The sequence below is a fragment of the Eubalaena glacialis genome, chromosome 3, assembly GCF_028564815.1.
Source record: "Eubalaena glacialis isolate mEubGla1 chromosome 3, mEubGla1.1.hap2.+ XY, whole genome shotgun sequence".
Lineage (NCBI taxonomy): Eukaryota > Metazoa > Chordata > Mammalia > Artiodactyla > Balaenidae > Eubalaena > Eubalaena glacialis.
This window is the reverse complement of record NC_083718.1, coordinates 97,027,322-97,171,500: the sequence shown is the minus strand read 5'-3', so window position 1 is coordinate 97,171,500 and position 144,179 is coordinate 97,027,322. Positions and strand designations below refer to the sequence as shown.

The following is a 144,179-nucleotide window of genomic DNA, read 5'->3' as shown; positions in this document are numbered from 1 at the left end:
CTTTGAAAAGATCAATAAAATTGATAAGCTTCTAGCCACTGAAAAAAAGAGAGAACACAAATTACTAATATCAGAAATGAAATAGAACCGTCACCACAGACCCCATGGACATTAAAGTATAATAAAGAAATACTATGAATAAGTCTATGACCACAAATTTGATAACCTAGATGAAATGGACCAAATGAATGACTCAATCTGGGAAAATTCACACGAGAAAAAATAGAAAATACAAATAGGCCTCTATCTATTAAGGAAATTGAATCAATAATTAATTAGCATCCAACATAGAAAGCACCAGGCCTAGATGTGTTTATTAGTGAATTCTACCAAATATTTAAGTTAGAAATTATATAAATTCTCTATAATCTATTCCAGTAGATAGAAGAAGGAGGAATACTTCCTAACTCATTGTATGGGGCTAGCAATACCATAATATCAAAACCAAAGATATTACAAGAAAAGAAAACTACAAATGAAGTCTTGGACCATTCCTCCCCTGCTGCCACCATCACATCAAATAAACAACAATGCATGGACAAATTTGCTTTGTGAGAAATCCAGAAACTATATGAAAGGCTCCTGCACTCCATGTGACTGCAAACACAAACTCACCAAAACTGGTAATGAGATTCAGGACACCCTCTCCCTGGAGTCCTTGCCCCGGTACATTGTCATATGATCAGAAGGAGACCTCTTAACTCCCAGCTTCTACCAGGGGGGGAAAGAAGTTGGTTCACATGTATAGCTCCCCAGCATTTCCCAGGGGGTTCCACCAGTGAATGACCTTCGTCCTGCCAAGACCTTGGAACTTGGATGTCACCACAGGCTGTCAGCCTTGGGAAGAATAGAGAAGGTAACTTGGACTCATATACATTGTAACTACCTCTCCTTCCCAGCACAGAGCAAGTGGACAAAGAAGCCCACCTCTTAGATTCCCTCTGAGGAGGGAAAGAGTAGATCCTTGAGTACAATGACCGAACTTCTCAGAGGGGGCTCTTCAGAACTAACCTCTGTTCTGCCAGTCGTGGAGTGGCACGTGGCTCTGTAACAGTTTAGCAGTCTAGGGGATAATGGAGACTACAGTTTGGGCTCAAAGACACTATTGGCTTACCCTCCTGTTTAGCACAACCCAGATATCAGCTTCCCCTTGGAAAATAAAAGATTAGTCATGTTTACAATGACCAATCTTCCCTTAAGAAGATCAATAGAGGACTGATCTCAGTCTTGCCAGTCTTGGAATTCAGAAAGATCCACCACAGTCTACCAGTCTGGGAGACATCAGAAACAGCAGCTTGGCCTGGCAGATACTGCAGCTCACCCTCCTGACTCACCACATAGTGACCTGACAAAAACCAGAGGTGCCTGTTTTTACCTGGTGAGGAAAAAGTGTTGATAGAGGCCCCCAGAATCTCTAGTAAGCTGATTGCTGAGCGTCCTTTCTAGTATCATACAAGCCAGTCCATGAAGACTGAGAGAGGTTCCTGCTTTGTTTAAGGTGAAGACATCAACACAGAGAGTCAAAGAAAATGAAAAATCAGTCACAGATGTTCTAAACAAGTAACAAGACAAATCTCCAGAAACTAACCCTAATGAAACACTGGTATACAAATTATCTGACAGAAAATTCAAAATAGCTGTCATAAAGATGTTCACCGAGGTCAAGAGAAAAATGCATGGACAAATCAAGATTTTCAACAAAGAGACAGAAGATATTTTTAAATTCCAGCAGAAATTGGGTAGCTAAAGAACACAATAATTTAACTGAAAGATTCTCTAGAGGCATTCAACAGCAGACTGGATTAAGAAGAAGTGAACTCAAAGACATATTATTGGAAATAATTAAATCAGAGGAACAAAAAAAAAAGAATAAAAAGTTATGAAAGCTTATAAGACTTAAATAACTCCAGGAGGAGGACCAATATACACATTATCAAAGTCCAAGAAAGATAAGGGTGGGGAGATCAGAAAGCTTATTCACAGAAATAATGGCTGAAGAAATGGGCATCCAGAAAGAGATGGAAGAATACACATAAAAAATTCACACCAAGATACATTATAATCTGATTGGAAAAAGTCAATAACAAAGAGGGAATTTGAAATCTGCAAGAGACACAATAATCATTACATACAAGGAACCCCCTTAAAAAGATTATGAGTGGGTTTTCCAGAAAAAACCTTGAAGGCCAGAAGAGAATGGGATGATATATTCAAAGAGGTGAAAGAAAATAACTGCAACTAAGAATATCATAGCTGGCAAAACTCTCCTTCAAAAAAGAAGATGACTTAAAGAAATTCCCAGACAAAAGCTGATGGAGTTCATCGTCAATACACCACCTACCTTACAAGAAATGCTAAAGAGAGTCCTCAAAGTTGAAACGAAAGGATATTGAACAGCAACATGCTAGCATAGGAAAGTATGCTATCATTAGTAACTCATTACTAACTTGTTAATAATGGTAAAAATAAAGACAAATTTAAAATAATGTAATTACTGTAATGGCGATTAGAAAGATAATTACTTTTAATTCAAATATATAAGTAAAAGACAAAAGAACTATAACTATACAACTACATATATGTTTAAAGATACATAATATGAACAGAGGTAAATTGTGACCACAACTAACATAAAGTGGGGGAGAAGTTAAAGTGTAGTGTTTTTTGTATGCAACTGAACTTAAGTTGTTAACTTAAGTTAGACTGTTATAACTATGCAACATGGTAACTGAGAGAACACAAAAACAAAACTATGGAACTTAAATAAAAGAAAGATAGTGTATCAATATAAAAAAATCAACAAAACAACAAGGAAGACAGCAATAGAGGAAATGACAGACAAAAGTACTACAAAACTAACATAAAACAAGTAACAAAATGGCAATAGTATATTATTTCCTACAGATAAGCACTTTAAATGTAAATGGATTAAATTCCCCAATCAAAAGAAATCGAGAGGCTGAATGGACAGTAAAAAAAAAAGTACCAACTAAATGTTGGCTACAAAGAATTAATTTTTTCCTACAGCTTTATTGAGGTAAAACTGAGAAATAAAATTATATATATTTAAAGTGTACAATGTGATGATTCCATATACATATTCATTGTGAAACTATTACCACAATCAATTTAAAACATCCATCACCCCACATAGTTAACGTTTTATTGTTGTTGCTGAGAACACTTAATATCTACTCTCTTAGCAAATTTTCAAGTATACAATGTGGTATTATTAACTACAGTCATCATGCTGCACATTATATCTTGAGAACTTATTCATCCTATAACTGAAAGATGCTACCCCTTGACCAAAACCTACCCATTTCGCCCCATTCCCCCCTTCCTGGCAACCACCATTCTACTCTCTGAATTTGTAAGTTTGACTTTTTAAAACATATTCACATATAAGTGCTAAGATATAGTATTTATCTCTCTCTTTCTGACTTAATTCAGTTAGCATAAAGCCTACCAGGTTCATCATGTTGCAAAGGGCAGGAATTCCTCCTCCTCCTCCTCCTCCTTCTTCTTCTTGGTTGAATATCCCATTGCACGTATGTACATGTGCACGTGCGTGTGTGTGTCTGTAAATATATATATACACACACACACATGCAGATATATATATCATTATCCATTTATACATATATATGTATATCTTTACCCATTCATCTGTGTGTATCTGTGTATATATGTACATACATACACACACACACACACACATATATATCTATATCTATATCTATAGATAGATAGATAGATAGATAGATAGATAGATAGATAGATAGATAGATAGATAGATGATCAGGTCTCATTTCCTCACCTCCTGCTTCCAAAAATGTAGATTCCTGAGAAAGAGATTTATTTAAATAATTGGCTTACATGATTGTGAGGCTGGCAAGAATTTTGTTTTGACAGAATATTTTTACCTCACTTTTTAAAACTAGAAACATGTTGTTCCTAAAGAGCATCTTGGAAACACTTCTGGAATGATAGAGTAAAGACTTCTGAAAATCCATGAAAAAAAAAAAAAGAAACGAGAAAGAGAGAGAGAGAACACTGGGAAAATGGACAACAGGTTAACATCAACTTTTTCACAACTCTGGAAATTAATCAAAGCCTACAACAATCTGGAGAGCATTTCTTCAAGAAAAAAAATAAACTCAAGCTCAGTAAGAACTGTGAGCTCTTAGGATGCTTTATTCCAATCTACCTCTCCACAAATCAGTGGTAGTCTTGAAAACTAGAGGCCTAAGAACAAGAGTAACTATGAAAAAACAGTGTAGCAGTTACTGAAGGGAGAATGAATTTGGAAGCCCCCAAAAGTCCATCACCAGAGAATTGTTACTGTTTGACCTGTATGGAAGCTCTCTGGAAAAGCCTCATTCACAGGGTTTTGAACTGACTCAGAATTCATGCAGTGATAAAAACCTTGGTTGTTAGTAAAAAACAATTACTGGCAATTATTTAACATTGCAGCTGCCTGCCTGTTGCAGCAAATCTAGTTAGGGCAAAACAAGAATATGGCCAAAAATAATTACATAGGAAAATCCCGGAAAAAAATGTCCACAGATGGCAATGAAAGGCTACTATTCCTAGAGGTCTAGATGGCAGAACACATATGAAGGATGTGTGTATGCTTAGAAAGATATGAAAATACCTTAGTCTTTCATGTATAGTAACACTGAATTATTGCACTAGCAGGAAGGAAAAGCTAAGAGTTGTAAACTGCATTGAAGACATACTGTAATATATACACAGAGCTTCTTGGTAAAGAGTAGGAGTTATCTGCTTTAAGCCATTTAAGAAAGTCTCCACCAATCACTAGCTGAGTACGATGTTAATCAAACACTTCATTAGCTTTTCACAATAAAGGATATAGACTTTATGGGATTGATCCAAGAAAGTAATCAAATAGCAAAAAAAACAACAATCTTTGGGAAATGGGGGAGTGAAGGGAATGGGACTGATTTTCAGAGTTTCCATATATTACATAAAATAACCAGTTTTCAACAAAAAAATTTGAGTCAAAAGATAACTGCATAAAGCAATACTTATAAAATTGTGCTGATGGACTTAAACTGATGGTCTTATAAATGTAATATATATGAAAATTGTAGCATAAATGCATGGGGGAGATAATATAGCTATACTGAAGCAAAATGTTTGTATATGATTGAAATTAAGTGGGTACTAATGTGAACTAAAATTGTTTAAGTTAAAATGTTAATTATAATGTACAGTGTGATCAGTAAGAAAGTAACTGAAAAATACTCAAAAATATACAAGAACTAAACTGGTAGACTAGAAAATATTTAATATGGGCCCTTTCAGTTAAGAGAAGTCAGTAACAGAAAAATAGAGAAAAAATGGACATGGAGATGTAGAAAACAAGGGACTATATCATGGTAAGTGTACAAAAAGAAGCTTCAGGAATCCATCTATCCAGGAAAACAATTACAGAGATGACAAAAACTGTCAAAATCAACTATTTTGGAACTCTGGAGTCTAGCTGAAAACTTTCAATGACCAGTGGAATACTTGTAGAAGAAAGAAGCTGGTAAATATTGGTAAATTTCTATGCTTGACATAGTAGTTATTGTCCTCCAGTCCTAGCCCAGCAGCAGCCAGCCATGGGGATAGTGGTACATATCCTGGTGGGGTTTCTTAACTCCAGGGGGTCAGTAAGGACTTTATCCTCCAAAAATCAAGTTTGTATATTTTGATCTGACTGGCAGTTCACTGAAGAAACAGCATAGATATTGGTCGTTTCAAACTCCTTAGTCAGAAGTGATTTCCAGGTGTCTAAAGAATTTAAAGTGATGAAAAAATTTTCTTTTATTTTCCCTTTGGATCCAGTATTTAAGGAAATCTCTTTCAGGTCATTGGTTGATCATGTAGATAGGGAAACAGAGATGTCAGTAACCACACATGACAAGGAATACAGTCTTTTAAAAATAGTTCAAAAAGACACTAAAGACCCAATAATTTTGGTCCTCATCAACCAACGATAAAACTCCCTGGGCAGGGGGAGAATCTGGTTTCCAGATTCAACACATTACAATATTCAATATGTCTAGTTCTCAACAAAAATATTTTACAAAGCATTCAAAGAAACAGGAAAGTATAGTTTATTCAAAGGAAAAAAGAAATTGACATAAACCATGCCACAGGAAGCCTAGACATTAAACTTAACACAAAGACTTTAAATTAATTAAATGTGCTAAAAGAGGTGGATAAAACAATGCACAACTAAAGGAAATCAGCAGAACAATCTATGGGCGTATCAAGGAAAAGAAAGAAAATTTAAAAAGTAACCAAATATAAATTCTGGAGCTAAAAAATATAATAGATAAAATGAAAAGTTCTCTAGAGGGATTCAACAGCAGATTCAAACAGGCAGAAGAATCTGATAACTTGAATATAGAGAAGTTAAAATTATGCATTCAGAGAAGCAGAAATAAAAGAGAATAAAGAAAAATGAACAGAGACTAAGTGACCTAGGGGGCAACATCAAGTGTATGAACATACATATTATGGAAGTCTCAGAAGAAGAGAAGAAAAAAGAAGTAGCTTTCCTCTACTTCAAAAAAAAGTTTGAAGAAATAAAGATAAAACTTACCAATTATGATAAAATATATGAGTCTACACATCCAACAACCTCAACAAATTCCAAGCAAGATAAACTTAAACAGATTCACACCAAGGCACATTTAATCAAACAATCAAACTGTTGAAAAACAAAGTCGAAGAAAGTATCTTAAAAGCAGGAAGGAAGGGAGAAGCAACTTATCATGCAAAGAGATCCTCAACAAAATTAACAGCTAATATCTTATCAGAAACAAGTAGAAAAGAAAGTAGTAGAATGATATATTTTAACAAGCTGAAAATAAAAATCTGTCAACCAAGAAATCTATAACCAGTAAAACTATCCTTCAGAGATTAAGGAAAAATTAAGATAGTCTCACATAAACAAAAGCTAAGGAGTTTGTCAATAGCATACTTATGAAAAAACACGAAAGGGAGTCATTCAGGGTGAAATGAAAGGACAATGGGTGGTAACTCAAATCCTTTCAAAGAAATAAAGATAACCAGTAAGGGTAATTACACTGGTAAATATAAAAGATAGTATTATTGCTTTTCTAGTTTGTAAATCCTCTTTTCACACCCAATATGTTTCAAAGACAAATGCATAAACATTAACTATAAATCTATGTTAAAAGATGTAATTTGACAAAAACATAAAAGAGAAGATAGAGGGACTTCCCTGGCAGTCCAGTGGACTCATACCACAGGGGGCATGAGTCCGATCCCTGGTCAGGGAACTAAGATCCTGCATGCTGCGTGGTCAAAAAAAAAAAAAAAAAGAAAAGAGGGGATAGAGCTGAATAGGTGAAGCATTAATGTATACTTTGATGTTAAGTGGGTATCAATTTCAAGTATAGTTTTTAAAAAATTTAGTATGTTACCTGTAATCCCCACAGTAACCACTAGAAAAATAAATATGCAGGAAAGGAAATGAAGAGAGAATTAAAATTCTACACCACACACACAAAATCAGTCGGATACGTAAGAAGACATCATTGGAAAGAATTGAGGAAGAAAAAAGGTATAAAGCATATAGAAAAAAATAGTATAATTACAGAAGTCCTTAATTGTCAATAATCACTTTAAATTTATTTATTTAAAAAAAATTTTTATGTTTTTAATTCTTTTAATTATAGATTTTTTTTGGAGTATAGTTGATTAAAAATGCTGTGTTAATTTCAGGTGTACAGGAAAGTGATTCAGTTATACATATACATGTATCTATTCTTTTTCAAATTCTTTTCTCATTTAGGTTATTACAGAGTATTGAGCAGAGTTACCTGTGCTATACAGTAGGTCCTTGTTGTTTATCAATTTTAAATATAGCAGTGTGTATATGTCAATATGAAACTCCCAATCTATCCGTCCCCCTAATCACTTTAAATTTAAATAAAAATCAGAATTAAATGATAGAGATTGGCAGGTCCAATTTAAAAAATCCAACTATATGCTACTTTCAACAGACTAACTTTAAACCTGTAGATAAATATCTTGAAAGTGGAAGAATGAAAAAAAAAATTCCATGCAAATAATAGCCAAAAGAGAGTTGGGTGTCTATACTAATATCAGAATAAATAGACTTTAAATTAAAAACTGTTACAAGAGATAGAGGTATACTATATATTAATAACAGGATAATTCACATCAAGAAAAAAAATAAACATATATGTACCAAACAATGGAGCTCCAAAATATGTGAAAAAATATTGACAGAATTGAGGGAGACATAGATAGTTTCACTTCAATACACCACTTCCAAATATGGATAGAACATCTAGACAGATCAGTGAGAAAATAGAAGACTTGAAGAATATTATAACCAACTAGACTTAACAGACATATACAGTAACCTCCATCCAACATCAGTACACATTTTTCTCAACTACACATGAAACATTATAATGATTAGACCATGTTAGGACATAAAACATTTCTCAATAAATTAAAAAAAATTAAAATCATACAAAATGTCTTCTCTAAACACAATGGAAATGAACTTAGACATCAATAACAAGGAAAACTGGAAAATTCAGAATTGTGTGGAAATTAAACACACTCAAAAAACAAATGGGATAAACAAATCACTATGGAGATTAGAAAATAGTTTGAGATAAATAAAAATGAAAGAAACATACCAAAACTTATGTAATAAAGTAAAAGTTTTGCTTGGAGGGAAATTTTTATCTGAAAATGCCTCTATTGAAAATAAAGATCTCAAATCAACAACCTAACTTTACACCTTAAAGAACTAGAAAAAGAAAAAGGAGCAAACTATCCCAAAGCCAATGGAAGAAGGAAATAATAAAGATTATATAACATATATAAATGAAATATAAAATGGAAAAACAAAAGAGAATCAATTAAACCAAAAGTTGATTCTTTGGAAATAACAAGAAAATTGACAAAAGTTTACCTAGACTGAATAGGAAAAAAAGAAGGAAGATTCAAATAACTGAAGTTAGAAATGAAAGTGGAGACATTACTAACAACCTTAAAGAAATTTAAAAGATTGTAAAAGAGTACTACAAATAATAACATACCAAAAAATTAGATCATTAGATGAAATGGACAAATTCCTAGAAACACAAAAATTACCAAAACTGACACAGGAAGAAATAGAAAATCTCACTAGATCTATAAAAAGGGATTGAATCAGTAATCAAAAACCTTCCAAAGAAGAAAAGCAGATAGCTTCACTGGTGAATTATGCCAAACATATAAAGAAGAATTAAGGCCAATCCTATTCAAACTCTTATCAAAGCTTACAGAGAAAAACAGAAGATTCAAGCTACTAAAATAGGAATAAAAGAAGGGATATCTCTAGTAATAAGAATATGAAGAGGAAATACTATGTACTGCATGCCATGTTCCTAGGAAGACACAAACTACCAAAACTGACTCATAAAGAAATAGAAAATCTGACCTATAACAAGTAAAGAGATTGAATTAGTAGTTTAAAAAACGTTTACAAAGAAAATCCCAGGTCCAATTGGTCCAATAAGTGTTTCTGAAAAATTACAATCAATCTTTCACAAACTTTTCCAAAAAATAGAAGAGTTAAAACTTCCCAAATTATTCCATGAGGACAATCTTACTCTGATAACAAAGTCAAACAAAGATCTCACAAGAAAAGAAAAATACAGACCAATATCTGTTAGGAATATAGATGAAAAATCTACACAAACTACTAGCAAATGAAATCCAGAACACATAATAAAGGTTTAAACAACAGGACCAAGTGGGAGTTATGACAGGAATTCAAGGCTATCTAACATCTAAAATTCAATGTTATATATATTATCAATAAAATGAAAGATAAAAATTACAAGATTATCTCAATAGACACAGAGAAAGAATTTGACAAAAGTCAATAACCTTTCATAAAATGCTAATATTCAACAAACTAGGAATAGAGGAAAATTTTCCACCTGATAAGACACATCACTGAAAACTTTACAGCTAACATCATACTTACAGTAAAAGGGTGAATTCTTCCCACCTAAGATCAGAAGGAAGAAATGTCCTTTATCAGGGATGTCCACTATTGTCACTTCTATTCTACATTATACCAGAGGTTCTAGCTGAGGCAATTAGGCAACAAAAAAGGGAAAAAAGGCATCCAAGGTGGACAAGAAGAAGCATTACTATCTTAGCTCATAAATAACGATTTTGTATTTAAAGTCTTAAGGAATCAGTTGTTATTTCATGTTTTTCATTTCTTATTTTATTTATTTGGATCCTCTCTCTTTTCTTCCTGGTGAGCCTGGCTGGAGGTTTGTTGACTTTGTTTATCCTTTCAAAAAACCAGCTTTTGGTTTTACTGATCTTTTCTACTGTTTTACTGATCTTGTTTTTTTTTTTTATCCAATCTGCCACTCTACGTCTTTTGATTAGAGCATATAGTCCATTGACATAATGTAATTATTGATAGATGTGTACTTATTGCCATTTTAAACCTTGTTTTCCAGTTGTTTTTGTGGTTCTTCTTTATTTCTTTTTTATTTTTCTTTTTGTGATTGGATGGTTTTCTTCTGTAGTATGCTTGAGTTCCTTTCTTTTTGGTTTTTGTGAATCTATTGTATGTTTTTGATTTGTGGTTACCCTAGATTTCAAGTATGTTGACCCATAACTATACCTACTTGCTTTAAACTGATAGTTGTACAAGTTCAAATACATTCTAAAAAATCTACATTTTATACTCCCCTCCCCCACATTATGTGATTTTGATGTCCTATTTCACATTTTCATGCTTATCCTTTTGCTGTTCGTTGTAGTTATAAACGCATTTACAAATTTTTTATTGTTTTTTTACTCTATGTACTGCCTTAAGTAAACGTCAATCCTTTTATATACTTCTGATTTTCCCATTCCTATAGATTCTTGCTTCTTTTCAATTTAGAGTAGACCTTTCAACATTTCTCTTAGGTTAGGTTTAGTATTGTGGAATTATTTTAGGTTTTGCTTGTCTGAGAAATTCTTTATCTCTGCTTCTATTCTAAATTACAATCTTGGACTTCCCTGGTGGTGCAGTGGTTAAGAACCCGCCTGCCAATGCAGGGGACATGGGTTCGAGCCCTGGTCAGGGAAGATCCCACATGCCATGGAGCAACTAAGCCCCTGCATGACAACTACTGAGCCTGCTCTATAGAGCCCACGTGCCACAACTACTGAGCCCATGTGCCAAAACTACTGAAGCCCGTGCACCTAGAGCACATGCTCCGCAAAGAGAAGCCACCGCAATGAAAAGCCCATGCACCCAACGAAGACTAGCCCCTGCTAACCACAACTAGAGAAAGCCCACTCCCAGGAAAAGAAGACCCAATGCAGCCAAAAATAAATAAATAAATAAATAAATAAATAAATAAATAAATAAATAACAATCTTGCTGGGTAGAATATCCTAGGTTGTACATTTTTTCCTTTCAGGACTTTAAATATATCATACCTCTCCCTTCTGGCCTGCAGAGCTTCTGCAGAGAAATCAGCTGATAACCTTATGGGGTTCCCTTGTAATAGACTCTTTGTTATTCTCTTGCTGTCTTTAGAATTCTCTCTTTATTTTTTTTTAATTTTTTAATTTTATTTATTTTTTTATAAAGCAGGTTCTTATTAGTTATCCATTTTATGCACATCAGTGTATACATGTCAATCCCAATCACCCAATTCATCACAACCCCCGCCACTTTCCCCTCTTGGTGTCCATACATTTGTTCTCTACATCTGGGTCTCAATTTCTGCCCAGCAAACTGGTTCATCTGTACCATTTTTCTAGGATCCACATATATGCATTAACATACAATATTTGTTTTTCTTTCTGACTTACTTCACTCTGTATGACAGTCTCTAGATTCATCCACGTCTCTACAAATGACCCAATTTCGTTCCTTTTTATGGCTGAGTAATATTCCATTGTATATATGTACCACAACTTCTCTATCCATTCATCTCTCGATGGGCATTTAGGTTGCTTCCATGACCTGGCTATTGTGAATAGTGCTGCAATGAACATTGGGGTGCATGTGTCTTTTTGAATTATGGTTTTCTCTGGGTATATGCCCAGTAGTGGGATTGCTGGATCATATGGTAATTCTATTTTTAGTTTTTTAAAGAACCTCCATACTGTTCTCCATAGTGGTTGTATCAATTTACATTCCCACCAATGGTGCAGGAGGGTTCCCTTTTCTCCACACCCTCTCCAGCATTTGTTGTTTGTAGATTTTCTGATGATGCACATTCTAACTGGTGTGAGGTGATACCTCATTGTAGTTTTGATTTGCATTTCTCTAATAATTAGTGATGTTGAGCAGTTTTTCATGTGCTTCTTGGCCATCTGTATGTCTTCTTTGGAGAAATGTCTATTTAGGTCTTCTGTCCGTCTTTGGATTGGATTGTTTGTTTTTGTAATATTGAGCTGCATAAGCTGTTTGTATATTTTGGAGATTAATCCATTGTCCATTGATTCGTTTGCAAATATTTTCTCCCATTCTGAGGGTTGTCTTTTCGTTTTGGTTGTAGTTTCATTTGCTTTGCAACAGCTTTTAAGTTTCATTAGGTCCCATTTGTTTATTTTTGTTTTTATTTTCATTACTGTAGGAGGTGGATCAAAAAGATCTTTCTGTGATTTATGTCAAACAGTGTTCTTCCTAGGTTTTCCTCTAAGAGTTTTATAGTGTCCGGTCTTACATTTAGATCTCTAATCCATTTTGAGTTTATTTTTGTGTATGGTGTTAGGGAGTGTTCTAATTTCATTCTTTTACATGTAGCTGTCCAGTTTCCCCAGCACGACTTATTCAAGAGACTGCCTTTTCTCCATTGTATATCCTTGCCTCTTTTGTCATAGATTAGTTGACCATAGGTGCATGGGTTTATCTCTGGGCTTTCTATCCTGTTCCATTGATCTATATTTCTGTTTTTGTGCCAGTACCATATTGTCTTGATTACTGTAGCTTTGTACTATAGTCTGAAGTCAGGGAGTCTCATTCCTCCAGCTCCTATTTTTTCCCTCAAGACTGCTTTTGATATTTGAAATTTTTGATATTTCCCTCAAGACTCCTTTTCCCTCAAGACTGTCTCCATACAAATTTTAAGATTTTTTGTTCTAGTTCTGTAAAAAATGCCATTGGTAATTTGATAGGGATTGCATTGAATCTGTAGATTGCTTTGGGTAGTTTAGTCATTTTCACAATATTGATTCTTCCAATCCAAGAACATGGTATATCTCTCCATCTGTTGGTATCATCTTTAATTTCTTTCATCAGTGTCTTATATTTTTCTGCATACAGGTCTGTTGTCTCCCTAGGTAGGTTTATTCCTAGGTATTTTATTCTTATGTTGCAATGGTAAATGGGAGTGTTTCCTTAATTTCTCTTTCAGATTTTTCATCATTAGTGTATAGGAATGTAAGAGCTTTCTGGGCATTAATTTTGTATCCTGCAATTTACCAAATTCATTAATTAGCTCAGGTAGTTTTCTGGTGGCATTTTTATGATTCTCTATGTACAGTATCATAACCTCTGCAAACAGTGATAGTTTTACTTCTTCTTTTCCAATTTGTATTCTTTTAATTTCTTTTTCTTCTCTGATTGCCGTGGCTAGGGCTTCCAAAACTATGTTGAATAACAGTGGTGAGAGTAGGCAACCTTGTCTTGTTCCTGATCTTAGAGGAAATGTTTTCAGGTTTTCACCATTGAGAATGATGTTTGCTGTGGGTTTGTCATATATGGCCTTTATTATGTTGAGGTAGGTTACCTCTATGCCCACTTTCTGGAGAGTTTTTTTTATCATAAATGGGTGTTAAATTTTGTCGAAAGACTTTTCTGCATCTATTGAGATGATCATATGATTTTTATTCTTCAATTTGTTAATATGGTATATCACATTGATTGATTTGCATATATTAAAGAATCCTTGCATTCCTGGGATAAATCCCACTTGATCATGGTGTATGATCCTTTTAATGTGTTGTTGGATTCTGTTTGCTAGTATTTTGTTGAGGATTTTTGCATCTATATTCATCAGTGATATTGGCCTGTAATTTTCTTTTTTTGCAGTATCTTTGTCTGGTTTTGGTATCAGGGTGATGGTGGCTTCGTAGAATGAGTTTGGGAGTGTTCCTTCCTCTGCAATTTTTTGGAAGAGTTTGAGAAGGATGGGTGTTAGCTCTTCTCTAAATGTTTGATAGAATTCACCTGTGAAGCCATCTGGTCCTGGACTTTTGTTTGTTGGAAGATTTTTAAACACAGCTTCAATTTCATTACTTGTGATTGGTCTGTTCATATTTTCTATTTCTTCCTGGTTCAGTATTGGAAGGTTATACCCTCCTAAGAATTTGTCCATTTCTTCCAGGTTGTCCATTTTATTGGCATAGTGTTGCTTGTAGTAGTCTCTTAGGATGCTCTGTATTTCTGTGGTGTCTGTTGTAACTTGTTTTTCATTTCTAATTTTATTGATTTCAGTCCTCTCCCTCTTTTTCTTGATGAGTCTGGCTAATGGTTTATCAACTTTGTTTATCTTCTCAAAGAACCAGCTTTTAGTTTTATTGACTTTGCTACTGTTTTGTTTCTATTTCATTTATTTCTGCTCTGATTTTTATGACTTCTTTCCTTCTGCTAAATTTGGGTTTTGTTTGTTCTTCTTTCTCTAGTTCCTTTAGGTGTAAGGTTAGATCGTTTATTTGAGATTTTTCTTGTTTCTTGAGGTAGGCTTCTATTGCTACAAACTTCCTTGTTAGAACTGCTTTTACTGCATCCCCTAGGTTTTGGATTGTCGTGTTTTCATTGTCATTTGTCTCTAGGTATTTTTTGATTACCTCTTTGATTTCTTCAGTGATCTCTTGGTTATTTAGTAACGTATTGTTTAGCCTCCATGTGTTTGTGTTTTTTACGTTTTTTCCCCTGTAATTGATTTGTAATCTGATAGAGTTGTGGTCAGAAAAGATGCTTGATATAATTTAAATTTTCTTAAATTTACTGAGGCTTCATTTGTGACCCAAGATGTGATCTATCCTGGAGAATGTTCCGTACACACTTGAGAAGAAAGTGTAATCTGCTGTTTTTGGATGGAATGTCCTATAAATATCAATTAAATCTATCTGATTTATTGTGTCATTTAAAGCTTGTGTTTCCTTATTAATTTTCTATTTGGATGATCCGTCCATTGGTGTAAGTGAGGTGTTAAAGTCCCTCAGTATTATTGTGTTACTGTCGATTTCCTCTTTTATAGCTGTTAGCAGTTGCCATATGTATTGAGGTGCTCCTATGTTGGGTGCATAAATATTTACAATTGTTTTGTCTTCTTCTTGGATTGATCCCCTGATCATTATGTAGTGTCCTTCTTTGTCTCTTGTAATAGTTTTTATTTTAAAGTCTATTTTATCTGATATGATTATTGCTACTCCAGCTTTCTTTTGATTTCTATTTGCATGGAATATCTTTTTCCATCCCCTCACTTTCAGTCTGTATGTGTCCCTAGGTCTGAAGTGGGTCTCTTGTAGACAGCATATATGTGGGTCTTGTTTTTATATCCATTCAGCGAGCCTGTGTCTTTTGGTTGGAGCATTTAATCCATTCACATTTAAGGTAATTATCAATATGTATGTTCCTATGACCATTTTCTTAATTGTTATGGATTTGTTTTTGTAGGTCCTTTTCTTCTCTTGTGTTTCCCACTTGGAGAAGTTCCTTTAGCATTTATTGTAGAGCTGGTTTGGTGGTGCTGAATTCTCTTAGCTTTTGCTTGTCTGTAAAGCTTTTGATTTCTCCGTTGAATCTGAATGAGATCCTTTCGAGGTAAAGTAATCTTGGTTGTAGGTTCTTCCCTTTCATCAGTTTAAATATATCATGCCATTCCATTGTGGCTTGTAGTGTTCCTGCTGAGAAATCAGCTGTTAACCTTATGGGAGTTCCTTTGTATGTTATTTGTCGTTTTTCCCTTGCAGCTTTCAATAATTTTTCTTTGTCTTTAATTTTTGCCAATTTGATTACTATGTGTCTCAGTGTGTTTCTCCTTGGGTTTATCCTGTATGGGACTCTCTGCATTTCCTGGACTTTGGTGGCTATTTCCTTTCCCATGTTAGGGAAGTTTTTGACTATAATCTCGTCAAATATTTTCTTGGGTCCTTTCTCTCTCTCTTCTCCTTCTGGGATCCCTATGTTGCAAATATTGTTGCATTTAATGTTGTCCCAGAGGTCCCTTAGGCTGTCTTCATTTCTTTTCATTCTTTTTTCTTTTTTCTGTTCTACAGCAGTGAATTCCACCATTCCATCTTCCAGGTTACTTATCAGTTCTTCTGCCTCAGTTATTCTGCTATTGATTCCTTCTAGTGTATTTTTCATTTCCGGTATTGTATTTTTCTTCTCTGTTTGTTCTTTAATTCTTTTAGATCTTTGTTAAACATTTCTTGCATCTTCTCAATCTTTGCCTCCATTCTTTTTCCGATGTCCTGGATCATCTTCACTATCATTATTCTGAATTCTTTTTCTGGAAGGTTGCCTATCTCCACTTCATTTAGTTGTTTTTCGGGGGTTTTATCTTGTTCCTTCATCTGGTACATAGCCCTCTGCCTTTTCATCTTGTCTATCTTTTTGTGAATGTGTTTTTTTTTCCATAGGCTGCAGGATTGTAGTTCTTCTTGCTTCTGCTCTCTGCCCTCTGGTGGATGAGGCTATCTAAGAGGCTTGTGCAAGGTTCCTGATGGGAGGGACTGGAGGTGGGTAGAGCTGGCTGTTGCTCTGGCGGGCAGAGCTCAGTAAAACTTTAATCTGCTTGTCTTTTGCTGGGTGGGGCTGGGTTTCCTCCCTGTTGGTTGTTTGGCCCAAGGTGACCCAACACTGGAGCCTACCAGGGCTCTTTGGTGGGGCTAATGGTGGACTCTCGGAGGGCTCACACTAAGGAGTACTTCACAGAACTTCTCCTGCCCATGTCCTCATCCTCACAGTGGGACTCAGCCACCCCCTGCCTCCACAGGAGACCCTGCAACACTAGCAGGTAGGTCTGGTTCAGTCTCCTATGGGGTCACTGCTCCTTTCCCTAGGTCCCGATGCACAAACTACTTTGTGTGTGCCCTCCAAGAGTGGAGTCTCTGTTTCCCCCAGTCCTGTCAAAGTCCTGCAATCAAATCCTGCTAGCCTTCAAAGTCTGATTCTCTAGGATTTCCTCCTCCTGTTGCCACACCCCCAGGTTGGGAAGCCTGACGTGGGGCTCAGAACCTTCACTCCAGTGGGTGGACTTCTGTGGTATAAGTGTTCTCCAGTTTGTGACTCACCCACCCAGCAGTTATGGGATTTGATTTTATTGTGATTGCGCCCCTCCTACCATCTCATTGTGGCTTCTCCTTTGTCTTTGGATGTGGGGTATCTTTTTGGTGAGTTCCAGTGTCCTCCTGTTGATGACTGTTCAGCAGTTAGCTGTGACTCCGGTGCTCTCGCAAGAGTGAGTGAGAGCACGTCCTTCTACTCTGCCATCTTGAACAATCTCTCCTTCTTTACCTTTAAATTTTGCCATTTTGATTATGATATGTCTTGGGTTCATCTTGTTGGGACCCTCTGTTGTTTCCTGTACATGAATATCTGTGGATATCTGTTTTATCCTTTAGGTTGGTAAGTTTTCAGCCATAATTTCTTTAAATACATTTTTGATCCCGTTTTCTCTCTCTTCTCTTTCTGGACCCGCTATTATTCATAGGTTGGCACACTTTATATTATCGCATAGATATTGTATGTTGCTTTCTTTTTTTATAATTTGTCTTTCTGGCTGCTATTCTGATTGGGTGATTTCCATTATTTTATCTTCCAGATAACTTTTTCATTATTTTCACCATTTAGTCTGCTATTCATTGCTTCTAGATTGTTTTTTATCTCAGCAATTGAATTGAGTAATTTTGATTGGTTCACCTTTATAGTTTCTAGGTCCTTGTTACAGTGATCTGTATTTCTATCGATGATTTTTCTTAATTTCTTTAGCATTTTTATTACCTCCTTTTTGAACTTGGGGTCTAGTAGACTGGTGAGGTCTCTTTAATCATTTCTTGTTTCAGGGAATTTGTCTTGTCCTTTTAATTGAGAGTAGTTCCTCTGCATTTTCATTTTTACGTAACTTTCTCTTTCTCTATGAATTTAGGAAAAATGGTTATCTAGTGTGGTCTTGAAGGAGTGTTTTTATGTGGGAGTGCCCCTGTGTAGAGTGTGTGAGTCCAATATTTTTGGTGTGAAGGCTGGTTTTGGTATGGATGCCAGCTGCATCTTTCCTCAGAGTGTGCTGGCCATTATTCCCTTGATAGAGGGCGGAATTTGTGTTGTGGTATTCCGAGCATGTGCTGGATAAGGGGTGGAGCCTCCCCTTTGCTCTGTGGCTGTCAACACCCTATAGGTAAAAATGGCCATACTATTCAAAGCAATCTACAGATTTAATGCAGCCCCTATCAAAATACCCATGACATTTTTCACAGAACTAGAGTAAATAATCTTTTTAAATACAATTTTTAAAGGTTACTTTCATTTACAGTTACTACAAAATACTGGCTATAGTCACTGTGTTGTACAATACATCCTTGAGCCTATCTTACACCCAATAATTTGTATCTCCCATTCCCCTATCCTTATATTGCCCCTACCCCATGACTGGTAACCACTACTTGTTCTCTGTATCTGTGAGTCTGCTTCTTTTATGTTATATTTACTAGTTTGTTGTATTTTTTAGATTCCACATATAAGCAATATCATAGAGTATTTACCTTTCTGTGTCTGACATTTCATTTAGCATGATGCCCTCCAAGTTCATCCATGTTGCTGCAAAGGGCAAAATTTTGTTCTTTTCTATGGCTGAGTAGTATTCCATTGAATATATATGCTACATCTTCTTCATCCATACATCTGTTGATGAACACTTAGGTTGTTTCCATGACTTAGCAATTGTAAATAATGCTTCTATGAACACTGCGGTACATGTATTTTTTTGAATTAGTGTTTTTGGTTTTTTTGGTTACATACCCAGCAGTAGAATTGCTGGGTCATATGGTAGTTCTATTTTTAGTTTTTGGAGAAACCTCCCTACTATTTTCCACACTGGCTGGACCATAGAACAAATAATCATAATTTATATGGAACCACAAAAGACCCAGCATTGCCAAAGCAATCCTGAGGGAAAAGAACAAAGCTAGAGGCATAACCCTTCTGGACTTCAGTCTATATGACAAAGCTACAGTAATCAAAACAGCTTGGTATTGGCACAAAAGCAGACATGTGATCAATGGAACAGATTAGAGATTCCAGATATAAACCCACACACCTACAGTCAATTAATCTATGACAAAGGATGCAATCATCTACAGTAGAGAAAAAACAGTCTCTTCAACAAGTGGCGTTGGGAAAGCTGGACAGCTACATTTAAATCAGTCATAATTAGAACACTCCCTCACACCATATACAAAAATAAACAAAATTGTTTAAAAACCTAAATACAGGACGTGACTCCATAAAACTCCTAGAAGAGAACATAGGCAAAACATTCTCTGACATAAATTGTAGCAATATTTTCCTAGATCAGTTTCCCAAGGCAAAAGAAATAAAAGCAAAAATAAACAAATGGGACCTAATTAAACTTAAAAACCTTTGCACAGAAAAGAAAATCATCAACAAAATGAAAAGACAACCTACAGAATGGGAGAAAATATCTGCAAATGATGTGACCAATAAGGGATTAATATCGAAAATATACAAACAGGTCAGGTAACTCAATATTGAAAAAACAAACAACCCAATCTAAAAATAGGCAGAAGACCCAGATAGACATTTCCCAAAGAAGATATACAGATGGCCAACAGGCAGATGAAAAGATGTTCAACATCACTAATTATTAGAGAAATGCAAATAAAAACCACAACGAGGTATCACCTCACGACTGTCAGAATGGCTATAATCAAAACGCCTACAAATAATAAATGCTGGAGAGGGTGTGGAGAAAAGGGAACCCTCCTAAACTGTTGGTGGGGAAGTAAATTGGTGCAGCCACCATTGAAAACAGTATGGAGGTTCCATTAAAAACTAAAAATAGAGCTACCATATGACCCAGCAATCCCACTCCTGGGTATATATTCAGAAAAGTCAAAAACTCTAACTCAAAAAGATACATGCACCCCAATGTTCACAGCAGCACTATTTACAGTAGCCAAGACATGGAAACAACCCATGTGCCCACCAACAGGTGAGTGCCTTAAGAAAATGTCATATTTATGTATCTATCTATTTACAATGGAACATTACTCAGCCATAATAAAGAATGAAAAATTGCCATTTGCAGCAACATTGATGGACTTAGAAAGTGTCATAACAAGTGAAGTAAGCCAGACAGAGAAAGACAAATATTGTATGATATCAGTTACATGTGGAATCTAAAATATAATACAAATGAATCTGTATACAAAACAGAAGCAGGCTCACAGACATAGAAAATAAACTTATATTACAAAAGGGGAAGGAAAAGGGGGGGAGGGATTAATTTGGAGTATGGGATTAACAGATACCAACAACTATATATAAAATAGATAAGCAACAAGGATTTACTGTGTAACACAGGGAATTATATTCAGTATCTTGTAATAACCTATAATGGAAAATAATCTGTAAACTATATATATAATTGAATCACTTTGCTGTACAACTGAAACTCACACAGTACTGTAAATCAACTATACTTCAATTTTAAAAAATCTTAAGGAATGCACACAAACTGTCAGAAGTAATAAATAAGTTCAGCAACTTTACAGGATAAATTTATAAAAACAATTGTATTTTTATACAGTAGCAATAAATAGCATAACATGAAATTTAAAAAACCAGTTCCATTTATAATTATATCAAAAATACTTAAGAATAAATTTAACAAAACAAGTGCAAGACTTGTGCACAGAAAACTACAAAACATTGCTCAAAGGAATGAAACAAAACCTAAATAAATGGAAATGTATCTTATGCTCATGGGTTGTTAATGTGGCAGTGCTCCTGAAATTGATACACAGATTCAACACAGTCCTTATCAAAATCCCAACTGTTTGTTAGCAGAAATTCACAATCTGATTCTAAAATTCATAAGTAAATGCAAGGGACCCAGAATAGTCAAAACAATCTTTAAAATAAAGAACATAGTTGGAAGACTCACACTTCTCAATTTTAAAGCTTACTACAGCTACAGTACTCAAGAAAGTATGGTACTGATATGGGGATTATCTATCTATCTATCTATCTATCTATCTATCTATCTATCTATCTATCTATCTGTCATCTATCTATCTCATTGGGAATAGAATTAAAAGTAGAGAAATAAACCCATACATGTATCATAAACTTACTTACAATGGGGAAGCCATGACCACCTGATGAGGAAAGAGTAGTCTTTTCAACAAATGGTGCTTAGACAACTGGATATTCACATGCAAAGGAATGAATTTGAACCTGTACCTCACATCATATACAAAACAATTATTAATTTTGCATGATAAAATTTAAGAGCTAAAATTATAAAATTCTTGGAAGAAAATTTAGAAATCAATCTCTGTAACTGGGTAGGCATTGATTCCTTAGAAATGACACCAAAAGCATAAGAGACAAAAGAAAAAAAATAGATAAAATGGACTTCATAAAAATTAAAGACTTTGTGCATTGAAGAATACCATTAAGAAAATGAAAATAATCCACCAAATGGTGAAAATATTTAAAAATCACATAACTAATAAAGGACTTGTATCTAGACTATATGAAGGATTTCTACTGCTCAACAATAATAAGGACAACTCAGTCTATAAATGACCGAAGAATTGAAATAGACATTTCTCCAAAAAGATATACAGATGGACAATAACCTAATGATAAGATATAATACATCACTACTTATTAGGGAAATGCAAATGGGATACCACTTCACATTCACTAGAATGATTTTTTTTAAAAAGGCAGATAATACAAGTGTTGAGGAGGATGTGGAAAAATTAAGATCCTAATTTATTGTTAGTAGGATTGTAAAATAATGTAGCTACTTTGAAAAAAAAACTTTGGAAGGCCTTAAATATATTAAACATGCTTACCACATAAACCAGCATACCTTAGTTGTACACCCGAACAAAGAAAACATACATCCACAAAAAAAGTTGTATTCAAATGTTCATAGCAGCATTCTTTATAATAGCTCCAACATGGAAACATAGATTTCCATCAAGTGATAAATGGATAAACAAATGTCTTATATCTATACAATGCAATATTGTTTGGTTAAAAAATAAAAGAAAGAGATGAAGTAATGGGTCATGCTATCTATGACACGGGTCCCAACTTCTCCACAGCCTTATCAGCACTTTTTGTTTTCTTTCTTTTTTTTTGGTCATGCAGTGTGGAGTCTTAACCACTGGACTGCCAGGGAAGTCCCAGCACATTTTGTTTTCTGTTTTTCGTTAGTAGCCATTGTAATAGGTCTGAGGTGGTATCTCACTTAAATTTCCCTAATGATTAGTGGTGTTGAGCATTTTTTCCTTGTTTATTGAAAATACCATATTTCTTCTTTTGAGAAATGTTTATTCAGGTCCTTTACCCATTTTGGAATTGAGTTATTGGTTTTTGTTGTTGAGTTTTAGGAGTTCTATATATATTCTGGATATTAACCCCTTATCAGATATATGACCTGCAAGTATTTTCTGATATTATGTGCATTGTCTTTTTACTCTGTTGGTAGTGTCTTCTAATGCATTATTTTTTTGAAAAAAAATTTAAGAAACCCAACTGGTCTGTTTTTTCTTTTGATACCTGTGCCTTTGGTGTCACATCCCAGAAATCATTGCCAAATCCAATTCTGTGAAGGTTTTGTCCTGTTTTCTTCTAAGAATTTTATGTTTTAGGTCTTACATTTAGGTTCTTGATACATTGTAATTTTTTGATATGGTGTTAAGGGTCCAACGTTTTTCTTTAATATAGGGATATCCAGTTTTCCCAGCACCATTCATTGAAAAGACTGACATTTCCCCATTGAATGGTCTTAGCACCCTGTCAAAAATCATTTGACCATATATATAAGGATTTATTTCTGAGCTCTCTCTTCTGTTATATTGGTCTGTAAGTCTGTCCTTATGCCAACATAGCACTGTTTTGGATTACTGCCACTTTGTAGTAAGCTTTGAAATCTCTGACTTTGACTTGTTCTTATTTTTAAGGATTGTTTTGGCTCTTCAGGGTCCCTTGAGATTTCATATTAGTTTTAGAATCGGTTTTTCTATTTCTAAAAAAAAAAAAAAGAAAGAAAAGAAAAAGAAAAAAGTCATTGGCGTTTTGATAGGGATTACACTGAATCTGTAGATCACTTTGGGTGGTATCAGCAATTTAGCATAGTAAGTCTTCCAATCCATGGATATAGGATGTGTTTCCATTTATTGATGTCTCCTTTATTTCTTTCAGCAATGTTTTGTAGTTTTCAGTGTACAACTCTTTCATCTTTTTGGCTACATTATTTACTAAATATTTTTTTAATGCAATTTCAAATGGAATTGCTTTTGTAGTATCCTTTACAGATTGTTCATTGTTAGTGTTTAGAAATGCAACTGGTTTTTAGGTGTTGGTTTGCACCCTATTCCTTTGCTAAATTATTAGTTCTGAGTTTTTGTGGAATGTTTAGGGTTTTCTATACATTAGATCACGTAATATTCAAAGCAATAATTTTACTTTCTCCTTTCCAATTTGGATACCTTTTATTTTTTATCTTGCCTAATTACTCTGCTAGAACTTCCAGTACTATTTTGAATAGATGTGTTAAGATGTGTTGTTCCTGATCTTAGAGGAAATGCTTGTAGTCTTTCACCAATGAGTATAATGTTCACTGTGAGTTTTTCATAAACGGCTTTTATTATGTTAAGGTAGCTTCCGTCTACTCCTAGTTTGCTGAGTGGTTTTATCACGAAAGGGTGTTGAGGGACTTCCCTGGCAATCCAGTGGTTAATATTTCTCTTTCCAATGCAGTGGGTGTGGGTTTGATCCCTGGTTGGGGATCTAAGATCCCACATGCCTTGAGGCCAAAGAAACAAAACAAAAACCCAAAACATAAAACAGAAGCAATATTGTAACACATTCAATAAAGACTTTAAAAATGGTCCACATCAAAAAAATCTTAAAAAAAAAAAAGGGGGTGTTGAATTTTGTCAAATGATTTTCCTGAATCAAATGAGATATTCATGTGGGCTTTTTCCCTTTCAGCCTGTTGATATTGTGTATTACATCGATCAGTTTTCATATGTTGAACATCCTTGCTTTCCAGGAATAAATTCCATTTGCTCATGGTGTCTAATCCTTTAAATATGCTGCCAAATTCTGTTTCCTGGTACTTCGTGGAGGATTTCTGTATCAATGTTCATAAGGGATATTGGCCCATAGTTTTCTTGTAGTGCCTGTCTTTCTTTGATATAAGGGGAATGCTGGCCTCATAGAATAAGTTAGGAAGTATAGTCTTCTATTTAATTTTTTTGATAAGGCTGAGAAGAATTGCTGTTAGTTCTTCAAGTGTTTGATGAATTCACCAGTGAAGCCATCAGGTCCAGGGCTTTTCCTTTGTTGGGAGATTTTTGATTACTGATTCAATCTACTTATTACTTTTAGGTCTATCCAGATTTTATTTCTTCATGATTTTGTCTTGGTAGGTTTTTTGTTTCTATGAATTTGTCCATTTCTTTTTTTTTTTTAATTTTTATTGGAGCATAGTTGATTTACAATGCTGTGTTAACTTCAGGTGTACAGAAAACTGAATCAGTTATACATATACATATATCCACTCTTTTTTAGATTCTTTTCCCATATAGGCCATTACAGAGTATTGAGTAGAGTTCCCTGTGCTATAGAATAGGTCCTTATTAGTTATCTATTTTATGTATGGCAGTGTGTATATGTCAATCCCAATCTTTCAATTTATCCCTACCCCTCCTTACTTTCTGGTAACCATAAGTTTGTTTTCTACATCTGTGACTCTATTTCTGTTTTACAGATAAGTTCATTTGTCCATTTCATTTAGGTTATCCAATTTGTTGGCATACAATTGCTCATAGTACTCTCTTATAATCCTTTTTGTTTCTGAATCAATAGTAATGTCCCCATTTCATTTCTGATTTTAGTAATTTTAATCTTTTCCCTTTTTTTCTCAGTCCATCAGGATAAAGATCTGTCAACTTTGTTTTGATCTTTCCAAAGAACTGTTTTATTTTCTCTATTGGTTTTCTATTCTCTATTTTGTTAAGTTCTGCTTAAATCTTATTTCTTTTATTTTGCTACTTTTGGATTTAGTTTTTTTTTTCTAGTCTTTACATTGTAAAGTTAGATTGTTGATTTGTTTTAATAGAGTACTTTATTACATTTTATAATATAAACACTCACAGGTATAAATTTCTGTTAGCACTTCTTTTTCTGGGCCCCATAATTTAAAAATAATTTATCTCTATGTGTTTTCTAATTTCTCCTGTTGACTTCGTTGTAGACCCATTTTAAAAAAATTATGCTGCTTAATTTCCACCAATTTGCAAATTTTCATTTTCCGTTATTAATTTCTAACATCACCCCATTGTGGTCAAAGATACTTTGGATGATCTCAGTCTGTGGTATTTCGTTATGTCAGCCCTAACAAACTAATACAGATTTTAGTACCAAGAAGTGGAGTATTTCTACAACAAATATCTAAACAAAAAGTGGCTTTGGAACTAATTAATGAGTGGAAGCTTGACGAGGTTTGAGATTCTTGTTAGAAAATGCCTAGATTGCTTTGAAAGGACTACTGATAGAAATATGGATATTAAAGGTATTTCTAAGGACTTCCCTGGTGGTGCAGTGGTTAAGAATCCGCCTGCCAATGCAGGGGACATGGGTTCGAGCCCTGGGCTGGGAAGATCCCACATGCCACGGAGCAAGCAAGCCCATGCACAACTACTGAGCCCGCATGCCACAACTACTGAAGCCCGTGAACCTAGAGCCTGTGCTCCACAACAAGAGAAGCCACTGCAATGAGAAGACAGTGCACTGCAATGAAGAGTAGCCCCCGCTCGCTGTAACTAGAAAAAGCCTGCACGAAGCAACGAAGACCCAACGCAGCCAAAAATAAATAAATAAATGTATATATATAAAAAAAGGTATTTCTGAGGAGACGTCTGATGGAAATAAGGAATGTTATTATACTGAAGAGAAAAGATGATTCTTGTTATAAAGTGACAAACATCTTGGCTAAACTGTTTTCTAGTGTTTTGTGGACAGTAGAATTTGTAAGGGATGAACTTGGATATTTAACTGAGGAGATTTCTACTCAAAGTGTTGAAGTGGGCTGGTTCCTCCTTATGGCTTATGGTAAAATGTGAGAGGAGAGAGATAAATTGAAGATGAAGTTGATAAGCAAAAAGTAACCAGAACTTGATCATTTTGAATATTCTCAGCTCATCCATATTGCAAAAACAAAAAACAAAACAAAACAAAAAGCACGTTTTGAGAGAACATTAAGGGTATGGCTGAACAGTCATTTGAGAAGGAGATTACAGGTGTGCTACAGAGTGTTTGTGTCAACCCAAATTCATATGCTGAATCCCCAACATGATGGTATTTGGAGTTAGGGCCTTTGGGAGGTGATTAGGTGATGAGGGTGGAGCCTTCATAATGGGATTGGTGTCGTAAAAAAGACACCCCAGAGAGCTCCCTTCCCCTTTCTGCCATGTGAGGACACAGCAAAAGGACAGTCAATTATTAATCAGGAAAAGGGTCCTCACCAGACACCCAAACTGCTGGCACTTTGATTTTGGATGTCCCAGCCTCCAGAACTGTGAGAAATAATGTGTTATTTATAAACCACCCTATCTATGGTATTTCTGTAGCAGCCTAAATGGACTAAGAGCACCAGTGTTATTCATGGATCCAATTAGCTACCTCAGCAGAAGTCAGGAATAGAGATGGGGTTACACCCAGAAACACTGCTAGCCTGGACTAAGGGGGACAGAGATGGGACAAAATGAAGGCAGGCTATCAGACTTCTGGGATACTACAGAATTGGACACAACTGTACATCTGTGAACATGTTTTATCCTTCAAGAAAAGGGAAGAATAACTCTGAAGGTAACTCAGAAATCAGTACAGGGCTGCCACTGCCACCACGGGATCATAGGGTACAGGTCCAGGTGCCAAGGCTGTTTCCTCTTTGATTACAAATGGCAGAGCCACCTCCAGGGTTTCAGTAGGCCAGACTGCTGCCCAGGGTTGTAAGGGCAGGGCTGACACCTAAGACCTCAGGCTGGACTACCTCCCCAGTGGGCCTGGAAGACAGAGCATTGAGACAAAAAATTATTCTCTAGTCTTAAAAATCTAATGGAATGTTCCCTGCTAGGTTTTCAATTCCCTTGGAACCAATGACTCCTGTCTTCTGATTTCTCCCTTTTGGAATAGAAATGTCTATCCCATGTCTGTTCCAGCACTGCATTTTGGAAGCAGATCTTATCTGATTTCACAGGTTCACAGCTGGATAAGAATTTTGCCTCAGGATGAATCATACTTTGACTCTTGCCCACCTGATTTAGATGATATTTAGATAAGACTTGGGACTTAGAGTTGATGATGGAATGGTTAAGACTTTGGGCAGTTGTGATGGGGATGAATGTATTTTGCCTATGAGAACATGATTTTCAGGGGTCCAAAGAGTTGAGTGTTATGAGCTGAATTCTGTATCCTCAAAATTCATATGAAATCCTAACCCCCAGTTCCTCAGAACATGACTGTTTTGGGATACAGGTCCTTCAAAGAGGTGATTTAATTAAAATGAGACTATTAGTTTGGGCCCTAATCTAATCTGACTGGTTTCCTTATAAGGAAATTTGGACACACTAGGAGACACCACTGATGTGAATGCATAGAGAACATGTGTGGAGACACAGCAAGAAGGCAACTAACTGGAAGCCAAGGACAGAACTCAGAAGAAACCAAACCTGTTGATACTTTGATCATGGACTTCTAGCCTCCAGAATCGTTAGGAAAATAATTTGCTGTTCAAGCCACCTAATCTGTGGTATTTTGTTATGCAAGCCCTAGCAAACTAATACAGGAGTGTATGTCTCTATGTTATACCTCACACAAAATTTTGGTTATTTTATTTTTCTATCAAAATAATTAACACATAATGTTGAGGTTCTCTATTCTACAGAAGTTGGTTGGTTTAAATTTTCTATTTCAAAATAGATCAATTTTGATAAATTATATATTTTTGAGAACTGCTGAAAATATCAAATTTCTATAAATTTATGTATTCTCATTACTTAAAATTTTTGCTTTTTCAACTATTTCTCCTTAATAGCTCTCATTTTGTACATTTGTGCTTTATTTTAAAAAAGGTTAGCTAAAATTTTATCTATTTTACTGACTTCTCCCCAAAGCATCAGCTAATTGTCTTATTTGTTGTTTTTCTATTTTCTTCTTTTATCTTTTCTTAATTAAAATAAAATAAAGGCATGTAGATCTTAAGTGTTCAGTATAATGAACTGAAAACTGTATACACCTATCACACACATCTACTTCAAGATGGAGAATGTCTGCATCATCCCCAGTAAAATTATTATATTAGTTTGCTAGGGCTGCCATAACAAAGTACCACAGACTAGGCGGCTTAAACAAATTTATTTTTTCATAGTCTTGGACACGAGAAGTATGAGATCAAGGTGTTGGTAGGGTTGGTTTCTCCTAAGACCTCTCTTTGGCTTGTGGATTGCCGTCTTCCTCCTGTGCCATCCTATGGCCTTCCCTCTGTATATGTCTATGTTCTAATTTCTTCTTATAGAACACCAGTTGTATTGGATTAGGCACACCCTAATGACCTTATTTTAACTTAATCACCTACTTAAAGACACCCTCCACATATTCATATTCTGGGGTGCTAGGACTTAGAACTTCCAACATATAAATTTTGGAGGGATGTAACTCTGCCCATGACAATCTCTTATGCCCCTTTCCAGTAAATCTTTCCCATAAGGATCACTTTCTGACTTCTGTCACCATAGTTTTTGCCTGCTCTCGTGCTTCAAATAAATAGAATTATACTTTATATATTTGTGTCTGTGTGTGTGGCTTCTTTTTCTCAATACAATGCTTTTCTGATTCATCCATGTTGTTGTGCGTATCTGTAGCTTATTTCTTTTTACTGCCAAGCAGCAAGCCATTGCATAAATACACCTCAACTTGTTTATCCATTTTCATATTGATAGTCACTAAGGTTATTGCCACACTTGAACTATTATTAAGATTGCTGGAAAGATTCTTGTTAGTCTTTTTGTGAACATGTTTTTATTTCTCTTAAGTAAATTCCTATGAATGGATTTTTCAGGGTCACTGAGTAAATGTAAGTTTAACTTTAGAAGAAACTACCAAACCATCCTCCAAACTGGTTTATCAGCAAGACAAAAGGTCCAGTTTCTCATAGTCTTATCAACATTTGGTGTTGTCAGTCTTTTATTATAACCATACTAGTGAATATGTAGTGGTTGTGGCATTTATTTCCATTACGCTGTTGTACATCCTTTTCAAGTCTATTCGTGTATTTTATTTTGTGAAATATCTGTCCTTTGCACACTTAATTGAAAGTGGACTTATTTTTGATTTGTTGATGTTCTTTATATATTCTGCATACAACTTCTCTGTAAAATATACATACTGTAAATATGTTCACCCAGTCTGTGGTTTGCCTATTCAGATTCTTAGGAATATCTTTTGATAAACAGAAATCTTAAATTTTGAAAAAGTCCTTAATATCATTTTCTTTGGTGTTTCTAAGAAAGTTTTGCCTCTCCTGATGTCACAAAGATATCCTCCCAGGTTTTCATCTAGAAGCTATATGGTTTGGGATCTTTCTTGTAGGGTTGTGATGAACCTCAGTATGTCTGTACAGGACTCAGATAAATGTTGCAGCTCATTGTTTGGATATTCTGCTGTAAGAGCATCAGCTGTTGAAGACTTTTTCTCATTGAATTTTCTTGGACCCTGGCTGAAAATAAATTGACTATGTATGTGTGGCCTATTTTAGGACTCTATCCCATTCCACTGGTGTATTTATCTATCTTTATGTCAATAAATACATTGTCTTGTTTATTTTAATATTATACTACATCTTCAGATAGTGTAAGATGTGCAATCTTTTCAAGACTGCTTTGACTATTCTAGATGCTGTGAATTTCTAAATTTTACAATCAGCTTGTCAATTTCTTCAAAATATCCTGCAGAAAGTTTGTTAGGGGTTACATTAAACCCACAGATCAACAAATAGAGAGTGGGCACCTTAACTATATTGAGCCTTCTGATATATGAACACGGCAAAAATGTTTCAGGATTTTAAAATTCTTCACAGCAACTTTTGTAGCATTCAGTGTAAAGGTCTTATACATCGATCATTAGATTTATTCTGAGGTATGTGACTTTTATGCTATTGTAGATAGCATTCTTTTAATTTTCAAGTGTTCACTGTTAATATAGAACTGCAGTTTATCATTATTATTGAACTTCTAACCTGTGACCTTTCTAAATTCACCTATTAGTCCAAAATTAGTTTTGAAAATTACACAGGATTTGCAAATATACAACCATTTTTCCTTGTCTCTTAATCATTTTCTTGCCTTTTTGTATTAACTAGGGCTTCTATTGCAATGTCAAATAAAAGATTGCCTTCTTTCCAATCCTAAGTGAAAAGGATTTAATATTAAACCATTAATTATGTTATTAGCTGTTAGATTTCCATAGATGTACTTTATCAAGTGGTGGAATTCTATTTCTAGTTTGCTGGAAATTTTTAATAAGAATGTTCAATTTTGTCAATTGTTTGTGTCTGTTTTTCTCCTTTATGTTAATGTGGCAAATTATATTGCTGGAATAAACCCCACTTAGTCACGCTATCTTTTTTTCATTGCTAAGTTCTATTTCCTACTATTTTATTAAGTATTCTTAACATCTATATTCATGAGAGATATTAATCTTCTTCTTTTCTCGTATTTGTCAAGTTTTTTACCAGGGTTATGCTGGCTTCATAAAACAAGTTGAAAAACTTTCTATTTCTTGAAAGAATTTGTGAACTTAATATTATTTGTAACTTAAATATTTGACAGAATTCAACAGTGAAATAATCAAGGCCTGGAGTTTCTTTTGGGGAAGATATGTAATTATAAATTCAAAATTTTAATAAATATGGAGCTTTTTTAGATTTTCTTTTTCTACTTGCATCACTTTTGACAAGTTACGGTTCAAGAGGCTTTTGTCCATTTCATAAGTTGTTGAATTTATTGGCATAAACTTGTCCATAACATGCTCTTCCTATCTTTAATGTCAATAGGCTATGTAGTGATGTCCTTTTCATTCCCAATATTAGTCATGTGTTTTCTCTTTTTTATTTTTAATTTTTTTAAAGCCTCCTAGGATGTCATGACAAGTCACCATAAAGAGGGTGGCTTGAAACAAAAGAAATTTATTCTCTCACATTTCTGGAGGATAGAAATCCAAAATCAAGGCTCCCTCTAGAGGCTGTAGCGAAGGACCCTTCCTTGTCTCTTCCTAGTTTCTGGTTACTGGCAATCTTCGGCATTCTTTGGTTTGAGGCTGCATAACTCTAATCTCTGCCTCTGTCTTCATCTGGCCTTCTTTTCTGTTTCTTTGTTTCTATGCAGCCTTCTTATAAAAATACAAGTCACTGGATTTAGGGGCTCATTCTAATCTAGTATGATCTCATCACAACTAATTACATCTGCAAATGTCCTACTTCCAAATAAGGTCACGTTCTGCATTTCTGGATGGACATGACTTTTGGGGGAATACTATTCAACACAATGTATTAGTCTTGCTAGGTGTTTATCAATTTTATAATTTCCAAAACCTCACTTTTGATTTTGTTGATTTTCTGTTAATTTCCATCAATTCTGCACTAGATCTCAGTCAATATCTTTCAAACATTTCTTCAATACCATTCTATCCTCTTCTTCTGAAACACAATTATAAGATTAAGACCATTTAATTTTGTCTTCAAAACTCAGATAGTCAATTTTTTTTATTTTCATTTTTTTCTCTGATTTCCAGTTTTTATACTTTCAATTGCCGTCTTCAAGTTTATCAATCCTTTCCTCTGCGTAGTCATATTATATTCAATTCTAGAATTTTGTTTTTCAAAATCTACATGTCTGCTGAAATTCTCCTTTTCATGCATGTTTTCCACTCTTTTTATTAGCTCCTTCAGTATTTTTATCATAGTTATCTACCTCTGATAACTGCAACATCTGGGCAATCTCTGAGTTTGCTTCTATTGACTATTTCCTGTCTGGATCAAATTTTTCTGCTCCTTTGCATGTCTTTATAATTTCTTACTGTTTGCTGCATATTTTCTATAAAAGAACAGTAGGTATAAAAATAATAGTTGCCTCTCAAAAGGGTCATGCCTGTTTTTTGTCAGGTTTATAGAATGGGAGGCTGAGTTAATATGATTTGCAGTTGAGGTGGAGATGAGCTTTGTTGTTGCTCTAGTTTCATTCACTTTATTACTTGCTTCAAACATTTGAAGTGAACAGGATTTCCTTTCAGCAGGGATTGGGATCTGGTCATTGGTGAGATTCTACTGGAACCTTCGTGCTTTTCAGTTGAGCTGCCAGCTATCCAAACACAGGGAATTTCCCTCTGTACTACATTCCAACTGCATATTTTAGAATTTCTGAGGTATTCTCTTTATACTCCGATCAGGCCTTCTGAGTAGGTGAACTCTATTTCAGATTACCATGCCTTTTGGAGGATACAACTGTTTATTTACATTGTTAAGACCCATAATGCCTCAGAAAGTTTTCCTTTGTTTTGGGTCTATTCTACATTCTTGTCTTCTTAATAAATGAGTATGCTGTTTCTAAAACCAGCACTCTGGCTGGTTGAAAAAAGGCAATATTAAGGACAGTAATCCAACATTTACTCAACTTCATTTCACAGTGAATCTGTACAGAACACTGCACAAGAGACAAGAAAAGTTGTCTTTCTCATTCATAAATCCATTGAGCATTTACAATATGACAATATTCTAGAAATATACAATATAATCTTAGGAATTAGGATAAATAAAAATGGAGTTCTTAAATTGTTAGATCTTTAGTTTGGTATTCTAAAATCTGATTAAAAGTGGACTACTTCAAGCTCCTACGTGTGATTCTGCCATCTCCTAAAAATCTTGTTGTCATCAATATACAAATGGTGTAAAGAGAAAAAACTAGGAAAGAGCATTCCTGTTTTTCAAAACCTTAATACAAAAATAGCAAACACATCCAACTAATTTACATTTCACTGGCTAAAATTTGGTCTTACGCCTATACTTAATTAAAAGGTAAATGTAGTCTTGCTGTGTCTCCAAGGACATAGGAAATATCTGCTAATTTTGTCAGCTTAAAACCTCCTATTCTTAAAGCTAAACATTCAAAACAAAATTGATTGAATTGAACTACCTTATCTGTTTATCCAAGCTACTATATCTGACAGTGTTGGCAAGGCATATTTTGAGGTAGGATATGATTGTCTTCCACTAATTCAGCCTTAAGATGAGGGATGAAGGCACATTCAAAAATCTCTTAATTTATAATCCCTTTTTGAACTTACTCATATTTTCAGCCCATGTTATTTCTAAAGGTAAAAGTTAAATAATGGAATTAAAATACTATCCAAGTAATATTTTTTGTTTTAAAATAATTTAATGTTGTTAGTATACCTCTAAGTCTAATATTCTAGCATGGATGTACAAGTCCATGTTCTTCCCTGTGCCATCAACCCCACACATAATTTATAATCTTATAAACTTTGATTCTATCAATTTCCCTCTTACCATACCATGGTCCTTCACAACTTGGAATTACATTTCCTTGAGGGACAGCAATCAGGACTAGATGCTGTTTCCCAGATGTGGTTGCACCATGATTTTCAGAGGCATGATAAAAATGTTTTATGGTTTGTATTGACAATTTTTTTCTAGTGATGCCAGATTTCAATCAATGTTTATTGAAATGTCTCCCATGTTCACTGTTGCTTGATATAGCTAAACAGTATTTTATTCCATTTTCTCTCTTATGAGTCCAGAAGTCTTCAGAAATATTATTTAGAGTCCTATAACTAGCAACCTTTTCCTAATTGAGATCTATGTTTCCACCATATAACCATCTTTCCTTAAATTGCTCCCTCTTACATTTTAAACTTTTTCTAACCATCTTTTATTCTGGCTATGGACCCAATTCTTCTAAAAAGGTAAACCTTGTTCATCTTCTTCAGAGATTCTTTTGCAAACCAGTTTGTCACTGGGCACCTTCCAGATGAGCATTTTCTTCTTTTGAATTTTATCTGGGATCTGTAAACCATTCTCTATCTGCACAGATAGGGATCCAAGTAGAAGCTATCCAATCACTTGCATGACCAGAGAAAGAAAATTATTTTGGTAGATGCATGTATCACAATTATTCTGTACCTAGTTTTTCTGGATTGCTGATATTGTCCTTTAGAATTCGGGTTGTATAATACAAAGATCACATCCCATTAAAAAAGGCTCACCATTTGCCTGTTCAAGGCTACTTTTTCAAGTAATTATAATTTGCTATAAATGAAACCCTTCAGACACTCTTGAGTGCAGTTTGAGGTGACTTTTATTTTAATTATACTTGCTGTTATTCACAAACTTCTCAGACTTGTGTAGGAACACTAACCATTGTTTTACGCAAAACACAACTGGAGTAAATTTACCTATAGCTACTTTTCTCATTCATTAGTAATTAAAATCTCATATCAGAGACTAACCTTCATGAAACTATCACAAGCATGTGTATAGACCAGTTAGCATACTATCTGGCCTTGTGGCAGGAATCAAATATCTACAGAATCTCTTGTGCAAAGCTTAAGCAATAAAAGTGCTCACATGAATTCAGGTCTGTTTCCCTTTAAAGTTGGATTCCAGAGGAAATAAATTTTATAAAGACTATAAGAAATGTATTAATATGGTAAAACTATTACTTCAAAACCCAATTTTAAAGCTGTTGAGCATTGCTGATTATTTGGGGTCCTGAAACATATCTCACATAAGTGCTCCAAACAAAACATGGTTTGTAATGTTTTTAAAAATGTGAAAAGCTGAATTTTGCAGACTGCTTGGTGCACTTCTGGTTGTTTCTCTTAAAAAAGTAGAAAAAAATCTACAATTTTGTAGTCCTTTGGTTTTATTTTCTGGGATAAAAAAGTATAGGCATAAATGTTTTTTCATGGTCCTCTTGAAGATATCCTTTAAAACAACATCAAATGGCTTAATTCATGTCTCTTGATTATCAGGATTCTTTGATGTCACTGTCAGCCTTGATTAACTGGTTGAAAATTTCAGAGCAGAATAAGTAACTTTCATGAATATTTCCCCAATCCCTGAGAATCATAATCACCATAGGTATATTTTGTCCTTTCATCATACATCTCTGGAAAGTAGCCGTGTTCGTTCATTGTTAATAGGGCAAGGAGCAGTGTCATAGAGGGTTAATCCGTGTAAAGTGGCTTCTACCCGTAAAGAAATTTTCTGGAACAGAAAAGAACATTACATACAGAAGTTTGCTCCTTAAAGACAGATCACGTGTTCAATATTTTCTGAGGAATATCTTTTGGGATTAGGAATGTAAATCAATTCTAATGAGTAACAAGAGAGAGACAGCTGTGGTACTGCTGTAGTGCCAACAGAATTGGGAAAAATAAGCTTCTTTCCTCAGCAGTTCCTTGGTGTTCTTTGGTTTCTATGAGGAATCGGTAAAACTAAATGTTGAGGATGGCCTATGTAAATGTAGGCAGAGTTGATAAAAATTCTCTGAATTTCTGCAAATTCGGTTGTTTTACAACCCTATTTTCAAGACTGGACCTTGCTAACCAAACACTATTTCTCAAAACACAGAAACAATTCACCTGAGAAGTTCCTCTTCTAGCATCACTGCTTAAGAAGCTAATTTTCAAAAAGGCAAGAGTTGCTATAGAAAGCTTTCTTATTCCACCTGAAGGAGGTTTGACTGCATATATCTAACTCTACATTTTCTTACCTGAAAATCACGAATATAAGTCAGGAAAAAACCGAAGAAGGAAAGTGACATAGACCATTCTGCTGCAGTAGTGATCATGTGAAGCACATAACCCTTAAGTGACAACAAAAAAAGAATAATTCTATGAAATTTCATTCAAATGATCTATACTTTTTCTCAAATAAAAAACCTGTAATATTTATAAACCAATCTGTGTTCTGAATATCAACCCCTGGTTTATGTAACACATCTCTAGAATTAAAGGCAGACATTAGAAAAAGTCCTAAATGATCTATCATAGTTTCATCCACAGCAAATAAAATTTTCATTTGAATAACTAAGACAGGAGAACTTCTACTCTACAACCAAGAAGTTACTACCTTTCCCAAAGCCACGAGTCATTAAATGCCACTAAAAAAAGTTTAAGTAAACGATGCTCATGATAAACTTAGTGCTATTTTTTGAGCATTAAATAGTATATGGATTCTAATTAGGAGAACCTAGTAAATTATTTCATTTAGTCATTCTCACAAACATGTCCTATCTAGGGCTGATTCTTTAAAAATAATTTAAAATAAAATGCCACCTGAGTGGTTTGTGAAAACAGATGAACTCATTTTATTACCTATTCAAGTATATGTCCCACCTCGCTTTTTCTCAGGATCAGAGATTCTATGTCCATTCAGATATCCACTATATTGGAACCCAAATGCAGAGTCCATAATAATAAACTTCCAGATAACAAAAAGTAGGAAAAGAAATTTTTTTCAATTCAGAAAACAAGTATTCTACTAATAAAAGATTTCAGTCAGGTATATTGCATGCTATATCCACCTTCAGAGGAGTCAATTTCTGAGAAAACTCTTTGCCATCACAATTCTCTTCAGATCTTGAAAATGTTCACAGACCACAAAGTGACAGGAGACTATGGATGGTTCTACATAAACGCTATCATTTATAGAAAATAATCCTAATACATCACTGATTTTTCTACTGAAAAACTTTCATTGTTAGTAGTGAAATGAAAAGTACATCAAAATCAACCAAAACAGTCATCTTTATTATAAAACTAAGTTTTATAGACTCTCAGTTCTTACTTTGTCCTCAGGATTCCAATGGAGTTTCTGTACTATATCAGCGCCAAAACTGCCACTGTACAAAAGTGATGAACAAGTCAGCACTGTAAAAAAAGTAAGTCAAGGAAGAATCTCAGGGAAGACCTGTAAGTTTAATTCAAAACAAAACAAAAATCTCTTTAAAGATCTAAAAGGATTACACATACATTTGTTTCCAAGGTCCAAACCCATTTTCTTGAAGACTTCAAGTTACATGGCAGTAGTAAAATTTAAAATGTGCCCAGAAGATTATTATGATGCATAGTCAATCCCTCTTTGCTCAATAATTCATTAGTTCTATCATAAGCTTTTGCTGCATAATTGTTCTCAAGGAGGGCACTAACTCATCCTTCCTATCTTGGAAGTATGATTAGGCTATACATTATCTTTGTTTCTAGCTCAGTTACTAGGTCCCATGTAAAAATTTGAATTTCATGTTTCAAATTCTTTAATTTAGGGTTTACTAAACCCAAAAATATCACCCACAAAAGGCCTACTTACAATATGCCAACAACGTTCACTTAAGTTTTGTTATTCAATTCCAAGTGTAGCCACATTTCACAGCAAAGGATACTGCTAAATGCACTTACTCCACACCAGATAACCAACAATAGTCTGATCCAGAAGACTTGTTTGCCGTGAATTTTGGGCTGCATTTGGTAGGAAAGGATAGTCTGAACAAACATGTATAATGAGCCAATGCCAAAGGTGAGCACAGCTCCACATACATGTACAGCAAAAAAGGTGGTTTTCTGAGAAGTAAAAGGAAGAAATAAGTAAATAAAAGAAACCCCAAACGCATCGACAACACAATATTTAAAAGCACAAGCCCAGCGATTTCAATAGGACATTCACTGAGTGGAAAAGCTCTGCAGATTCTACAAATTATTTCCTGAAGTAATTTTCCCTCAGTACTCAGCATAAACCTGAGAATTACAGTAATCCAAATTACTTCATATACTACTAGTGAAAACATGATAGTAATTATTCATTTACACATTAAATAATAAACTTTAGAAATAAGTAAACTCTATAGTATACTAAATGGTGATATGGGTTATAGAAAGAGTAGAACAAGTTAAAGAGGACTAGGATGCTTGGGAATGCAGGGGGTAGGGAGTCTCAACTTAAACCTAATTAACATCTAAATGCAATTTAAAGGCTCAAGAAATTAAAACATCCCCCCTTGTCTCTAGTGAGATTGGTTTTGATAAATTATACAATGAGGGATTACCATATATTGTAGTTATCGTCTCCTTTACTCTTTGTTTTTACTTTTTAATCAATTTTTTTTCCTTTGCCTTACTCTTATCAGTATCCATTTACATTTTACTTTTTACTCTATATGCCCCTGTTTAAAAGTGATGACAGTAGTTCTCCAAAAATTCTACTATCAAAGGCCTTTGGTTGAACTGTACTTTTCTAAACTGATGCTGTCTGTATGTCATTTGCTTGAGAAGGTACTACGCAGCACTTGGTAAAGAGGGTATGACGAAGGTAACAGGAGAAGAGAGGTTGGGTTAGGGGTTGGTTCCCTCCTACAATCAACTGTGCTAATTCACATAGAGTCCACTCTTTTAGCTGAAGGTGTAAGTTTCTAGTATAAAGAAATAAAAGGTAACAATTTATTTGCCAATGGCATTGACTTCCTTTTGGAGAGAGAAAGTGCTACTTCGATAAGGTTTGGGGTGTTTTAATTGGCAATAAGTTATGAGCATTGGGAAGGGAAAAAAAGTCATTGTTACTACCACTCTGGGTAACAAAGAAAAAAAAAACAATCAGCACCCATAAAACATAATACAAAATGGTAATATCTTTTTGGTTCATGTGAATTTACCTATATATATAGATATATGGATAAAGGCTGCAAAAATGAAATTGACTATTTTAGGGCTAAGAGCAAGAATATGGGTGAATTTTTCTCCTTAAAAATATTTTCACATATATTTGTCGACTGAAGAGAAAAAAAAACACAACCTAAAAGTTGAGAATTATATTTTATTTGGCAGACTTTCTGAAGACTTCAAGCCCAAGAGGCAGCCTCTCAGATGGCTCTAAGGGACTGCTTCAAGACAAAAGGGAGGAGCCAGGACATATAGGAGTTTTGCAACAATATATTACTGTTAATTAAAGAAAACCAGGTATCTCAAATTAATTTTGCACTTTTCTATGTTTGGGAAGATGCAAGAGTCGGGGCTCACTGAAATCATTCCATTGATAAGCACCTTAGCTGTCTAGGGCCAGTATCCAGCCCCATCCTGAGTCCCCTCAGGGTGCACCGTTGAGGGGTGGCTGCAGGGGGCTGAGGGCTTGGCAGCGGGCCACCCATTTGTCTCCATCCTGAGTTTCCTCAGGGCTCACTGCCGGGGTGGCTGTAGTGGCTTGATGGCTGCAATATCCTTTGTTTACTGAAATGGCAGGCAACGTTTTTCATTCACATATTGATGAAGCTAAATACAGATAGAGCCTGATCAATGCCCACATGTGATCAGTACACAGTTCCATCAACAAAATCCTGTAGTTAAAAAGAAAAATAAAGAATGGAGAGCATTTACTACTATAGTTTTATAATCAAAAGAGAGGTATATAAAACTGGTTTTAACTGGCCAGCACTTCTGCTTAATCCACTCAATTTTGTCATTTTAGAGACTAGGAAAACAGCAAAAGATCTTGAAACGGGCAAGAGATTATTCTTTCAATGGAATACTAGAGCCTCTGGGAATGGTTCTACAGAAGCGTGAACTTTACTTGTCTTTGATTAGGCTATTTTGCAGAGACAACTTGTGCAATGATGGACATTATGTGTATAGACAAAAATTAACTTATTGAAAATGCATAGTAACACAAATAATCCATATGAATAGAAATGCATATTGTGTCCTATTGAATGCAATTGACTATCACTCTGTGAATAATGACCAGTTTTGCTAGCTTTGCATCTATCTGTAAATTCATTTGAGCACTCCTTATCTAACTATAAATGTGTGGTACTTTGATTTCTCTTGTGAACTGGTTTGTAGTACCCACTATTCCTCTCATTAATAAATTAAATACAATCTTTGACATGTACAAAAGTCACAATTTTATCTTCTTTAAAAATATATCATTTAACAAAGACAAAAATGTATTCTTTGACAAAGACAAGAGAAATTACAGAGATATGTGTGGTCGGGGCAAATGTTTGCTATAGAACTTAAAAACTATGTATTGAGTGGCCTGTAATCTTCACCTAAAAGCAGTTAACGAAATTTAAGAACTAATCTTTATTCCTTCCAAAGTCTCCATGAGGATAAATTTTCTAGGAAGGGAGAATGCCATGTGACAATAGAGGCATAAATTATAGAGTTATGCTGCCACAAGCCAAGAAATGCCAAGAATTACTAGAAGCTGGGAGAGAGACATGGAATAGATTCTCCCTCTGAGCCCCCAAAAGGGAACCAACCCTACCAACACCTTGATACCAGATTTCTGGCCTCCTGAACTCTGAGAGAATAGATTTCTGTTATTTTTAAGCCACCCAAATTGTAGTATTTTGTTATGACAGCCCTAGAAAATTAACATAGATTTCTGCCTAGTTATCCCTTTCAAGTTTCCTTGAGGATAAATATCCTAGTGTCAACTAAAGAATGTCACTCGCCATCTGGCCCTACAAGGACTGAGTTATTAGCCACTGTAGTCATTGACCTTCAACATACTCTGAAAGGAGCTCAGGGCAGAGATCAGGAATGAGGCACTCTGATCTGTGGAAACTGGCAGAACAGGCCTTCAGACAGTTAGATGTTTTCAGGAGACAATCTTATGAACCCAATTTCTTGCATCTTCCCATACTTAGAAAAGCACTAAAATCATTAACTAAGATATCTGTGCCTTGTGACTAGCAGCGGCCTTCTACTGAGATGTGTGTTTGACAGCGCGTACCCTTTCTCCAATAACACATATATTCTGACCTCCCCCCTTAACCTCTTTGGAGCAGTCTCTCAGAGCTATCTCAGAGGCTGCCTCCGGGCTATCATCCTCAGTAAGTCCCCAGATAAAACTGCAACTCACATCCCTCACGCTGTACCTTTTTATTTCAGTAGACATTAGGAAGGGAAATATTCCTAGGCACTGAGGACACATATTTGTTTTGCTGCATGTTTTTTTTTTCTTTTGGCTGTGCAGTTTGTGGGATCTTAGTTCCCCGACCAGGGATCGAACCCGGGCCCTCAGCAGTGAAAGTGCGGAGTCCTAACCACTGGGAAGTCCCTTGCTGCGTGTTTTTATACACACTTGTTTTCAAAGAAATTAAATATGTATTTTTTTAAGTCAGAGTTTTTGTGCTAAGTACTATGTTAGGTGCTGGATATACAATGGTGAACAAAACCACTGAGCTATAATTAATGGAAATATATCAACTAAAAAATTTTAAAATAAATCTAAAAAACATAGATAAAAAATTAGACTATAAGAAGTGCTGCAAAGAATTAGTTTCCAGAGGCTTGGATAACACAAAGAAAGAAAACCTGAAATATATAGGAGGAAATCCATTGACAAAAAAGACTTCCCTGAGGAAATATAGTCTACCTACATCTATTTAGGCTTGGGGCTGTGGAATGTGCAACAGAAGAAACAATGTATGAAACAGAGTAAACCGGTCTTATTTAAGGAACACAGAAAGACCCGTGTTATGTACAATATTAGGAGGGGGAATGATGTAGAATGAGGCCAGACAGGTAGACAGTAGCCAGATCACAAAAGACCTTTGAGTTAATTAAGCAGTTTGGCAGTTTAACAAATTATTTTTTGCTCTCTTGATTCTATCTCTTTTCATGTAACCTTGGACCTGTGAGCTTTAAGCAGGGGTACAAGGAAACAGAATGAGGTGTACATATATTTCCAAAAGATTACTTTGGCTGAGGCATCAAATTAAAGGGATGTAACAGTGAATGCAGAGGAACTATTAGGGAGGCTAGGGCAGTAATCCAGAGGAGAGGTGATGAAATCTAAACTGGTTGAGAAGGAGATGGTAGAGACAACAGAAATGAAAATGGAGAGAAGCAGATGCTTTCAAGAAATATTTAAGAGATAAAACCAACAAGTCCCTACTTTAAAACAAAGTGCTTGCCTCTCTTCCAAGTTAAGCTCTCTAACTGTAAACCATTTATAGACCTGGTTTGCGTACAATTTTTCCATATATGAATCAACTAGAGTTTGTCTCTGCAAGAGAGAAGTGGGGACAGGAGAAAGAGACAATGCACTCACCACTTTAAATAAGCAGTGAAAGTTTACATTAGAAAGGAAGGAAGGAGAACTGTTTGATATGTAGGTAATGCTACAGGGTCTGCTTATAAATAGGATCCAGCAATGAATCCATCAGTAAAAGACATACAGCACATTCACTCAACAGGTCCGAAGCTGCATGAAGATAGATGTTTTCAGGAGGAAAAAGTAATTTGATTCAAAATTACAAGGTCAATGGGACCCTTGTGATGAATGTGAATTAGAATGAAAGCTGAAAACAAAACAAAGAATGTACATAAATATAAACTGTTTTAGTAGCTGAATATCTAAAGGGAGAAAGGCAGTTTGCATGGGTGCTATTAGCAACTGCCACTGGAATTTACTGGGCTGTGTAAAGAAGTATCAGTTACTAACAGAAGTAGTATGTTATATGTGGAGGTCACTTTGGAATCCATTTTTACCATACAGTCATGAGAGATATTGTTAAACTGATGAAGGGATAACTGGAGCAAAGAATCACTATCCATATACTAAAAACCCCCAAATGCATTTTTTAAACACTGAGCTATACAAACTGATTAGGGAAGGCAGGACCCTATTCGTGGTAGACAGCTAGCTAGTTGTCCAGGAAAGTTTTTGTGTCCCTTCCATAGTATAGAGTTGCCCTGGGAACTGATGCCCAGCAAGATTACATTTCCCAGCCCCTCTTACATCTAGCAAAAAGGAATGTCAGTGGAATGATGTGAGTCACTGCCAGGTCCAAGTTTCTAAGAAGTAGGAGTGAATTTTGCATGTTCTCTTTGACTGTTTCAGGCAGCTAGATGCAGAAGACCACAGAGTTTTAGGGAATTGCAGGGCCCAAATATGGACAGTGTCTGGGCCTTAAATCACTGTGGGAGGAAGGCCATCTATCAACCAAAAATACTTGCACTGGATGCATGTATGTAAGAAATAAACTTCAATTGTGCTGTATGTTTATGGCTGATTTATTTTGTTGTGCAGTGGCGGCTAACACAACATTATAAAGCAACCATACTCCAATAAAAATTAAACAAACTTCAATTGTGTTAAGACACTGTAATTTTGGACGTTGTTATAGCAGCAAGCATTACCCTAATATCCACTTGGATTATACTTATAGAGTTTACTAGTATTAACCATTACTAAAAAACTGAAAAATAGGGGTGTTCAATCAGAAGCATTACAGGAATGGAGAACTTTGAATAAAAAAGAGAGATGGAATATGCCTTTATACATGTATTTGTATGATGAGGGTGTGTTTGTATGTCTGAATAGTTACTAGATGTCTAAACAGGTTATCAAATGTATAAATTGAGGGCTTCCCTGGTGGCGCAGTGGTTGGGAACCTGCCTGCCAATGCAGGGGACACGGGTTCAAGCCCTGGTCTGGGAAGATCCCACATGCCGCGGAGCGACTAAGCCCGTGAGCCACAACTGAGCCTGCGTGTCTGGAGCCAGTGCTCCGCAACGGGAGAGGCCGCGACGGTGAGAGGCCTGCGCACCGCAATGAAGAGTGGCCCCCGCTCGCCGCAACTGGAGAAAGCCCTCGCACAGAAACGAAGACCCAACACAGCCAAAAAAAAAATAAAAAAATAAAAAAATAAAATAAATATAAATAAATAAATAAATTTTTTTAAAAAAGTATATCTTTAAAAAAAATGTATAAATTGAAACTTTAAAGACTGCAGGGATTAATAAAAAAAGCACCATATGCTTAGGATGCAGCTGGTATTACCAAAGACTCCTCTGAAAGAATGTCAGTAGAAAGGAACGTGGAGACTTTGCAAATATTTGCTGAAGGCTGACTGCTACCTTAACATAAAGAATTCCCTAAGAAAAAAACTGGAAAAGCTATAGCTCCTCCCTTTACTTCCTCATATAAGTGGCTGGGCACCTAGGGATGCAGGCAATAAACAGGAACATCTAAACAAGAATATAAAATAGGTAAATGAGTGTAACTTGTTAGGCATAATAAAAAAAGAGTTTAAGTCTGTAATTGTGTCACTTATAATTTATGTCAATTCTCTCCGGTCTTGGAGTAATCTCCAACTAAGTAGCAATAAAGAATCTAGTAAGTAAAGAGTCCCGAGGATCTTTAAAAAGTTATAATAATTTGTATTTGTTCAGGAGATTACTGAGAATGAATTTTTCTAATTTCTGAGAGGGTCAAGTAATTTAAAGGCAGTGGATTCCATTTTGTTAAGGCAAAAAACAATAACTGCATGTAACTGAATCTTTCAGGTTTTCCTTCCTAGCATGTATTTTTATGTACTTCAGGAAAATACCTGTGCTGAGCTAAAACACAAACCTGGAAGTTTGCCACAATAGAAAGTCCTAAACAACTCAGTAATCCAAGTACAAGACCAGCCTTGTTTAATTTGATGATACGACTCTCTTCAGGATTCAGAGCATGAACTTGCTTATAACGAACATAAATGGTCGCAATGCCTGTGAAGAGATAATCGGAAAAACAACAAAGTAATAAATAACTAAGGAATCAAGTTGCCAATAAAGAGCTCACAAAGGTCACTGCTATCCAGAAACATAGTTTCCTTTTAAAGCTAATCGGATAGAAGAAAAAACAATAAAAAAACAAACAAAAAAAAACAGCTGTAGATTTTAAAGAACTTTTAAGGTTGCATTGTGAAACTACTGCTACCTCGACTGAGCAAGTCGTTTGCCTCCCGTAGCCCTCATATTAAAAATATTTAGGAAAGGGCTTCCCTGGCGGCACAGTGGTTAAGAATCCGCTTGCCAATGCAGGGGACACAGGTTGGAGCCCTGGTCCAGGAAGATACCACATGCCACGGAGCAACAAAGCCTGTGCGCCACAACTACTGAGCCTGTGCCGTAGAGCCCACGAGCCACAACTACTGAGCCTGCATGCCACAACTACTGAAGCCCGTGCGCCTAGAGCCCATGCTCCGCAGCAAGAGAAGCCACTGCAATGAGAAGCCTGTGCACCGCAATGAAGAGTAGCCTCCGCTCACCGCAACTAGAGAAAGCCCATGCGCAGCAACGAAGACCCAACGCAGCCAAAAATAAATAAATAAATTTATTGAAAAAAAAATTTAGGAAAAATTTAAGAGATAAGTTTGATGTTTTCTGAAAATCTCTAATAATAAATTTTACATAAAACACAAAATATTCTATATGATTAGCATTAAAGTCTAAAGTAATTAGTTCTAGAATACGGATAAAATGAACATAGGCAAAAAACACCGAAGGATTATTTGCCTCGCTCCCATTTCATTTTATTTCAAATTACTACAACTTGGCTCAATCAGATATAGCAGTCAGTTACACAGAAAAAAAAAAACACCACTTGACTGTCCTTAATCATTTTTTTAACTTCAATGTTTAACCTGACCAAATAATAAACATCATATGGAAAAATGTAAATATTTAAAACAATCACAATTGATGGAAGAAGTATTATTTTAGTAAACCATTAATAAAAAAATTGGTTCAGGGACTTCCCTGGTGGCGCAGTGGTTAAGAATGCGCCTGCCAATGCAGGGGACACGGGTTCGAGCCCTGGTCCGGGAAGATCCCACATGCCGTGAAGCAACTAAGCCCGTGCACCACAACTATGGAGCCTGAGTGCCACAGCTACTGAAGCCCATGTGCCTCGAGCCCAGGCTCCGCAACAAGAGAAGCCACAGCAGTGAGAAGCCCACGCACCGCAACAAAGAGTAGCCCCCACTAGCCACAACTAGAGAAAGCCCACGTGCAGCAACGAAAACCTAACACAGCCAAAAATAAATAAATAAATTAATTAATTAATTTCAAAAAAAATAATGAACAGGAACGTAAAATACTGTAGTAGAACTCCATTTCTTTGGCATTAGAATATCACTCAAAAATCAAAACATGGTTCCACAGCTATTCTCAAACTTCTGAAGTGTTTATCTTAAAGGAATTTTGTTGGGGTCAGCTGTGGTCAGTGTGTTTACAGTTCTTTGTCCTTTACTGGTTGCTTAAGAAATCCACTTAGGGCCTCAAGGAATATTTGGTTATACTTTACAACTTCTATAAGCAAGTATATTTGGTTATACTTTACAACTTCTATTTCTATAGTAGTCAAATAGCCTTACAGGTATTTTTAAAAGATTTATTTCCATAATTTAGCATTTCTAGAAATTGTTTTTACTTTAAAAGAAACATATCTGTGATCAATGATTTAGTGATAACATTCCTTCAATTGTAACTAGAAAGTAAAATAAATAACCCAACAGTGTTGAAAGAAGAAAAGGGCAATACAGCTATTAATATTGATTTTTAAAACCACTCTCACTACTTACATAAAACTGCGGCAATATTTAACATTGCCCCAAACAAGCATTTTTCTGGAGCTACTGTACCAGTGTCACTGAAAGAAAAAAAAAATAGGTATGAGGATTTCTCATATTAGATTTAGTATACACATGTATTTCTTCTAAGGGATAAGAAACAAAAGGGGTTATTTCAAATCCTTTATCTTTTTATAAATCTATGAGCTCAACTCTTACATAATTTTATAATAAGAACATGATAATCTGAACTTGCAATACTTGCCTTGTTCACTTTTTTCTTATATCACTTATTTCTTTTTCACATAATAGAAATCACTATGAATTGATAAAAAAGCTATCCTTATCATGTTAAGGCTGCGTTATTAACTTACATCAGTCAGGCGGCGTGTTTACCTGTCTCACCTGAATATTCTCTAAACACCAAAGGACCTTTCATGATTCTTTTGGCATCTGTTATTCTCTGCCTATAATTCAATTAACACCTAATCGTTTCCTGATTAATTTTAAAAAATATTTATCAAGCACCTACCAGCATTGTCAGACAGCATTTTAGGGACAGGAACACAGTGGTAAGTACAAGAGACCAAGCCTTTGCCCTTCTAGAGATTCCATTCAAGACAGCCTTGCTGACTCACACAGCTTTCAGTCCAGACTTCTATTAAAATCACAGATCAAGCTGTGCTGCAATGTGTCTGTTACATGCCTGTCTTTCAGTGCAAGGTGAAATGCATAGATCCTGATTAATAGCCCACCATTTACTACTAACTGGGGAACCTTGAGAACATTCTTTTATATACCTAAGATTGTTCCCTATCTGCAAAATGGGGCTATCAATTCCCTCCCAGCCTCATCAGATCAACATGAGGAAATGAAACTGTGGTTGTGCATGTTAAGTGTCTAGCACAGCAGCAGACACACAGGAGACACCCAGTAAATGTTAGTTCCTTCTCCTCTCAAACTACTGAAAAGATTAAAAAGACAAAGTCTTTAGCCTCAAATTGAAGTACTATAGGAAAGAGGTAAGAAGGATCTCAACTCAGACAATGTAATGGGAATAAAAAAGAAATGGAAAGTCATATCCGCTAAGGAATCAATAAGATTTGGCGAACATTTGGATTAGGTTTAGGAAAAGTAAAGCATCAAATATGAATTCTAAGGATTGCTCCTTCCCACTCTAAAATGTTTCTTCAGACACAAAAGATTTTGTTACCCTTTGATCATCTTCAGGGAGTGGGGATTATGTTTTGTTGTTGTTCCTTCTACCTTTCAAGTTTTCAAGAATAATGCATATGTATTATTCTTATAATCAGAAAAAAAATCCATAATTTTAACAGTCATATTCCAAATGATGCTCCTGTTTTGGATTACCCCATAAGTAAATAACAGCACGCACTTCCAAGATGGCTGGCTAAGCGCGCTCTGGATCGGAATGACAAACTGGCCTATAAGTGAAAACACCCATCAGCATCGCACTTCAACCCAGTAGTCATCAAACTATTTTGATCACACACCGTCAAAAAAAAATTGTCTGATCATCATTATATGTTATTTATCATATTATTATACATATATTAAATATAAGTTTAAATAGTTATTTTTTTTGGCCGCACCGAGTGGCTTGTGGGATTTTAGTTCCCTGACCAGGGATTGAACTCAGGCCCTCAGCAGAGAGTGTGGAGTCGTAACCACTAGACTGTCAGGGAATTCCCAAATATAAGTTTAAATATTTTGAAATAAAAAATACATAGAAGTTCTAAAAAATTCTTCTTATACCCCAGTGGCTAGTCTCATGCACCCTACTTGAGCATTCACTACTTGAACTAAGAGAACACCTGAAGCACACTTGCAGTGGAATTGTCTTTGAATTGTGAATTGTCTTTGAAGTGAAATTTATATTTGGTTATGTCCTTTGGGGACTTTAATAATTAAGCCTTTTAGGTAGGGTCTATGAACTGAAGGAAATTCTGCAGAGTATCTAGTCTAACTCAATCATTTTTCAGATGAAAAAAATAAGCCTAGGAGAAGTAAAAATAAGTACCATTGAGTTTAAATATATTAGAATGTTGGAGAAAGTTCCCCGTGCAACAATACTAAGTTCATTTGCAAAAAAGTTAAAAGGTAGAAGGACAGAGACAGAAAAGGAAGTGCCTGGGGTTATATCTATCAGAGAATCACATGCAGTACCATTAGAGAACTGAAACTGAAAAAGAACTCAAACAGACAAGTTCCCTAAGGGGAAATAAAAATGCTGAAGGACGCTCAGGAATATGTATGCTCTCCTAGAGTTACTAAAGAATGAACTGGCTCCTGAAGCTGCACATCCCTCTAGCAGAGTGGTAAACAGAGGTGACTACTTATCAAAATTATTCCTAGAACTGGAAACTTAAATTCTAAAATATGTTTGGATTTTGTAAATCTTCCTAAAGTGGACTCAATTTGTTGGTGTCCTTTGTGCTACACCATACCATTGTGGTAACAACAAATGTAATGGCAATGCCCTGACCTCTTCTTGACATTTAAAAAAGATAAATTTAGCCTTTTGGTTTATCATCCTTTAAAAGTTCACTATTTTCTGTGTTGGAAAGGTTATTTTTCAGAAGGTAAACAAATAAATAAATGAAACAACTACAACAAACAACAAAACAAACCAAACTCTGGAAGGAAATCAACCAAACCATTAATCACCTCTGGAAAGGCAGGAACTAGAGGGAGGCTGGAAGAGTCTTTCACTTTTTATTTTTATAATCACTCTAGTACTGCTTAAAATTTGTTATAATAAGCACATATTGCCTTTATAATTGGGGGGGGGAAGAAGAGGGTTATGGACATAGCACATGCAACTGAGTACCCATACTTACATCATGAGTAGTTTTGAAATTTCAAAACTATTATCAATAAATTTAGATACTTAATGTGTCAGAAAGATCTAGGCAACATGTCATAAAGAGTAAGAGCACAGTCTCTAGAATCAAATGGCCCAGTCAAACTGAATCTTGGTTCCATTAATTACTGAGTCATGTGCCCTTGGACAAACAATCTCCCTGGATCTTATTTCCTCCTCTACCAAATGGGGGTAATAGTTCCTGCCTCAAAGGGTGGCTGTAAGGATTCAATTATTTAAGACCTGAAGAATGCTTAGAACATTACCTTGTACACAGTAAGTGGATCAATTAATGTTTGTCATTACCACTATTTTTTAATATTATTATCGTTGCTCTAGCATTTTTTAATGGTAAGGGGAGAATAATTTCAATTCTATCTTCTGAGACCTCAAATAGTTATTTGGAAGACAAGGCGCTGAGGTGTCACGATTCACTAAATGAACCTTAGCCCTCTGTCTCCACATTTCTCTATCACATAGAAAGAGCCAAATACAACTTCCTTTTTATGTTCCTTTCACTGTTGTAATATCAAACATAAAAGTTGAATTTTAAAATGTTAAAATTAAATGTTGGGTTCATTGTTAAAATATGAATGAGACATACCATTCTCCATAAAAGAATACATTTCACTGACCTGATATAAGGCAAAACAGGGTCAACATGGTGAAGTGTTATAGCAGTGATATATGAAAATATGAAAGCAGCAGCCGTCCAAATTACAAGGGCTGAAGGAAGGAAACTGAGGCCTTGCTGAAACCACCACATCTCAAACAGGTCTCCTGAAGCAGAGAAAAACAAATTAGAAAAGATTATTCACACGTATTTCATCTATTCTACTTTAGCTATCCCATCCCACAATCTTGTACTTATCATCCTCAGCTGTTTCACTTCTCATTGGCCCCCACACCATCTACTGACACCTGCTCTCCTTCAATTTCTCAGTTAATGGAACCAAGATTCACCCACTTGCCATATCTAGACACTGTCTTTCTCCCCCATCTTTCCACACATAACCAAGTACCAAGGAGTGTTTATTCCACCTCCTAAATTTCCTCAAATCTACCCCTTCCCTCCATCTTCACTGCCACTACCCTACTTAAACCACCATTTCTTGACCAGATAATTATTATAACCACCTAGACTTGACTTTAAAATCAGAATGAGTCTTCTAACTCTAAAATACCAACCTGACCACTTTATTCTCCTCCAAAGAACCTTTCAGTGCCTCCCCTATGCCGTTATAAATTGTCCTTCCTCCTTAACATGTCTACAAGGTCTTTTTATTGTCCAATCTCTACTTAACCTTTCTGTATTCCTCTCTGGCCAGTTCTCTGTCTGCTCCTAGTTCCTTGCCCTAGTTATCATCATCTTCATCATCATTACAAAAGCAAACACAGTGTTTACTGTGTCACCAAGGCTACTAAACACCTTACATACATGATCTCGTTTACTCCTCAAAACAGAATTATAGAGGTTAAGAGAATTGCCCAAGGTCATAGGGCTGCAGTAGAGACAGGACTCAAACTCAGGCAGTTCCAGTCTAACACCAATCACCATGCTATACTGCCGCAGCAAACTTCTTTCAGATCGTCAAGTGTGTCATGCCCTCTTGCACACCTTTGAAACTTTATGCACGTTGTTTTGCCTCGATGACTAGACTACTATGGTGTCACCCCTCCTGCCCCACTACCACCAGGTAACTGCTATACATTTTCAAGTCTCAGCTCTTCTACCTTCACCTGAGTGTACCTGCTTTGTTCCCAACGGCAGCCTCACTTTCCCAACCAGGTCATTCATCACACTTAACTGTTACTTGCTTGTTTGGTTTTATCTTCCTCAATAAACTTGAAAGGGCCTACATATACACATACCACTCATCACCATTTTCTCCCTTAAATTCCAGACTGACGATGTTAGTAAGTAATAAGAGGTCAATAATATGAATTAGAAAATATTAATGTATTTTCATGCATTTAATTAAAAAAAATAAATACAGAAATATTTTCAAATTATAAGAAATTACTCCTACGCATGTGAAAATAATTTCATATTTGGAGGAGTATTTTTTCATAGTGTGATGGACTGAAATTTAGTATTTCCCATGGACTCTGTAAAAACTTACAATTCTAATCTCCACAATCCTCCAATGTGCTCAGCTTCCTCGTCTCAGACTGACCTTCCAGACAATAAAACCTCAGCCATTTTTGACTTGTACTTGTCATTTACTCTGATCATCTGACTTGCTGCTAAATATGTACATTTAAATCTTGCCAAATAAGTTTCTTTTCCTTTATCCCTAAAGTCACCATTATACACTTGATTTGAGTAATTTCCTGTCTGAATTGTCATAATCTCCTCTTTTCTGTTTTTTTTTTCTGTCAGCCCTTAACATTCCATCAATTTTACTCTTCTGTTTAGCTAATCATGACAGTTCCTTGCCAAGTTCCTATAGGACTTTCCCCAACATAAGTTTCCAGGACAATAATTCTCAATTTCAATAAATTTTGATTAACTTCTAAAACCTTTCATGTTTCTCCTTTCATCTCTTTAAATGTTATTTTGTTTCTGATAAATTCGATTCTAAAATCTTTAGGAGTCTAGTTCCGTATTTGTTGGTTCTGCCAGCCCTTGTACATGTGTTTTCCTGTTTTTGACTATGAGCTCCTGTTTGGATGATCTTAACTGGGAGTATTCTAAGAGGCTTAGATTAAGGGTGAATCATTCCAGGAAGGGTTTGTATTTACTTTTGCCAGGCACTCTGGCACATTACGAACCTAGGCTGACTTTTAATTTCTTGGCTTCCAGGCTTTTTAGACCATGTAGATAAGTAAATTTGAACCCTGAATCTGAGTGATGACAGGCCCTGTAGTTTCAAGTTCTTATGTGGTATCTTTATTCCCCCACCTGGAGCTGTGGTGAAAATGAACAAATTTCTTTGTGATCCCCCTTTGCCAGGAAGGAGGTATTTTTCCTAGCTCACCTTTCATTGAGTGTATAGATTTTTGAGGGTCCTGGCTGATTTGCGGGGAGGTGGTTCTCCAAGGCCATGAGTTGTACAATTTCAAGTAGAAATATTTACATTTTACTTTTTATGAAAAAGTCATCCCCTGACCCACAGGCAACATCTACACAAACTATACCATGTGAATGGTGTCTCTGGAAGTTGTACACCTGGGAGGTCAAAGGGGTATGAATTCTACCTCTCTACCTTGGGTGGTGAGCAGGGGGAGCCTATCATTTATCTTTGATTGTACTTTATTTCAAAGGCCCCAAAAGAGACACACTACTGGTTTACTACTCTGGTGTCAGCTCTCTTCGACTTTTTAGTCCTGAGAATTTCCGTTTCTTTCCTACGTGAACTGCTATGCATTTACAAGGCTAATATATTCAGCATTTCGGTGTTTTGGTAAAAGGGATTTCCAAAACATTTTGTCCACCCCACTGCTAGAAGTATGTCCTCTTTTTTTCAAAAAAAAAAAACCAAAAAACACACACTGCAACTCCCAGAATTCTGTGGGTCGCATTAGTCTCAGGTATGTTGGAAGGTATGGTCCCAGCCAGGTTCCAGAGTAGGAGATAATGTCAGAGAAGAGAGTGGGAGTGGTGGAGATAGATGTCGGAGGATTTCACTGGAGGGACAAGTAGGCGATGGTTCATTTCAAAGTTGGGGGAAAGCACTGTCTTCCTCTAGGGAGAATGGGAGAGCCTATTTTATTTTATTTTACTTTTTTTGGCCACCCCACACAGCTCACGGGGATCTCAGTTCCCCGACCAGGGATTGAACCTGGCCACGGCAGTGAAAGCCGGGTATTCTAACCATGAGGCAACCAGGGAATTCCCACATGACCTCTTCCTTTAATTGTTTTTTCATGTCCAAATCCTTCCTATTCTTCAAAATCGAGCTGAAATACCATCTTCCACACACAACCTTCCCTAATCCCTTTGCATCTGGAAATAAGCACCCCTTCCTCTGAGAACATTTGATTTGCACATCTCTTACAGCTCATTATCTTCTATAGTATAAAAGTTTGGGAGGGTGTCTGAAGTGGATAAAATCCTTGATGAGGGATTTCACTTCTCTGCCCAAGCAGAGAAGAGGGCCTTGCTCATAAAAATTACTCAATAACCCAAACCAAATCCTCCTAAACCCCAAAAAGGTTCATTATTTTTCCATTTCAGTTAACAGTACAGGCGATCCCCGACTTAACGACAGTTCAACTTAGAATTTTTCCACTTTATGATGGTGCAAAAGCAATAAACATTCAATCGAAACCTTACTTTGAATTTTGACCTTTTCCCAGGCTAGTGATATGGCACAATATTCTTGTGACAGCGAGATGCAGCTCTCAGGCAGACACAAAAATCACAAGGGTAAACAACCGATACACGTACCACCATTCTGTACCCAGACAACCATTCTGTTTTTCACTTTCAGTACAGAATTCAATAAATTACATGAGATATTCAACACCTTATTATAAAATGGACTTTGTATTAGATGATTTTGCCCAACTGTAGACTAATGTGTTTTGAGCACGTTTAAGGTGGGCTATGCTAAGCTACCACATTCCCGTAGGTTAAATGTATTAAATGCATTTTCAACTTACGATGTTTTCAGCGTACAATGGGTTTATTGAGATGTAACCCCATTGTAAGTGGAAGAAGATCTGTTCGTACTACTGTTTTTCCAGGCTATCCAGATTCTAAGGCCTCAGAGTAACCTTAGGTTCTCTCATCCAAAGCCCTCACATGTTGTCACTAAATGATAGCATTTCTACCTTCAGTCATTGGGAACCATGTTTCTTCCTAGTTGCCAGTGTAAACACTCAAATCAGATTTTCAATTCTCTTGGCCTATTTTTTTCTTCCCCTCCATCCATTCTATGTGCACTGCCAAATTAACAGTCCTAAAACATTTTTCTGCTCAAAAACGTTTTTTTAAATAAAATTGTGCAAACTTGGGCAAACTTCATTAATTTCTCTGAACCAGTTTCTCCTTTGAAAAATGGCAATAATATTATTGGTAAAAGCTGCACTGTCTAATATAGTCACCACTAGACACATGTGGCTATTTAAATTAAAATTTCAATTGATTAAAATAAAATAAAATTTAAAATTTCAGTTCCTCAGTTGTACTAGACACATTTCAAGTGCTCAAAAGCCACAGGTGTCTAGTGGCTACCATATAGGATGGTGAAAATACGGAACATTTCCAACATCGTGGAAAAGTTCTATTGGACTGGGCTGGATAATTATTGCAGGAATTACACTGACATAGCACAAGTAAATAACCTAAACGCATTGCTGATACCGGTAGCTTTTAGTAAATGGTCTAAAATAATACCCACTTCAGAGAGGTTTATTCAAGAACTAAATAAGATAATATATGTAAAGATGCTCTCATAGGTGGTCAATAAATGTTTGTTCCTCTTTTAGAATGTAAAAGACAAATTACCTGTTTTACAAGTTCACAAAATACCAGTCTTCAAATCTACCCAAACCTGCACCTTTTGTAAATCCTGAAATCCACATACAAAGAAAATAGAGGTTGTTTCGACCCACAGGCTTTTAAAACATGTAAAATTTCAAGTCAATGCACCAGTATTGTTCATGGATAGAACACTATGCTATAGCATTATTAACGTTTTTTATTTTTCTTTTTCTTTAAAGAGTTGATACTTGTGTATTTTATAATGATGTACCATCTGGAATTAAATAATATTTTAAATCTGGGATATCAATTTTCTCATCCTTTCTCACATTAGACATCTTTCGCTGATCTCAAAAAGGATAAAATAAAATGAAAAACACTGAGTTCCTTCCCACAGAAGGAAAAACAATAATGAGGAAAGAATGATAGCTTATTATTAAGCCAAATAAAGCACTGACTAGTCCCTGTGATGCAATGGAAAGAACACAGCTGTAAGATCAGATTTATCTAAGTGCAAATCCTAGCTTTATCACATCCCAGCTGTATGATTTCTGGCAAGTTACTTAGCTTCTCTGAGTTTCAGTATTCTGATTTGTAAAGTAGCTGTTCTTTAGAGTAGTACAGAGTAAGCATACAATATAATAATGAAAGGTGATTTATCAATTCTGTACAACCACAATTAGCCACAGGGATGGGGAATGACAACACTTCATTCTTTGTGTATATGAATCATCTTGGATTCCTATCTCCTTAGGCTTTGAGGGTTCTAGTTATCTAAACTGACAATTTAGAGGAAACGCAGGGCTTGAAATAGTTTACCAGTTTGCTAAGGACTACTGAGAAATTTAAGTGCACTGACTAGGTGAGGAAGACTACTATTGCCTATGTATTATCACACTGGAAAGCTGGAAGCATGGCTGGCTAACTGCCAGCCAAGCAAAATTAGAATTTTAATGGTTAACAGTTTAAGAAACGTTTCAAGATACTTGAAAATATGCAGGAATAACCTTCATATAGTAGTGAAAGTGTTTAACAAAATGTTCTTGCATCTCTCACCTATCTCTGCTTTCCTTGAAGATCCGTGAATCAGAACTGCAGTTACAATTTTTGAATTTCACAAATATTTAAATGCCACCGGTAAAAAAATGAATTCCTTACGCTGTCTCCTCTAAGTGGTGACTGCTTAGGAACAATAAAAAAGTAAATTCTGGATATTCCAAGTGAAGAAATAAAGCCCTAGGTACACAGAATCATGCCCAATGCAAAGCATAATAGTAAATGGTTATTTTTCTGAACTCTAATTTGGCCTTCTAACAAATATAATATTCTCGTAACGGTTAAAAATTAAATAGTCTAGAAAATTAAGTAACTGTTTTACAAGTTGGATCAAATGTTACAGGGAAAGAAGTCGGGGAGAATCTGATGATGCACGGCAAATTAGAGCTGCATTTGGATACTGATTTACAAATTTAAATTTGGGAGAACTGGAAAAATGTGATGTTTTGTAAATGTATCCTAATGTAAGCACGGTTGTGAGGATACAAAGGACCAGCCATTTACCTTTCTGTTTTGGGCGCCCCGCGACAAAACTCCGCGTAGACTTCAGCTTCGCGTAAACACAAGGTCACCACATATCTCAATTTCAAACCTTCCTCCCCCCTTCACCCCCCGCCCCCAAAAGGAATCTGAGCCCAGGAGTGACAAAGGGAATGCATACTCAACCACAGTTTTTCGTGGGACTGGGGCTAAGGTTCTCGGTAACCGCTTAAAACAAATAAAACCAAAGAATTATTTACACCCACCGCTGCCTTCTTCCGGAAGCGCGAAGCACTTGGACGAAGAGCTGGATCAACGCGTTGTTTGGTGCCGGGAAAAGATGCGGGAGGCGGAGCGCGGTCGGGCTTGGGGCAAACGGGGCGCGGAGAGGAGGGGAGAGAGAGCAAGAACCCGGACATAAAGGTGAGTAGCGGAAACTTGAGCCCAGCCTGCACCCGCTCCCGGCCCGCCCCCCTCCCCAAGGCCCCCTCACAGCCCGCCCGCGGCTCCGGCCAGCACCTGGTCCCTCTCCCGCGCGTCGCACAGCGTAATCTTTGGAGGCAGGGCGAGCTGGCACGCGACTCGCGCGCCCACCACGGGGTTGGGGCGCTCCCGGCAGCGTCCGCGTCCCTACCCGCCCGATCCCATTCTCTGATACACACCCCTTAGTGGGAACTGGGGCCATTCCTCATCCCCTTTTGGCCTACCTTGCTTGGATGACCCTGCCCGTACGGACTGCCGGCTCCGGACGCTGCAGGCAGGACAGAGATGGGGCAGGGCCCCGAGGCGCGCACCCGAGCAGCTAAGCCGGCCCCGGGGCGCGCTCACCACTCGGAGGTGCGCGCTCGCGCCGCCGCCTGTTCCGACCCTATATCCCTTTACGGCAATCGCGAAAGTGTCGTGAATGTGCTGCCGCGGATCAGAGTCACCCAGTCGGCTGGAGGCGGAGGTGTCTTTCCAGGGGTGTGCGTTTGGGGGCCGGGGTAAGGCTGCGGGGCTCGGTCTTGGGGAAGCGGCCAGGGTGTGAAGGTTATGTCCGGGGGCACGACTCTCAAGAGGGCTGGAGAGACGACTGCAAGCTCTGGGGTGGGGCATTGGAATATAGCTGTGTATGGACTCGCGCGAGGCAAACGCAGTCCTGCCTCGCGCGCGCTTGTGGGGAGGGCGAGGGGCGACTGCTCCTATGGCCCCGGATGGAGAGATTGATGTGGGGCATTGCCTGCGGTAGAGTCCGGGGGCTGCTGTGCTGGGAGTCGGGGTGGGGAAAACCTCGGCGGCCCGGACTGGGCGGGCCGAGGGCGCTGCCCGCGCGGAACCGACCTTGGCTCTCAGGTCCACACCCTCCTGCTCAGGTGCTGCCAGGTCCACAAACGTATTACATCCTGTGCCGGATTTGCTTTCCCTTTGGAATACGGTGCTGGTGATTCGTGGCTAAGGCCGCATTTCTTGGTCAGCAACTTTTCTAGAAATTTCAGGATATGTTGACAAGCTCTGAGGTTGCCAGGTAGGGTTTATTTCAGCAGTATTCTTGGAAGGAGAAAGGACAGGAGGGTTTGCTAGTCTTTGCCGGTGTTCCAAGAATACTGGATGAATGGGATCTTTACGTTTAACTTGTTTTTTTCCCAATTCGGTGCTTGGCGTTTTTATGTCATTTTTGACGTTTTGCATCATTGGTATTAATATATAATTTTGCTTGAAGTCTCAGTTCATTGATGAATCCTTGTTACGGTAGTAGGCAAATTCATAATTATCTTTAAACAAATATTAGTGTCTTGTATGTGAACAAAGAATAAAAATTCGGTTTCTACTCTCATACTAGTAAGCATGTGTTCAGTGGAGCTGTTGAATTGACTAACAACCCAAGTAACTCGGTGAAGGTATTTAGGGCGTAAGGACTTTAGAACCATTGGCGTTCACGTAAAATTCCAGAAATTGAAGTTCTAAAAGCAGTTTGCTACATATTCGTTTTGTGCTGAGCAAAAGCTAGTCAGAAGCCCCTTGTACAACTTGTCTTTACAACCCTGCCATTTAAGAAATAAGCTAGATAAATATGCCTCTTGTATTAACCTGTTCTGACAGAGGTGTCTTTATTTGTTGTCCAGTTAATAGATTATTATTGAATATTTACAACTGTGGTTTCATAACTTCATTTTTCTTCCTCTCCCACACCCAGTCTCTTAAGATTTACGTTATAAACACTATTATATGTTTGATATTTAACTGTAAACTTGTTTTATAACCCCAATTATATTTTATTTCATAGTCAATGTGTTTTCTAGGCAACAGTAGACTTCTTAAGCTGGCTAAAGTGCTGGTGATGTTCTTTTTGAGGGTCACGCTGTGCTGTCTCTTTCAAGGGAATCGGAAAATAATCCACCAAATGCTAGGCTTTGGCTTTGTTTGTTTGTTTCTGGAGGAAGTTGCTTCCTTTTTTTTTAAAGGAATGCAAGATTTCACTTCAGCAAAACAGTAGATCTAAATTGTGTTACACAGTACTGTTTTAGCTTCCAAGTCTGCTGAAAAGGCTTTTGTTTTTGCTAACTTGTTCTGTGTATCACTTGTTAGATAATGCTGAATGTAATCCTGTGATCCTATTAGTTTTTTTTTTAACTTGCTTTTTATAATTTGCTCTGCCTCCCAAATATTGTTCGCCATTAGTATTTTCCTCTAGTCGTGCCATAAAAGTGGAAAGAGCTGTGTAGTCACCAGTTCCTGTGAGAGGACTGTAAACATACTGCTGAATCAGCACAGCTCAAAACTTGGAACCCTTAGACATGGGAGGATGGGAATTCTGGAATTTCACACTACAGGTTGGATATTGTGTAAGCTTACCTTATGCTCTGCTGAGCAGTTGGAGATTGCTTTTTTAGTGTGATACTTGTCAGGTGTTCCCCAGTGCTGAACACAGGAATAATGTAGGCAGCATGCTATTATCCTCAGCTGCTATCAGCACAGAAGTTCTACATCATAGATTTAAGGTCCACGAATTTTGTATAATTTTAGTAAAAATATTCATTAAATATCTCTGATTTTATTTTTTGTACCTTTGTTGGACTTTTCACATAAATATTTGTGCCTGCACAAAGAAGAATTTGGGTAGACCATATGTGCCCCCTCCTCTGGACTCCCACAACAGTTTGTTCACAGTATAACTTAGCTGTTTACAAGACTCCCCACCACTACTTTGAGCTTGAGAGCATGGATGGCATATTTCAATCCTTCTGTTTCCTCAAGGGTCTAGAACAACTAGGTGTTCATTAAATACTAGATGAACCGTATTTGTTCATTGTTCCACAAGTAAGTACTGATTACCTACCTAATGTTAGGTACGGTCTGAGATTCTGGGAAAAGAATATTAAGACATGCATGGCCCCTGCACTCCTGTGTCTTACATACCAGTGTGGGGAAAAGACCAAAAAACAACAACATCTAACAAAAAAAGTTCAAAATGTGGTAAGTGCTATGAAAGGAGTATCACATTTGAGCCAGGTTATAGCAGAGGAGTGGAATTTGCTGATTACACGTGGAAAGGTTACAATAGGTATAGGACAGTAATCAGTATTAACATGAACTGAATTCCAGGTGATGAGAATTTTTAAACGTTTAAAATACTCACTTTTACTGTTACAGTTTATCAAAACATTTCCTCAGTTAACAAATAGGCTGTGCTACAAAATTATAGGAATCTTTTCAAGCTAATTGATGGCTTTCTATAACATCAGAATAAAATCTTAACTCCTTGCCAAAGTCTATAAACCTCTGCATTGTCTGGCTTTTCAAACTTTATTTTATCCCACTCTTTCACATGGTTTACTATTGCCCAGCCATAGTGATCCCAGAGGTATGAATAAGAAAGATAAGCTCACTCTTGGGTCAGGGCCTGTTCTCCCTTTCTTGGACTGTTCTTCCTCTTGCTTTTGGAATGGCTAGCTCCTTCTCTTCCTCTGAATTTGGTATAAATGCTTCATCTTCATAGTCTTCAACCACCTTATCTAATAAAATGTGCACCCTCAGCTATTTCCTGGCTCCATACCTTGTTTTCTCCATAATGCCCATCACAGTGTGTAATGTTATTTGCTTGTTTACCTTCTTTTAGTTATTTTCCCATTGGACATGGGAGCTGGGACCATGTCTGTCTTGTTTACTGCACTCAGACATTGGTTTAATGCGTTTGAAACTTGGAATCCATTTTCTCATAAAAACTTATGACTGGTGGCTAGGTTTCTAGGCTAACCAGCAATAATTTTAATTTCTTGCATTAATTTTTTAGTTCCTTATAGTGTGGGTAGAAAAATGACATTTTCTCCTCAACCCTTTGGGCATAAACTTGACGTTAGATAAAAATCTCAAGTGGCTAAAGTAATTTTTGTAATGTTTGTACCTCCTTTCCATATTCCCATCTCACATCCTTTTCCTCTTTCTCTCCATAGAGTCTGCTCTTCTATTGTAGCACCCTACACTGTCCTGCTCCCTTGGTATGCTTGCTTTTCACTTGCTGAAATTCAGAAATGCCTCTTTTTTCCTGATATGGTTTTCGTGGCAATAGCCTCCTGGTCTCAGGTGATGGGAGGAAGGAAGAGTGGAGATGGATCTGTGGTAGTAACAGCAACCTCTGTGGCTACCTGTTGAAAGCAAAGTAGCTAACTATATGTCAGTGGCAACTTGTATGTGAATTTTTATTTGAAATCTTGTTACTAATAAGCTTCATGGAGATAGTGTTCCAAATTGAAATATTCTTTTTTTTAATGTATGAATTATATAATGACTAGATCTAGAAAGGTTTGTCAAAATGTAGATTTTTCTAAAAGAGAAATAGAAGGAAAAAAAAAATCTAGGTCAGAAGGGGAAAACACTTAGAAGGAAAGTATCAGTTTATCAAATAGTCCTGCCAAATGCTCAAACTTAAAACCATTAGGATCAGTTGCTTGTAGCTGTTTAGTGCCAGAAGCAGGCCAGCATCCTCAATATGTCACTTTTTAACTATAGGAGAATGGAACACTGCAATAATAAAATATAAATTGAGTTGGCTAAACTTTTTATTCCCATTTTAAGTGGAAATCCATAAGAGCTGATTGATTATAGCTCACCAAATATGAAAATACATCATTCAATTTGACTTTTGAAAATTTGGCTGCTTTATAGTACAGTATTTTGGTGGTTATCAGTCTGTCATTTCATCTAAAATGGTTTTGTAACCAGTTGTTTGACATTGTATAAATATTACTTTAAAACAGTTTTAATCAGTTGCTTTTGGTACAGTTGGGTGTGTGGAAGAGTTCTTTGAAATAGTAGGAAATTAGCTTTCATTTGCCTTGGCTTGAAAATTATTACAATATTTTTATTTCAGAGCACTTCAGTTAGTTAAATTGGGGTACTGATGATTCTTTTGAGGTTTTTGAAAATTTATTTAAGTCAGTTAATGACTACAATAACTATTCTTTAAACCAATTATTGAGATACATGATTGAGGTTTGGGATGCCACTTTAGATCATTCGTGACATTGAAATTTTGGAATTTGTTGTTTTTGGGAATAGAGAGAAGTCGTGGGCATGTTTTGCTACCAGGTCCATTGTTGAGATGTCCTAGACCCTGTATCACATTCTGTGTTCCCACAGTGCAGCATTTCCGGGAATTTCATATTGCATTCTGGATAGCTTTCTGCCAGAAGATCAGAGTACACCTGTGTTGGTTCAGTGCCACTACCCTTTTAGTTCTATTAAGATTTTCCTTTTTTTTTTTTTTTCCTTTTTTAATCCTTTTATGGCTTCTCTTCCTGCTCACTAACCATGAGTTTCCCACAATGTTCTTTATTCTTTTCCTTTTCTCTTCATACTTAATGCCTTCAAGAAATTTTCTACTTTCTAGTCTTTAACTAGACTTTAGCTTCCAAGTTGAAAACTTGAAATTTCGATCTCTTACCCAAACTCCAGTCATTTGATTTTGTCTAAAACATCTCTACTTAAAAGTTGCATGTATGTCTTTCCTACTCTCATCCCGAGATCCCCTCTCACCCACACCCGCCAAAAGCCAAAATAACAAACTGATTTTCCTTCCAAACTCTCCTTTTTGACAGTAGTACCACTAGTCTTTGACTGTTGATTTCTTTTTTCTTCTACTTATTTACCCCTCATATCTAATTCCTAAGTACCTCCTCTTGATTCTTTCTTCTAAGTAGAAATTACTTATAGATTTGACTGTCTTTCGTATTTCCATTTTTACCACCCTACTCTAGGCCCTCACCACTTCAAACCTTTGATATCACCATACTGATTTTTAAGTGTTAAACTTATTGTTTTCTTACATTGGTTAATAACTTATGATAATTATGTTATTTCTGATCTTTTCGAAGTCAAGTGCAAGTACTTCAGGGATTTAAATTTAAGTTTTTTTATGAACAGTCACACTTAATGCAGTTACAGTTTTTTCTTACTACTTCAATTTATCAGGTCACTGCTAACACATAAATAGTGTCTTCTTAAAGTTAATTTTTTTCATTGTTGTTTATCCCCTCCTGGAATATCATCTATATCCCTTTCCACTAATAAGTTTTATCTTTTAATTTAAACAGAAACCTTGTGTTTGTTTGAACCTTACTTACCAGCTGTATGAGTTTGGACAAGTTAATTAGCCTCTCTGTGCCTTAGTTTCATTTTCTGTAAAAATAGGGATAATTAATAGTCTTTACCTTCTGTGGTTGTTGTGAGGATTAGATGAGTTAATATATAAAACTTGCTTAAAGTGTTTAGTACATAGTAAGTGCTCAATAAATATTAGCTATTCACATTAAATAAATATCTAGTTTAAGACGCATTTGATTCAAGTCATTCCTCCACTATTAAGACTAATTTGCTAGCTGTCTTTGGGTACGCCTTGGACCTCAGTTTTTCATATATGTGAAATGATTAGGTCATTTCTAGGATTTTCTTTCGATTTATACTACTGAAAGCAGTGTGAGATAGAAACAAGAAGATCATGAGCTTCGAAGTCAGATAAACTATAAGGTAACAGGAAGCATACTACTATTAAAATTCTTAATATTTTTCACTTAAAAGTGAGGTTATATGACTTCTTTTGGCTTACATCATCAATAAGAATTAGAGCTAAAAACAGATCCCTGGTTTTCTGATCCCTGTTTAATATGTAATATTCTATTACCAGTTTGATTTTTTTTTTAATTTACTGACATTGATATAAATAGTGGCTGATGAATATATCTTTTTTTTTTCCCCAGGTAAAGACTATCCACAAAAACCTATAAAACAAGATAAATTATACTCCCTAAATTAAAAAAAGGCAAGATCCATGAGTGGGCATCGGTCAACAAGGAGACGATGTGGAGATTCTCACCCGGAGTCCCCTCTGGGCTTCGGGCATATGAGTACTCCAGGGTGTGTATTAAATAAATTGTTTCAGTTACCTACACCACCATTGTCAAGACACCAACTTAAGCGGCTAGAAGAACACAGGTATCAGAGTGCTGGACGGTCCCTGCTTGAGCCCTTAATGCAAGGGTATTGGGAATGGCTAGTTGGAAGAGTTCCCTCCTGGATTGCCCCAAATCTCATCACGATCATTGGATTGTCAATAAACATCTGTACAACTGTTTTATTAGTCTTCTACTGTCCTACAGCTACAGAGCAGGTAAGAGGAATTTCTTTAATAACAGATATAAACATTTATTGCATGCCAGAAACCCTATAATTGGGATTTTTCGGTCATTTAACTAAAGGTAAGATAATCTGACAGCTATTTGTCAGCTGTTTTAAAGTATCCTATCATATATATCATTAATAAAGCTCATAGCTACAACCTACTTTATATACACTATGCTTATGAGAAACCAGAAGCAAAGTGTGGACTCTGATCCCAGTAGATAAATTAATGTTAGTTGAGATTAACATGTAAAATATTCCTTTAAAATCAGTAAGTCTCAATTCTTTAAAAAAGAGTTTTATCCCATTTTTTAAAAATGGCTAATAAAGTCTTAGCAAAGTTTAAAATGATCAGAGAGGAAAGTCTGTGGTAGTAAGATGGCACAGCTATAAATCAGTCTTATCAAAAGTATTCTCTTGATTCCAGTAAGAGTTATTGAATATCCCTTTTCCCTTCCTGTAAACATATGTGGCTGATAACCTCAGGAGTATCTCTCTTATTCTAAGAAGGCAAAAGAAGTGTAAGAAGGAAACAGTATAATGTATTTCCTGCTCTGTATCCTGCTATGGCTGCCATTAAAAAAAGGGAAGCATGGTATTGCTTACGAAGACTCTCCCTGGGCCTTCTCAAATATAAGTCTCTCCACTGCTATTCCCTCTTTTACATTCTCTACTCACTTCTTAAAATCAAAACTGAAACTAGAGCCCTTCATCTGAATGGGTAAATTGATGTTTAATTGATTTTAAAATGTTCTTGTCAAAAAGTGAACTAAGGTAGTTTGGTAGATGAAGGAGAATCAAAAACATTTATTGTTCCTGTATTAATCAGAATGATCAACCACAGGTAAACCAAGAAGATAGAAGGTGATCCTCAACTAAAGCTGTTAAAAGTGACTGAACCATGTAAATCATAATGGCCACAACATTCCTTGTCTTGTTTTAAGCTTGAAGTAATTTTTTTTTAATGTAGTCTTTTCAGATGATTTTTTGAGATAAAATTATCACCATTCAATCCTTTATACCTTTCTGTTTTCATTAATTCATTTGTTACCACATATAGCTCTTAAAGTAGCTATTGAGGGTCACAGTTACCTATAAAACATACTTTGTTTTTGTTTTTTGTCTTTTGCCAGATGTTTATTTTCCCCTCACCATTGAATACCTTTATTTTAATTCCTCTTCTACTATACAGGTACAGTTTATACAGATTGTATGGATATATTTCTGGTTTCCCCTCATTTTCTTAACTATCTTGCTTTACATCAATCAATAAACTTAAAAATAAACACCAGTACAATTGTTTAAATATGTCCTGGGATTCTTCATCACATTCTTTGAGCTGTTTTACTCGTGGCTTACTTGAGGACCTGACATCTACTTGCAGAGGAATCTGGTCCAGATCTCGCACATCCTTAGAGGTACAGAAGAACAGGGAACTGGGTTGGTTCCAGTTGAAGCCTTCTAAGTCCTAAACTAGTTCCAGGATGGGGGTCAGGGAATGAGAGCAGGTTGGAGGGTAGCTTGACCACGAATAGCCATTTATTCAACACCCAGAGTATACCAGGCACCATGTTCCCTATAATACTTTTCCTCAGCCTCTCTTCTTAAGTGATTTGGAATTATTAGAGTAACCTTAGAATTAGTTAAATCTTTGGGGAAACTTCCAGAATAGGAACTACACTAATCACAGAGAACTTTTCAGAGTGCTCCTGGGAGGAATCAAGGTGGAATATGACTGTTCAGTAATAGTTTCCTGATTGATACATTTGGTGTATCAGGCTCTTAACCCAGCTGAGACCATACTGGCTCCTGAATGAGAAGGCTTTCTTCTTAAAACACCTATGAGAGTTGTGAAATAATGGAAACAAGGAAGAAATATATAAATATTAGTTTAGCGTTCTACAGATTGACTGGAAGAAAGAAAAGTCCAAAGACAAGAAGGCTTTGCTCTCTCTTATATATGTAATAACCGTCTTGCTGTTTTCTAGGATTATGTATATACTAATACTTGAAGTTGTCTCTGTTGCAGAGTAACACTTTTCCCCATTAAAATCCTAAAACCCCCAAGAAGTTCCTTGTTTTCTAGTCCCCTAAAGCAGTACTGTTCAATAGAAATTTCTGTGATGATGGTAGTGTTCTGTGTCTGTGTTGTCTGATATTGAGGCCATAGATACTTCTGGCTATTGAACACTTGAACTGTACCTAGCAACTGAGGAACTGAATTTTTGGTTTTATTTAATTTTAATGAATTTAAACTAAAATAATCACAGATGTCTGGCTAATGGCCATTGTATAGGACAGTGCAGCTCTAGAGAGTTACTGGATTCCTCTAAGAGTAAGAAGCAGTAGACCCAAAGTCTAGAAGGTAGAGTTCTTAGTCACATAAGATAAATCACTTAGTCCAGTGTGCTGGCATGTAAACTATGGTTACATAACCACAGTTATTGTTTTCCATGTTTGTAACTCGAGCCTGGGGGAGCTATGTACGATGATCCTTTTAGCAACCTCAGTGTTTTAAAATATGAGATTCCAAGAAAACATCTAAGAGAAGATCTTTACCTTTAATAACTGAGATCTAAATAGACCTCTGTCAGAGAGATACCTCTTTGCAGTACAGAATATACTGAATATTTTTTGCAGCTCTGAATAGTTTTTTTTTTTTAAAGAATTTCACTTTTTATTTATTTATTTATTTTTGGCTGTGTTGGGTCTTCGTTTCTGTGCAAGGGCTTTCTCTAGTTGCGGCAAGCGAGGGCCACTCTTCATCGCGGTGCGGGGGCCTCTCACTATCGCGGCCTCTCGTTGCGGAGCACAGGCTCCGGACGCGCAGGCTCAGTAGTTGTTGCACACGGACTTAGCCGCTCTGCGGCATGCGGGTTCTTCCCAGACCAGGGCTCGAACCCGTGTCCCCTGCATTGGCAGGCAGATTCTCAACCACTGCGCCACCAGGGAAGCCCTCTGAGTAGTTTTAATTTGCAGCCCTGAGCATTTAATACAGTTAACTTGATAACCAATATCTGAGAAATATCTTGTGGTTATAAAAATTTTTTCATGGCCTGGGCGTGGGAAAATAGTAAAAAGTGATGCAAAACACTCTGACATTCTTACAGAGAACAGACCAAATAGAAGCTCTCCTTTTTTATTTATTTATTTATTTATTTTATTTGTTTTTGGCTGCATTGGGTCTCTTGCGCGCAGGCTTTCTCTAGTTGCGTCTAGCGGGGGCTACTCTTTGTTGTGGTGCACGGGCTTCTCATTGCAGTGGCTTCTCTTGTCGTGCAGTACAGGCTCTAGGCACGCAGGCTTCAGTAGTTGTGGCAGGCGGGCTCAGTAGTTGTGGCTCGCGGGCTCTAGAGGACAGGCTCAGTAGTTGTGGCACGTGGGCTTAGTTGTTGCTCCGTGGCATGTGGGATCTTTCCGGACCAGGGCTCGAACCCATGTCCCCTGCATTGGCAGGCAGATTCTTTACCACTGCACCACCAGGGAAGTCCCAAAGCTCTCCTTTTTTAATTCACTACATTTAAATTCAATATTAGTGGTTCAGTTTCTGTCTGGGAAAAGAGAAACCATTCCTTGAAAATGTGACCATAAATATTTGAAAAATAATATAAGCACTCTGTCTAGTAAGTAGATCATTATTTTCCTAGTGTTGTTTCATGGAACATTGAAGAGATGTGTTTAAAAATAAGTTACGTGCGGGACTTCCCTGGTAGCACAGTGGCTAAGAATCTGCCTGCCAATGCAGGGGACATGGGTTTGAGCCCTGATCCGGAAAGATCCCATATGCCACGGAACAGCTAAGCCCATGCGCCACAACTACTGAGCCTGCTCTCTAGAGCCTGCAAACCACAACTACTGAGCCCACATGCCACAACTACTGAAGCCCGCGTGCCTAGAGCCCGTGCTCCGAACAAGGGAAGCCACCGCAATGAGAAGCCTGCACACCGCAACAGAGAGTAGTCCCCACTCGCTGCAACTAGGGAAAGCCCGCCCGCAGCAACGAAGACCCAACACAGCCAAAAATAAAAAAATAAAAATAAATAAAATAAATAAATTTATAAAAAATAATAAATAAGTTACATGCTCAAATAAGTTTGGGAAATGGCAGCATGTTGTATCCCCCTTGAATATGCACAATATGCATTAATGAGTAATCACAATATGCATTAGCAATCTTAAGGGCTGGAAGAAGTCCGGCAGTTGAGAAATCTGTTTAACATTGTTTAATCCAATGTTTCCCAAGTGAGTTTAGCATGGAAATTTTCTTTTCGTGTAATATCTATAAGCGTCTTGAAAGATACAATTTGGGAAAAACTGTACTGTATTATTCATTAATTGATTCTTAGACTCTAAATGTTAGGAGAAATCTTATAGAAGTTACCTAGCCTAATCTCTCATGGGATTTCTGTATTATCCCTGTGAAGTAGTTATCCAGCATCTGTTTGAGTACCCCTACAAAGCAAGGAATTTTAATTCTCTTATAATTCTGAAGTTTTTCATTATGTAGCACCTGGATCTTCTCTCCCATAGCCTCCAACTTCTCTGGAGAATGAAGATAAAATATCTGCAAGTAAAAATACATTAGCCAGATATAGTAATTAATATGTCTTTTTACTCTTGCTTTTCTTATTTTATTTCACAGGCACCTCTGTGGGCATATATTGCTTGTGCATGTGGCCTTTTCATTTACCAGTCTTTGGATGCTATAGATGGGAAACAGGCAAGAAGAACCAATAGCAGTTCTCCTTTGGGAGAACTTTTTGATCATGGGTGTGATTCACTATCAACAGGTATTGTTGATTTTTTAATATTAATGATTAACAGAGTTAAAAAGAATATGATAAACAGCGATAACAAGATAAATAAGAGGTTCCTGGTGTTATAATAGTTATCAGAGTAAGTGGTTTTTTATATTAAAAGTTTTAGTATTTTCAAAAAATATAAATCTGGTTAATATTTGTTCATTATTTGGTGGTATTGGGAAATTTAGAAATTAATTTCTACTTAAGTTATTTTTAACCCTAAATATTATTGTTTTGGCACCTGTTGTTTTTAAATTCTAAGGGCATAATTGTTATGAAAAAATCTCATAAATTATAGACGAGAGTTCAATAATGGGAGACTAGGAAATTCGTAGTCTTTATATTTAAATGGATATTATGTAGACACTTAAAATTACGTTGTAGATTTGGAGTATAACTCTGATAATGGGCTTGGATGAAAAGACTAGAAAAAAATACACTAAGGTGCTAGCAATAGATAAGTTACTATAATTAGATTATACGTAGTATGTCTTTATTTGTACCATTTAAAAAATAATATTTCGGTAGTTTTTTAGAGGGAAAAAAGAAATTTAGAAATTAAGTGACAGCTTCTAACTAGTCTTTCTTTCAAGAAATCCCCTCACCCTGACTTCCCACCTGCCCACAACACACACACACTTACTTTTTATTTAGCAGCTCAGTTGGTTTCTTGTCATTTGGCATAGCATTTAAAATATTTTAAAAGAAGCAAACAAAAACCCTTGATGGTTTTACCTTGTGAACTCAGATTCACAGATGTAGGTGTATATTAAAATCATTGTTTCAGTGTATCCTGACAGCAGCTTGCTTAGTAGAGGGGAAGGAACAGCTAAGCTCTTATAAAGGCTAGTTGGGCATCTTGAAAGGCTATTATAATTTAATTAGTTGGCAGCAGAATGATAGGTGTCCTCTGTTTTTTAAGTGATAGTCATTTTTGCATTGTAGTTTGAGTTCCAAACTTTTATAGGAAGTCCTTTTTTTTTTTTTAATGTATATTACCCATAATGAAATCTGCTAAATAAGAAAAGACAACCATCTATCTAAAGCTACTAGGTCCCTTTGTGAATTATCTAGGCCTTTTGTTTTTCTTTCTTTTTGACCTTCTGCCTTGTAATTTTTCACTGCCAACTGGTACTATAGAGTTGGGGGAATACAGACATACCTCAGAGATATTGTGGGTTCGGTTCCAGACCACCGCAATAAATATTGCAATAAAGCGAGACACACAAATTTTTTTGGTTTCCCAGTGTATATAAAAGATATTTTTACACTACACTTTAGTCTGTTAACTGTGCAGTAGCATTATGTCTGGAAAAACAATGTACATACCTTAATTAAAAAATACTTTATTGCTAAAAAAATGCTATCATCTGAGCCTTCAGCAAGTTGTAATCTTTTTGCAGTTGTAACATCAAAGATCACTGATCAGAAATCATCATGACAAATATAATAATAATGAAAAAAGTTTGAAATATTTTAAGAATTACCAAAATGTGACACAGAGATACTAAGTGAACAAATGCTGTTGGAAAAAAAATGGCACTGATAGACTTGCTCAATGCAGGGTTGCCATAAACCTTTAACTGGTAAAAAAAAAAAAAAAAAAAAAAATGCAGTATCTGGAAGCATAGTATCTGCAAAGTGTAATAAAATGAGATATGCCTGTACTCCAAAAAATGCTAAAGTATTTTAGTTGCTTTCAAGAAGTTTGGTTCCACTAAGTGGTGTAATGAAAGAAGACATTGAAATTACAGGGTAAATGATAATGTAAAAGATTATATCCTACTTTCCTGTTTGCATAGATAACTGAGAGAAGACTGTACGTTCACAGCATGTTTTCTTTTTGCCTCATGTAAAATCATTTCCAGCTCAGTTAATGTTTGTCATTCAGATTTTTCAGTTTTCATTGTGATCTTTCTTTTTCAGTTTTCGTGGTTCTTGGAACTTGTATTGCAGTGCAACTAGGGACAAACCCTGACTGGATGTTTTTTTGTTGTTTTGCTGGGACATTCATGTTCTATTGTGCACATTGGCAAACATATGTTTCTGGAACATTGCGATTTGGAATGTAAGTAACACTTAATGGTGATTTTGTTTTCTCTTTCAAATATGTAGAATGTTGCTTATAGGTATTTGAGTATTAGGACTTGATTAAATCACTAGTTTAGTAAATAAAAGAAGTTTAAAACTCTCATTATTTTAGCTACTATGTAACAGTCTCAATCATGTGTCCTTCTGTCACACTTTTTAAAAGGAGATATTAGAACCTCCCAACCAATATTTTTAAAGTAACATGAAAAACAGTAGGCCCTTCACTCATATCCACTGAATTTCCCTCAGACAAATTCATTTTTCTTTTTCCCCACTGTTATTCACCTTAACACTGTGTTTTACTTTGACACATGAAAATGTATTTTCAGGAAAGAAAAGATAGTTTACGAAAGCAAAGAGCAACTCTTTATCTCTAAATATCATAGCTTAATTAGATTTTATTCTTTTCACATCGTTTTATTTATAAATCTATAAATATCTAAGCTCTTGATAATTTAGTGGATATGAGCACACCATATACATTACTACTGCCAACAAAATGCCTAACAATTTAAAAAATGAAATAGAAACTTTCTTCAAACTCCAAAGTGAATAGTTCCTACCTGGTGATTAGTACTTTTCCGTAAATATTAATGAGTAAACCAGTCTTGGAACAAGGTTAAGGATGGAATTCACCAACTGGTGTTTAATTAAGTATCACAGATGCTATTTACACTGCTCAAGTTAGTCTTTTATTTTTTTCACGGTGTAGGATTAAAAGATAACTTGAGAAAAGACTCTGAAAACTTCATGGAATATCAATATAAAAATCTTGATGTCAAATGATAGGAGAATATCTTAACCTAATCTCTCATTAAGGCGAATCATTAATGAATTTTAAAATTTTAGATCACTGATAAACTTAGTTTTCTAGGCCTTGAAAAAGCCAGAATGCATAGAAATTTTTAGCTGTTCCCTACAAGTTCACTTCAGGTGATTTTTGCTAACCTTATTTAAGTAGAATTTAAGATGTTCTTATGACAGTAAATGAATAATTATTAATACTTTGGATGTTAACTAAAAGACATGTCTTGGAAGAATTTAAAAATAAAGGGATTTAGAGAACATGTTTAAGGCACATCTCAAGTGACAATAGTGGACATGAGTGTCCAATTGAAAACTGTATGCCTTTGCATTCATCAGCAGTTTATAAAATGATCTATGCTCAGAAAATATGGAAGATATCTGATATTAAAAAAGAGCAGTAATCGAAAATATTATATGCAGATGTTTTTCCTCAATATTTCCATAGCCTTTACATTATCTCAGTAATGTTTTCATAGTTTTTTTCTGCTTTAGGTAAAAAGCACAAATTATGATAGACTTCTAAGATCACTTGGTTTGCCCTAATTCAGTTTTAATTGTTAGTGATGTTACTGTTTTCAAAAATAGCAGAATTTGTAGTATCTGTTTTTCACATAGTTTATGTTTCATTGGTTATTATCTCGCAGTTAACTTTCAAACCCTTATTTTGAAAGCTTATCTAGCCCTAATTTATTTTCTTTCCCTTTCAAGTAAAGCAGCACCAGCTACATGGTGTAGGAACTGAAGGAAGGAAAGAAAATGAACCGTGGAAGCAAGGGAAGAGTTAAATAGACAGTGTTTTTAGGAGTGATTTGCTATCACAACTTTCTTTTTGCCGGTCTTAAAATTTCCCTTGCAGTGTATTCCTTTGATGAAATATGTACTTGAAGAACTGCAAGCAGTTCTATATTGTTAAATCATAAGATGCTTATAGGGGTGTGGCAGGAGATAAGGCTGGAGAAGATCCAGAAAATTGAGGGCCTTCTATGTCCTGCCAAGAACTGAGGGCTTTTTATCCTGAATCTATTGAGAACCTTTGCAGGACCTAAAGCAGGGAAATGACAAAAGTACCTTTCGGAAATATCAGTCTGGCAACAGTTCGGAGGGTGAATTGGAGTGGGCTGTGACAGAAGTAAGAAGATCCCTTAGGAGGCATCAGCATAATTAAATGTGAGGAACAATGAAATCTGAACTAGCACAATGACAGAGCTATCGAAGAGAAAGGGATAGGTTGGAGAGAGACTTAAGAGGTAGAAACTGTAGGACATAGTCTGTATTTGGTTATGGAGAATGAATGAGAGAGCAGAGACTGGAATGACCCTCAGTTCCCCTCCTTGGGTGGTTGGATGGAAGGTGGAGAAAGGCCCTGCAGGGAGAGGAACCTATTCAAAGGAATAGTTTGATCTAGAACATGTATGTGAGGGATCTTAGACATCCAAAGAGAATGAGAATAGCAGAAAACATAGAGAGCAAGCCTAGAAAGAAGCCCATGAAAATTATTGAACAGCCAGAGTAGGAGGACGCATACCAGAATGAAAAGCCAGTAGAGGGATGAATTTCAAAAGAGAACAATGCTAAGTGCTGCCAAGACTCAAAATGAGGCCAGACTGTAGGGAACAGAAGTGAACGAAATAAATAAGCACACAGTTAGTACAGGTTACTTATAAAATGTGTAGCTGGGATGGGAAGGAGCAAGGCATCAGTTAGAGGAGCAAACATGGGCTCAAAGGAAGAAGGAGTTTGTATTTTTAATGGGAAAATTTTGAACATACAGAAGAAACTGACTTAGAAAAGAGATTGAAGAGACCTGAAGAAGGGGGGGTGATTTATCGAGCTTAGACTGCTAAAAATGCAGGACCCAAAGGAGTAGAGTATCAGGCAGTTGGGACTAGATTAGGAGCACACTCTCCCTCTGAGACTGTAGTGCTTCCTTATAATGGTGTGAAAAAATATCTAGAAATATCGAGACCAGTTGGAATTAATTTCTCAATTTAAATTAAATATTTGTATTGTAAAGGATTTTTTAAAAATTGACTTTATTTATTTATTAAAATTGGCCGCGGCTTGCGGAATCTTAGTTCCCCGACAAGGGATCGAACCCGCGCCCTTGGCAGTGAAAGCATGGAGTCTTAACCACTGGACCTCCAAGGAATTCCCTAAGGGATTGGTTTTCATTTGGGAAAACTGTATACAATTTTCTGAAATCTTGCATCCACATTAAAGCAACACCGAATTTAGTTATTTTTAAAATTAAAAGCAAGCTACAACCTCCATGGAAATATACTGCGAGTGCTTTACATTTAAGGACATATTTATCAGAATACCAATGTAATGGAAACATATGGAATAATATAGATATTTCTAAAGTAGTTTTAAAAATGCCATTTTAGATTTCACATATTTTTTTTAAGAGCAGATATAATAGGCAGATGTATAGTAGCTTAAAAATTGAAGTAAAGTTTATATGTGTGGAAGAGAAAGTCCAAATTTTATTTATTTAATTAGGAAAGGTCAATTCTCAAATATAATTTGAGAAAAGAAATTTTTAAAAATCACTTGCTTTTTCTTCCTCCTTAGGGGAAAGCAGCCTTAGGCATCTTAGGAATTTTATTTTAAAACATTTTTATTTTAATTGTTTTATTTTGATATTTATACACGAGTGACAAAAAAATCACGAGGTTTCTTTAATATATATATAAAAAATCCAGGTTGTTATATGTTTAATAACCTTATAAAATAGTATATTTACCAAAGAAGAAATTTTGTTTTTCTTAGTCTCCTAATATCCCTATTTTTAGTTTTTAAGTGTACTTGCACAAAAATTGGCATAATAATTTATCCATAACTAAATAATTTTCATTCACAGTCAGGTATTGTGAAAAAACCAATGTGATTTGGATACTTCCTCCCTGAAATTATGAGCTATATCTTTGTTCTGATCACTAAAATCTTGATTTGCTAAAAGCTGCCTTGCACAGAGAATATCAGTACTTGTCACAGCTAGACAGACCTCTGTCCTGACATTGCTTCTGGAATGAGTAAGTAGACAGCTGATGGAGATGGGTACTGCTCATGGGGACCTTCCAGACCCAGCTTAGACCTTTAGGATTTTTACTAGCCTGGATATAAAAAACTGAGGGAGGGATATGGGCTTAGAGGCTAGAACTTCATAGAAGGATTGGGTTAGTGGAAGAAGAGAAGAATTATGAGTTGAAGCTCATTTGTAAACGTTTGTAAAATATTCTTTTAATGTATATGGATTATATTAAATGGAAGAGTTCACATTTCTTAAGACCTAAACCCTCTATATCCAGATACTTTTAAATATATAACTTGTATGTATAGAATCATTTTTATAAATTAAATGCTTAGAAACCCTAAACAATCTATAATAAGGCTATATTTATGTAAAACATAGGTCTTAAAAAAATCTTACACACTGTGAAAGGTAAAACTCTTAAGTTATCGTTTCAGAAAAAAAATACTCTTGTTATCTTTTTGGGAGAGAATAAAAGAAAGGAATTATAATAGATTGAACTCAGGCCAGTGTGTCTTGCCTCAAGTGTTATCTCCAAATTATCTGTATATCAGCTTGGGCAAGGCCCATGACTTATGTGGGCCTCATTTCCCAATTTGTAACGTAAGAGTTTTGGATTACGTGATATCTAAGGTTTCTTCTGAGAGTCTATTACTTTTACTGATATTATTTCTAGTGTGCTTATTATTTATAGTTATAGCAGACAGAGTATCTTCACTTTATGACATTTTTCAACTCATGCATCTAGGGTTTCACATTTACATTAGCTAAAAAGCCTGCCACCAACATTTATTCCTATGTAAGTAAGTAACGTCTGGCTTTTTCTTTTCTGTAGTTAATTGAAAAAAGTTAATAGGCTGTGTATTTACTAGTAGTGTGACAAATGCAGTTCATCTTCATATCCAAATAACCTCTAAAGAATAAGTATTCAAAGACTTCCTACTTCCAAGTAATTAAAAACTGTTGTCTGTTATATTGGGTTGGCCAAAAAGTTTGTTCGAGTTTTTCCGTACGATGTTATAGAAAACCCCGAATGAACTTTTTGGCCAACCCAATACGTAATCCACTTTCTGTGGATTAAGAATTAGGAAATTTTCTATATATAAAATAGATAAACAATAAGGTCCTACTGTATAGCACAGGAAACTATATTCAATATCCTGTAATAAACCATAATGGAAAAGAATATGAAAAAGAATATAACTTATATATTTATAAAGTATGTTATGTAACATATACATACTATATATACATATTATTTTATATATACATATTATAATATATACATATTATATTTTATTAACTGAATCACTTTGCTACACACCAGAAACTAACACAACATTGTAAATCAGCTATACTTCAATAAAAAATAAAAGAATTAGGAAGTTTCCTACTGAATTCCTGTATAGGATCTGCCTATCTTTAAATGTTTAAGATTTATCACATGAATTATTAAATACCAGAGATTTTCCTTTTAGTTTCTAGTTTACCTGTTTTGTTTTGTTTTTTTCCTCAGCAATGATTCATTCATTTGGACTCTGCCCATTTAAATTTTATCAAATTATTATAGATAATATCCTAAAACAACTACAGCATTTGTATTAATGTAAAACCTAGATTGTAGTTTGAACTCTCAGATCATCAGGTAAAATCATGGACCTCTTTCTATCTCATTAGCATTCCTCAGTTCTTAATTTTGATTATGTAGTTTTTATTTGAAGCCTGTTCTATACTGCTCCTCTATTTCTGTCACCATTGAATTGGATGTTTTAACTATTTTTACGACTAATAAACTAATCCAATATAGTAGAGAGTTATAATGCTGATGGGGAATTAAGGGAAGAGAAAGGAAAAAGGATAAGATTCTTAGACTAGAGGTTATCAGGAAACAGGATAAGGAAATGGCCAATTTGATTTTTGCTTTGGCCATATCAAAAGAAGTCATACTTTCACTTTCCCTCTTGCCCTTTCCACATCCATGTGGTAATTCTACTGAAATAGCAGAGGTAGGAGCAGGATGAGGTGTGGAGAAGTGAAGTGTATAAGATGATTAGCGGTTTTTCAAGCACATAGATAGATGACTGTCCATTGGGGCTTCTGGGAAGCATTTCTATCCACAGGGAAGTCTGGATAGGTTCTGGCACTGAGGGGACCTATGTCACAGACAGTGTGATTATTTGGCAAGTAGTATTCACCATTCCTAGGTAATTAAGAATTGACTGCATTTTTAGTTCCAGTGTTTCCAGCTGCCTATTTATAAGTCATTTGTTCAGTGTATTAAGTTTTAAATTTTAAACTTTTATACTGTTTTGATTTGGGTAAGAAGTATACCTGTATGCATAAGGATAGTAATTGTACTGTATAAATTGTTTCATTGAATCTTTAGATGTCTTTATAAGGAGAATGCTACATTTTAAATCTATTTTTGCTACCTTGTTTTAGTAGGGCTCTTTAGCAAAAGCTCTGAGTAAAGTTATTTTGAAATGTTTGTTTCCTTATGCATAGATTCGATGTTACAGAGTCCCAGATCATAATTATAATATGCCAGCTTCTCACAGGAACCCTGGGTCCTTGGTTCTGGAACTTCACGGTAACTGCTAGAATATTCATGCTGTCCAGTGAACAATGACGTGAACTCAATAAAGACAGCACCTTTGTCATGCACAGAGTAATTTAAAAACAAAAATTCAAAAGTCTTCTTGTGGTATTTCACAGACAAACAGGTTATTAGAAAACAAATAATTTTAATATATAATAGGGCAATAAAAATCCACCCTATTAAACAAAATTTTTTGAAATATAATATTTCTGGTGATTTGATGCTAAAAACAATTCTCTCTCCCATTTACCTACTGTACCTTGTAACATTTTTGCTCTATGAAATATTTTTGAAACAAATACCTTTCCACCATTAAACAGAACTTTTTGGTATTTACATTTTTAACAAAATAAAGCAAGCAGAGTTTTCCTTAGATAGGTAAGTTGAGAGGACTCTTTATAGTAATGTAGGAAAAATTCTGTTTATTCTCTTAATATTCTTTAAGAAACCTGGTACTAGTTTTTCTGCTTCTATTAAATGATATTGGTTTTAAAAAAAAAAAAATTTAATGTTAGAAGCTATTCTCACTTCTATTTGTTTTGTTTACTATTTTCCTCTCTTAGTTGTGCTTTAAAAACTAAGTATTCTTAGCTTTTCATGTTACTGTAGTTATTCTTTGAATACCCTCCTTTTTCTGTTTTGTTTTGGTAAATACCTATTTCCTTCATTAATGCTAAGAGAGTAAGTAATAATATCTTCTTTCATATTAGAATTGTAATTTTGGCCTTATGACTTTTGAAAGTTTAAAAAGATTTATTAAGAAATGGTTTCCCAGTGGAATTTTCCAGAATCCTTCACACTTTAGTATGAAAAGGTTTATTTACAAGAAAAATAGATTTTTAAAAAAATTTTGCAGTTTAGGGAGTATTGGGGAACTGTTCATATTACAGATCATTCTATCAATACAAGGCTGCGTTAGGTTTTGTGCATTGAGTCCCCATACCCAAATGTGCTTCAATAATATGATAGAAATAGTGAGTCTCTGATAGCAGTTCTTTCTGAAAGGTATCTTGTAGCATTATAAATCCAGTTATTCAATGGTAGTAATGATGGCTTTGGGGACAAATCAGTAGTGAGGGATATCCTACATCATTTTTTCAAATAAACTTGGAATACGGAGTATACTAAAAAGTACTATAGGCATGTTTTAGGAGCAAAACTAAAGCCACTTTCAATTGCATTTACAATGTATTGGCATAATTATTTGTGGGATTCCCACCTAGAGTAGAATAATGTGCATAGCTCAGGATGTGTCATTCTTTAGCACTCCTTTACCCTTAACCTGTTTCTGGTACTTCCTCCAAAGACCTGAAGCTTTATGCTCACTGCAGTTGTCTAGATTTATAATTTTTGATAGCTCATTTATTAATATTAATTAAACTTACAAAAGGTTTTTTTCCACCAATGTTCTTAATGAAATTAATAGTCAGGATACTGACTTTTATTTACCTTCAGCTTGCCTGTCTATGATAACAAAGTACCCTCTGTTTATAGAGCCCTTCCTATTAAAATGTTTCTAGAACTAAAGCATTTTAACATCATGAAAAATGTTTTGGAAATACATTTTTTCTTCAGATATACTGTCTTCACTTTTATCAGTTGCTAACTTGCAGAGATTTTCCTTTGCTTTTAATGTGTGTTGCTTTAACTGATTTGGTCATTGAAATGAAATTGTCATATGTACTTTCTTTCTTCTTTACAAAGTCAGAGGAAAATATAAGCTTCAGAAAGAGTTGTTCTTTGTAATTTGTTTCCAAATTATTTTAATTTATTAGCATCTAAACTTCCTGTGTTAGCTATTGCCTGTGATATTCTGCCATTTTAGGGAAAACTGTGTTAGAATGCAAGAACCTTCATCCTGAAACATACAGACATCTTAGTGATAGCAAGTTAAAAACGTATGACAAATGTTTGTCCCAGTTGATTAGCAGACTAAAAATTAGAAGAGTTTTAGCACGGTGTAGGAACAACACTAATTCCTTTCAAGGCTCTGCCACTTATCATTTCTGTAACCTTTGAAAAGTCACTTACCCTATCTGACCAGATTTCCTCATCTATAAAATCGTGGTAATATTTCCTACCTCCTAGGATAGTTGTAAAGATTAAAAGAGTAAAACATGTTATGTGCTGACTACAGTGCTTGTCATAGTGTTTATAATCATTATTATTATATTTTAAGACCTGTGTTAGTAATTCCCAATAATTTCCAGATTTCTTTCAAAATTGATTGTGCTATTTTGAGAGGAAGAATATGTCCATGATCCCTTTATTTAACTCTGAGATTATTACTAAATGAGGTGAGAGGACCGTCTTCTAATTTTTCTGTTTCCAAAGGTGATAAGGATAGGCTGCCCCCTTAAATTTGAGACCTAAACTTTAGTTCCTCTTAGAGGACTTGTTCTAGTCTAGCTTTTGCCTATTTTTCTCTTATTCAAAGTCACTGGGTGGGTTGTTGTTTTGTTTTAGTCTTCTCAGATAGTCTAAAGATCTGTATAGTCACTCGTGGTAGATAATACTGTTTTAAATAATTCAGCTTATCTCAAAAATAGATGCTTAGACTTTCTCTGTATATAACACTTGACTTTAAAATACTCATAGTTGTCACTCAGCTGTATGGTTAATGTTATTAACATTAAGCTTGTCATGCCCAGTTTGCCCCTTATGAAGGGTAGGAAGTAAAATATTGGAAGGCAGTATGTTGAATTTCTAGGTCAATCTTCATTCCAGTCTACCACTACTTCACCCACCCTGGTAAAATATATAATGAGTGCCATATTCTGCTTATGTATAAGTTCCCTAGAACATCAGATCCATTTACAAATAATTGCAAATCTGTAGTTAACAGCAATCTAATCCTTGACTAGGACCCCAGCCCCCTTCAATGACTTCCTAAGCAAAATGCTTCTTTTAAAATAGTAGCTAACAAGTCAAATTGTACAAATCAGAATTTCTGTGACATTGCGAATCTAGCCCTAGTGCATATTCTCTGTTAAAACCAAGCTAGTAGCCAACCCAGTTACAACGAAATTATATTTATTATGTATAGTTTAATTTAAAAAATTATGTTTCCAAATTAACTGCAAGTATATCTTTGAAATGCATATGCCATATGTAGATGAAAACTAGATTAAATTGTCTCATTTCTGATATTAAAAATGCTAGGAAATGACGATTAACATGCTTATCAACGCTCACAGAATGTCAGTTAAATCCCTTCACATTCCTCAGTTAATGCTGAGTCTTGTTGGAATTCAAACCAAATGTATTTGTTAGGAATCTCTGAACACTAAGAAATAAAAACGAGACATTCAAAATAGAAATTTTCTTTATAGTTAGCTAACTTAGATGGTTTGGAGTTGTTACACCCCTTAATCACTTTTCAAAGCTGTACTTCTCATGTAATAACTGTCCTGATCAGGGAACTTTTTTTTTTTTTTTTTTTAACATCTTTATTGAAGTATAATTGCTTTACAATGGTGTGCTAGCTTCTGCTTTACAACAAAGTGAATCAGTTACACATATACATATGTTGCCATATCTCTTCCCTCTTGCATCTCCCTCCCTCCCACCCTCCCTATCCCACCCCTCTAGGTGGTCACAAAGCACCGAGCTGATCTCCCTGTGCTATGCGGCTGCTTCCCACTAGTTATCTATTTTACATTTGGTAGGGAACTTTTTAAGCTGTCTTTCTCTGGTGATGAAGCCTCCCTAGGATCCTCACTCCAACTAGAAAGCTTCTATTTCTTGTTCAGAAGTTAAAATTACTCATATTTATTTAGGACGCCTTGATATCTTTACCTCTTAATCAGTTGACCATTAGGATGTTGTAAAGAGTGATGGGCCCAAGGGATTTGTTATGAGTGTTGAAGGTTATTTTCACTATGGACTGCCACACTTACAGCTTCCCTGTCAGTAAAATGGGAGAGCTCAATCTCCACAACTGGTTTGCTTTTCTCCATCTTTCTTCTGTGACAACCATCAGAATGGGTTGTTTGTTGCTGGCTTGTTGTAGTAATTTAAGTGTGTTCTGACCAGAGTACTCATGGATTAAACACAGCAGTTGGGGAAGTTCTTTTTGTCCTTTGACAAAACCTATACTAAAATAAAGTAGAAATAAGAAATTATTTAAGCAATACCAGTCAAGATATTTAAATACTTTCATGGTTATAGAAAATTATGTTTATTATCGTCTAATTTCCCCCCTCTGAAACTTTTAGGCTGTGAAAATCTAATGCTATAGTTAAGAGATTTGTTTTCCCATGTCTTTTTTAAAAAGTCACTCTGGTGTTTTAGGTGGTTTTCTACCACATAGCCCTTGTCCCTTGAAGGGCTTATTTTTGGTGTAGTTGTGGAGGTTGATTTTTTTGTTTGTTTTTGTTTTAGAGAAATAGTTCCAACACTTGGAAATATTATCACACATGTTATTATTTTGAAAATAACAAGTGACTACAGAAATGCCAAATTCCTGCCTTATATACTATTCTCCCTCTAGATAATTATGTATTTCCTGCATAGCCAAAAAGCGTAAAATGAGCCCCCTCCTAATATGTGTTACAGTAAATTCAACCCATATTGAGAGACTTCTTAGTGGAAGGGTGGAAAAATGGACTGTCAGGTATCCACTTCTCTTCTAAACAGAATCATTAACTCTTGTTCACTGTTAATCATTTCTGCCACCTGTCCCACTTAGCTTGCTTAGTTTCTCTCTTTGGGGATGGCCTCGCACTGCACGTTTTTTCATTGACAGTCAAGATTAGAGCCACACATCCAGAAGCGGTGATAGGCAATTCTCATGATTCAGAGCAGGAGGGCTTTATCCTGGAATACAGAGTATTCCGCTAAATCAGATAATCACACAGGAAAAAATGTTCTTAACTAATTACCAACTGGTAAGTAAGTTTTCCCTGGCTCTCCCTCCTAACATTAAGACATTGTTGATCTAAATTCAGTGATAGTATCTGAACGGTTTACAGAATTCTGTCTTCCAAAATTTCCAAACAGGCTAATCCATAAAAATTTCCCAGGAATCCCAATTTGGGCTTTGTAAAGATCTTTCATGTTTCCTAATCTCTTTTACTTACATTCATCCAAGGTACAAAGATTAATTGCATGAGGTTCCCTCCATTTTTATTTTGTAATTCTATACTTCTGGCCCTTCCCCTCCCAAAAGGCTACTTCACATATCCAGCAAAATGTTGTAAGATGTCTACCCTCCTCCACCCAAGACAGAGTCGATCATCTTTGACACCTGCTTAGTCTCCTGAGTCTGCTACTGAGTGTAATTCCCCTTATTGGCAACATCACTCACCAGGTCAGCTCTACAGATTCTTTTTAGCCTAATTCAGTCCATTTTTTTTTCAATAAATGTGTATATCAAGATAACTACATCCCTATATGTTTGCAGCTTAATATGCTTCTATTTAAAAAGCATTCTTGAGCAATCAAAGATAATTTTTTTTAGTTGTGAGAGACTGGTTTCAATCTGGTTATTTATTATGAGCATAAAACTTACATATCTTAAGCTCACATGATAGATTGTCTGCTTGAAGTATCAATTTTAGAAATGGGGTCTCTATTCTGCTCCGGGATTTGAACCCCCCCTTGCTGTTGTTGCTATCAGTTTTATTAGATTGACTTTTTTTTTAAGTTTACCTTCTTAATAAATAAATTATTCACTTTGCTTAAAAACTAACATTATAAAAAAGGTATGCAGTGAATAGTCTCCTTCTCATCCTCATCTCCAGCTGTCCAGTTCCCACACTGTCCTCTCCAATAGGTACCCACTGTTCTTAGTTTGTAATGTATCTTTCCAGAAATTTGTTATGTAATTATCGGCAAAAATTAAAATGTAATATTATTTTTCTTCTTTTTTTACGCAAAAAGTTCATATACACATTCTGCAGCATTTTTCTTCACCTAATATAACTTTGATATTTTTCCATGTCACCACTAGAGAGCTACCCCACTCTTTTTTTAAAAGCTACCCAATAGTTGATTGTATGGAAGTACCATAATTTCTATAACTACCCCCTTATTGAGAGATATTTTTAAAGTTTTGCAACTATTAATAATGCTGTAATAAATAACCTTGTACAGACATTTTGTTCAAGCATATCTGTAGGGTAAATCAGTAAAATTAAAAGGCATTTGGATCCAGTAATCTGAGAATGACAATCTCAAGATTATAAAAAGTGCTAGTTTACAGAGGGAAAGGAACACCAGTTTTTGCTTTGCTCCTCAGTCTTCAGAATATGCCCTTATTCTTTTTTCAGACTTTCAGGCTTCTAATTTCTACTGCCCTGTTTTTGTACCAGGTTTGTCTCTTCTTGACTGTAAGATCATTTTCAGCAACCTCAAAGCTAATTCTTGGCTGCTTTCAGTATCTTCTTTCCAGACGTCTTAAGAGTAGTTGACCTAATAAGCATAAGAATTTGATTGAGAATTGGGTGATTTTTTTTTTCACACCCATATCATGGAAGGCATTAAATGAATATATCTAAAGGGCAGTAAGTTTTGCCAAGGTGTCAGAGATTTATTTTACTTTAGTAAAAGCTCACCATTTCTTCCATTTGATACTACAAAGCACTTATTTCAAGATCTCATATTATATAGCAGTACAATGCAATCCTCTGCTTGACATTCAAAATGTAATACACACACACTTTTTTTTTCTTTTCTTTTTTTTTTTTTTTTTTTTGGTGAGAAAGGTTAAGCTGTAGTTTCAGCCCAACTTCAATGAGTCAGAAATTTTCTTTAGAAAGGAGGGGTTTTTATTGCTCTGTGAAATTCATCAAATTAAATTAAAACGCTCTGGATTTTATTTGATTTTGCTCATAACAAATTTTTGACACCTCCTTTTCCCCTTTCCTCAATATTTGAGATTTTTTTCTATTGTGCATGATAGAGGAATGCTGCTAAGCTTGCAAGTAATTAACTTGAAATTGTTTTGAGTAATTCTGCTTTTTTGGATTTTTTGTACCTAATCAGAATTGATGTGACTGAAGTGCAAATCTTCATAATAATCATGCATTTGCTGGCAGTGATTGGAGGACCACCTTTTTGGCAATCTATGGTAACTCTGCACATTGTGTATCCCATGTAATGCATGTTGTCTTTTGCTTGTGTTTTTCTAATATAGTATAATCCAGTTAAAGGATGATATGTAAAATTATTTTATTCTTTCTGAAAACAAAAAGTCACAGCAATGATAGGACACAAACTTCTCTTTAGGGCATAGTGAATTTTACTACTTGGAGTTATGTTGTACAGTAGGTCCATTTCAGGGTTATTTTTGAAGGCTATCAGAATTATTATGTGTCATCCTATTTTACAGCTGAGGAAACAGCAGGTAGTGTATCAAGTTAACCAATGACAAGATTAAACCAAATCTTTTATTCTCTTTCTGAGCTACACGAGTCTACTAGTTTCTCCGTTGTGTGCTTAAAGCTGACTAACAAATTTTGGTAGTGAATTAACTCTGGCCCCAGAACAGAATAAGTGCTTATTGAATCAGTGCCTTAGGATTGTTTTCACAAGCCAGGACCTTGATTTTCAACTTGACTTGAAATACAGTCACCCCTACAAACACAAGTTCTTTTCCACAAACTTCTGAAAGAGCGAATATAATATATATAATACGGGGGCCAAGAACACAGTCTCAGGAACCAGACTGCCTCAGTTTGATCCTGGCTCCACTACCTACTGTATGAACTTGATCTGTTATTCAACTCTTGTGGCTTAGTTTTCTTCTCTGTAAAATGAAGACGATAATAGTACCTGTCTTATAAGGTTATTTTGTGTATTAAATGAGTATGTGTAAAGCACTCAGACCAGTGGCTATCGAATAATGAGCCCTCAGTAGAAGTTGTTGCTGCTCTTACAGTTGGCATGTTTGCTACTCCTAAACAAACACAGTTCTTAAAAATCAGATTAATTTTAAAGTATAAGGGAAATTTACTGAGCAAGATTTTTCCCTTACCTGGCTCACTTTATGATGGTAAATTAGATACTTAAGGAAGTGTAATTAACATGCTTCCCTAAGTATCTATTACCAGAAATTGTTTAATACCTTTTGTTGGGAGGATAGCGTTGTGAGGAGGGAGAAGATGAAGGAATAAAGATAATCCATAGTCAACCAGGAAAATTCTGAAACTGTTCATTCACGTACATAATATCATTCAAAATCACATCTTTTTTTACACATTAGTCTCAAAAGTCAATACTGTCTCTAGTGACATCTGAGGTCTATAGATACATACACACTGTATACATATATATCTATAGATCTCGGATTTCACTAGAATGTTATTACTTTTGCTCTTGTGTAGGTTAAATAGTTAACAGTTATAAATAGCTATAAAACTATTAAATAGTTAATAGTTTTAAACAATTTGGCTGTAGAAGAAGGAAAGAAAAGATCTTCTTTTCCTGAAACTAGGTAATAAAGCCTAAAGCCTACCTCCCACTTAAATTTTTTTAAATTTCTTCACTATATTGATTATTATTTTCATAGGCTTTGTGTTTTATACCAAAATCTCTCCCCCTCCAAAATTATTTTGCATATCTTACACACATATAAATTACCTTTAATGTTTCAGCATATCAGTAACAAAAAAAATGGGATTTCTGGCTTAATCATCCAAAATCAAGTCAGCATCAGGTATATATCCCTAATTATCTGTATCAGTATGGAGGTACAGAAAGCATTGTTTTCAGTGCAGTTATGTATTCATGCAGGCTATACACATATCCATAATTTTTAGGTGGTGCCTGGTAGTAAATTTGCTTCAGGTAAACTTGTCACCTTTCTTTATTAGGATTTATACACACAATCTATACATGTACATAACAGATATAATTTTTTTTTCTTTTAAAAGGATCAAATATTTTGTCCTATCTTTATTGGCAATTAAGATAATATAATCATTCTTTTTTATTATATGTTTTAAAAAAGTAATCTGAGGAACTCTCAGATCCAAGACTGAAATGGAGGTTGCAGTAGGGAAAGAGATTCACGGGCCACTGTCTTATTATTAGCATCATTGGTTCTACTGTTACCATCATTAAAATAAAAGGAAAGGACTTGACTTCTCTGGTGATATTCGGAGGCTTAGGGAAATACTCTGGGTTCTTTGAGCAGATTGCAGTACAGATTCCCATAATTGACTTCAAACCACTGTATTTCTTTTTTTCTTTATTCTTGGCCCTGTGGGCTTATTGCTGAATATGCTGTTTTGAATTGCATTGTGTTAGTTCAGGAAAGACTACTACATGCAGTGCTCTGATTTATTTGTGTGGCAAAATGGAGAGAAGATATTTATTTAGGGCCCAGCTGTGAAATTTTTATCTCTTTTGAGGTTGAGGCCATAAAATGGAAATTGCCTTCCAAATCCTCATTAAAAGACTTTTACTGATATTTAAGAAAGCAACTTTATAGTAAAAACAAACAAAAACAGTGCAAATGTCTTCTTAAAGCTGATTTTAGAAAATCAGCTGTTTTGCAAAGGTAAGTGATTTCTATCTACTGCTTATTGATTACCCATTTCTTGCTTTTTTTTTTTTTTTTTTTAATTCAAAGAGATGTTTTTTTACCAAAGGTTGTAGTTAGTTTTGGTTGGTTGGGTTTTTTGTGCGTGCATGGTTTGTGTTTTGGGGTTCCCCCCCCATTTTTTACGGAAAGAAATTATTTTCATGCACAAAAGTTAGTATATGGTTTGCACATTGCAAAAAACAAGACTTTTTTTGTGTACTGCTTCCCTAAAAGAATATATCCTTTTGGGATGTCTTGAAACTATCTTCTATCATATATATAACTCTTTAAAAAAAGAATGTCATCACTTTGGAAGGGACCCATAAAATCCCTTCACAGTTACTTTCACTGACATTTGATTCTTTTAAAAGTAGTAGCTGAGGACTTCCCTGGTGGCGCAGTGGTTAAGAATCCACCTGCCAATGCAGGGGACACAGGTTTGATCCCTGGTCCGGGAAGATCCCACATGCCACGGAGCAACTAAGCCCGTGTGCCGTAACTACTGAGCTTGCGCTCTAGAGCCCGCAAGCCACAACTACTGAGCCCATGTGCTGCAACTACTGAAGCCCACGTGTTCTAGGGCCCATGTGCTGCAACTACTGAAGCCAGCGTGCCTAGAGCCTATGGTCCACAACAAGAGAAGCCACCTCAATGAGAAGCCCACGCACCACAACAAAGAGTAGCCCCCGCTCGCCACAACTAGAGAAAGCCCACGTGCAGCAACAAAGACCCAATGCAGCCAAAGATAAAAAAAAAAAAAGTAGTACTTGATTAAACGTGTATTAAACCAGGAGACACCTTCTGGAATCCAGTTAAGGCAAATGGTGGGTGTTACTACAGGTGAAGTTTCAGAATTCATTAGGTAGAACTGAAGACTTGCTATATGGTGTAATTTATTTGTATCTCATTCTTAAACTAAAAGACTTAAGTAGTGGCTTTATACTTAACTAAATCAGACATTATAAACAGGCATTCCCACATTCTTTGGAAGGAAGTGTCTAATCTCAAAATGATACTTTCTGTTTCTGCTGAAATTTACAAAGCCTGTAAGAATATTTTATTATGCTCATAAGAAAACTAGTCTAACAGCTTAGTAACTGATACTCTGCATTAATCCAAACGATTAAACCAAAACCTGTGTCCATTTAATCTGGTACACCTGAGAATTTAAGATTTTTTTTAATCTCTGAAAAATGAACTACATTAGATTGATATTATTTGGCTACATAATTTTATGGCATGAATCCAGACGATTTTACCCTAGCTGTAGAGCAGACACCATGACCCAAAGGAGTTCTTATTCTTCCCAGTCTCAAAGACTGTCGACATTCTGGGTAGACCTGAGATAAAAGCGTTTTTAGTACAGCTTTCTGGCTGTTTCTGTAGAGTGGATGCACTTTGATCACCCTGGATATGTTCCAGGAGGATGAGGACAGAAAGAGAAAGATTGGGAAGGACAATGTGTCCACCCTCCTTGATCTTGAGTGTGAGGTAAAAATGGCAATACTTCTAATACTTTTTAAAAGTGATTGAGTCAGTGCTGATTTTTAAGTGATCACCTGGTGAGACTTGGGGTTCCTCTACTTCCGCTTTCCCTTCACGTTGCCTCAGATTTTCTTGTAGCTAACTTCCTTTTTCCTTCTTAATGTGGGGGCAAGGTGTGTCTTCATAATATTTCAAAAAAGACATTCTATGTAGAGAGAGAAAGGGAGAACATCTTAATCTATTTGATAAGTTTATACTGAGCACCTACAATATCCAGGGTTCTAGAGAGAATATAAAAATCAATTCAAACATAAACCTACATTCAGGAGCTTATGTTTTGGTGTATGTAGCTATCATATATGACAGAAGTGAAGAGGGCCCTAAGAATGTTTATGATATTTTGCCCCTACGTCTATAGCTTGCTTACTTGGTTTGTGGTCCAAGCCATTTACTAATTTGCCTGGCTTTTGTAATGTTGCTGTTTATCCTTTGTTCTTTCAGAGAGCAAAAATTTCCATGATCCTAAAGCATTTTCACCAAATTTTAAATACAGTTGTGATGCAATGGAGTTCAATTGTGGCACAGATTACTGCTACACTAGAGTTGGCACTCGTTTAGTGCCCTGGCCTTAATACAGGCATGCCCCTGTAATGGATTAATGCTTCGCTTCTTTTGAAATCTAAGTGAGTGTAGTATTTCCTCCTTTGCCAGACAGGTCCTTTGTCTTTGGAGGGAAAAGGAAACTAGATAGAATATTGAATTTCAGCCAGGTGCATCAGACTTAGATTGTAATATCCTTAGTTTTCTGAACTGGAGCAAAAAAATCTCTTGGAGTTCAAAGCAACCATGGTGTTGATTTTCTCCTTTATTGAAAACAAGCTTTGAATTTGGACTGTAGGGTTTGGAGATCAGTTAGAGAAGGAAGGAGACAATTTAAGATGCTCCGTGCAGTTCTGGGCTTAATTTTTAAGTTGACCTATTTCATTTTAGAAAATTAAACACTGCCACAGTACAACTTGAAATTTGAATAGTTGATTTCCCTTTTTTTTTAGACTGCAGTTTTGCAAGAGGTCATAGAGTTGTGTAAATAAAATGAGTTCTTGAGAGTTTTAAAGAAATAGAGTAGCTAAACATTAAATTTTATATCTATCAACTTTACTGGGGTTTTATACATACAAAAAATAGGAAGTGTCACATTCTTATTTGATTTTAAAAGTGTAAGCAGATGGCATCCCTAAAAAGTGTAGACAGCCCTGATTAAAATGTCTTCATTGTAAGAACGCATTGCCTATTAAACTACTGTGGGCTTTTGGAATCTTATTCCTAGAGTCATTTGTTTCACTTAATAGAATATATCATTTTACTGTTCCTTTCTTTTCAGTCCATATTGGACAAAATTGGAGACTTCAGAAAAGCTAAAAAGAGATGTGCAAAAAGAAAGAAAATCTTAAATGATTTTTAAGATTTAGTATTATACAAGTGTATTTCATTTTAAATGAGGTATACTGTGTTCACAAGGTTAGATACATGATCTCAATGCACTCAGCCCCCCTAACTTTAGGTAAATCAATTCATATTTTCAGTATACTGTAAAAATTTATTATTTACTTCTTCTGAAAAGTAAACTTACATGTTAAAGTTTTGGATTCACAATTATAGAGCTGTACCTGCTTGGGTGTGCTTCACATATTTTTCGTCCTGTCCCTGAGTTTGCTCTGCTCCAATCAGAATCTCTTGACATCAACATGGGAGCTGTTTTTACTCTTACGTGAAGCTACAATTTGAGATTACAGAAGCTCCTTGAATATGAATGCCTTCTTAGTTGCTCTCTACTTTTACTAGCTGCCTGTATTCTAACAGTTTGCAATTGGGAATTCTCTAGTTTGCAGATTTTTTAAATCTAGTTGCAAATATTTCTAGTCCTTTATGCTCCATGTTTTCTCTCATAACAATTAGTAACGAATTACAGATTTAGCAGTAGAGTTCAAAAAATGCACAAAGATAAAGGAAAAGTACACTTCTTTTATTAAAAGGCCAGAAGATAGCCTGGTTCATTATTGCCAGATTTCTGGGATGCATTAGGTGAACTTTATTTAGCTAATAAAGTTGGATCAGTTATTTTTTTTAACGTTAGTATCAGAAGTCAGATTAATTTTTATGTAGTCTCTCATTTCTTGAGACTTTTTATATTGTTTATAATGGAAAGGTTAGGGAAACTTCCATCAATTTAAGTATTTACTAAACTAGAAGGAATGGAGAATATATCAGAATAGGAATCAAATGTTTGCTTTGTTTTCTTATTTTGATTTATATATATATTAATTGTTTTCTCTCTCTACCCATTAAAGATTCCAGTGCTGAATATTCAAATGAAAATTTTTCCTGCGCTTTGTACTGTAGCAGGGACCATATTTTCCTGTACAAATTACTTCCGTGTAATCTTCACAGGTGGTGTTGGAAAAAATGGATCAACGATAGCAGTAAGTATTTCTTAAGATTTCCAATGATTGTGCTAGGACTTAGTTTTGTAGTCGCTTTGTTTTTCATTTGAATTGTTATTTGAATTAATTAAAATCATTGTTAATTGAGAGTTTCCACTTAGTCTTAAAGAAAAAAAACCCTGAAACGTCTCAGTTTTATTTACACATGTATACATTTATATGCTTATATTTGCATATTTTTTGTGCATGCAGACACACACTTTTATACACATATATATATATGTATTTTTTAAGTGCGATCTGCTTTGTAAAATGTCTGGCCTCTTAAGTAAAATCCTCAGTTTGTGCCTAACTAATCCATGCTGCCGCTTTTCCTTAGCTGTTCTGGTATTCAGTTATAAAAACTGCTGGCTCTCAGACACCGTGAGGTTCTTAGAAGTTCAAGTTGATCTGTCTTCCATCAAGCAAATCGGTATAGAATACCACTAACTCCTCACTTCTCTTTACTCTGTACAGGGAACAAGTGTCCTTTCTCCTTTTCTCCATATTGGATCAGTAATTACATTAGCTGCAATGATCTACAAGAAATCAGCAGTTCAGCTTTTTGAAAAGCATCCCTGTCTTTATATATTGACATTTGGTTTTGTATCTGCCAAAATCACCAATAAGCTTGTGGTAAGCACCAGAGTTTTTGTCTGTTTTCTTTTTAACTTTCATCTTATTTTGGTTTTATGGCCATAGTTTTCATTTCATAACTTCCTAAGCAGTTCTAGAGTTTGCTGTCCTCTAATCAAAATCTCTTGACATCAATATGGGAGCCATTTTTACTCTTACGTGAAGCTGCAATTTGAGATTACCAGAAGCTCCTTAAACCTCTGCGACTCTTCTTTCTATCCACATTCTTCATTCTCATTCTTCATTCTCATTCTGTACACTAAGTTAAGGCTCCTTGTGAAAAGCATATTTAGGGGGACTTAGTTGGCATGGTATATACCTTCGGTGTATAGTTTTCACACCCACTTAGTGTTGTTGTTTTAGTTTTGAAAATTCAACAGATATTGCTAAAGAATTCTTGAAATTTGATCACAATACTGATTTACTGTGTAGCTCACAATTGCTTTAATATGAAAATGCCTGCCTACATCACCGATTCTCTTTATTCATAGGTGGCACACATGACTAAAAGTGAAATGCATTTGCATGACACAGCATTCATAGGTCCAGCACTTTTGTTTCTGGACCAATATTTTAACAGCTTTATTGATGAATATATTGTACTTTGGATAGCCCTGGTAAGTTTTGTACCGTGTTCTATTTCATGATTTGGAGGTTACTTGTTTTCTTGTTTCAGTGGGCCAGTCCTGAGAGATAGATCATATAATTGTAATGATTTAGAATACTAGAAAACCACATTTATGGGACTTCGTGGGAGTTCCTCGTGGCTTCATCTTTGAGTCATTTTTTTGTATTATTCTTATTAGTCCTGCCTACATCCTGGCTCATAAATTCCATATTTCTAACTGTAAAGCAGGAGTTGGCAGACTACAGCCTGTGGGCCAATGGCCAGTTTTTGTAAATAGTTTTATTGGAACACAGTCATGGCCATTCATTTATGTATTGTCTGTAGCTGCTTTCATGCTACAGTGGCAGAGTTGAGCAGTTGTGACAACGAGAATATGGTCCACAAAGCCTAAAATACTAAGTTTGTTGCTCCTTGGTGTAAAGGAAAAATCTTTGAGGAAATTGAGTTATTAAATTTTATGGAATTGAAGGTGAATTTCAAAAGAAGAGAAGAAAGAAGCCTCTCCTCTTGGCTTTCAGGAATCTTAGGGATGGCCTAAGCAGATTCCTGAGAATCTAATAGTACCTCTCTCTTTTTTTTTTTAGGTCTTCTCTTTCTTTGATTTGATTCGCTACTGTGTCAGTGTTTGCAATCAGATTGCGTCTCACCTGCACATACATGTCTTCAGAATCAAGGTCTCTACAGCTCATTCTAATCATCATTAATGATGTAATTGATGTTATAGGAAACTCATGTTTTCTGCCCGAAAGAATCTGAACATATTAAGGAGAATGGGGTGATTAAGAACAAATATAATTTATAATAACCAATGTTATATATAACTTTTATTCTTTGTTATTGGTAACACTCCTTAACTATCCCTGTGTGAGAATGGGAATTTCAAGTTCCATCCCATAAATTGTACATGTTTTCAAACAGGGTTGGCCCAAGAAAGCATGCAAGAAAAAAATGCCATGTGTTTGTAATTATCCTGGATTCATAGTAAAATTGTCTTGGGGAGCAGATCCCCAGTGGTGGAGATTTCTAATGTAGAATATTTGCAGGCCAAAAGATGGTTGCTTTATAATTTTAACAAATCATCATCTTTTAGTGACGTCCTTGTTTAGTATCTTCTCAAGCTTTCTTTACTGAGGAGCTCAGCTTGTGGCACAGATATATCTTGTGAGGTGGAACCTAGTGATAAAGATCTTGAATTTGGATTGAAAGGTTTCCTATCTTTACATTATTGAGGAAGTCATTTTTTTTATTGCTCAAGAAATGGTATCTCATGGGCTTGGGAAATCCTGTTAGCATGCATAATAATGTGGTAACTTTGTCGATCCATTTTATTTTTTTAAATAAATATATGATCTGAAAGCCAGTCTTCTTCTCAGTTTTATTCAGTGGAAAGATAAACTAAGTTTTAATGTCGTTTTTAAAATTTTTAAGCAAAATTTATTTCTATTCTTTAATAAATGAGGAAATTCAGTCAGTTACATCATCATTATGTGTCCTGTGACCTTTCTATTTTGTATAAAACTGTTTAACTTAAAACACAGGAGTGCTATATGTTCATTTTCCCTCTTGGTAGATTTTTTTGGTTGTGGTTGTCACCCTTGAGATTATAAATCTTTTTTTCCCTTTGAGAAAACAGAATCATAATCTTAAAAGTCCAAAGGGGTTTAATAGTCACCTGGTCTAGGAATCTCAAACCCTTCCCCCAGATTTTTAATTAGAGAGGCTTGGGCCTCTCTAGGCAATTATTGAAAATTTGCACTTTCCTTTTCTGGCTACTTAGTATCTGTACAACAGTTTGAAATGAAAACCAGGTGTCCTCAGTACTCATAAACCAGATCTGTTTCCATTGTATATAGTTCAGTTGCTTGAATGAAGAGGGAGACAAGCGGAAAGGTTTAAGCTATTGACTAAAATGAGGTACCTTATTATTGATTTTTATTTATACCCTGTTTCCGTAATCATGGATACACAATAGCTGTGCTGCCTTGCCTGGCAACCAGAACTCTTCCTTGCACTTTTAATGATTTCATCAATTCCATGTAATCTTGATTAGCAATGACTGTGAAACCTTTCATTTCTTTGCTAGAATGTAGCAGGAAGGGGAAGTTTCTCACTGCCTTTGCTTGCTAGCAACTTCTCCAGCATCTGGGGTAGAGAAGTACATACAGGAAAATGCTAGGGCGGATCAAATGTCGCAAGCTAGGACAAAGGAAAAAGAAGGAGGGGTAATTAACTAAAGTTACGCCATTGTCTTATTATATTAGATAGACAGAGCAAATGTTAATTACCTACAGTGGAAATTGAGGTCTGGAGAAGCTAAATGGCATACCAGTGTCACAACAGTTACTCCTTTTCCAAATGGGGACTAGAATCCAGATCTTCTGAATCCTAATCCATTGTTCTCTCCTACACCACACTAGGTTTTAGTGGGCTGAAGCTACAAACTGAGATTCTAGAATCTTTTTCAGCGTAAAGGAAATCTGGAAGATGTTCAGGTATTTGGTGTGTGCTTCCTTCAGCTCTCGATAACCATCCGCATCATATCAAGGGTACGTTTATAGTAAACCTCAGCTGGTCCTAATTCTTCTTGTGATTATATTATATATGATTTTGATACCTAACCAGGTATCAAAATCATCTGAAGAATTTTAAAAAATACAGGTTCCCAGGTCCTATCTCTAGAGATATTTGGTAGGTTTGAGATGGGGCCTCATAGTTTCATAAGCTCCCCAGGATTCCAGTCCTTGTTAAACCTTTTGAGTTACAACTAGGCTTAGGAACCACTGCCATAAACTACCTAAAAAGGTGCAATAACTCTTGGAAGCTGTGAAGAGTAGCAGCATAGTTAGGGGTGGCATGTGGACGGTAGAACATGTGCCACCTGCAGTAGGTCTCTGTGACCCTAAAATAAAATTATATTGGCTTTAACTTCAATTTGGTGACCTTAGTCCCCATCCCACCCTCCAACAACATGTGTGTTCTTTGTACAGAATGCAGGGGCCTCTGAGAGCCACACATACACACATTAAAAAGATGGAATTTTTGAAAAACAAGATGATTCTAAAAGTTTCCCATCCCTTACAGTGTTTAAACAGAAACCGTCCATAGAGATACAGAGGGAAGATGGACCAGGTGACTACTAAACTCGTTTGGACTTCTAAGATTTTGATTCTCTTTTCTCAAAGAGAAAAAACGTCAATGCGGGGATCCCTCTACCTTTAGCTAAAGAGTTGAACTGGGCTTCTCAAAATATTGAAGTTGGAAGTGGGATGTCTAAAATGGAAAGTTCCAAACTGGAAGTGATGGGCAGACAGACCTATTGATGGAAACAATGTAGTGTTCTTCACTGGCTTCTGTCAACTGAAATTCCTACCCTCAAGTTACTCGACTGCAAATGCTTCACTCTGGCTAGCAGCCTTTCCTCCCAGGATTCTAGAAAGCATGCCGAACTAGAACCAAGAACTGCTGCCTTGTCCCCAGTGCTGTTGCTGCTTTTACCAGTATCCCTCACCCTTCCTATTAGAAGACTCTGCTGACCCCTGTAATTCTACCACTCCAAACACAGTCCCAGAGTTCTGGGCACTATTGCCAGGTCCTCTACTTCTAGCACAGTTTATTCTCACATCTATTGCCTTGTTTTCCTGGTTCTCTCTCCATAGTGGAAGCCAGAGATACGCATTTAAAGAACAAGAAGATTTTCGTCTTTATTCTTATCCTCACATGTCCACAGACCTCTTCTTTTATGTGGAGAAACTGAGCCTTTGGGCCACAACTGCTTTCTCTTTTGAGGACTTTGTAAGAGAGGTTCCTGGGAGAGGGCAGTTACAGCAACTTCTAAGACTCTACAACACCTCTACCACTGTTTCCTGCCCGGTGTCACCTCTGCAGGAAAGGCAGCTTTGTGCCCAGCTCTGTGAGCACAGAGGTCAGAGCCTTCCAAAGTCTTGAGAAAGCTGATTCCAGGGATCCCAAACTCAAGACACCAACTTGAAGCAAGACCTGGTTACCAGGACTCGGAAGAAGGCTGTGGATTCTGGGGGCTGAGAGCTTCACATCCTACCATGCTGGCAGGGGCCAAAGTCCACAACTGGCCTATAGGTCTAGTCACTTCTGTTCACCACAGCTCTTATTTCAAAGTCTTTTCCTTTGGTTTCTTCTGTTTCTTCCGTTCCTCATATTCAAGTATTTTCTGTTGGAAATAGCCTGTGGGTTCAGATACATGTGTTAGAGACATCTCATCTGGCCAGGCAGACTTAAGATGAACTCCGGAGTGAGGGTCGGGAATATCCTCTCTGCTGCCCAGGCTCCCTGACTACACCCACATTCCTGCCAGGATGCCCAAGCCCTCACAGGCCTTTGGAGGTACAGGTATTTGATTTGGCCCCAGAGGGGGCCTAAAACAAATAATAATTAGTAGGAATTAGCTCCAGACTAAAACAAAGAGCATACGGCCTCCTGCTGGCTGATGAACAGAGCAACTTCTGCAAAGTATCAGCCCAGGAGGCATTTTCTTAGGCTTCAGGTTCTTTCCTTCCAGCCCCACTTGGTAAGATTACAGCTATTTTTGTGGGCCTCTAGAGAGAAATGCTCTTTCCTCCCCTCCTCTTCATCGTAGGGCCACACCTGACTTGGAGGCAGTGACCCTCTGGGCTTGGATTGATAGGGGCCTGTCACTGTATACCTGCAGGAGGGTTCTTGTTCTTCTCAGCTTCCTGGATGAAAAGGGAAAAGAGCTGTGTCTTCACAAACTTCTTCACAAATCGGCGGTTGGCCTTGGAGGTCAGAGCCTTATAGAAAGCCCGTTCTTGGAAGTGGCCTTGCCCATTTGCTTCCCGCTTGATGTAGGAAGCATAGTGGCCCACAGTCTTGACAAAGAACTGCACAAAAGGGCCTGAAACATGCTCATTGATTTGTTCAGAAGCTGCAGGGAACAGAGACCATCTCAGGATAGTGGAAGGATGAAACTACCCACTCTTACCTCCAGTGGCTTTCATTGCAAGCTGAAAGCTCTTGGAGAAGGGGTGAGGTAGGGTTCATAACTACTGATTGACTGATTAAAATGGGAGACTAGATATGGGTTCACCACTGCTTAGGAAGAATAAAATCTCATACTCGCCCTAGAATCAAGGCCTCTGGGACTAGCCCAGGACTGCTGAGTGAATTTGTTTTAGTTCTGGAAGGGAATTATTGGGAATCATGCCCTCAAGCTCTTAGGAGAAAGCCAAAATAAGAGGAGCCTAGGACTTACTCTGTGACCCCTTGATCCCCTGACCAAGAGATTCTAAGATGTCCTCCTGAAGCTTGGGTGGTAGGATGTCTTTTTCATCACCAACCTAGGAGACAACAGAGGCAGCTCAGAGGTTAAGCAGTCAGGGAGGAGGTGTGGAGTGAAGTGTTGGCAGAGAGTGTGAGGTGGGGATGAATTCTACACCCCACTCTTCCCCCCCAGATAATTGGCCACATAGAAGAGAAGCAACAGAAGCTTTGACTCTAAACACTAGCAAGTTTCTCTGTCCCTCTGGTACTTGGTTTATATCCTTGCCCTAAAGGCACTAACACCGACTGCCTTGTGAAGTCATCTGTCTTTGTCATGGGCTCCTTGAGAGAGGAGAAATCTTGTTAGCATGGATTCTCACTCAACAAAAGTACTTAAAGTTTGTTAAAGTAAGTGGAACATCAATGAGACTAGAGCAATTGAATTGGTGGTGGGTCTGCAGGGGATCTGAACCCAGACACTTACTGACATTGAGAAGGTTCCTTCACAAAGATTCACCAACAGGACCTGAAAAAAACACAGAACACCTTGATCTCTTCCCCTTTCTCCATTTCTGCCTGTGGTTGTAACTTTCAGCCCAAGTAGCAATAAAATCAGCACCTTCAATTCTCATTTCCTGTCTGATACTCTCCTTTCTCACCACCCCCTCTTTCCTGGGGAAAGGGTGTGAGGGTGTAGGAAGCAGGAAACAGGAGAGCGCTAATGAAGATGGAATATACAATATGGGTAAATCATAGCCAGTCACTCCCTTAATAAAACATTGATCATGGTAATGGCTTCTATATAGGCAACATTTAGTACATGGCACACATGGTGCTTTGCACATTTTATCTCATTTAATCTTCCCAATGCTCCTGTAGAGGCAGGTACTGTGCCTGTTTTGCAGATGAGGAAACAGACCCGAAGAAGCTAAGCTGCCTGAGGTGATACTGCTAACAAACAGAACAGTTTCCAAGCCTAGGTTGTGCTGTCCTTGGGACTGCATCTTTCTCCCTACAACTCTCCTTCAACTCCCTTCCCTCTGGTCATCTTTAGGACAGGGATGGACATCTTTTGATTTTTTTAATGCTTACAACAACTTTATGTACAATTGCCTGGAGTTCCATTTTTAAAACTCCCACAGAGCTTTGGGCCTTCCAGCAGGAAACAGCAAGAGGAGGAAATGAGCCCAGGGTCAACAGGAAGAGGGAAGGAAAGGCAGTAACCTGTGTCTATAGGCTGCAGGTAGGACAAGCACAGGGCTGGAACTTGGGAGACCTGAGCTCTAGTATCAGCTCCATCACTGCCTGAGAGGTCTTCAGTCCAGACTAGAGATGACAAATAGGCATCCTGCTGGTTGGATTCCAACCTACAGATCTGTTTCTTTTTGCCTCAGAGAAGTTTTAAATAATTGAATTAGTTTCCAATATTTAAATTGGAAAATTTCACATAAAATTTGGATTTGGGCCTTCTCCTGAAAACTCAGGAGCTCTAACACTGATCCACATACAGATGGAACTGAGTTACAGCTGCCCCCTTTAGTCAAGGCCTGTGCTCAACAGTTTGTCATAATCCCCCAAAGCCTGCTGGGTCCCTCTTTTCAGTTTGTGACCCTTGGTCTTGACAGGTGGGTGAGTGATCCCTGCATGCTCCCTTCTCCCAAATAAAAAGAAAGAGAGGAACTGGGAAGTGTGCCAAGAGACAGAGCAAGCACTGTAATTATCCATCGTCAAGGGAGAAAAGTTGAACTAGTTCAGGCCTGAAACCACTCGTATACATAGGCTCAGATGCCTTCACTCAGGGCAGGCTGTTTACTTCAGGGGCTGGGAGGTAAGAGTGTGTGAAGAAATTTTTTGTGAAGTTCCCAGAAGTCTTTTCAGTACTTGGAAAGACTGTCAAGCGATCCCTTCCAGAGAGCGGACGTGGGGAGTCAGGGAATCCCCCTCCCCTTGCCTGGCCCCTAGCCCTCTCCCTTCCTCACCCCCTGCCCATTTCACGGAGCAGCTGCAGAGGAATAAAATAGGCCAAGGCTCTTAGAGAGCAGGAGCTGGAGTCTGAGTAGCCTTCGGGTGTCTTCCCGCCAGGCCAGTGGAGGAAGAGCCACAGCTTCCGAGGAGACGGAGCTGTAGCATCAGGAAGTTTCATAACTTCTGGGTATGGGGCATTTTAAGTCATCGCTAAACATGGGGCTGATACTCTGTCCCAGTTAGTCACAAGGCAAATACTGGCTCAAAGGGCATGTGTACTCAGCAGTCCTGAGGAGGGTTGAGCCGGCCAGCAAAGCAAGGAAGGGAAACAGAGCCTGCTTCTTTACCTCCCAGCAGCACTCTGTGGAAGAAAGGCTTTGGTTCTATCTGTGCTAGATTCCATCCTTGCCTGTGTGGCTTCAGATAACTCAGTTGAGTTCTCTGGACCTCAGCTGCTTCTTATGTAAATGGAGGAAGTCCTCCCACTAGGGTGGGTTGCACGCCTTCAATAGCTTACTTCTAGGCCCTGCCTCTCCCCTTGGTAGGCCCTTTGTCTACACAGAGGGAGTCAGTGGTTAGCCCGTGCAGACAAACCTAAGTAGCTCTTCTGGCTTGAAATTATAATCACGTGCTATCTCTTGAAAGTTCCTATTGACAACTCAAGCAAAGCACATGTTTTGAGTTGTTCTTCCAACACTGGAGATAGATTTATGTTATTAATGCCTATTTTCACCACTGAGCTTTCTGGTGTATCTGGAGGCACTGCCAAGAAATAAGAAGCTGACAGAGATCAAAGGGGATTTGGACCTATATCCTCATTAGCCAACTGAGCTCTGAGTTAATCAGAAAGATGACCCTTGCTACAAAAAAAAAAAAATCTGCATTTTCAAGACTCATTGTTTGCAGGAAGGCTATGTCAGTTCACTTCCAAGCACCGTGAACAGCCCCCAGTGGGGTGTGTGTTGTATAGACCAGCTGTTGTATAGACCAGCTGTGCTCATCCATTCAGAAGAAAAATGGGACACCTGGGCCCTGCTCACTAGGACTAGCTAGCCTAGGACAGTTGGGTGAGCCCTGAATAAGCCACGTGCTGCCCCTTAAGCCCAGGGAAATCATTCAGGAGGAGGGAGCAGACACTTATTGAGTATCAGCTATATGTCAGGCACCAGGCTAGGTGCTTTATGCAGATTTTTTCCCCCTAGGATCCCTAGGAACTGAACATTGTCATTCCGATATTACAGATGAGGAAGCTCGGGCTTAAAGAGGTTAAACAACTTGCGGCAAAATCACCCAGCTGTTAGTAGCAGAGCTGGGATCCGGATCCACGTCTGCCTGGCTCCAAATCATGCCCTCTTCTTGCGGCGTCATACCTCTTCCATGGGGCTCTCCATAACCTCCTGCCGAAAGCGCATTTGGACTCCAACCATGAAGGGAGTGGGGCAGCAGACAGTGGCCAGAAGGCTCTCGGGGACAACAGGGATGTAGGTGTGGGCCCAGCTGAAGGGGTAGAGCAGCGCCGCAGCAGCATGGATGCACTGAGACAGTGTGCTGGGGACAGGGCACAGAGAGTGAGAGTCAGAGGGGCCTCCCTGCGCCTCCACCCCCATGGACCCACCCCTACAGCCCACCACTGACAGCAGCTGCTCAGGCTGCCTGTAAAAGCAAGTCTGGGAGCCATGCCGGTCACAGAGCTTGTGCCTACTTGTAGCTGGGAGGAAAGGTACAGAAACTGGGAGAGGCTGAGGCTCCTCTCATCAAGGATGGGGCCTCTCTTTGATCCTTCTTTTCCCTGTTAGTCTTCTCAACTCACTTCCGGGGTGGGGGGTGGGGGGTGGGCTGGGGGAGTGACTCTAAAGAGGGGAGGGAAGAAGAAATGGCTTCATTGTTCGAGTCCCTTCTCTGTGCTTACCACTGTGTTAAGGATGTAGATACCAGGAAGCATAAGACTGGCTCTGCTTTTAAGGAACTCAGTGTAGTTAAGGAGACAAATGTGTAAACATTGGGGTGCAGCAGAGAGGTCAAGCCTATTTCCTCCTTATGTCTCATCCTGAGTCTTTAACTCTCACAGCTCCCTCTGACCACTCGTGGTTATTTCAAGTTACCAGGTTGGTGCCTGAGTTTGCTTGGGAAATTCCTGGATTCCAGGAACCCCTGACCAGCAATTCCTACCCGGAAAGTCCCACAGAAGTGGCTCCTCCACCCTTCCCAACAAAGCATTCCCTGTGTAATTATTGCCTAAGTCACAACTTGGGCCCAGCTCCCCCCAGTCCCCCCCCCTTTGCCCCTCCAACACACACACACAACCCCCCTTTCTGTCTTCTCTATTCACTAACTTTCATGGCTCTTCATTTCTCCAAATTACCCCAAAGCCAAAGCCAATCAAAACACAGAGGCAGAAACCTTGTTTCAGCTCTTGGTATGGAGCTAGCACTTCCTGAGTTAGAAAGATGGAGTCTCTGAGAGTCTCGCCAAGGTTTAGGCTGACTGGAAGTCCCCTTCCTGCCTGAGCTGCAGAGATCTGAAACACTCAGCGTAGGAAGGAAGTGGGGAGTGGTGGAGACTCCCTGAAGAAAGTTAACGCCTGAGAGATGAATCTTGCCGGCCTTTGCCCATGTCCAGGCCAGAGTCCCCTTCACTTCCTAAACACTGATCTTAGGGGGAAAAGGCCAGAATCCCAGCTCCAGCTGTGACAGAAACTTCTCAGTTCCCTACAGGGCCGAGGGTGGAAGAGCTACTTCCAAAGCAAAAGATTACACCACTTCCCACAAGGATTGGCCTACAACTGGTGCCTTTTTGGTTATCACTGATTTTTACAGAATTTTCAACCCACAGACCCCCATTGCCTGCCCAAGCTTCCTTTCCTCTAAAACCCATGACATTCACCTGGCCCTCTGGCCTACCATTTGGGTCCCTAATATCCTTTTCTTCTTCTTCCCTAAAAGATAAAACCAGGGTTGTCAGCCCAATATAAGCAGCTTTCTCCATCCCAAGACATAAATAGGTCAACCTTCTACTGTCTTATGATTTTTCTCCCTTCTCTATTCTGTCACACATCTCCCCATGTCTTTCTCAGACTTGAAGCCCCTAAGAGGTAGAGACCAAGACATGATATTATTCTGTTTCAACTATATACAGGGATATACTCAACTATGAACTTATTATTAAGAAAAACAACTAGCACTTACCAGTGTGTGCCTGGCAGAGTGCTAGTTACCTAATGTGCATTACTTCATTTAATCCTTACCACACCGTTATGAAGTAGCTACAGATCTCCATTTTACAGATAAGGAGATCATGACTTCAAGAAGTTAAGAACCTAACCTAAGGAACACCATGTAGCTAAAGGTAGAAGAAAAGAACTTGAACTTTGTTCTGCTGATTTCAATACCTGTACTTTCAAATGGGGATAATTCTACATTCCCTTAAGGTCTAGGACCATGTCTTATTTGTCTGTATCTTCCTGATGCTTGGCATCTGGTAAACAGTTGACACACAATAAATGTTTGTTGAATGAGTGAATAAATGGACAAATGACATGTGTTTGCCACTAAGGATAGTGTGCTTGACCTCCATACCACTCTATGGCTTCCTGCCCTGTCCTCCCTCAGCCTTTCAAGAGCCGAATCATGTCTGCATCCACCCTAACTGGTCTCCTCCGGGGCTGTCACGGGAATACTTCATGTACTTCTCAGAGCTAAATCACAAACCTCCTTCAGGCTTAGGCAGTGATCAAGTTTGGAGGCAGAAACAGAGAATTATAACAGCTATTTTCTAGGCTTAGTGCAGATCAAAGCAGGGTGGCAGGAGGGTGGCGAGCACACAGGTCCTACAGCCTGATTTCCTTCGAGAACCCTCTGGTCTATTCCTTGGAACCCAGGGATGCCAGTCAGTTCGGGTGACCCCGCTCGGTGGCTGGACCAACCTGAGACCTTCTGCCAGGAAGATGATTCTTCTCTCCAGCACTGCAGAGGCAAAGATCTGAAGAATTTGCTCAAAACTGAGACAGTGCAACAGAGAACTAAAATCCACGTGCTCTAGGTGGGAGTCCAGGGGCCGCGTCAGCGAAATGAACTGTGGGGAAACCAGAGAGGGGGGGAGTCACCACACTGAAAAGTCACACAAACCCCAGAAAGCTGGGTCTCTACCAGCCTCCACCCTATCTTCCCCAAAGGAGTACATCTGACTGTGCCTCCCCACTGCTAAAAACCCACCCATGGTTTCCCTACGCTCTGAGGATGACACTGATGTAATCCCCTGCGTGGCCCACAAGGCCCGCCTCTCTCACCACCCGCCTCACCTCGCTTCCCCACATCAACTCCTTCCCGTTCCTTAAGCATGTCATGCTCTTTCTTGCCGGAGGTTCTTCCCTCCCCTGGGTTGCCTTTCACTCTTTTTTAAAAAAATTACCTTATTAGTTTTTTATTGAAGTATAGTTGATTTACAATATTTTCTCTCTTCATTCTTATCCTCCTTTATGTTTCAGAGGCCTTCATTGGCCACCTAATGCAAGGTGTCAACCTGTGTTTCTCTTCATTTTCCCATGTAGCATCCTGTTTTCTTTTCATCACAATCATACAATTTCTAATTATTTATGTGTGTGCTTACTTATTTAAGTCTTTAGACTTTTAGCTCCATGAAGTCAGGGACCACATTCATTTTATTTACCGCTTTGTAGCTAGAAAATAGTATAACTTGGTGCATAGCTAGCCTGCCAAACTTATTTTTTGAATAAGTGAACAAGCCTAGCCCCTCCCCTTATTCTGATATGGGGAAGCAGAGGACACACAGATTATCCAGAGTACCAGGGGTCAGGACTGGAATTCTTAAAACAATGTTCTACTTGCTGCTTTGTCTGCTTAGTGTCTTAAAACAATAGCATCCCCACTGTGGCATGGGTGGGGACTCAGGGGTGGGGATGTGTGATAAGAAAGACAGGTGGAGGCCATAAGGTAGAGATATAGGACGGACACAGGAAGGTAAGTGAGGTAATGGGGAAAAGTGGCAGTTTGGCGGCTGGGGGCAAAGGCCATTCTAGTACCAGGAGCCTCAGCTTACATGGTTGGTTTATTATAAATAAAAGTCTTGGTGGCTTAAACAGTAACTAGGTCCTTGTGAGCATCAGGTTGGGAGGATCAGAAAATTGGGGTTTGACTTTCAGCTCTGCCGCCAATAATTCGAGCCAAGCCCCAGTGCCTGCCTGGCTCAGTTTCTCGGCATGTTAACCTGGTGAATGGGAGCACCGTGACGAGAGGTGCCACAGGAACACGCCCCATCCAGTCAGGGAGGGTCTTGTCCATTTTGCTCACCCACCTCAGTGCCTGAGTCAGGGATGAAGCTCTTGAGGGTGACGGTCTTCCCAGGAGCAGGGAAGGCTGCCTCTCGGAGGCCCTGCATGAATGGGTAGATGACTGCCATGGAGATCTGATGCCTCTTTTCCACTTCATCCAGGATCTGTACGGGAGAAGACCACGGGAAACATGACTCAAAGGGATGCTCCCAGGCTGGTACCTGAGATCTCATGTGTGAGGCTGCTCCCGCCAATCCTTAACTGGTTCTTTCCTCCCTGGCAGAAACCAGTCTGCTGTTTATCTCCTGCACAAGACCTGCTTTTTCTCCTAGCCTTCTTTTCATCTTCTCTCTACCGATCCGTATTCCTTCTTTCTCCTAACATCAGCATGAGCTACCTTCCCCAGGAAGTCATTCTAGAGTAAACTCGTCATCCCTGGTGGTACCATGTTCATTTGTGCTAGATGAAGTGGGAGACTAGAAGCTGGGCCTCTTGGGTGCCACTCTGCCCTCCAACTTCCACCAGAGACTCCCCAGGTCCAGGGATGGCCTTCATCCATAGAACCCTGCACAGATGAACCATCCACCCAATCCAAGGCTGATGGAGTATATTACCTTCATCCTTCAAGGGGCCTGCCTGGGGCAGAGCACACTGATGTCCTTTTCTGGCCACTAAGACATGCCAAATCCATTCTGAAGGACTCCTCTCTGATCCCAACTCAGGTGTACTAGCACTCAAATTAGCTCCAGCAGAAGTCCTGGAGACCTCAACTTCCCCCTCTACCCTGGAAGGAGTCAGAGGGAGTCCCCCAAGCCCCACTGTATAGTTGTCTTTATATCTGTTTAGTATTCTGTCTTCTTCATGTATCATGTCATCTGAGCCTCACACCAACCCATGAGATAGGAAGGTGAGGGATCATTACATGCATTTGACAGATGAGGAAGTGGAACTCCCAATTGCTAACTTGGAGCTCTACCCATGTCCCTCTCCAGCTGCATTCTTACCTGACTAGACGGGGAGCAGTGGGCTTTCTGCAGGGGAGACAGTCCTCTAGCTTCAGTTCCTACTTTTCCCTAAAGCCAAGTCAAGCCCAATCACCTCTCTGCCTGAATCTCCCCGGGGTGCCTCGCCTGACCCCGACTGTGGGGGAGGAGCACAGGGAGCACGGGCAGGGCAGGCAGCCAGGTGGACCTGGAGGCTGAACAGGCCCAACAGGCCCCGAGGACTCCCGTTCCACCCCTACCTTGGAGAACAAGCCGAAGCAGCCAATGCAGCTGATGATGCAGTACACCCTGGGGAGGCGAGGACCACGGCCGGCGGGCTAGGGAGGGACGGACAGGCTCCTTCAGTGCTGCAGCCTCCCCAGGGCCTCTATGCAACTGGGGCTGATGGGGCACAGGGCTGGTGGCTGGGGCTGGGGGATCCATGGTGAATGGTGGGCTGGAGGGAGAAAGACCTGGCTGTGCAGAGGTCCCACTCATGGGAGAGGCAGCAGGGAGGCCAGAACGGTCACCGAAATCCAAAGAAAATGGCCTTGAGGGGGCTGGTTGGCTCAAGGGCGAACACTGCCTGCATCGGCACCAACACTATCAGGGGTGAGCAAAGAAAGAGCAAGTGTGTTGTAGAGACGAGGAAACAGCTAGGGAGGAGAGCGCTATGAAAGTGACTTGAGAGCCCAGGGATTGAGCCTCGTTGTCCAAATCCCAGGCCAGGCTGTGGGAGGCAGGGGCCAAATCAACGAGGCCCGGATAGAGAGGGTGGGGAGCGGGTTAGAATGAAGCCTCGCCCCGAGCTGGGGAGAGTAGAGACCAAAGCATGGCAGCAAAGGTGCCCTGGGTGGGTGAGGAGGGGCGTGTGTCCCCGTTCTTGTGAGGTGCCACAGGGCACTAACATGGCAGCAGGTACTGGGCTGTGCTCTCTCTACAACCACCTCTGCCAGGGAGCCTTGGCTTTTGCAACTGAGGCTTGAGCAAACCCAGCTGTGGAGCAGAACAGGATGCAGAGAGGAGGGGGCAGTTCTGAGCTGCACAAACCAAGAGGCGCCTGCAGTATCCAATCTTCCTGCTGCCATCCACGTTGGTCAGAACGAATGAGAAGGTCTCCCTGAGGAAGAGCAGACAAGACCTGGTTTTCACTTGCTCACTAGGTTTTTTTTTTTCCTTAAGATTTATTTATGATTTTTTAATTTATTTTAATTTATTTTTGGCTGCATCGGGTCTTCGTTGCAGTGTGCAGGCTCTTCGTTGTGGTGAGAGGGCTTCTCTCTAGTTGTGGCGTTCGGGTTTTCTCTCTCTAGCTGTGGCACGCAGGCTCCAGGGTGAGTGGTCTCTGTAGTTGTGGTGCGAAGGTTCCAGAGCACGTGGGCTCTAGTTGAGGCATGCGAGCTCAGTAGTTGTGTCTCGGGCTTAGTTGCCCTGCAACATGTGGGATCTTAGTTCCCTGACCAGGGCTCAAACCTGTGTCCCCTTCATTGTGAGGCGGATTCTTTACCACTGGACCACCAGGGAAGTCCCTGCTCATTACATTCTAAAGCAGGAAGGCAGTCAGCATCAGAGCAGGGCTGAGGGGGGTGAGGAGGGTAAAGGGGAGCTGCTGATTAATCCTGAGAGTAATCATAACATCAGTAATTTATTTAAAGTGCTTATTGGTGTCAAGCTCTAAATGTATCATCACATTTAGTTCTCAAAACAACCCTTTGAGGTAGGTTCAATCACTATTCCCACTTTAAAAATAAAGGAACTGAGACTCTGAGGGAGTGTTTCTTATCCAAGGTCATTCAACTCATAAGTGGTAAAGCCAAAACTTGAGCTCAGGCAGTCAAATTCCAGGACTCATGGTGTAAAGGGCTCTGCCATATAAGCGACTCCTTAGAGGCCAAAGGACTTCTTCTAAGTCCATCTTCTGCCAGAGGCAGTCAAAACACAGTGACTAGCTCCTAGGACAAGTGAAAGAACCTCACCCTTCCGTTAGAAGGGACTGCTTAACCTGGTTACCTGAGCTCTCTTGCCTCAGGGTGTCCCAGGCAAGATGTTTAGAAATGAATCAACTCCAGCCCCTCCCCATCAGGAAGGAAGCTGGTGAGAAATCCAGTTGAGGGGGGTGCAGGAACCACGTGGTTCGCCCTTCTCCTCCAATCCCAGATTCCCCCGTCCCAGGGCCGAGCGATTACCTGGGATACTCAGTGAGTGGGGCCCACTCGTTCCCATCTGGGAAGCAAAACAAGGGGATGGCTCCGAGAAGCCGCTCCTCCTCCTCCTGTTGTCCCCGAAGCAAGTTCTCTCGCTACAAGGAATAGGAAAAGAGACAGGTGGATGTGGAGGTAGGAGCAGGTGGAGAGGGCTTGGGGGCTGGCGGGCTACTTTGGAGGCTCTGAAGCAGTCTGAGAATAAGCTTTTCCACTGGTGTGGGACTCAAAGCATGCCTCTGTGCCCATCACTGCACAGGGACTGCGTTCTGGGTCTGGCTGGAAGAACCCCAAGGCTGAAACAGCCCCTCCTGGGCCAAGTCTACATGAACCTGAGTTGGACTTCAGTACCCTAAGGATCTACATAGTCAGGAAGCGGGCCAGGACCATGCTGAATACAGAAAGGCCCAGAGACCTCCCGGCTTCCTGGGAGGATCACATCAGAGAGATACCGCATCTGAAAAGAGAAGCGGCCAGCTCAGTCGCCTCACTGTCAGGGTTAATGAGAAAGATGCCCTAACCCCACCCCTTCACCCGCTGCGGGACCAGACAAGAAGGAGCCTGACGCTTAGGCTGTGGCCACCAGCTATGTGCCTGCCCCACCCTTTCCCTCTCACCCACCCCAGGGAGGGGATTCCTGCAAGGACCTCTGGCAGAAGGTAAGCTTCTCTATGGAGAAGGGTGGCTGAGCATAGAATTTGGAAGAACAAGGAGGTCCCCCAAACGGCAGAAGAACTAGCCTAGTTTCCCAGCTAGGGAGCCTAGGTCAGTTCCTTACAGAGGCCAGACCTAGATTCTGTGGGTGATAAGAGAAAACAGGGCTGGGCCTGAAGGAAACAGGAGCAGTGGAGCTCAGGGCAGCTCCAGACGAGCCCCCGCAGGGTGGGGGGCTGGGGGTGGGGAGAGGGCACCCCCCACCCATCGCCTCTCAAACACCCGAATCCTCTGTCCCCCATTGCCCCTTCCTTCAATCCTTACCTTGGGGAACTGGTACGTGATTGTGGGCTCATAATCATCCCCCGAAGGCTTTTTTTTGAGAGAAACCACGAGGAGGTATTCAAAGAAGTGCTGCCCTCCGGCAAAGTTGGGTAGACAGTGCTCCTGGGCCCTTTCTGGTTCCTTTACAACTTCCCCCAGATTATCCTGGGGAGGTCCTGAAACCAAGACACCAGGGCCCGCTGGTATCTCGTTGATCCAGGCCCTGAGTGGAGGATGTGAGACTCCAGCATCTTCGGCACCTTTAGGCCATCATACCGACACCGAGGTCCCTGGAGCCTGCCCAGCACCTCAGGTCCCGGCACGGGATCAGAGCCAACTGGGCAGTTTCCGTGCCTGCCTGGGAGATTTGGAACCACCGGTGGGGCCAAGAGGAGGAAAGAAAGCACTGATTCGGAAGCCAAGGAAATATACTGGGGAGGTCACCTGGGAGGCCCGAGGCCCCAGGGTAGCAGAAACTCTGCCTAAGTGAAACAGTACGCCCCGAGTTGACTTGGACTCAAGAAATCGGAACAGACCAAGGGCCATGTGGCTGTGACCACACCAACCCCCACAGAGGGCATGACCGGCTCTAAAAACCAACAGGGGAAACCTCCTGGCCCAGTCACATGGGGAACCAGGGGGAGGATGAGATATAAAAGAAAGAAGAAAAAGAAGTATTTCAAGGAAGAAACAGCCCCATCGAAGAGGGCCACCCTGGAAAAAAGAAGTAGATAATCCAGTCCAGACCTGCTCCGTGTCGAGGCAGCCAGTTGCGGAAGCGCCTGAGTATCCCGCCTACCACTTGTCTTTCCATCTTCTTGGGCCTGTAAAGCATGGAGTGCTTCCCTTTCCGCTAACAGACTGGCTACAGAAAGCCTGAGAAAGCGGCTGCCGTTTCAGTCTCCAGCCACAACTCTATGAAGCCAAGCCACGTGCTGTCTTTCAAATAGGGGAGAGCAGTTTCCATCCTATGCACCCAATGGTTGAGCAAGAAGGCTGTGTGATAGGACCCAGAAAGGCAGCAGAACGTCCGCACTGACAGAGGCAGCATCCTGGCACTGCAGCTCAGACCTCAGCTCCTCCCAAGAGCCCCAGGGTGTGGTGAGAGAAAAGGTCATAGGCAAACACCTCCAGAGCCCAGCTGCTTCTGGGCTAAGGGCTTTTAATTCTGGGCTGAAGGTTGTGCAATGGGTTTACTTACAACCCCTTGACAGTGAAGAATGCCTGATAACATAAGACTGTGAGCACGGACCTTGCCAGCCTCAGGACAGGGATCTTATATCTCCATAACTGATTCCTGACCTTTCACTTCCTAACTGGGTCAACGGCAGCAGATAACCTCTGACGGCCCCCTGCTGCACTCTGGGACTTCCAGGACTTCAAGGCTGCAAGCAAGAGCACGGGACCAAAAACTCCTCACAGGAAGGTTGCCCCTGCCTCCCCTGATTAAAATCAATAGACTTGACCTCATTCATTACCTAAGTGGAGAAATTGTTCTAGCAAGAGGAATTCCTGGATATCAACAGGAACCTAAAAGCCTCCTCTCCTGGTGGTGAAATAAAGAGCAAAGTCCATCTCTGGGTTGGAGAGTTCCTGATATCTCAGCACGATCTACAATGGTGCATCTTTCATCCCCTGCAATATGTCCTAAGGCAAACTTGTCTCACTGGCACCTGTTCCAGGGCTCCAGCAAAGAATCCCTCCTCCCAGGTAGGAAGCACTGACTTAGGACAGTCTCCCTGGCCTACAGTAGGGGAGTGGTTGCATCAGTAGCCTGAGGGGCACTCAATGGAGTGGAAAGCATCTGGGTGATCTCCACCCCACCCCCACTCCTGCTCAGTCTTTTTTCCTGGTTTGTCCAGGTCAACAGTTCTGCACAAGCTAAGAGCAGAGCAGCTGGGCCCTGGGGCTCCAGTGGTGCTGTGTCTGGAGGCTGGGGAAGAGAGACTGAATAGCAGTAAATCACCTGGGATTCTCACATAAACCCTTGAGTGTGTAAATGCACGTGGTAAGAGAGAAGGACTTTTGCCAGGAGGCTGCCCCTAAGAGGAGCCAGGAGGCAAAAGGGTTTGGTGCCAGTGTCTGCCACGCCTGCAAAGAATTAATAGACCTCTGGAAGAAAGTGTGGTGCTGAAATAGGGGACACAGCTGCTTGCTCTTAATAGCTCCAGACCTGGCTTCTGTGGACTAGTAAAAGCCAGTACTCAGTGGCTCAGCCATGACTCCTGGGGAGATCGCGGATCACAGGAAATAAGAATGTTTCAATCCCTGTAGGGACTTCCCTGGTGGCGCAGTGGTTAAGAATCCGCCTGCCAATGCAGGGGACACGGGTTCGAGCCCTGGTCCAGGAAGATCCCACATGCCATGGAGCAACTAAGCCCGCGCACCACAACTATGAAGCCCATGTGCCTAGAGCCCGTGCTCCGCGACAAGAGAAGCCACCGCAATGAGAAGCCTGCGCTCCGCAATGAAGAGTAGCCCCCGCTCGCTTGCCTGCAACTAGAGAAAGCCTGCGTGCAGCAACAAAGACCCAATGCAGCCAAAAAAAAAAGGAATGTTACATTCGCTGCAATGGTGAGAACAGTGACCTGGAACACTCGGATCTGTCACCACACCTTATCTGCAACCTGCACAGACTGGCTGCACAATCCTCGCCACCAATCTGAGAAACAAGCATCTCCTGATACAGATGGGGAAACTGAGGCACAGAGTAATTCAGGGACTATTTGGGGAATACAACAGAATCTGTTGGGGGTGGGAATGATGAGAGTTTCATGTTCATGCTCCTGCCTTCTGGATGCAGTACACACCAAACATCCCACAAATGTGGATGCCTCCTGTTTGCAAAAGACCTTGAGAAGCAAAATCTTTTCCCTGGGCATTCCAGAACCTCAGGAAATGATTTCTTTCCCTAAATCCTTTGGGTTGCATTTTCAGCCCATTTCTTCGTGCTTTATCAGAAGAGCCAAGAGAACAGCAAAGCTCACAATCGCAAACAAAAGAAGTTACTGGACTTTGGGTCTCAGGACCAAGAAATCCAGAAAAAAGGCTTCCCCCTTTCAAAGAGGGTTATCAACAGAAGAGAAAACCTCCATCAAACACACGTTTAATATGGGTCTTCTCATTTAATCCCCAGTGCCCTAGAAAGGAATTATTATCCTGAATTTTCAGTTTAGGAGGGAACCGCCCTTTCTAGGGAAGTCAGGAGTCTGGTTACACTTGTTCCTCCACCAGGAAGCACCTCCCACAGCCCTCTGACAAAAGTCCCAGAACCAGCTGGAATATAGGTGAAGGGACTTTCTGGAACCCTGATCTGGAAAGCTGGCCCTTCCTCTTCTAGCTCAGCTGCTCTTGACCCAGGACCACCACCACTGCCAACCCTCCCACCAAGATGATTTACACCCATGTATGTGTATACACACACACACACACACACACACACACACATCCTCCTACTACACAGTTGCCTTGGGGCCAAAAGGGCAAAAGAGGGAGGGGGAACTCCCGGGAAAGGTGGAGGATAGTATGGAAGATGAAGAAGGCACACTCTCCTGCCCGGTAGGTGCCAGACCTCAGGACAGGTAATACTGGCTGCACATCTTACAGTCCCTCACTGTCATCAGGCACAGTCATCAGCCCTGTTTTGGGAACAACTGGAATGTTTCTTCTGGGCTGCAGGGAGCAGATCCCTTCCATTCACACAGGCTTCTGAGGGTCGAGGGAGACCAGGAAAGACCAAGCCAGTGCTCTCCAGAGAAAAGAGGCCACCAGCCCCACCCTGCATCTGCTCCTGCCACCGCACGCTCCCAGGCAACTGTCCCCACCCATGGTCTCTGACCTCTCCGCCTCAGTACAGGTGGAATGACTAGATAGATACTGGAAACCTGTGTTCAGGGAGAACAGCGAGGGCTAGGGGTGGGGGACAGGGGTAATGGCAGAAGGAACACTGATTTCCCCCCCCCAGGTCTCCCCAGCTCTGGGGCTTGGAGTAAGAGGGGGTCTCACTCAATCTTTTGACCGCCAATGTTAGAAGGGGTGGACTGTCTTGGTATGACCCCTGCTTACTTTCCAATCGGTTCCCTTCTTCTCAGAAGGTGGGACCTCTGGACAAAGTATCTAAGGGTTGTGGCTGCTCAGCCATCGGACTGGTTAATGGTAAGCAGCAATAAATATTAGTTGAATGAATGAAAAAAAATAATGAATGAATTCCTAATTCCCTTCCTTCCAAAGCCCAGCGTCCCTGCTGAGAAGAAAGGAAACGAATATTGACTTCTAATTTAATCCCTACAACCCTGTACGGGAGGAATCATTCTTCCTTCTGTAATGGGGGACCAAGGGATAAGGGAGGCTTGTCTTGTCGGGTTCGCACACTCTAAGGAAGCAGCTGAGCAGGCTCTAACCCAGCTCTGCTCGAGGCCACACTCTCCAGGGCTCCTCGCCGCCCCTGGGGGAGGGAGGGGGGGTGACGTCGCAGGGGAAGGGCAATGCTGTGGCCGGCGGCTGTGTGAGGGGCAAAGTCGCGGGCTCCCACGAGTGGAGTCCGGGGGCGGCGAGGCGGGCGGCCGGGGGCTGAGGCTGTGTCTCCCCGGCGGGCGCCGCGGCCCGGGAGCTACAGGCACCCTGCGGTTGCCCCACAAACTTCCTGGCTGGTAGGACACGTGGCCCCGGGGCCCCACAACGGTTTCCTTTGGCAGGCGACCTCCCCTTTGCCCCTGCTGGCGTGGCTTCTCCTCTGACCTCCGAGCCCTTCCCCACCAGCCCGTTTCCACCTCTGCCTGCGCCCTTTCTCTCCAGCTCACCTGACCCCTGCCCAGCACTCCCGGAATGCCCCTCAGACTGCTCCCCGATCGATCGCGACCCTCCGCACCGCCCTGCCTTGGCCCCTCGTCCCCGTCACCTCCTGTCCTGGCCCGCGGTCCCCCCGCTGTGCCCGCGCCCTCGCCCCGGCGCGCCCCGGCCCGGCACTAACCCCCACGGCCGCGCTTCAGTCTCAGGCTGGCTCGGAGGCGGCGGCCGAGCCCATCCATGGCCCCTGGAGTACCCGGCGCCCGCTCCCAGGTCCGCGCCGGCCCCGCCCCCCAATGCGCGACCTCGGCTGGCAGACACTTTCACTTTTCCGCGGGGAAGAGGCAGAGGGGGACGAGCCAGGACGCGGCGGCACACCTTCCGGACTCCGGCCCAACCCCCGGCGCACCTGGGCGGGCCCGCTCTTCCCTGGGCGCCGGGCAGGGCTGCGTGGGGTGACAGAGGGCGCTCGACGCGCGTCCGGGAGGGGCGGTGCCACCTGGCTCCCACCCTCTGTGGGGCGCCACGGGAAGCTTGACTTTCCGAGCCCCGCCGTCCGCAAATGCTCGGGGTTGCCGCGAAGTCACCCTCTGCCTCCGCGGCAAGCGCGGGGAGTGCCCGCCCGGTGGGCATCCGTACACCTTCCAGGTGGCTCGGGGACTTATCCCAGAAGGAGAAAGAGTTTTCAGAATCAGCACACCTTTCCAACCTCTCCACTTCGCCCCCTGCAACTGCGTTAGCCTCTGGCCATTTCCAGATCTCTTGCTATATTCGTCCTTCTTCTCCGTGGGGCCCGTGTCCCTGCGTTGCTCTTTTCCCTATTCCACTCCCCCAACGAAAGGACCTGGGCCCTGTGGGCTCTTGAGAAGGGACTGGAGATGTAGCTTAGAGCCTTGACCCTGCCTTCCATCCAGCCTGCTCTTGGGCAGTTCAGCAAAATGAGAGTAATAGCTGCCCTGCCACCCTGCAGAGACGTGAAAGTCAAGGAATAGAAAGCTCTTTGTAAACTCTTATGTGATACAAATTTAAGGGATGACGATAATAATGATGACAATAGTGATGATGACAGTTGCAGCTAGCCACACTCCCCTTCTTCTAATCCCAAATCCCGATAGAGCCATTCAGCTTTTCCTCTGCCCTTCTCACCTTCATTGGCTTCCTTACACTCCCAAATTTCAAGATTCCTTTGTCAGAAATGAAAATTTGCATTTGATAAGCCCCTCTTGCTCCTGGGGGATCTGCCCTGGCTCCCCTCTGCCTCCTAGGACCTGTAGGGTGGAAAGGATAGAGGAAGTGCAGAGTCCATCTGAAATGTCTCCATTCACAGAGGTTTTAGCCTCTGTTTCAGGTATGGGTGGCAGAGGGAAGAAGACACTGTGGCAGAAATATGTCTAGGATCTATAGAAACGACCCCCAGACCTACAGCCCCCTTCCTCTCCCATGCATGGCCTCCAGGTGACTCTTCTGTCACAGACTATGGGTGAGCAAGAGTGAGGAATCCAGCCCTGGTATTAAACTGTCTAGTCTTAGCCCAGAGGTTCTAAAAGTTGCCTCTACCCTGGGCCTATGCAATTTTGTACTTAATTACACAGTCTGTTTCTGTTCCCTATTCTCTGTGAATTTCCACACACGAGGACACATCTCTTTCTCAAGTACCTTCTCTTGGCTCTGCATTCATGTCTTCTGCATCTCTGTGTAAGTATAGTAGTTGTTCATGATAAACTTGTCCAACTGGTTGAACATAATTGTGCCTTAATTTTCCCAACCTATTTTATGGTGGCCTTAACCAAACTACTTCCTTCCTGTAAAAACAGATGAAGAAATATGTGTATAGGTACAGCAAAAAGATATGTACAAGACTGTTCATGTCGAATCTTATTTGAAATAGCCTCAAACTGTAAATAACCTCAAACGTCCATAAACAGTGACGTGGATGAGTTGCAGCATATTCTCACAGTGGAGTATTATACAGCAGTAGGAATGAATAAACCATGACTGTATGCAATAGCATGGCTACACCATACAAATATAATGTTGAGCAAGACAGTCGGACACAAAAGAGGACATAATGTAAGTTTCCATTTATGTAAAGTTAAAAACAAGCAAAACTAATGTATGGAATGAGAAGTCAGGATGATGCTACGTTAGGGAGGAGGGAGGAAGTAATGATTGGGAGAATACCATAGGGCTTCTGGGGTGCTAGTAGTGTCCTATTTCTTTCTTTCTTTTTCTTTAATAAACATCAAGTCATTTACTTTCATTTATCTGTCACTTTCATTAAAGGATTTCACGATGATGTATGTTTCTTAAAGTTTAGGTGTGAATGAAAATGAGCCTTTGTGTTTAGAAGTATATACAATACATCGTTTAGATGGTTTGTTGTCCACCTTTGATTATGAACTATTACAACGAAAATGAAAAATTGGGCAACATTGGTACAAGCTGTGGCTTTCGCATGCCTTACCTTGCTTCTTTTTATCCCTGTCTTCTCTTCGTTTATTTGATGTTTTCTGCCTCACCACGACCATTTCAGTTGGTGATACTGTGATGGTGAAGTTATTTGCCAGTTGGAAATATAAACCTTGCTCCCATTACGATTTGTTTCACTGCTGCAGGGCTTAATAATTTTTTTTTTTTTTAAACATCTTTATTGAAGTATAATTGCTTTACAATGGTGTGTTAGCTTCTGCTTTATAACAAAGTGAATCAGTTATACATATACATATGTTCCCATATCTCTTCCCTCTTGCATCTCCCTCCCTCCCACCCTCCCTATCCCACTCCTCTAGGTGGTCACAAAGCACCGAGCTGATCTCCCTGTGCTATGCGGCTACTTCCCACTAGCTATCTATTTTACATTTGGTAGTGTATATATGTCCATGACACTCTCTCTTTTTCTCCACCCAACTTTTTCTGTCTGTGGCAACCAAGGTAGTGTTATGAGAAATTCTCTCATGAATAAAGCTTAACTTCTGAATCTGGGGGCAGGGAGTAGAGTCCTGTTAGCCAAGTTACTGATTTCTCTAGTTTACTTTTTTGGTAACTAGAGCGCTCAGAACAAAATGGTAGCCAACAGGCATTTCCCAGAGAAGAGGAATTCAAAAAGGAGTTGTCCACGATGTAGTAAGGACTCTTAGGAATTCGTAGGACTTTTATAATCGGTATTTTCTCTCCTCTCTCACCATGACCCTTGTATATAAGGACAATATTGGGCCATCAATGTCCTATTTGTTAACCTGGTGGCAGATACATAGGTGTGGTCATTCTTTGCACTGTATGCTTACATGTACTTCTTTCTATGTACGTGAAACTAAATAGTTTTTTTAAAAAAAGTATCCATGAGGACATTAAGATGACATAAATGGAGGCATAAGCTAGTAGAGAATGAACTGAGAAATTATTGGGTTGTAAGGAAGTGGAGTTAGCAAGTATAAATCTACATTTTTGAGAATGTGGATAACAATAGGAAAAATTGGTCCATAGTTAGAGGGAGATTTGGGTTTAAAGTGGTGGGTTAAGATGGGAAAGATGAGAGCATATTTATGGGCGTAGGGGCAGGAACCAGCGGGGAGGAGATGAAGAGTACAAGAGAGTGGCAGGTGGAACAAGATCTGAGAGGGGGGAGAAGGTAGAAGTTGGAGGCTTTGGCAGAAGACTGGCTTTAAGTGGGAAAAAGAGCTTTATTTGTGGGAAATGAGTATAGATGTTGATTAATTTGTAGATGAGGAAGTGGGAAGTTAAAGGATAAAATAAGAGGCCTCAGTTTCTACTAGAAGAAAAGTTTTTTTCCCCCTTTTCTTCTTGTAGTTGTGTTACTGAGTCCAAACTCGCTCTGCTCGCCGCACGACAGGCCAATAAATCAGAGACGAGGTGTTGAGTCAGGGAATACGACTTTATTCGGAAAGCCGGCAGACCGAGAAGATGGCAGACTAATGTCTCAAAGTAACCATCTTATCCAGCTTTGGATCCCAGTTTCTTTTATAGAACAGAGATGGGGAGGAGATGAGGAAGTAAAGTAAAAAGGCCATAGTTTTGCAAATGTCCCCTGGAATGGCCATCCTCGGGAAGGGGATGTGTTCATTTCTTCTTTCTTGCAGCCATCCACAGGTGGACAGGGTTGGGATGTTTCCCTGAACAAAGGCACCCTGGTTTAACATTCAGGCAGAGGGGCAGGGTTCCCCGAGGCAGGCCATTATGTATAGACAGTATCCTTTCAGTGAACAAAAGCAACGGGAAGCAAAGGTTAAAGTAAAAGAAACAGATCCAACATGGAGTCAGATTTGGCTCTTCCCTGTTACAGTTGCTTCCTCCCTCTCTATCCCTCTGCCTATTCTCCCAGAGTCTGACTGTGGAGTGGAAGGAAATGAGCCAGCCTTCTTTTCTTGAAGGTCTTGAAAGGAAGCCCACAGGTAAGTTTTATTCAGGGAGGCAGCATGGCACAACAGAATGACCTTGGGTGCATGGACTTAGCCCCAGGATGATGCTTACTTGCCCAGCAGCCTTGGGTTAGGCATTTCCTATACCTTACTCTCCTAAAATAAATAAATCACTTTCAGGGTGCTTGTGAAAACTAGAAAGAATAGATTTGTAATCCAAATGTCCGAACTTCACATATCCCTTTAATGCCCAAAACACTGTAGTCTCAAATCATCTCTTTTCATTGCAGAAGTACTGTCTATTACCAGGCTTCTCTTTCCGGGGATTTCCGGGCAACCTTTAAGAAGTGTTTACACGTTCCACAAACCAATTCTGGTAGTTGCTTGTCATCAGAGTCCATAGTAGGGATCCAAACTATTACTTCCTCCTTCCTCAGTTATGCGTTTGTCTCCCCTGTGCCATTTTGCCCAACTTGGACATTGGCCCTATCTCCAATTCAGGGTGGTGATAGCTGAGGTCAGGAAATAAGATTTGTTAGGATTTTGCTGACGGCTTTGATAAGAAAGGATATTACAAAACAGAGAACTTAAAAACGAAGTATCACTGCTCTTGGGGTCCACAGAGGGGTCCTGTCCTGGCACTTCTCTGCCTGCCCCTAGGGCTGCCCCCATGTTGCAGGGACCAGCAGACTTGACCCCAGTGGAAATGCCCTTGAGTCTAGCTTTGTCTCTGTGTTCACATATTCCAGAATGATCTACAGTGGCAAGGTTTATTACATTCGGGGGGAACCCTGCCCCTGAATGTGATCCTGTCCTTTGGCACAAACATCAGAACAACAACAATAAACCCCACAAAACACCTCCAAAGAATGGATCCTTCAGTACAGAATAACACTGTCCATAGTCCTGTACCGTTCTTCTTCACAGCTCAAGGTGCACAGAAGCTCAACTATCTGTCCTTCAAGCCACCTTGGAGTCTTGGTTTCTAATCTCCTGTGAGAAACAACTTGAACAGTGACCCACGCCTCTGCTAGGAATAATCAGCAATAGCCAGGATTAGCAAAGGACCTCTGAGTACTGGAAACAAAGACTACCTTTTTTTTTTTTTTTTTAACATTTATTTATTTATTTGGCTGTGCCGGGTCTTAGTTGTGGCATGCGCCTCCTTTAGTTGCGGCCTGCATGCGGGATCTAGTTCCCTGACCAGGGATTGAACCAGGCCCCCCGCATTGGGACCGCGCAGTCTTAACCACTGGACCACCAGGGACGTCCCACACAGACTACCTTTTACATTCCCACAAAGAGATCCTGGAGCCAAAGTTCTCAAACCTCTCTCCTGGACAAGGGTCTCTGCTCTATATTTGGATAATTTTGACCAAACCTTGACCCCCCTCCTCCTCATTTAAATTAGATCCTCCTGTTACAACCTCAGATCACACTCTTTCCTTTGTTTTCTTAAAAACACTTAACGATTTATAGTTAAACATGGATTTCTGAAATTAGTTGTTCAGCTATTCTCTCCCTTTCTAGAGTCACCCCAGGAGGCATGGATCGTGTCTCTTTTGCTCATCCCTGTGTCCCCAGTGCCTAGCACAGTGCTGGGCACACATTAGATAATCAGTAAACATTTCTCCATTGAATAAATGAGTGAATGACTAGGGGGGGTAGTCCATCTCTAAGGAGACAGAAAATTACTTGAAACATTTTTGGTCTTCCAAGTTCTATCGGGGCTAACACTTAGATTGCTTAACACTCATTCTGACTCTTTCTTTGCTGGATGAGTCTTTGATCAGAGGTGTATCAGATCAGTGGGATGTGATCATGGCGGTCCCAGTCTCCTTTCTTGAGAATGATTTGTAGTGGGCAGGTGACTCAGCTCTGGCCCAGTAAAAGGTAAGGAGGTGTCTGTCCTAGTCAAGGGGGAATCTGCCAAGGACTTCTGGTATAGGTTTCTCTAGAAGGGATGGTATTTTTCTGCCTCTGGACATCACTGAGTTTGGATATGATGACAGGAACTGCTGAGATGAAGCCAGCACATGCAGCAGAACAGGGCAGACCAGCTCTCAGAGTAAGGGGACCAGAGCCAGGTACAGCTGGGCTGGCAGGAGCCTGGAGCTGCCTCAGCTCTGCGCTTCTTGTTACCCGAGGTATTAACTCTTCCTACGGATTAAGGTGGTGAGCTTTCTAAGTACATTTTACATGGCGTCCGACACAATACACACACAGGTAATATACAAAAAACACAAGCTTCACAAAACAATACCACTCCTACTACATGCATTGTATTTCTGCTTTTTTTCTTCCATTCTATTATTGCATTAAAAATATGCTTTTTTAAGGCACCCTAAAATGATTTCATCACCCCAAATGTGTGTAACCTGCAGTTCAAAACACTTTGGAGTTTTCTGGTACTTTTAACTGCAGACTCTGGGGCCAGACTACCTGGGTTGGTATCCCAGCTCTGCCAATTACTAGCTTTGTTACATTGGACAAATTTCTTAACCTCTCTGTGATTCAATTTTCTCATATTTGATGGGGATAAGACTGACCTACCTCATAGGGTTGCTTTAAGGATGCATAAATGAGTTAATGCACCCAAAGCACATGGTAAGGCAAGGCATTGGGAGGTCTGAAGAGAAGACTGACATGATGTCACAAAGATGAATAAGCCATGGTCCCTGTCCTCATGGAGTTTACATTCTTGTGGGAAAGATATAACGTAGAGGTGCTGAGATTAAGAGAAATCCAGAACAGTCCAGAAACATGAAGGAGAAGCATACATTCTAGCTGTGGAATCAAATCTAATCTCCAGGAGGTAGGACTGGGAGATAAAGTGAATTGTGAAAATTCTACTTACTTAAAAAAAAAAAAGACTAATTTTTAGAGCAATTTTAGGTTTATAGAAAAATTGAATGGAAAGTATGGACAATTCCTACATATATCCTTCACTCTCACCCTCACACACAGTTTCCCCTATCATCAATATGTAGTACATTTGTTAAAGTTGATGAGCCAATATCAATAAACTATTATTAACTAAATTCCATAGTTTATATTAGGGTTCACTCTTGGTCTTGTAAATTCTGTGGGTTTTGACAAATGTATAATGACATGTCTCCACCATTACAGTATCATATGGAGTAGTTTCACTGCCCTAAAATCCCCTGTGTTCCCACCTATTCATGCCTCCTTCCCTCCCTGGAATCCCTGGCAACCACTGGTCCTTTTACTGTCTCCATAGTTTTGCCTTTTTCCAGAATGTCATAGAATTGGAATCGTACAGCAAGTAGCATTTTCAGATTGGCTTCTTTCACTTAACAATATCTACTTACATTTTAAAAACCTCTCTGAAGATTTACAAGCAGCTCATGCAGCTCAATAACAAAAAAACAAACAACCCAATCCAAAAATGGGCAGAAGACCTAAATAGACATTTCTCCAAAGAAGATATACAGATTGCCAACAGACACATGAAAGAATGCTCAATATCATTAATCATTAGAGAAGTGCAAATCAAAACTACAATGAGATATCATCTCACACCGGTCAGAATGGCCATCATCAAAAAATCTAGAAACAATAAATGCTGGAGAGGGTGTGGAGAAAAGGGAACCCTCTTGCACTGTTGGTGGGAATGTAAATTGATACAGCCACTATGGAGAACAGTATGGAGGTTCCTTAAAAAACTAGAAATAGAACTACCATACGACCCAGCAATCCCACTACTGGGCATATACCCTGAGAAAACCATCATTCAAAAAGAGTCATGTACCAAAATGTTCATTGCAGCTCTATTTACAATAGCCAGGACATGGAAGCAACCTAAGTGTCCATTATCGGATGAATGGATAAAGAAGATGTGGCACATATATACAATGGAATATTACTCAGCCATAAAAAGAAATGAAATGGAGTTATTTGTAGTGAGGTGGATGGAGTTAGAGTCTGTCATACACAGTGAAGTAAGTCAGAAAGAGAAAAACAAATACGGTATGCTAACACATATATATGGAATCTAAGGAAAAAAAAAAAAGGTCATGAAGAACCTAGTGGCAAGACGGGAATAAAGACACAGACCTACTAGAGAATGGACTTGAGGATATGGGGAGGGGGAAGGTTAAGATGTGACAGGGTGAGAGAGTGGCATGGACATATATACACTACCAAATGTAAAATAGATAGCTAGTGGGAAGCAGCCGCATAGCACAGGGAGATCAGCTCGGTGCTTTGTGACCACCTAGAGGGGTGGGATAGGGAGGGTGGAACGGAGGGAGACGCAAGAGGGAAGAGATATGGGAACATATGTATATGTATAACTGATTCACTTTGTTATAAAGCAGAAACTAATACACCATTGTAAAGCAATTATACTCCAATAAAGATGTTAAAAAAAATGAAAAAAAACAAAACAAAACAAAAAAACAAACCTCTCTGAATACAGAATACGTTCAGAAGAAAAAGAACAAAGAGTAAGAATTTGAAAGTATCTTTCATCACTATTCAGGGCTCTGAGCAACCAATAGGCATAACCAATGTCCTTGACAAGCATCTACTTAATAAATATTTGTTGAATGAATATGAATAAATTCCCAGTGCTATGACTGCAACATTAGTACATGGCTAGTACATATCTGCTGAGGGGAACTACAGTCCTAACACCTTGATTTTAACTTAGGAGCTTCCCGGTTCTCCTTGCCATTCACTTAATAGGAACAGACAGTTCTCATGGTTTGAGCTCTTTATATGTTCCAGGAACGATGCTAAGCATTTTACAAATATTATTTCAAATCAGCATTACTAATAATCCTTTGAGCTAGGTGTTACTATCTCTGCTTTATAGATGAAGAAGCAGGTTCAGAGATGCAAGGTCACACAGCAAAGGTAAAGTGAAACTTTCATTCACACTCAGATGGGAACGTTATCTCCAGGTTCTTGAGCCACTGTCAATGAGTCCACCAGCAGTTGCTGTGGAGTCTTCTATGGAGCTGACAAGTGGTCTGGCCCTCAAAGCCTTCCCTGATGTCCTCAGACTGATATCCTGTGTGATTACAGTCAGGCCAGTCTGCTCAGTGCTCCTAAATTGCCCTACCTTCCACACTGAGGAATTCCCCAAAGTCTACGTGGGTTTCATTGTTATTGTTGTTGCTTTTTCTTGTTTGGGACAGAGGCTCATCATTATCCGTGTCACAGCTACTAAAAGTCTTCAGAGATGTGAATGATCCCCTAGAGATAAGGCAGACAGTTCTACTGAAATGCTAGGAAAATAAGCCCACCATTCACCATTGTATGGGGAAAGAAGGGGCCCTGAAGATCATGTATGGCTTTGTAATTCATCGAGGAGCCTTAGACATTTCTGCATTTAGAAATTTTAAATGACTGAGTTCTCCAACGCTTCAAACTTCTGGCAGGGAAGACATATTAATCCAACAAGCAAATCTTCTAAACATGTAAATGAGTCTTGCAAATCGAACATATCGACCTGCTAAATGTGGCAAGCAGACAGAAGATAACCAGAGCAACACCATGAAGATAAGTCACTTTACCTGAATGAACACAATTTACCAAAAGTATTGATCCCACAATCATCTATTTATTGTCTCCTTGTTTATCTGTACATTTTCCCAGAACTACATTTTTTTCTCAGCCAACCAAGGGAAACTTAAAAACCCTCAGTCCCATGAGTACAGTAACTGACATTTCAGAATCAGAGTTTGGTCTGAGACTCTGGATAACTAAACAAGGCTTACACAGTAATTCTAAGATCATTCTAGATGAGCCATAAATAAGCTGAACTCTTCTTAAGTCTTTTCAATCCTATACCTTTTCTTACAATATAGTGCATCTTCTACCACCTTTTTGATATTTTGAACAGTAACCTATTATAACACTTTTACTGAGATATCTTCCACGTGAATTTTGATTGACTAATTTGAACTTCTCTTCTCCTTGTCTAGTTTTCAATGAAATGCCTTTATTGCCTGCAGTGAAATCTCTTTGTTCCATACCCTCTTTGTTTCTCTACGTCTCATTTGTCTCATTAACCATATTCTGGGCATTTATTGACAGAAAGAACCTAGACTTGTAAAATGTCCAGTTAGAAGGAACAGGATCAGAGGCATTCCTATGCCCCAGGCTGGCCCTGTCAAGGGCTGCTACCTCTGCAGGCACAGTCTCAGCAATAGGAAAATCCCCGCCTTGAGAACTTAGAGTCTGCCAGTACCTTGCCTCCTGGGCCGTGTGTGTGTGTGTGTGTGTGTGTGTGTGTGTGTGTGTGTGTGTCTGTGTGTGTGTGTAGTCTTGTCATCATACAGCTAATTAGTGGCTGTCTAAGGACAGGCTCTGTCCAAGCCCTTGTCTTCAGCCCAATGAAGAGGTCTGATGGATAACTGTCTTCATTTTTTTCCCCCTTTTTCCCTTAATGAGCAGATACCACAGAAAGCAGTGAGCACTCAGCACAGCCCTAGAACACAGAGATCAGTAAATACTTGTTCATTGACTGACTGATTAATGACACTGACCCCCAGCTGTCCACATTCACCCTAACAACAGAGCCTAAGAATATATGAGCCCCACACCCCCATGGGTCTCTTCCTCTCCCCTTACGCCTGCCCAGTTCAGAAAGGAGCTGTGCTGAACAACCTTGACCATGGCCATCCTGTAGTGGAAGCTAAGGAAATGATGAAAGGCTTTGAAAGACAAATATGTGAAGAAAGGAGGAAGGTCACAGTGGGCAGGGATCTGGAGGGAAGAGAGAAAGGTGGCCGGGTAGAGAGGCCGGGGGCAGGACTGGCATCCCCCTCACAACCAAGGCTGCCCACTTGGGTCTCAGAGACTGCTCTCCTTTCCTTCCCTTTGGCTCCTGCAGAAAATATTATTTTGTCTTATGTCTCGGTCATATTTAACTAGATGGATGCATATAGGTGTATGTATGCACACATACATATACTCACATAGGTGCCCACATGTCTATTTAGCTATACATACCAAATTGACACCTGTCCCCAAACTGGACTCTGCTGAATACAGCCACTTAAATTCAGTGCCCTCAGGGAGCTTGCACTCTTGGGATGACACAACGACTCAAAGATAAGGGCCAGCCTCCCCTTCGGTGGATGCCTATATCAGACTTTTCTAAGAGCTGAAAAAAACCACAGCCTACTTCATCATTTCTCCACTTCTCTCCTCACTTTACATCTCACTCTAACATTTCTTCATGCAGCTGTCATTTCCTGAGTGTCTCCTGTGTCCCAGGCACACTGCTGGGTGCTGTGGATTGAACCACACAAACTTGAGCCTGGCTTCAAGGAGGTACCCCCTCAGCGCTCAGAGGAGTTTCCACAACCAGTGCAAATTGCTGGCTTCTTGTGAGGACCAAGGGAGATTTTAGTTATGAAAATGCTTCGAAAATGCTTTGGAATACCCGAGCTAATAATTTTGCCATATACTTCAGTGGTATGTATAACAGAGCTCACCAGTGTTCTTGCAGCTGAGAGGAAGCAGAAGGTACCAGTACTCAGCACCTTCATGGACCACACGAAGGGTGTGAGGTCTGAGCAGCAGTCAGGTTGTGAGTACGTGAGAACCCAGGAGCATCCGGGTCCCATAGTGAATGGGGCTGTGCGCTTAAAACGCACTTTGTTTTATTTTTGCTTTCTTTTATTTCCCTTTTTGTAATATACAAAGGAAACTAAATACAAATTGGTACTTATTCTATAGGGGCCCAGATACCAGTCCCCTGCTTATCAGGAAACGGAAAGTATCGGTTGCCCTAGCAACAGAGTCCTGGTGGCAAGAGACCTGGGGGCAGGAGGAGGGGCTATGGTTGTTTACCAGCTTGTTCTGGGGAAGGAGGTGGAACCCTCACCCACAGCACTAACCAGAGGAAACTGTCTGTTCCCCAAGGTCATTATGGGCTTCCTGCCAGAGCACCTGAAATTTCAAGTCACGAATGAGGTGGGCCTTCACCTCAAAGTCTTTCCATAGATGGAGATGGAAGGGTGGGTGGGTTTGTGAATGACCAACCAACCGCCTCCCAGCCCAGACTTGAACTCCTTCATGCTGACTGGGGGAAACTGCAGGTAGAAAGAGCACCAGCCTTTTGAATTCTGCGTTTCAATCCTGGCTCTGCCATTTGAAAGCTGTGTGGGGAGAGGGTATAAAGTCCATTGGCTATGAGGTTTACATAACTATCTCCCATCCATTTTAATTTTTCCCCTTTCCTTCCCAGTTCCCAGGATCCCTTTATCTCTCCTCTTGTGCAGCCAGTCAGAACTCAAAATTCTTCTTACTTTATTTTGCAAAGCAATTTTGTTTTCTTTGTTTCATTTTTTGCTCTCTAAACCAGATCCTGAGACCTAACTTTTCAGAATTGAGCGACTATGTAAGTGTTATGCTAACAACAACAATAAAATTCTTCTCCAAAAGGAATTCTGTCTCCAGCTTTAATACAACATTGATTTTTTTTTTTTCCTCATGGCTACTCTGGTGGTTCTTCACTCTACACTTCCCTACCTCCCTTGCTCCTCAAGATAACCTAAAATGAATGAGAGAGCCAAACTGGCCTGCCATCTCTACAGACTTTTCCCTGAAGATCATGTATGACTGTAATTCATAGAAAATCCTTAGATATTTCTACATTTAGAAATCTAAAATGACTGATTTTGGGCTTCCCTGGTGGCACAGTGGTTAAGAATCCACCTGCCAATGCAGGGGACACGGGTTCGAGTCCTGGTCTGGGAAGATCCACGTGCCGCGGAGCAGCTAAGCTCGGGTGCCACAACTTCTGAGCCTGTGCTCTAGAGCCCGCGAGCCACAACTACTGAGCCTATGTGCCACAGTTACTGAAGCCCACGTGCCTAGAGCCCGTGCTCTGCAACAAGAGAAGCCACCGCAATGAGAAGCCCGCGCACTGCAACAAAGAGCCAATGCAGACAAAAATAAATAAATAAATAAATAAATAAATAAAATGACTGATTTCTCCAGTGCTTCAAACTTCTGGCAGGAAAAACATATTAACCCAAGTCCCCAGGGGTAGAATACTCCTCACAGGCCTTTTTTCAAACAATCTGAAACCAAACATGCCCACCCTTCTCCCCTCCATCTTCCTCCTGTGTCTTTCTTTCAATCAACTTGTTAATGAAGTCTTCCAAAACCAGTCTGCCATCTTGCCAACATCATAGCAGTACATGTTTATTATATACATCTGCCAAACACTGGCGGGGGCTGGGGGGAAGGGGCGGTTTTGTAACAAAATTGCAAAAAGCAATCTATGATAGAAATTGTCCATCACCAACTTAACATTCTTCCTGCAGCATGCCCCTTCTACTCTGACAATAGAACCTTGATGTGTTTAGCTACCAGTAGAAATCTTTTGACTTTAGGGAGAGAAGATCTCTTACTCTGGCCATAAGGAATGAATTGCAATTTGCCTGGACCACACATAGTAATCTCATTTTCCTAAGGTTGGCTACATGACCCAATGAGATATGAGGGGAAGTTTGCTGGATGGGGTTTCCAAGAAAGTTTTTGCTTTCTTGGGTAAAAAGGGACAAAGTCAACTGGGGGTCCCTTTTGTCCCTTTGCCATTGCTTCTTTCCTGGAATCCTGACATCGTGCCTGGAAGTACAGCAGCCATCTTGGGACCATGAGGCACAAGAAAAAGGACAAAGATACAATCTGTTATGTATGGTTTAAGAGAAAGAAAGCAAGACCCTGGGATACTAATGGTAACCTTGAGTAGCTGACCATCCCTGGTCTAATCAGTTATGTGAAACAAGGCTCCATTTGTTTATGTCCTTAGGTTTTCTGTCATATGTATCTAAATGCAGTCCTAACTGATATATAGTTCTTGCTCTCAAGAAACATTTAATGGCTCTTGAGAGCCATTAATGTATATGCATCTTGACATCAATCTTGATTCCAAATTCAGTGCATGAAAAAAATCCCATCTGCTCTACTATCAAAATATATCCCAGATTTCAACCATTTCCCACTGCCCTGCTGCTACCTGGTTTAAGCCGCCATCCTCTCTCAGAATAATGTAGTATTCTCTTGACAGACCACCTATGTCTGTTCTTTTACCTCTTCAGTCTATTCTCAACACAGCAGCCAAAGTGATTCCATAAAATGTAAGTCAGATGGTATCACGCCTCTCATCAAAACCCTCCAATGGTGTCCATGTTACTCAGCTTCGAAGCCAAACTCCTTAGAATGACCTACAGGGCACCTGCAGGATTTTGCTCCTGGTTTTAGATAGTTTCTGTTACGCCACCTTCAAGTTCACTGTTATTTTCTTCTTCAGGATCTAATCTACTTTTATGTCCATCCAGTGAATTTATCATTTTGAATATTGTACTTTTCAGCTCTTGAGGTTCCAATTTTTTACGGTTTCTATCTCTCTCTTCATTACATCGACTGAAATAAAAACACACAGTATGAAAGATGTGAGTTTCAGTCTTATTTGGGGACTTACTGAGGACTATGACCCTGGGGACAGTGTCTCAGATGGTTCTGAGGAACTTCTTGGAAGAGGCAAGGGGGAGGCCAGCATATATGTGATTTTAGAGAAGGGGTACATGCAATCAAGCACACATCTCGGTGGAAGGTTGCTACTAGTCAAGAGGAACAGCTATGATTAGTGCTTTTCTAAGTATGGAAAAATGCAAGAATCCAAGTTCATAAAATTTTCTCCTGAAAATATCTGACTCTCTGAAGGCCTGTTCTGCCCGTTTTCCCAGAGCACAGTGTGCCTTGTTCCTGATCTCTGCCCTAAACTCCTTTCAGGGTGTGTTGAAGGTCAGTGACTTCAGTGGCTAATGACTCAATCATCGTAGAGCCGGATGGTGAGTAAAATTCTTTAGTTGTCAATTATATTTATGTTTCCTTTTAAGTCCTCGAATATACTTATTACAGCTGCTTTAAGGCCTTTGCATGTCAATCTCCATTTTCTAGGTCTGTTTTTATTTACACATTTTCATCCTGGTTATTAGTCATCCTTCCTGTATTTTGGCATATCTAGTAATTTTTTATTGGATGCTGAACACTGTAACTGTTATGTCATTGAATGGGTAGATTTTGTTGGCAGGCAGTCAATTCACTGGCAGATTGGCTTGAGTGTTTTGCAACTTGTGTTCAGGCTTTGTTAGGGATGGTCTTGAGTGGTTGTTCAGCTTTCAGCTCTCTAGTGGTGTTTTTTTCCTTGGTGATGGATCTTCACCCATTCTTCTGGAGTTTCACCCTTTGTACGTACAGCTTGGCATTCAGCAAAGATTCAGAGGAACCACACAGATTTCTGAAGCTCTTTTTCTGTATTGCTCCCTTGTCTCTGGGATGCTATTGCACAATTTCCATACATCCCAGCCTCTTCCAACTCCAATCTTTGTCCTCTCAGCTCAGTGAGACCACCACGCTCTTCATAGGCCCCCCTTCCTTGTGCTGCAATCTGGAAATGGTCCCAAGGCAGAAATCCGGGGGAGCAGTAGGGTTCACCTCATTTGCTTTCCTTCTGTCTGGGTTCACAGTCCTGCACTGCATGTTGCCTACTGCCTGCAAATAATGGTTTCACATATTTAAACTAGTTCTCTAGCTTATGGCACGAGGGTTACTCAGTCATAACTGGAAATGGTCACAAACCCTTCCTAAATGTGTAGTGCATTTCAGCCTCTGTGCTAGTTACTAGGATATGAAGTTGAGTGTAAGTACAACTTACACGTGGTAGAGGAAATGAAACTCAGAGCAGGGAGATAATTTGCCTAAGACAAAGCTGTTGTTGGTACCAGGAGGAGTGTCCAGGTGTTTTACATTCTCAGGCTGTTCTTTATGCGCAAGCCATATCATTTTTCCCTCAGCTTAGCTCCTCTGAGCACTTTCTCCCCCTCAGTTCCTGTCTTCTAACATTTGGAATACTGACTCCTTCAACCAGCTCCCCTCCAACACCTCCCCAACCCCTCTTTCAGACTAGCTGGGAAAGTTCTTTCAGGCCCACAGACCATTTAGAAGGATTGAGACCCATGCCATCACGAGCCAGTGGGTTGAGCTTTGTGATTCTCTCCACTTGGACATCTGCTTCAGATTTGCCCCAAAGGCCCTTCACGCCAACATGAAACAAGATGAGCCCATGTCAAGGAAATTGTGCCAAAAATAGCAACGCCTAAGCAAATGGGATTCATCAAAAAATAAGCAGAGTAATAAACATCTGCCTCTGTGTGTCAGGCCCCAAGGGGCTGAGGGTCACAAATAAAAGGCCTCTTTTCTCCAGGAGCATTCATTCAAGGGACTGGCATTGGCAGACACCTCCTGCTGTTGGTTTTTCAGGGTCTGCCTCAGATACGGATGTCCCCCTTTCCCAAGGTCATGCCCTTACCAGGGTAGCCCACATCTGGGGACAAAATTAGGTGGGAGGATAAAGGTCCAGGTATTTTAGTCTGAAGCAGGACAACTCAGATGGACACCACTTGTTCTAGGGCTCCTTACCAGGTTGGCCGAAGCTTTGTCAAGGCTGCATCATGACTCAGCTTCTCCCTCTGCCCAGTCCTGCCCCTTCTCCCTTCCTTTCACAGGTGATGATTCCTGATAAACGACTTGTGCCTAAACTCTGACTCCACATCTGTAACCAGACTACCTAAACTGTGACTTAGGAAGCCACCACTGGGCTTTGGCAGCTACATAGAGTCCATGTTCCCTGCAGCCAGGGCCTCAAGGTCAGGCAGTGGGCGATGACCTCACAGGAAGGTCACCCCGATACACAGGTTCTGGCTCCTCACAACTCTCCACCTCCCTCCTTTACCAGTGTGACAGAAAATTGAAATGAACATCCAGAATATATTGGAAAATAACATTAGATATTTACTGAGTGTACTGATCCAGGCACTATACTAAATGCTTCACATGTGCGATCAAACTTAATCCCCACAGGCGATCCCACATGGGAGGTCATCTTATTGTCCCTATTCTCTAAAGAACTTTCCACTTCCCTGGCCTTTGTCTGCAAAACGTTGGGGCAGGTCCATGGGCAGGTGATGTATGATTATCTCAGGCCCCCTCCAGGAATCTGGCCCCAACTTCTAGGGCACGAGCCCCTCACAACAGTTTCCTTTCATGTCTGGCTGGTGCTTATGTCCTTCTTTTCCTCGTTCCTCCCCCAACTTTCAATTCTTCAGATCTGGCAGCTCCCCGCACGGGGCCCACTGACAAATCAAAGGCACTTTCAGAGCTCCACCCCCGCCCTCAAAACTAAGAAGGCGAGAAGCACTCAGCCCACATCCTGTATTTGAGCCCAGTTCCCACCAGTGGTTCAACCTAGGCAAGTCTTTATGCAACAGCTTTCAGCTTCCCTCCAGCTTAGCAACCACCCACTTGGGGTCCCAAGAGGTCACTCATTCACTCATCCGTTTATCAATGACACACTACAGTGGTGGACCTACTGTGGACAGGGGCCGGCTGGAAGGACACAGATGAATGACCTGTTCATTTATTCTTACACTTGTTTATTTAATAATGACTTACTGAGATCCTATCCTGTTTGAAGCACAAGTCCTAGAAATATATGGGGGGAGAGTGGGGAAGCAAGAAACAGTCTTTATTTATTTATTATCGAAGTAGAGTTGATTTACAGTGTTGTGTTACTTTCTGCTGTACAGCAAAGTGATTCAGTTATACATACATATACATTCATTTTTATATCCTTTTCCATTATGGTTTATCACAGGCTATTGAATATAGTTCCCTATGCTGTACAGTAGGACCTTGTTGTTTATCCATTCTATATATACTAGTTTGTATCTGCTAACCCCAAACTCCCACTCCATCCATCCCCAACTCCCCCTCCCCCTTGGCAACCACAGGTCTGTTCTCTATGTCTGTGAGTCTCTTTCTGTAAGAAACAGTCCTGACCTTACACTCCACTTAGCGGAAGGGAGAAGGGCTAGAGTCTATGATTAAACTACTTTACCATAGTCCCGTCTCACACACAAAGTCCAGAAGAATGGGCAAGACATTTTTAGTTCAGGTTTAACAGCAAAAGTGGTTCTCAGAGAGGTGGGTAGTTCTTTTGGGGGGCTGAGTCTTTCTATTTAGATCCTCTGGGTGCGTCACAGGCCAGTTCCTCTCACCAAGGAGCAAATACCTCTGTCTGAACCTGCTCTCTCCCCTCCCACTAAATGAGGACACTTGGCCTCATTTAGCCTCCCTCCCAGCGTCCTGCCCCGTAGTTGGGCCTCTCTCAGCACACATCCCATGTGTCTCCAGGCTGACGTGCTGAAAGAGCCTGTCTCTTCCTCTGACTTGAGGCACATTAACAAAAGCCCCCTCAGTTACACCAAGTGTAGGCCTGAACCAGGTCCCAGAAAGCAAGGTGGGAGGTGCCAAGCCTCAGGAATGTGTGCAAGTTGGGACAAACAAGAAAAACCCATTTTGCCATATTTAGAACAGAACATTTCTTTATCCTTTTTCTGCATTTTTCCCTTCCAACTTCCCTGGCGTTCTGCCTCTGCTTCGTCCATTTTTCCAGTCCATACCTATTTCCACAGTGAGCTGGGTCATGGACTCATTCCTATATCCCTATTCCTATCCCCATTCACCCTCCCAGCTTTTGGGAGACATTCTCTATCCCAGCAAGAGACTTGAGGGGTTGGGGGACACAGCACCTTCTCAGGCCACAAGCCCAGGTGTTGAGCCACCCACCAACCACCACCAGAGGGCGCTACTCCCCCTTGCCTCCTGCTGCCAAGGCACTCTCCCAGTCCAGGCTGGTGGTGGTTCAGCCCAAGTGCAAGGGCCTGGACAAAGAATTCTACCTGGACCAGTGACAGTGCCTCACTTTCCTCACTGGCTAATAAAAAGCCATCTTTCACTTTTTTTTTTTTCAATAAAAACATATGTATTGCCCATTCCACTTATTTTCCACTTTTTTTTTTAACATCTTTATTGGAGTATAATTGCTTTACAATGTTGTGTTAGTTTCTGCTGTATAACAAAGTGAATCAGCTATGCGTATACTTATATCCCCATATCCCCTCCCTCTTGCATCTCCCTCCCACCCTCCCTATCCCACCCCTCTAGGTGGTCACAAAGCACCGAGCTGATCACCCTGTGCTATGCAGCTGATTCCCACTAGCTATCTATTTTACATTTGGTAGTGTATATATGTTCATGTCACTCTCTCACTTCATCCCAGCTTACCCTTCCCTCCTCCCCGTGACCTCAAGTCCATTCTCTACGTCTGCGTCTTTATTCCTGTCCTGGCCCTAGGTTCTTCATAACCTTTTTTTTTAATTTTTAGATTCCATATATATGTGTTAGCGTACGGTATTTGTTTTTCTCTTTCTGACTTACTTCACTCTGTAGGACAGACTCTAGGTCCATCCACCTCACTACAAATAACTCAATTTTGTTTCTTTTTATGGCTGAGTAAAATTCTGTTGTATATATGTGCCACATCTTCTTTATCCATTCATCTGTCGATGGACACTTAGGTTGCTTCCATGTCCTGGCTATTGTAAATAGTACTGCAGTGAACATTGTGATACATGACTATTCTTGAATTATGGTTTTCTCAGGGTATATGCCCAGTAGTGAGATTGCTGGGTCGTATGGTAGTTCTATTTTTAGTTTTTTAAGGAACCTCCATACTGTTCTCCGTAGTGGCTGCATCCATTTACATTCCCACCAACAGTGCAAGAGGGTTCCCTTTTCTCCACACCCTCTCCAGCATTTATTGATTGTAGGTTTTTTGATGATGGCCATTCTGACCAGTGTGAGGTGATTGTAGCTTTGATTGTAGCTTTGATTTGCATTTCTCTAATGATTAGTGATGTTGAGCATCCTTTCATGTGTTTGTTGCCAATCTGTATATCTTCTTTGGAGAAATGTCTATTTAGGTCTTCTGCCCATTTTTGGATTGGGTTGTTTGTTTTTTGGATATTGAGCTGCATGAGCTACTTGTAAATTTTGGAGATTAATCTTTTGTCAGTTACTTCATTTGCAAATATTTTCTCCCATTCTGAGGGTTGTTTTTTCATCTTGTTTATGGTTTCCTTTGCTGTGCAAAAGCTTTTACGTTTCATTAGGTCCCATTTGTTTATTTTCGTTTTTATTTCCATTTCTCTAGGAAGTGGGTCAGAAAGGATGTTGCTGTGATTTATGTCATAGAGTGTTCTGCCTATGTTTTCCTCTAAGAGTTTTATAGTGTCTGGCCTTACATTTAGGTCTTTAATCCATTTTGAGTTTATTTTTGTGTATGGTGTTAGTGAGTGTTCTAATTTCATTCTTTTACATGTAGCTGTCCAGTTTTCCCAGCACCACTAATTGAAGAGGCTGTCTTTTCTCCATTGTATATTCTTGTCTTCTTTATAAAAAATAAGGTGACCGTATGTGCATGGGTTTATCTTTGGGCTTTCTATCCTGTTCCATTGATCTATATTTCTGTTTTTGTGCCAGTACCATACTGTCTTGATTACTGTAGCTTTGTAGTATAGCCTGAAGTCTGGGAGCCTGATTCCTCCAGCTCCGTTTTTCTTTCTCAAGATTGCTTTGGCTATTCAGGGTATTTTGTGTTTCCATGCAAATTGTGAAATTTTTTGTTCTACTTCTGTGAAAAATGCCATTGGTAGTTTGATACATCCTTCATTTTTATTTCCTCCTGTGGCAGAACTGAGTTCTGAATTTCCTCCTCAAGCAAATCCCTGAAAAGCTTATTTCTGACCAAACCTTGGGTTAATAAGTATAGTTTTTTCCACCTTTAGGGATTCAGGTCTTCCCTGGGGTTTGAAACAGAGCTAGATCTTCCCTTCCTGGGTCCCTGTAAATCAAGCTGACCCAGAGTTGGCATTGAAATCTGGCCTTATAACCAAAATGGACATCCTCACGCTCCCCCCATCTGGTGATTCTCAGTTCCTATGATGCTCATAAAGTCTCTCAGTCACTCTTGCTCCCACCCGGAGACTTGCTTGAGATTTGGCTGCAGTGCACATTTCTGACTCTTCTCTGCACCCTAGCAAAGCCAATGTCCTCTTTCTAATCCTGTCTGAAAGCTTGCTTTCTGAAGGAAGCCAGCCTGGTTCCTCCCAGGGCACTGCAGCCATTCTCTAGCCACAGTCCTCCATTCCATTTGCACTGCTGTTCTATGTGTGTTTTATTCCCTATTCCTTCATCCTGCGTCTGACACAGGTCTCACCTATGTCCTCTTTCCTGGGTTAGATGCAGAAGCTATAAATAAAGATCGACAGATCAGACTTCAAAAAAATATTTTTAATTGCACAAAGAAAATATAAACAAAATATAAAGTGAACAAAATGGGAAAAATATAAAATAAATATGAGAGAGAAAAGATTAATGTATATATAATAGAGAGGAAACTCCTAAAAAGCAATACCAAAAAGAAGGACAATCCAGTAGGAATGGGCAGGCAATAGTATTGGCCAATAAACAAATAACATAATTGCTCAATGTTTAATTTTAATATAAATTAAAAATAAGACATCATTGCTTAATATAAAAGACATAAAAGACTGATAATAACTATTATTTGTTAGAATGGGGGTGATGGGCCCACGCCACATATTGTTAGAGGGAGTATAAACTGAGGAACATTTTGAAGACTAATATAGAGGTAGTAAATGCATGTTTTTTTGGTACAAACTCATGTCATTGCAGTATTTACTGTAATCGTGAAATTTGGAAACTAAAACATCCATCAGTGGGTAACTGTAGCTGTTGAAAAAGGCATATAAATTGATATATCTTCACTGGTGACACATAAGGATGCTTTATCACAAATTGTTGAGTGCACGTATGTGCATATGTGTGTGTGTGTGTGTGTGTGTGTGTGTCTGTGTGTGTGGAGAGAGAAAGAGGAGAGTTAAGAATGATATACCTTATAGCCACTATGGAGAACAGTATGGAGGTTTCTTAAAAAACTAAAAATAGAACTACGATATGACCCAGAAATCCCACTCCTAGGCATATACCTGGCAAAAACAATAATTTGAAGAGATACACGCACCTCAATGTTCATTCCAGCACTATTTACAATAACCAGGACATGGAAGCAAACTAAATGTCCATTGAGGGATGAATGGATAAAGAAGATGTGGTACATATATACAATGGAATATTACTCAGCCATAAAAAGAATGAAATAATGCCATTTGCAGCTACATGTATGGACCTAGGGATTGTCAAACTGAGTGAAGTAAGTCAGACAAAGACAAATATCATATGATATCACTTATATGTGGAATCTAAAAAAAAAATGGAACAAATGAACTTATTTACAAAACAGAAATAGAGTCATAGATGTAGGAAACAAACTTATGGTTACCGAGGGGGAAAGGAGAGAGAGGGATAAATTGGGAGATCGGGATTGACACATACACACTACTATATATAAAACAGATAACTATTAAGAACCTATTGTATAGCACAGGGAACTCTACTCAATACTCTGTAATGACCTATATGGGAAAAGAATCTAAAAAAGAGTAGATACATGTATATGTATAACTGATTCACTTTGCTGCACAACAGAAACTAACACAACATTGTAAATCAACTATTCTCCAATAAAAATTAATTAAAAAAAGAATGATATATACTAAACTGTTACAGTGGTTTCTTTAGAGAATGACTAAGTACTTTCATTTTCTGCTTTATATACTTTCTTATATACTTTCATTTTCTTCAGGGTTTTAGTGCAGAGTACATTTGCTACAATTATAATTTTTTTTCAAATTTTCAGTTTTGGGTACAAAGGAACAATTCATTTATGCATTTGTCTCCACCACTAAGGACATAAGTTATTGGAAAGCTGGAACCATATCATATTAATATTTATAAAGTAGATGACATAAATATTCCATTAATCTATTTTGAATTGGTTTTCTTTTATACAGTTTAAAAGCTGATGTTCTGTTTAGGATGTACAGCATTCCCCCCTTACGCACGGGGTATAAGTTCCAAGACCACCAGTGAATGACAGAAACAGTGGATAGCACTGAACCCTATATATACTATGTTTTTTTTTTTCCTATACAGACATACCTATTGTAAAGTTTAGTTTATAAGTTAGGCACAGTAAGATAATATCCTAATCGCCAGCATCATTACTCTTGCACTTTGGGGCTATTATTAAGTAAAATAAGGGTTACTTGAACACAAGCCCTGCAATACCAGGACAGTTGATCTGATATCCAAGAAGGGTACTAAGTGACTAAATGGGCGGAAGCGGATACAACACAGATATGCTGAACAAAGTAATGATTCACACACCAGGTGGGCTGGAGAGAGATGGCCTAAGATTTTATTATGCTACTCAGAAAAGCTCTCAATTTTAAACTTATGAGTTGTTTACTTCTGGAATTTTCCATTTAATATTTTCAGACACTGGTTGACCACAGGTAACTGAAACCATGGAAAATGAAACCAGGGAAAGCAAAACCATGGATGAGAAGGGACTACTGTACTTCATTTCCCATAGTATTATACTTAGCTGTATAGTTGACCCTTAAATAACGTGGGGGTCAGGGATGTCAGCCCTCTGCACAGTAAAAAATCTACATAAAACCTTACAATTGGCCCTCTGTATGCATGGTTTTACATCTGAAGATTCAACCACAGATTACGTAGCACTGTAATATGTATTTATTGAAAAAAATTCGCATATAAGTGGACCCATACAGTTCAAACCTGTGTTGTTCAAGGGTCAACTGTATTTACAAATCTGTCTTCATAAGTACAAGTTCCTTGAGGCAGATCACATGCATCCCCTATAGGCCTCTAGAAGTTCATTGAAAAGTGTTGACTTTGCATAAAGTTTGCTGAACTTGTTGGATGGTGAGTGACTGCAAAACTTACTCCCTGCTCAGGCCTCAACCCTTCCACCCGTATTCTCCTTCTCCTCCACAGTGGAGCTTTGAGTTTAGAACATAGTAATGTCTCTTGTGAGAGCATGAATCTAGTAAGGAATGTCTCTAATTTAAGCTTTGAGTCAAAATAGACAATGGAGCAGAAGACCCTGCTTGGGACAGAATCCACAACTTGGACCTGGAAGGAGACTTGTTTAAGCAGAACGTCTGCACACAAATGTCATGACTTTGATAATGAAAACCAATATATGTTTGCTCTTTTAGTCTTGGGGGCAAATTTATTATTTTCCAGAATTAAAATAAAGGGAGAAAAAAGATACATCTCTTCTACCAACATAATAAAGCATAATAGCAGGAAAGAAGAGATGAATCCTGAATTACTTTCTTTAGGATATTGTCCATGAGCCTGGCCATCTGATTAAAATACTGAGATGAACATGTGCAAAGAAATGCAAGCCAGTGTGCAATTCACAGGTACACTCCCAAAATGCTAGGGTTACCTTTTCTAGCAAGGCAGGAAATACTCACCATAGGATGGGAAGACCTCAGTTTAAACTGAATAAATTATTAGTCAAATAAACTAGATGAGGTGATACGATCTTGTGGAAATATCAAAGATACCAAATTGAAATTAGGAGGTTGGGTGTTTGATTTCAGGTTCTGTCTTTAATTAGGTGTAGGATCTTGGACCTGTAATTAAACATTTCTGGGCCATGATTTTCTCTTCTCTAAAATGAGGAAATTAAAATTGATAAGTAGTTTTCAAAATTTTTGTTGTTGTTTTGAAAATCCCAGAACACTTTCTTCAAATGTAAGTTTAGAGAAGCTCCATGTATACAAACAAAAAAATGAAACTACTCTAATTGAAGCTGGTATGGGTGCCTGGAACCATCTGTTCCTACAAGGCTGCTTTTGGTCGGAACCCAGGGAACTCCAGACTCCACGAAGCTCAGTGTAAAAGTTGCTGGACAGGATAATCCTTGGAATTACTTTAATTTCTGACTGGCTACAACTCAAGGACCCTAATAAAATTAATTGCTAAAAGTTACAAATTCAGACATTATGTTGGGCATAGATTTTAGTCTGGGAAACATGGAGGCACCAACATCCAGTGATGACATGGTTAGTTATTTTTCACACCTTGGTTGCCCTGTGTCAGAAAATCTTCTATAAGTACTAGAAAATCTCTATAAGAAATTTTCTATAAGTCAAATCTAGTTTATTTGACTAATTATAAGCAACTGAAAAGGTCCTAATAGATCTTTTTCTACTGAAACTATTGAAACCTAATTCTGACTTTTATAGTAAGTCCCCTACTTTGCCAAGTTCTAACTAAACAAATGTGATTATCTTAGAATAAACTCAAATTTATCTTTTCCCAGGCTACCTATCTCTGACTGTAGCTAGTTCAGCACTCGTCCAATGACAACTACTTGGGAACCATTGATCTACCCTAGTTTCAAAATTATGAAGCTCTGTATTCACCCAAAAAACAAGCACACTGGTTTTCTATATAAATCCTCAGATCTCCATACTGCTTTCTCCTAAACAAATAGATGAACAAACAAACAAAAATGCTTTCCAAAGTCTCATTTTAATTTGCAAGGAGAATGAACTCTTTTGTATGCATAATGTTAATATTATACACAATAATAATATTTTTCTCTGCTGTGTTTTGTAAACCTCACTGAAGAAACCAGAATAAAGTTAAAGCTTTCCACACCATTTTCTTGACCCCCTCTCAGTGGGCTGAGCTGAGTGATTTTCATATTGACTCAGGTTCTGTAGGCTTCTGGAGCCATGGAAAATCAGAGTAGGTAGGAATGAACTCCTGACAGATCAAGTTCCATGGTAAATGTTAATAAATATGACTGAGTCAGCAAAATGGTAGAATAGAAGGCTTCAGCCCTCATCCCCCCACAGAAACACCGATGTGACAATCATTCATGGATGAAAATACCTGCATAAGGGTTCCAGAATCCAGGTGAGAGATTACAGAACCCGGGTAGAACACAGAAATGAAGAAAAGACACATTGAAGAGGGTAGGGGGGACAGTTTTATTTTACCTGTGTCACCTCTCCCCCAAGCCTACACAGCACCAAGAGAGCTGCCTCACCTCACACTTAAGATGGCTTTTATTACAAAACCCAAAAGATAACAAATGTTGATGAAGATGTGGAGAAAAAGGACCACTTGTACAATGTTGGTGGGAATACAAATTGATGCAGCCACTATGGAAAACAGTATGGAGTTTCCTCAAAAAATTAAAAATAGAACTACCACATGATCCAGCAATTCCACTTCTAGATATATATCCAAAGGAAATGAAGTCAGGATCTTGAAGATCCTGAACTCACATATTCATTGGAATATTATTCACAATAGCCGAGACAAGGAAGTCACATTCATCAACAGATGAATAGGTAAAGAAATGTGGTCTGTACATACAAAGAAATATTATTCAGCCTTAAAAAAAGGGAAACCTCACCATTTGTGACAACATGGATGAACCTGGAGGACATTATGCTAAGTTAAGTAAGTCAGACACAGAAGAACAAATTCTGCATGATACCACTTATAAAATGAATCTAAAATAGTCAAACTCATAGAAACAGAGACTGGAATGGTAGTTGCCAGGGGCTGGGGGGAGGGAGAAAAAAGAAGGTATTAGTCAAGTGTACAAAGTTTTCATTACACAGATGCGTATGTCCTAGAGACCTATTGTACAGTATATATAGTTAACGATATCGTAGACTTAATTTGTTACGAGAATAGATCTTATGTTAAGTGTTCTTATCACAATATAATAATAATAATAGGGCTGGAGGAAACTTTTGGAGATGATGGATAGGTTTAAGGCATTGATTGTGGTGATGGTTTCATGGGTGTATACTTATCTCCAAACTCATCAAGTTGTATATATTAATTATGCACAGCTTTTTATATGTAAAAATGAAATAAAATACAACAGAAAAACATGACCAAGCCCAAGTTCTTCTCTAATTCACAGATACATTTTTAAAAGTGTTATCTTGTTCTAGGGCACATCCAAGCACTTTAAAAAGTGACATTTATTGTGTTTTCTTCCTGATCACAAAAGTGCTGCATGATCATTAAGGAAAACGTGGAAATTACAAGGAGTCTGGATTCTTTGATTGCCCCAAAGGGAAAGCCAAGCATCCTTCTCCATTCTGTCCGGTTCTCAGGATCCAAGTCGTATCCTTCTCCATCCTGACCCCCTCTCTTCATCCAGGGATGGCTTCAAGAACTCATTTAACCTATTGGTCAATTAGTATCTTAAAGGTCAACTCAATATTAACTTCTCCAAAATTAAAACTATTGCTTTTGGTGTACACTTTCCCCTCTACAACGTGGCATGATGAATGTTAGCTTTAATATTCTATGATTTGGTAGCCATAAAAAATGACTCCAGTTCACATTTTATTTTATTTTATTATCTTGGGGCTATATTTCACATCTAACTCATCTGAGAGGGTCCCTTTAGATGTGGACCCATGCAAAAGCAAATGTTCTCAAGAAATGCATGTGGCATAATATAATGTTATATATTTTAAAGAGCAGAAACAAAGTGTATATGAGATGTGCTACAATGTTAAACTGCACAGATTCATCAATGAACAGAATATAGGGGCAGAGAATAAAGAAACTTACCTAGTAAGTTTGCTACCTGAAAGTGGCATTTCAAATCAGTTAAGAAAAGATGAATTTTTAATAAATAATATTAAAGCATTTAATAAATAATATTAAAGCATTATTTAGTTATTAAATAAATAATATTTAATAAATAATATTAAAGCTAACTATTTAGGAAAGAAGCTCCATCCACATGCATTAAAGAAAAAATTAACTCCATATAGGTCAAAGATCAAAATGTAAAAAATAAATGACAAAGTGTTAGAAAAACATAAGTAATTTTTAAAAATATAATCTTGGGTTTAAAAGGCCCAAAGCAAGATACCAAAGCCAGAACTCATAAAAAAAAAAAAAAAAAGATTGATTTTAACTACATATAAATTAAAAACATTGTGGGCAAAAGCACCACAAACAAAATTAAAAAAACAAACAAACTAAGAAAATATATTTGCAACACATTTGACAAAGCTCTAATACACTTTATATATAAAGTCAGGGCTAATTTATTTATGGTATAGAGTTCTTTCAAATAAAAAGGAAAATCCAATAGAAAAGTAGACAAAAAAAAAATATGCAGGCAGTGCTCTGACAATGAAATGCAAATGATTCATAAATGTAAACAACAACACTCATTTAAAAGAGTGCAAATTAAAACAATGAGGTAACATCTGTCACCTATGAAATTGGCAGAGATAACAAAGTTGAAAGATGTGCAAAGTCTTTGGAAGGCAGTTTTACAATAACTTTCAAAATTTAAAAATTCAAATACCCTTTGACCTATCAATTCTACTGCTAGGGATTTCTCCTAGGGGTAGACTCCTACACATATAAAGAATAGATATTTTCATGGATGTTCATTTTAGCTTTGTTTTAAATAACAAAAGTATCTAGAGATAAGCTAAATGTTCATCAATAGGAAATGATTAAGTAAATGAAGGTATAGCCATACAACGGAATGCAATGAAGCCAGTAAAAAGGCTGAGTTAGATAGGGACTGATTTGGAAGGCTATCTAGGTATATTAAGTGGGAAAAATGTAAAGAAAATGAATATTTTATGCTCCTATTTAGACATAACACTAGATTTCTTAAAAGGTGAACAAGTATGGCTGGTACAGTGAACTAGCAGGACGTACCGGTTAGAATCATCAAAGCAACTTTACTTTTGGCTCTGGTCCCTTTAAGTTTGCTGCTCAGTAGAGATGGTTCTACCCTCTTCCTGGATTTTTCTTCTGACTTGCAGGTAATAAATGTTCTACAGTCAATATAAGTTACAAACAGAATTCAGTTTACTAGCCAGTCCCAGATGATAACCAAGACTCCAAGCTTGACTGAATGTTAAATCTGATCCTCTTCCCCAGCCCAGCCTGCTATGGGATGCTGCTTGAACCCACCTTCCTTTTCTCTTTTCTTGCTTTACTCTTCCGCCCCCTCATTTTCCATCTTGCTGTTTTGATTTCTGAACCAGCTTTAGCCAAAGCCAGGGGAGGGAGAAGAGTGGCAAGAGGAATAGGATAGTTGTCACTTAACTGGTGTGGGCTTAAGAGGGCTTCATGCCTCCAGGGCCTGGCAGATGTTTCAAGCTGACATTTTTCCCTCCTGAGAGAATTTGTGCATTTTCCTCCAGCCACTGGTTCCCATCTGTCCCTGCTTTTCAGGTATGTCCCTCCAAACAGCAGACTTTCTCTGTTGGGGTCATATTGCTCTTCCTTGGGCAGAATTTAAGATGGATCCAGGCCATTTTTCTTTTCTGCATGGCCCACGTCTGATATATGAGAATCAGCAGGCTCAAGGCCAGAGAGAAGTCTCCTGGGACTAACACAGAGCAAGAGAACAGAGTCAGGAAAAGTGAGAGACAGAGACACACCCACAGAGAAAGCCAGGAGACTGGAGAGATAGTCAGGGAGCAGATCGTGTAGGACCTTGAGAGTCTGTCTGCACCTTAGAATCTGAGGTACAATTCAATTCTAATTAATGGAGGTTCTTCAATAAATATTTGTTGAGGTTTTTGTTTTTCTTGTTTCACTTAGTTCTTGTACTTAAGAACTACACAGTCAAGCTGGGGAGATAGACATGTACACCAGTGCACTACAGTACAGTGTGGAGACATGAGAAGAAATACAATGCACTGTGAACAGAGGAGCCAGCTACCCTGGGCTCAGGGAGAAGCAAAAAAGGTTACATAGAGAAGGCGCCATTGGGTGGTATCAGGTAAAGAAGAGCTGTAGGGTAGGACCAACTGGGATGGTAGCACTGTCTGATTAATGACCAAGAATATGCAGGCCACCAAGTGATGTGAGTATGGAGGGAGGTGAGGGAAAGAAGAAGGAGACAGATCCTGGATGATGGAGAAAGGGGATTTGGGAGCCAGAAAGCAGTATGAGGCGGCAAACCAAAGTACCATCTCCTTCCCTTCTCAGGGACCAGATCCCTTCAGGGTGAGACTGGAGGAA

At 38.9% G+C, this 144,179-nt stretch overlaps 3 protein-coding genes across 6 annotated transcripts; 1 reads left to right on the top strand and 2 right to left on the bottom strand.

Moving 5' to 3' along the window:
* Positions 1–34,745: 34,745 nt before the first annotated feature.
* Positions 34,746–57,507, bottom strand: DRAM2 (DNA damage regulated autophagy modulator 2). Its single transcript, XM_061183718.1, has 9 exons — positions 57,350–57,507; positions 56,909–57,007; positions 50,311–50,455; positions 46,804–46,871; positions 44,808–44,947; positions 37,834–38,011; positions 37,242–37,324; positions 36,166–36,258; positions 34,746–35,657 (listed from the first exon to the last, which is right to left on the bottom strand). The coding sequence occupies exons 3-9, from the start codon at positions 50,439–50,441 to the stop codon at positions 35,550–35,552; spliced, it is 801 nt and encodes a 266-aa protein (XP_061039701.1). The 5' UTR covers positions 50,442–50,455; positions 56,909–57,007; positions 57,350–57,507; the 3' UTR covers positions 34,746–35,549.
* Positions 56,979–93,746, top strand: CEPT1 (choline/ethanolamine phosphotransferase 1). 3 transcript variants are annotated; one of them, XM_061183715.1, is made up of 9 exons: positions 56,979–57,065; positions 63,875–64,284; positions 68,938–69,085; positions 71,024–71,165; positions 84,616–84,700; positions 90,991–91,122; positions 91,600–91,758; positions 92,250–92,375; positions 92,971–93,746. In XM_061183715.1, the coding sequence occupies exons 2-9, from the start codon at positions 63,946–63,948 to the stop codon at positions 93,088–93,090; spliced, it is 1,251 nt and encodes a 416-aa protein (XP_061039698.1). In that variant the 5' UTR covers positions 56,979–57,065; positions 63,875–63,945; the 3' UTR covers positions 93,091–93,746. The 3 variants fall into 3 exon arrangements, with proteins under 3 accessions (XP_061039698.1, XP_061039699.1, XP_061039700.1); XM_061183716.1 differs by lacking the exon at positions 84,616–84,700 and adding an exon at positions 77,535–77,619; XM_061183717.1 differs by lacking the exon at positions 56,979–57,065 and adding an exon at positions 57,547–57,625.
* A 2,255-nt stretch (positions 93,747–96,001) lies between these two features.
* On the bottom strand, positions 96,002–114,236 carry DENND2D (DENN domain containing 2D). Of its 2 annotated transcripts, none has more exons than XM_061186187.1 (12): positions 109,801–109,888; positions 109,054–109,229; positions 108,061–108,173; positions 106,925–106,994; positions 106,135–106,212; positions 104,915–105,055; positions 103,527–103,675; positions 100,975–101,152; positions 98,124–98,165; positions 97,632–97,716; positions 97,065–97,304; positions 96,002–96,586 (listed from the first exon to the last, which is right to left on the bottom strand). In XM_061186187.1, exons 1-12 carry the CDS (start codon positions 109,886–109,888, stop codon positions 96,510–96,512), a joined length of 1,437 nt encoding a protein of 478 aa, XP_061042170.1. In that variant the 3' UTR covers positions 96,002–96,509. The 2 variants fall into 2 exon arrangements, with proteins under 2 accessions (XP_061042170.1, XP_061042169.1); XM_061186186.1 differs by lacking the exon at positions 109,801–109,888 and adding an exon at positions 114,023–114,236 and having other exon boundaries at positions 96,003–96,586.
* Positions 114,237–144,179: the final 29,943 nt, after the last annotated feature.

What these genes read in the sequence shown, in the direction of transcription:
- DRAM2 (XM_061183718.1), bottom strand. Translation starts at nt 50,441, where the DNA reads ATGTGGTGGTTTCAGCAAGGCCTCAGTTTCCTTCCTTCAGCCCTTGTA. An exon ending in CCTGTTTTGCCTTATATCAG is followed by an intron (nt 46,872 to 50,310) that starts GTCAGTGAAATG and finishes TTTTTCTTTCAG; the next exon opens with TGACACTGGTACAGTAGCTC. An exon ending in CTTATATTCGTGATTTTCAG is followed by an intron (nt 35,658 to 36,165) that starts GTAAGAAAATGT and finishes TTTCTGTTCCAG; the next exon opens with AAAATTTCTTTACGGGTAGA.
- DENND2D (XM_061186187.1), bottom strand. Translation starts at nt 109,888, where the DNA reads ATGCTTTACAGGCCCAAGAAGATGGAAAGACAAGTGGTAGGCGGGATA. An exon ending in TTCCTGGCAGAAGGTCTCAG is followed by an intron (nt 101,153 to 103,526) that starts GTTGGTCCAGCC and finishes CCCTGTCCCCAG; the next exon opens with CACACTGTCTCAGTGCATCC. An exon ending in GAACAAGAACCCTCCTGCAG is followed by an intron (nt 96,587 to 97,064) that starts GTATACAGTGAC and finishes CTGAACCCACAG; the next exon opens with GCTATTTCCAACAGAAAATA.
- CEPT1 (XM_061183715.1), top strand. Translation starts at nt 63,946, where the DNA reads ATGAGTGGGCATCGGTCAACAAGGAGACGATGTGGAGATTCTCACCCG. An exon ending in CACCTTTTTGGCAATCTATG is followed by an intron (nt 84,701 to 90,990) that starts GTAACTCTGCAC and finishes TACCCATTAAAG; the next exon opens with ATTCCAGTGCTGAATATTCA. An exon ending in AAATCACCAATAAGCTTGTG is followed by an intron (nt 91,759 to 92,249) that starts GTAAGCACCAGA and finishes CTTTATTCATAG; the next exon opens with GTGGCACACATGACTAAAAG.